The 144,179-nt window shown below is 41.1% G+C and overlaps 2 protein-coding genes, 1 long non-coding RNA gene and 5 other non-coding genes across 8 annotated transcripts; 5 read left to right on the forward strand and 3 right to left on the reverse strand.

The window, feature by feature from the left end:
• Positions 1–51,071: 51,071 nt before the first annotated feature.
• On the forward strand, positions 51,072–63,666 carry LOC141793256 (protein NLRC3-like). The gene is made up of 6 exons (XM_074673785.1): positions 51,072–51,412; positions 56,162–56,281; positions 56,494–56,613; positions 58,451–58,674; positions 59,474–61,274; positions 63,483–63,666. The coding sequence occupies exons 1-6, from the start codon at positions 51,285–51,287 to the stop codon at positions 63,664–63,666; spliced, it is 2,577 nt and encodes an 858-aa protein (XP_074529886.1). The 5' UTR covers positions 51,072–51,284.
• A 4,132-nt stretch (positions 63,667–67,798) lies between these two features.
• Positions 67,799–68,851, reverse strand: LOC141793991 (uncharacterized). The gene is made up of 3 exons (XR_012598453.1): positions 68,783–68,851; positions 68,651–68,707; positions 67,799–68,172 (listed from the first exon to the last, which is right to left on the reverse strand). It is a non-coding gene; the product is annotated as an uncharacterized LOC141793991 (long non-coding RNA).
• A 7,655-nt stretch (positions 68,852–76,506) lies between these two features.
• On the forward strand, positions 76,507–76,578 carry trnat-cgu (transfer RNA threonine (anticodon CGU)). Its single transcript has one exon. It is a non-coding gene; the product is annotated as a tRNA-Thr (tRNA).
• Positions 76,579–79,615: 3,037 nt separating this feature from the next.
• Positions 79,616–79,687, forward strand: trnat-cgu (transfer RNA threonine (anticodon CGU)). The gene has a single exon. It is a non-coding gene; the product is annotated as a tRNA-Thr (tRNA).
• Positions 79,688–81,175: 1,488 nt separating this feature from the next.
• On the forward strand, positions 81,176–81,247 carry trnat-cgu (transfer RNA threonine (anticodon CGU)). The gene has a single exon. It is a non-coding gene; the product is annotated as a tRNA-Thr (tRNA).
• Positions 81,248–83,624: 2,377 nt separating this feature from the next.
• Positions 83,625–83,696, reverse strand: trnat-cgu (transfer RNA threonine (anticodon CGU)). Its single transcript has one exon. It is a non-coding gene; the product is annotated as a tRNA-Thr (tRNA).
• A 4,656-nt stretch (positions 83,697–88,352) lies between these two features.
• Positions 88,353–88,424, forward strand: trnat-cgu (transfer RNA threonine (anticodon CGU)). The gene has a single exon. It is a non-coding gene; the product is annotated as a tRNA-Thr (tRNA).
• Positions 88,425–106,422: 17,998 nt separating this feature from the next.
• Positions 106,423–108,001, reverse strand: LOC141793610 (E3 ubiquitin-protein ligase TRIM35-like). Its single transcript, XM_074674407.1, has one exon. The coding sequence runs from the start codon at positions 107,846–107,848 to the stop codon at positions 106,445–106,447; it is 1,404 nt and encodes a 467-aa protein (XP_074530508.1). The 5' UTR covers positions 107,849–108,001; the 3' UTR covers positions 106,423–106,444.
• Positions 108,002–144,179: the final 36,178 nt, after the last annotated feature.

Raw genomic sequence — 144,179 nt, forward strand, 5'->3', positions numbered from 1 at the left:
AGGCAAACCAAACCAGTGTGCCAAATAGACCCAAAGATACGAGGAGGGGCTGTGGTGTCGCTCATTGCTTTTGAGCCCCCCACATTGCTGCAGGGCCAGAAGTTTACAGAACTCTCATAGACTCTCAACAAGTGATAGAAATGCTAACATCACTCCTTGTCCTTGCACTACGACTCTCCCCTGAGCCTCTCGTCAGGCCCAGGTCAAAGCTCTGGTGGCTTTAAGAGAAGAAGTAAAGTCAAGGAGGATCTGATGTCAACAGCTTTTATTTTATCTTTTTTTTTTTTAAAGTCAACTGATTATCTTAATGTAGTTTCAGCTCTAACACGACAACGTAACAACATAAATGTTACCAGGGCCAAGTGAAAGATTGAGAAAATCAGAGCAGCTTTATTTGCTCCAGGAGATCTGTTATCATCCAGATGATTTGGGGGAATAAGGAAGAAGAAGGAAGGAGAACTGTGACCAGTGGTAACCATGGATACCCCAAACATTTTAAGAGCTGAACTGACATTCTGATGGGCCTTGCTACTGTTGTCAGACGGAGGCAGAGGGTGTTAAAATATTGATGACGATGGAGATTCGTAAACTTTTGTATTTTTATTCACTGGTTGCTGTCGGCCGCAACCATGTCAACTCAAGAAATAGAAAATCATCATCTTCAGCTCTTCTACTCTTTCACTCACACACACACACACACACACACACACACACACACACACACACACACACACACACACACACACACACACACACACACACACACACACCCCTCCCTTTGCTGCTCTCACAGCCTTCCTGATGCCTTCACTGACGCTCAGAAACACTAATATCTGCTCTGTACAGAGAACTAACAGCAGAGCTGTTACAGTATGAACGTCAGAGTCTGTATGTGTGGACATGGACATGCACCAGGGACTTCTGGGAGAGGATTGCGGCCAAGGAGGTGAGGGAGGAGCGTTCTTTACTCAGATTGACGTGTTTTTAGGAAAGAAACGTTTTCATTGCTCTTTAGAGCAACTTAAATGTCAAAACTTCCAATAAAAAAAAATAAAACACCTTATGACAACATGAAATCTTTCTGTTGAAATCAGAGACGATTTTAGAAAAAAAAATTCCACAAGCTTTTTTTTTTTTTTTTGAGAAAAACAGGTTTTGTACAATTCTAGGTGAAAATGGAAACACAGCTGATGGCTGTAAAAACTGCTCCCCCTGGTGTCTGCAATATAGGTCAAAAAATACATTGCTCCAGTCATTCAAGTGGGCTGTGATCAAACTTTAAAAAAATTGATATGTACGTTAAACGAGCTGCCGCTCTTGTGCATGTTTTTTTTTTTTTTTTTTTGGGGGGGGGGGTTGTAAAATATGTCGGGAGGGAGAGCCAAGAAGAGATAAGACTCTGGAAAGAATAATATAATATAATAATATAATAATATATATATATATATATATTTTTGTCACCTGGCTCCAATCAGATTCTTTCAGAGTCCCTCATAGCCTCTACTGTGCAGACTCTGGCTACCAATGGCTGCGCCTGTGACGGGGGAATTTTGGCTTAAAACCCGTACAGTGATAAAAGGCAGAGCCACATTGTCTACTCTATATACAGTCTATGGTTAACCCTAAAAGACTTTTGGGATATGAATTCCTGCTCTGAAACCATGATCTGCATCTTTAAAATGCTCCAAGGGCTCCCCCAGTGGTGAAAAAAAGGTACTGCAATTCATTTTTTTCTTTCCTTGAAAGAACGAGGTATATTACACTCAACAAAAATATAAACGCAACACTTTTTCAGCGACACAAAGGTAAACAGAGGGGGAGAGGAGAGATGTCCTTTGTCTAGCTGGAAACATAGTCCCTGTTTTGAGTTTGTGTCAGCTAAAGATGATAATATTATGGTTCGTTGTTCACTCTGCACTGGCAGTTTGCTTAAGATATTTGACTCAAACATTTAGGAATCAATCAGAGAGAGATTTGCGCACTGCGGCCAAACGCTTGAGGAGTTGTTTGATTTTTACCTGGGGAAAGGTGAGTCCTGTCTTTCATTGTAACTCCTTCTATTCCAAGAGCTAAACCCTCTGTTTAGTACAAATCCATCCGCTGAGGAGCAGAGCAACATAATGTAGGCTACAACGGGGCACCATGTGGCAAGCAGGAGCATGCCCAGACTTTTTAATTGTAAAGTACATGTTTTACAACTACCAATGTCTGTATGTTACTGTAAAACAAAACATGTGGGCTCATATTATAATTTATTTTAATTACATTGTACAATTTTTGCCAAATTATGTAGCTGCAGGTGTTGCCGGCACCTGCTGAAAGTAACTAAAATAGTAACTTGTAATCTGACTAAGTTACTTTTAAAATCAAGTAGTCAGTAAAGTAACTAAGTTACTTTTTAAAGGAGTAATCAGTAACTAGTAATCAGATTACTTTTTCAAAGTAACTGTGGCAGCACTGCAGGTGTGCCACATCAAGATGCTGATCTGACATCATGATTAGTGCACAGGTGTACCTTATACTGCCCACAATAAAAAGCCACCCTGAAATGTGCAGTTTTGTCTCACAGCAAAATGCCACAGGTGTCGCAAGCATTGAGGGAGCGTGCAATTGGCATGCTGACAGCAGGAATGTCAACCAGATCTGTTGCTTATGCATTGAATGTTCATTTCTCCACCATAAGCCGTCTCCAAAGGCGTTTCAGAGAATATGGCAGTACATCCAACCGGCCTCACAACCGCAGACCACGTGTAACCACACCAGCCCAGGACCTCCACATCCAGCAGGTTCACCTCCAAGATCGCAAGATCTGAATTTTATATCTTTAAGTCCATCTCGTGAAAATGGGAGCAAAAACAAAAGTGTTGCGTTTATATTCTTGTTGAGTGTATTTAGTTGTGCTTCATTCATGTCAGGTTATATCTACATTTTTTTAAAAAGTGAACCAGAGGTTTAAAAATAGAATAAACATTCCTGACCTGTGATGAAAACCCTGCGTCTGCTCCTTCAGCGATAAAGCTGTTTGACGACTGTGGAGCCTTTATAGCCCATTAGCGCCTAATTTCTTGACCTGTTTATTTACTTATTTCCAACTTTGAAAGAAAGAAAATAAGAGAAGCAGAAGTTAGAAGGTAAAAAAAAAAAACAAAGTCACAGCCGAAGAAGCTAAAAGTAATACAGAGACTGATTCAGCCTTTATATCATCTTATATTTCAGTCACATTAGGAGGCAGGAAGTGGTGTGCCCTTCAGGTCTGCCTCTGTGTATTTTTAAATTCAAACCATTTCTAAAAGCACAGATTTAAAAAGAAATCTCCAATATCCACGTCTTTCTGTTTAAAAGGTTTCTTTTTCAGGCTGTGCTGGGAAACAGAGGGCATTTCTCAGTTTAGGCCGTCGTCCGAGGCCGAGTCGACTCGGCGTGCACTCGGCTGAGGTGAGCCAAAGACCTTCTGAAAGGGTATCAGCACCTTGGAGGGAGAACGTCCCGAAGATTAGGTTCAGTCTGCGGAGCTGCATGTGCTCGAGTCTGTAAAAAGCTCAGAGCTGTCTGTGTGCCAACTCTAATAAGATAAAAAGCTTGTCTGATGAAAAGGAAAGGACACTCCGATATCTCTGAGATTTCTCAGGAGTAACCCCGCGCTCGCTGTGAGCAGCAGAGACACCCCTGAACGACTGGCTGCTTTTAATCCTCCTGTCCAGAAGTGATCTGGGGCTTATGTTTTTTCCTACCTTTAAGCTGTTTGTTTGTCACGACACTACCTGCAGGACAGAGGAAGGCTGTGTGTCACTTCTCGCACCAACCTGAGAAAAAAAAGAAACAATGTCCCATGTGTGCTCAGAGATGCTGATGGATGAAAGATCTGAGCTCAGTCCCTGCTGGGAGCAGCTCATGAGGAACAGCAGACTTCAGCTGGCTCAGGCAGCTTTCGTCAACAGCTTCAGAGAGCTCCATACCGCTCATATCTTCCTAAAGTGTGAGCTGTCTCCAGAGTGATGTGCTGATGTATTCGTTTAAGATTTTCAAAATGAGCCGTTTAGTTTACAGATTATTATGAGCACAACATGAGCATATCTGTTTTTATAACATGCCTGTCTGATTCTGGGGGTTTCTTTGATCTGTGCCCTCTCTAGATGTGCGTTTAAAGCTGCCATTTTTTTTTTTCACATTGGGATCTGTTGCTTTTGTTGATGCTATGTTTATACCGTGCTCAGTTGGAAGCTATGAAGTCCACCAGCTCATTGATCCATTAGGTGTACAGACGTTTTTAGAGGAGAAATCCAGTGTGTACTCAGAGAGGAATTTAAACACACAACTGTCATTCAATGCCCATGACTGCATTATCCGTGGACACTTATCAGACTCTGACAGACCAGGACGTAAACGTATGTCAATAAATCAGAAACTCTTCCAGACCAAAAAGAGCATACAGACTGCTGAGTCTGAGACCAGGTTCAATAAAAGAACCAGAAAACTACATGTAGAGCAGGGGTGAGCAAACTTTTTGATTCGTGGGCCACAATGGGTTCTAACATTTGGCAAAGGGGCCGGACCAGGAGCAGATGGATGGAGTGCTTTGGTAACTATCAGGGTATCATTTGTTCATTCCATATCTGTTTTAGAATCCAAAATCGGAAAACGGATAATGACTTGTTATTCAATTTTTTGTTTTCAAATCAAAAATCAGAAAACAAATAACGGTCTATTTTTCACTGTTTTGATTTTGTTTTTAAATTAAAATTAGAATATGAGAGAATGAAATTATAATGGGATTTTTAATCCATGCACGCTTCGTTCTTTCGTCATTCTGTTTCAAACCAAATCAAAAAAATAAAAAAAAAAAACGAAAAAAAAAACGGACTTGTTTTTTTGTTTATCTGTTTTAAAACCAAAACGGAACAACGGAATTACTGAAAAACCCGTTTTTTCTGTCCTGGTTGTAAAATTGGAAAAAAAAAAAAAAAATAAAAGATTGAGTCAAAATTGTTTTTGTGACATTTTGATTTTAAATGTGGACATCTCTTTATAAAAAATAGACAAATAACTCACATTGAATGTTTATACAGACATGTTCCTGAGGTTTTTTTTCTTTTTTTTGTATAAGTAACAGATCGCTGACGATCCACTCCATCTTGCGCATATGCGCACTTCCATGTGTTTCACTGAGTTTTGTTTTGTTCACTTTCCTTTTCTTAGGTCTGTTCATCTTTACAGAAGGGCTGATGGGTCGGAGGGTAAAGTGCAAACGTGGAGTAATAGGCCTACACTTCACCTCAACAAAGCCAATGTATCTACAGTGCACCATCTAGTGGGAAAACATCAGAATTGCAGGGAAAATAAAACATTAACAAGGTTTATTCTTTTAATTTTTTCAAGTTCGGCAGGCTGTACCCTCCTCTATACTTTCAGTTATAGAGGAATTATTAGTCTACAACATAATAAAGATGTATGTGCATTTTGGCTGCAGAAGCAGCGTTTAGCTCCAATCATTTAGATTACTTAATCGTTCTTTAAATACTAAAGTCAACCTGTTAGCAGCATCAAATAAGGTCAGCTGTGGAAAATTGATACTACACAGCAGAGGCAACGTCTGTCAAGTTTTGACAGATACAGAGCAAGCGGTGTCTTGGAGTTAATAGCGACCATGCTAACTGGTGACTCTCAGCAGACAGTATCAGTAATGAACAGTTGAGAGTCACCAGCTAACAGGTCCTGGTCTATCACAGTCTGGTAAGTGTCTACGGATAATACAGTCATGAGCATCGACTGACAGTTGTGTGTTTAGATTGCTCTCTGGGTACACGCCGGATTTCTCTGCTAAAAATGTCTGTCCACTTGCTGATCTCTTCTGTTCACTCACTGCTACTTCATAAGCCTGGGAGCAAGTTTACCACCTGTCAAAGTGATGATATTAATTAAAAAAATATGTGTTTTTTGGTGGTTAACTCCCCCACATTGGTTGACAAACCATTATACTCTACAGTGCTTCTGCACCTAAGTTGCACATGCATCTACTGTCATTGCTTAAAACAAATATTCCCTCTATAGGAATCCAACCTGCCTAAGACGGCATTGAGTAGCCTATTTACAGCCTGGTTAAAAAAATGGCTAATCTTGCCATCAGCACACACTTTTTTTTTCTGACTCAGCCGTTTAGAAGATATTAACATCACCCGTTTGTCCAATCAGAGGTGCAGCTCAGCTCACGTGACTGACAGGCTCCCTATAGCCGTTAGACAGAAAGCTGAAAGACCATGTTGTGGCCTCAAATACACCAGATATGTCTGCAGTCCGACTCTGTTCCGTTACTTCTTGATTGCATTTGTTAACTCCAGTAACGTGCGGTGAGGTCCATGACGAGGGAGGCAGGCACCCAGCTAAAGTTAAAATTTCTATATGTGTGTGTTATACGGTGCACTGCTCACATTTGCTAATACAAATTGTTACTGGCCAGCCCTGCCCCTTTAACGCGGTGACTGTCTGTGCTGTGTGTGTGTGTGTGTGTGTGTGTGTGTGTGTGTGTGTGTGTGCATGCGTGCGCGTGACATGTCAGAAGGAGAGACGGTTTGAGTGCATGCATGGTGTGTGTGGGGCAGGAGTACATTATTTTGGTCTTCGTTTCTTCAATAAATGTGCGTTTGTGCACAAGGTGCCCCTTTTTTTCCTCCTCTTTAGTCTTTTCTCTCACTTTGGTCCGGACTCCTAGACACCGGTTGCCAGCAACGAGCCAAGTAAATAAATGTTAATCAGCTTTCCCATCTACGGTTCAGAGACAGACTGAAGTCCCGGAGTTAACGAGACAAAATGCCGATTAAAACCCGAAACATACATTCACCTGCATTTCTGTGGAGGCAGAGAAGTGCTTTGCCTCATCGATGCCCACGTTATCAGCGTGAGACCTTAGTACGCATGCGCGAACCTGCAAAACGTTGTGATTTCAGGTAAACAGTCTCTCTCTCTCTCGGAGTCTCTGCCTCCGACACACATTTCAAGCATGAAGCCAGCGCCAAACGCTGTCCGTCCCCTCTGTTAGCCTCACTCTTATTAACAAATCAGCAATTTCCTTTTTTTTATCTATTAATTATGACAAATTGTATACAAACAACTGAAAAAAAATACTTTTATATATATATATATATATATATATATATATATATATATATATATATATATATATATATATATATATATATTGTTTTATTTTATATTGTTTTATTTTATATTGTTTTATTTTATTTTCTTGTTAGCCTAGGCGAGGGCACTGCCTCCCCTGCCTGCACACCACTGGTCAACTCACACCTCCTGTGTGTTCAGTCCACCAAGCTGTATGACTGACAGACAGCTGGAGTCACAGACCGAGGAGTTCCTGCTCTTCCCACTCCATTGATAAGTCTCTCTTCATTCATGTTGGGCTGTAAAACCTCAAACCTGTTGACTCCTGGTCTGGCTCCACTCATTATGTCTGTTTATCATCATAGTCAAGCTAAATACGAACTGATTTTGACACAGTTTGTTTTATTTTGAAAGTCACTGGGTGTTTTTAGGTAGTTTTCTGGTCATGACTTCCTGTCCTGCTCGATCTTCCCTACGCTGAATTTATGCGTCACAGCTCAGCGTCTGGCAAAAATAATATGGCTTTTCATATACATCAATGCACAAGTGCTTACTTTCACTGCCATGCACAACCTCAAACTTAACTGCCTTTTTCTTTCAACAGATGTTAATCTATTTTTAATTTATTTTTTTAAAGATGACGTGAATTTTGGAGAGCTAATGTAAGAATGAACATATGATAAAATCACCTCCATGTAATAACAGTGAAATGCTCTCAGAGGTATCAGCTTTATTGTCCTGCCTGAGAAAACAACAACCATCACAAACAATAAAGTGTACGTCTCCCCTTGAGCTCTACTCCTGCTCTTCCTGTCGAGGAGAAGGTTTACACACTCTCTCTCTCACACACACAAACACACAGTGTATAACATAAAAACAAGTGTACTCACGTCTTAACTCCACATGCGTGCTGAGTGAGGTGCTGCTGTCTCCCCTCTGGTGTAAATCTACGCCTGGTGTTGTCTTTAATAATGACAAAGTGCTGATGTCTTTCAGAGCCGTGTTCTCAAATCACTTTGAGACACCACATCATTACCAGCAAACCTCCTCCACACTTGTCTCACGTGCCGTGGAAAAAGGATTGGTGAGGGGAGGAGATGCAGAGGAAAGCAGCTGTGAGCAGAGAGCTGAGGGTGTGAGCAGACGGCAGCGTGAGGATCACATTAAAGTGGGCGAGTTCATGGATTTAAGAGGGTAAAATTAATATGTGGAGGTTATTAATAACGTGTCTAAAAACAGGGCTGCGTGGTTTGTTTATCTCGACTGGAGAGCTTCACACATTTAAAAAAATGATGCAGTTAATTAATTACAAAGCCTGAGATTAACTGGATTACTGCTTTCAGTGGTTTGACAGCACGGGTATAAATAGATCTCCAAAAGTGTACACAGCTCTGTAAATAAAATAAATGATTACATGTTAATTAATGGCTGAGCAGTCTAAGTGCTTCTGCTCCAGGAGCTGAAAATAAACACTGATCATCATTAAGAGCTGGAGCCTCTGAATGCTCCGTCTCTTTACAGAGGACCGTGGCTGCAGCTCTGACCTGCATGTTCACAGACGAGTGGCACGGGTTTGTTGATCCTGAGCTCAGACTTTCAGGCTCATCCTGGATTCCTTTTCAATGCCTGGTGTGAAATAAAGAGATACTACATTTTAACCACAACATTGATTTATTTAAAGCGACGGTGAGGAGGTATGTGTAGTAATACAGAATATTACTTTATTAAAGTTTTTTTTTTTCCTCCAAATTTTAAAGTTTAAATTCCTGTTCAAAGGGGATTCATTCAACAGAGCTCCATTTTTATGGTACATGCCACTAGGGTTGTCAAGATACTAAAATTTTCAACTCGATACCGATACTCAGGAAAATATTCGATACTCGATACTATTTTCGATACCACAAGGATAACAAAAAAAGAACCCAATATTTAAAAGAAACATTATTATTAACAAAAAAATGCAAATATAACCTCTGTTGCAACATGTAACAATTAACGGTACCACACACACAACAAACAGTTGTGTAAAAAGAAAGTTTCAGGCCTGAGCACACACTGAAGACATTTTTACCAAATTTTTTGCCTGATTTATGCACTGTCCACTAAAAACAGCCCTGAGACCCACTTATGGGCCTCCAGCCACAGGTTGAGAACCACTGCTAGTCAGATTGTATTTGAAGCTTGATCCTTAAAAGATTGCTCACATCATGAACAATATGTGACCCAGGGAACCTCAGGATGAATTTATCATTTAGAAAACAGTGAGTGAGTGAAAACAGCAGCTCAGATGGACTGATGAACAATGCTGCATTTTGATTCATCAAAAGGTTGACTTCTCTTTTTTAAGTCTCTGTGTCCATTAAAAATGTGCTCATGAGCTATCAAGACACAGTTTGAAATATAAAATCACACATAGTGACTGACGATCTCTCACTGTCTGCTGGGATGCGTGTCTAACTGCGCCTTTACGCACGCCGGCACAAAGAGGAGCGCGCGTACACGGAAAGTGAAAGTTTAAGTGACACAACCATCCTATAATTATGTTTTATAGTGGTTATATGGTATTTCTTGGGGGTTTCTAGTGGGTATATGGTGCATACCTGCGTATCGTGTATATTACACAACACGACCTCTGCGTCCTCTGTGCTCCTGTGCCTCTGACTTGAGCGTGAGAAATCGGAGGTGTGGCATGAGTGCGGGTGAAACCATCCAAATGTGTGAGTCTCACGGCGAACGCGTGACAGTTGGCAGCCCTGTTTATAATCATTAACGTTACGTCAGCCTTTAATCGCTCGTTGTGGCTAATGGCTAACAATAACATGGCCAACACCGCCTTGTAGCAGTGTTTGCATACTGGCTTATCTGTGTCCTTCGGTTTTCCAAGCTCATTAGCCTCGAAGGCAAAATACCTCCAAACAACACTTTTGCCTTTTTCATTTTTGACCAAAACGGCTTGATTTGGCCCACCTGCAGCAGCACTAGCCATGCTGTTTTGTTATTGAGTGCGTAACAGGGAGGGGGAGGGAGCCTGCCTTTGTGTGTGTGTGAGGAGGCAGAGAGAGAGAGGGACGCAGCGGCTCGGCATCCCGGGGGGGGGGGGGGGGGGGGGGGGCTAGTATCGGTACGTTTGAAAGTGAGTATTGTATCCAGATACAACATTTTAGTATCAATACTTTTGACAACCCTACATGCCACAATAGTTATCTTAAACAAAGGCAGGTTGATTATTTTGATGTTTTGTTTATTTATTTATTTATATTACTTATTTATTTTCAAAGCAATGTATTGTTTAATTTTATGTTTAATTTGAGTTAAAAAATAAAAAGATTAAATAATAAAATGAAAAAAAAAACAAATGACAGAAAATGACAGAGAATTAAATGTTAAAATTAAGGCAATAAAATGATTTTCATTTCATAATAACTTGTGTTATGTTTTACTTTGGGAGAATCAACATGGATGAGAGAAGGGGCACTCATAGTAAGACAAAAAGGCTCAGAGTGTACTTATGACAGAAAAGATTTGGAATCAAAGGACAACCAAAAATAACACCGATCACTTTTATGTTTGAAGTTTTGATGCCTGAAACTGCAGAGAAAGGTTATCAGATCGGACAACCCTACCTCAGTACAGAAAAAAAAATAACAAAAGGAAATGCAGTGTATATATAAAAGGCTTCACACCTGTGGTGAAACATGAAGTTTTTGTGAAGTAAAAGAAATTAGACCAAAATAAAACATTTGACTTGTGACCATAGACTGTATATGGACGTAGTCTCCACTATGTCACCCATGTAGAGGAGACCAATCGTTGGGGGACCATTTTGGAAATGCTGACTTAAGAGGTGGGCTTTAAACCTCATTACTAATACTGAGCTGTGCCTCCATTTGAGTGAATTCGTGTTTCAAATATCTTCTAAAACAGTGAGTTAGAAAAGAGGCAGTAAGGAGGTTTTTAATGCTGTGAATCTTAGTTTTTTTTTTGGCTTGTTGTGTATGTGGTTTCTGGTCTTTCTGTAGCCTGCCTAAAATGGACTCTCGATGAACAGCAGCTTTTTGCACTGCCAGGTTCAACACGCAGCCAGTTTGAGTTGCTGAACACAGTCAATGCCCACAGTCAATGCCCAGAGATGTTTCTGGTGTATTTTGGGCATGATCCTTTGTGGAAGCAGCCAGCACTCAGTCCAGTGTTTCCCATTAATTAATGAGACAGTGGCGGCCCGCCACAGTCTCATATGGAGAAAAAAATACGATCCGTCACTCGGTCAGATCATTGCACAGCTGTAATTTCCTACCCCACGTAAACAAGCAAGAACAAGAGTGCGCGCGCACTGGTCACACTCATACACGTCGCTCTTTACTTGATACGTTTGACGCAAACCAGATTCCAGAGACACTGGAGCGGGGCGTCTGACTCTGAGGTACATGCAACGTCTTTTTTGGGCATTAGCGCTCATGCTAACTGCAGCCGTGGCCACAGTAGCTCACTGCACTGTCTGCCTCCCTTCACTGGAAGAGGAGCGGCTGCACCGCGCACGTCTCGGTTCCAGAGTTTCAGTGACGAGAGCGGCCACACTGTTTCATTATCACCGCACATTCAGACGCGGCTCATTATTTCATATTCTCCTCTCCTGGGGCCTCATTTTTTACAGCGTGTAAAAGTCCTCTTAAGTTTCACTTACGACAAAAAGGCAAAACGTTCAGACGACCAACACTCTTTTCAGATCTATCAAACTCTGCGTACACACGGCTGCACGCTATTCCCCGTGGTAAACCACACCGCGCCGAGAACAGCGTAAATGTGGTGACGTGAACACACCTCGTTTCCCGCATTCAGCACGCCCGAACATAACCATATATGGTCAATGCAAATCAGTACGTGCATATTAAGTAGCCATGTGCGCTGTGGGATTTTATAGTGACATCAGCGTAAAATGGTGAACACAACAGACGGAGAGAGCATGGGAGAAGCTGAATTTCTCTCAAAGTCAGATACACAGTAATATCAGGAAATATCAGTCAGAAAATGACCTTGCATTGATTTAGGCTACATTTTGTGATGAAGTGGGCCGCAGCAAATTTAGGAATCTTTATTTATTTAGACAATTTTCAGCAGTTATTGTAGGAAAAAAAAGAATGAAAACACAACACTCCCAAATCCAAATAAGGGAGCAGAGAGAAGCAGAATCGTAATCTGACCCTTGATCGCAAAAAAATATTTTTTTAAGATGTTAAAACAATAAAAAGGGTTTCCACTTTGCCTCCCTTTCACCTACTCACATCTTCTTGCTCTCTTTTCTCTTATCAGCTTCAAACACACCTCGTTAACTCAGGTGAGAGAATAACAGTAGGCTACAGTCTCAGTAGCCTGATAATGGATCACAGATCATGGAAATAGTGTAAATAACCTGTTGTTGAAATGTTGTTCAGTAAATTGTTCAAAATATTGTGAGAGCGTGGGTTTTTGGTTTTGTTTCTGAATCAAATTTAAAATATTTCTGATATGCCTTTGTAAGTTCTTATTTATCAACGTATGTTCATGTCCATGGTCCCAAACTGCATTTACTGTAAGGGCGATACATCGCGCTTAAAAACGTACACACACATTAAAACCGCCGAGGGTCAGAGACTCCCCCACCACAGTCTCCTAAAATCCTGTGGGAAACACTGCAGTCTTTTTGTGTAGCTATCTGTTCAGCATGGCTCATCTTGACAAGGCAATATTTGAACACCCTACTTTGTAAAATCTTTCAGGTTGAGAGGGCATCTGTCATGGTTTGGGTTTTTTGGTTTGTGTTTTTCTGGGTTTTCCTGTGTTTTGGTTTTCTTGTGTTTCTTGGTGGTTCTGTGTTCCTTGGTTTGTCTCCATGTGGTTTTAATTTGGTTCTTGTCCTGTGTCTCTGTTTTAATCTTAGTTAATCTCGTTGAATGTTCTGTGTCTCTTGTTGTTGTCTTAAGTTCGTGCTTCTTGTGGTTTTGATTTGGTTCTTGTCAGGTGTATGTCTTTTTGTGGTTGTCTCTGGTGTTTCAGTGTCTTTTCTGTATTTAGCCTCTGTCTTTAGTTTCTCTGTGTTTGGTTTGGTTCTCCTTGTGTTTTCCTCCTTGTTGATTGCCCCTCATGTGTTTCACCTGTGTCTTTTTTCACACCTGTGGTTGATTACCTTTCAGTCTATATCAGTGTTACCCAACCCTGGTCCTGGGGCCCCCCTGCCCTGCATGTTTTGGATGTTACCCCACTCCAGCACACCTGATTCAAATGAATGGCTCGTTATCAGGCTCCAGCAGAGCTTGATGACGAGCTGATCATTTGAATCAGGTGTGCTGGAGTCAGGTACATAAAAAAACATGCAGGGCAGGGGGTCCTCAGGACCAGGGTTGGGTAACACTGGTCTATATAGTCTCTGTGTTCCTTGTGCTTTCTGTTGGTTTATTGTTTGCTGTCTGTTGTTTGCTGTCTGCTGTTGCTTGTATCTCATGTGTTCCCCATGCCTTTTGGATTTTCTCTGTGGTTTGGTTTGTACTTTTGATTTTGTTGCTTTTGTTGACTTTTTGTGTGTGTTTTTTGAGTTTAATTAAATAAAAGTTTTTGTTACATCTGCATTTGGGTCCTCCTCCTTATTTTTCCCTGAGTTTTCCCAACAGAATGAACTGACAGAAAGCACAAGGAACATAGAGACTATATAGACTGAAAGGTAATCAACCACAGGTGTGAAACAAGACACAGGTGAAACACATGAGGAGCAATCAACAAGGAGGAAAACACAAGGAGAACCAAACCAAACACAGGGAAACTCAGACAGGTACCGGATACAGAAAAGACACTGAAACACCAGAGACAACCACAAAAAGACATACACCAAACCAAATCAAAACCACAAGAAGCACAAACTACAGACAAAAACAAGAGACACAAAACATTGAACAAGAATAACTAAGTTTAACACAGAGACACAGGAAAAGAACCAAATCAAAACCACAAGGAGACAAACCAAAGAACACAGAACCACAAAGAAACACAAGAAGACCAAAGCACAAGAAAACCCAGAAAAACACGAACAATGACAGCATCTCCCGTACACTGCGCTCTCTATTCAGATCAGCCAACAGGTTTTCAGTGGGATCCAGGTCTGGGCTATGGCTGGACCGTTCCCAAACAGTACTCTTATTCTGGTGTTAATTTGGATGCTTTTTGGCAGGAACCTGATGTTTTTTTTGCCAGCACTGACTGGTATTTGGAGTTGTTCATAATCCCCTTCAACTGGACTCAGGCCCCAGTTCCAGCTGAAGACAAACAGCCTCAGAGCCTGATGCCATATGACACCACCATGCTTGGCTGTGGGTGTGCTGCTTATTTGCTGATGTGCAGTGTTTTTTTTTTTTTTTTTTTTTTTTTTTTTAGAATCATGGTCAAAAAGTTTAATCTTGGTTTCAATAGACCAGAGCACATTTACTCATCATGCTTTTTGGGAGGCTTCATGATGCATTTTTGCTGAATGTAATTTTTTTTTTTTTTTTTTTTTTGAAGTAAAGGCTTCTTTCTGTCTCTCCACCCTGCCGCAACCCAGACATATGAGGAATAAGCAGCTTGTTGTCACCTGGACCACACAGCTAGTACTTATTCCTGCAGCTCCTTGAATGTTACTGTCTGCTCCTTGGCAGCCTCCCTGACCAGTTCTCATCAGTTTTGAGAGACATCCATAAATATGTCTGAAATAAATTGTTTTTTACAGTGCTTCAAGATCAAATTATCTCAAAAGTTAGTGTTTAAAGTGTCTTGTGGTAAAAATATTGAATTCAAAAAGAAGTCAGTAGACTTTGGTCCACGTGTCACCACATATCACTGAGTCTGATGTATAAATGCACTTTCAGATTTGTCAGTTCTTTCCTCCAACAGCGTGTGGCCATTTCTAAATGTCAGAGTGTTCCCCTGAATCCAGGCTGTGGAAACAGACTGAGGTAGATCTGACATTCACTGTGGATGTATCACTGACAATATGTCCAAAGTGGAGCACAAGAGTTTGAAAAATCACTCCTGTCTTTTTGCTTCTCTGTGGAAACTTCTGAAGGAAAGGTCTGAGATTGTAAATTGATTAGAGTTTAAATCTTTAATGAGCTTTTTTATGTGAGAATTATCCCGCTGAATGCCAGCAGAACAGATCATCATGAGGCCTGTTTGTGTTTGACGATTCATGCAGTAAAAATAATGAATAAAAGAATATCCAATCACATATTCACAGCTTTTGAAAATGTCACACTGAAGTCATTTCCCAGGATCTCAGAGCCTCTTTAGCAGGAAAGATTCCCAGAAGAAGAGGAAAAGCACAGACAGAATGGACACTCTGAGTTTTGAAGGCAGTGTTGATTAGTTTGTGGTCATATGAACATCTTTGATAGGTGTTTGTGTTTTCTAAGCTGTGGTTGAGTTTGTTTCCTCTGGAGGAGCGGCTGCAGCTGAATAACACCTTTAACATGTTTTTTCTAATTATGGATTTTTCCATTGGGATCAGGGAGTGACCACTCAGCTCTTTTCTCTCTGCAGAATAATGCTGCTGAAGCTGTTTGAAATGCTTTCTTCATTTGTTGTTGTTGTTAATAAGTGACTCGGGGCCTGGGACTGTTGCTTTAAAGGGATAGTTCAGTTTTTGTGAAGTGGGGTTGTATGAGCTCTATGTGACCACTAAGGACATTAGATACAGTAGAAAGTTGTCTCCTCTCCCTCAGTAAGACACAGACTGTAATTGATGGTGACGAGGAAATAGACGCTAACAGGGAGAGACGGTACCAAATTCAAAGGCTATTTTCTCTGCCTACAAGAACTAAAATCAAAAAGTAATACCACAGTTTAAGAGTACGCTACATAAAATATTTTTTAAGTGCATTAAATCTTCAGAAATATAAACATTTATCTGGACCTAACTAACTGGTCATGTGTCCTTCCGCGCAGCGCTAGTGCGCTCTGTCCCCCCTCCTCCTTTCAGCTGTAGAGAATGTAAACAAGCTATGCTTCAGGCACCGGTTGTAGCCTCGTGTAAGTTTGATCAAGTATCGTAATTCTTTTGTTTGTACTCTAAGGATTGTGAGGCAGCATAGGAAATTCAAAATGAGTGACTATGACAGCGACGATGAAGTTTCATTCACTTTGGAACCAAAAGGATACCTGCATGAACCGAAGTAGCTACACAGAAGAGGAGCTGCTACAGATGGCGACTGAAAGGAATACAGAGGAGACATCCGCGGACACTGGACATCAAGATGCTGAGTGTTACTGATGCCACGACTGTTGTTGTTGTTGTTGCTGTTACAGGACACTCCAGAATTCAGAAGAGCAGGGAAATCTGTGTGATGAGTTATACAGACGGCTTGAGAGCCAGCAGTGTCCTCAGACAAATCCTGAAGAGTGTCTGTAACCAAGTTCCACTCGTGACAGCAGTAACACTCAGCATCCGTGGGCATTGAGTCACAGCTCAGCCATTTGCACCACTGAGTATTTCCGACTCTATCTTGATGTCCAGTGTCGGTGGATGTCTCCTCTGTGTACCTTTCAGTCGCCATCTGTAGCAGCTCTTCTTCTGTGTAGCTACTTCGGTTCATACAGGTATCCTTTTGGTTCCAAAGTGAATGAAACTTCATCGTTGCTGTCATAGTCACTCATTTTGAATTTCCTACGCTGCCTCACAATCCTTAGAGTACAAACAAAAGAATTACGATACTTGATCAAACTTACACGAGGCTACAACTGGCGGAAAGGACACATGACCAGTAAGTTAGGTCCAGATAAATGTTTATATTTCCGAAGACTTAATGCACTTAAAAAATATTTTATGTAGCGCACTCTTAAACTATGGTATTACTTTTTGATTTGAGTTCTTGTAGGCAGAGAAAATAGCCTTTGAATTTGGTACGGTCTCTCCCTGTTAGCGTCTATTTCCTCGTCACCATCGATTACAGTCTGTGTCTTACTGAGGGAGAGGAGACAACTTTCTACTGTATCTAATGTCCTTAGTGGTCACATAGAGCTCATACAACCCCACTTCAAAAAAACTGAACTTTCCCTTTAAGAGAAAGAGGGAAAGACAGAAGAGTACGAAGCTTCCCTTGGTCAGCTGCTTTATTTCTACAGACTCTTAAATTTACTTTTGTGCACCTGGTTCAAACAGAATTAAGCCTGATGAAATGTGTGTGTTTCATATGGTAACATAAAGTGTTTTTTATTTATATATATATATAGTTTTTACAGGAGTGTTTCATTTTGCACAGTATCTGAGGTGTTCTGCATATTGTGTGTGTGGTTGTGCTAATTATGTGTAATGTTTTGAAATCCCGAGCCCTGTTTTCAAAAAAAAAAAAAGTGATGCGATGTCCCGCTGAATGTTTGTCCACTCACTGGTTTCACATGAGCTGTTAAGTGTTCTACAAAGTGAAAAATTCACACACCTCAAAAATCTGCCGAATGAACGGCCGCATGAAAATATGTGTTAGTGTGTGTGTAGTGAGGTGTTTATTTGTTTAAAGATGAGTGTGTGTATGTGTGTGTGGGAAGGCAGTGTGTGAGTGTGGCGTCGAGCAGTAACCTTGCCAAGAGGCAGGTTGAGGACGATCTCTGATTAGATCTGACTAGCCCGCCTCACTGACCTACACACACTAATGTAGAGTCACAAACACACTAACACACACTTGCAATGACACAAACACAAAACATGTACATGTGTCTATAGCTCAAACAACCGCAGTACAGACAGAAACAGTTCTGTTCAAATGAAAAAAGCAGAAGACGTGAACAAAGCAGACAAACTACTCGATCAGCAGCTTTATTTATAGAAGAGAACACGACGGTATTTATTGTAATCCTGTAACGACTTTGACAAATGTCTCTATTTTCAGAGCAAGGTCTGCAGTGTTTTAGTGTGTGTGTCCCTGTGTGTGTGTGTGTTTGTCTGAGGTAATTTGCAGATTGGTTCCAATCAGACAGATTGAAAAAAGCCGGTGTCTGTCTGTAGAGGAGCAGAGAACAGAAAACCACTCAGTGACACCAGAGACAGTTCAGTCAAAGAAACATCAAAATGTGTTGAAGCTTGGGTTTTAAAAACTGACGCCTGCACACAGTCAGGGCAGAGTCACATAGTTTTTTTCCTCTTTTTACCAGAAAAAATTGTCAGGATCCAGATATGTTCATTTCCTTCTAAAATACCCCATATGTTTTGCAACTTAACAAGAAATGTATGGCGTATTTAGCTCCTTTGAATAAAATGTATCTGTCCGTCTTCGCTTGTGCATTTACCATCAAGCTGGCTTCATCTACGCTCTCTTGACAGAGAAGCTACTCCGTGTTAAATTTCCTGCTCATGAAAATCTGACAAAATTTAAAAAATGAAATCAAACTCAGCCAGGACCCATAATTTAACCTCTGTTTATTGGTTCCATGTTAACAAATGGTATACTATAAAATGAACAAATTATATTTATTTTTTTTTCATAAAAAAAAAAAACAAAAAACAGAAAAACTATCTTTTAATGTGGATCACACGTCATATCCCCATGCTTGTGGTCATGCATGAAGTAAACCATGTTGAAGAACACCTCTCTGAGGCATGCCAAAGAAATGACCGGATTCTCTGATCATTTTTTGTGTCTTATTTCTTGTTTGGTACAATCTGCTCTACAGTGACTGAGACGTTTCTACAGCACATATAGAATAGTGTCTTAACCAGGCCTAGAGAGACTGATCCATGCGTTTGTCTCCAGCAGGTTAGATTACTGTAACGGCCTGCTCACTGGACTCTCAAAACCAGCTGTAAGACAGCTGCAGTACATTCAAAACGCTGCTGCTCGGGTCCTGACCAGAACCAGGAAATACGACCATTTAAGTCCAGTGCTCAGGTCTCTGCACTGGCTTCCTGTGGCTCAGAGAATAGGCTTTAAAACAGCTCTGCTTCTTTACAAGTCACTTCATGGTTTCGCACCAAAGTACATCTTGGACATGCTAGAACCATATGAACCAACTCGGTCTCTGAGAACCTCAGGGAGAGGTCTCCCGTGGTGCCCAGAGTCAGGACTAAACACGGTGAGGCTTCATTCCAGTTTTATGCCCCCAAATCTGGAAGAGTCTTCCAGAAGATGTGAGACAGGCCTCATCTCTGACAATGTTCAAAGCCCGGCTGAAAACAGTTCTGTTTAGCATTACATACAACAACTGAAAGTATTTTATCTGGTTTCTCCTCTTTTAATTTAATTAATCATTTTTAATGTTTTATGATGTGTTTTTATTTTGCTTTTTGTGATTTTATTTTATGTTAGCTGTAAAGCACTTTGAATTGCCTTGTGTATAAATTGTGCTCTACAAGTAAACTTGCCTTGTACTTGCTACACTCTGACAAAAATATTCTGCAGCGAAACAGCAACATTTAGCCGTAGGTGATCGCGCCGTTTGCTGTGTGAATGCAATGATTGACTAGAGTGGTTTCTCAGTACGACATAGTGCGCAACATGGCACTCACGCTTTATATGTGAATTAGAGGTAAGAGTTTAATGCACCTCCACGTGTTCTGCGGGCTGTTGTGTATATTTATTTCTCCTTCATGGACTTGATCAGGGGAGGTTGTCCTCTTTCTAGTGCAGTGTTTCCCAACCCTGGTCCTGAGGACCCCCTGCCCTGCATGTTTTAGATGTTACCCCACTCCAGCACACCTGATTCAAATGAAAGGCTCGTTATCAGGTTCCAGCAGAGCTTGATGATGAGCTGATCATTTGAATCAGGTGTGTTGGAGTCTGGAAGCAGCTCACTTTTCAAACGAATATATTACCTTGTTGCTCTGCATCATGGGAAAAGTGATCTTGAACAAAAAAAAAGTAGTGTCTCCAAAACAAACACACCCTGGATCAGAGTCACGTCTTTACAACTGTGGGTGATTGTGCTCATTGGAAAGAATCTTTCTCCTGATTCTGGCCACAGGTGTCACTGTAAACAACACAAAACAGATAGTCCTCACAGAGTTCTAAAGTAAGTGATCTAATTAATGTCCCAGGTGCTTGTTTTTCTTTTATATCATCCTGACATTTAGTGAAACTTCTGCTGGCATTTAAATCTCACTTTGTTCACTTGGAAAGATCAGAATCTAACATGCAGATCCATTTGAAGTTTACTGAGCACATTAGTGCTCCACCAATGACCCCGTGACCTTTACAGGATGGTCACTGTAAGGCTTTTTCTGCTGGTGAGGCTGGGAATAATAAAATCCTCTCTGTGTTGTTTTATTTCTCCCCCTTTCTGTCTGCATGCTGCGCTGACAGCTGCACTTGTCTGCTCATACAGCCTGACCGGTGGCTGAATGAGGAATCAGCTGCCAGTCCCTGCACTGACTACAAATACGGTGTGTGTGTCTGTCTGTGTGTGTGTGAGGGAGAGAGAGTTTTTCGTACATATCTTTGAAGACATTACGTGGAGTTTGAGCGTGCTGTCAGGCAGTGATATGGACTGTATATTCTGTATGTATGCATAATTTAAGACGTATATATCTCTTTCTGTGCTTTTTTTATTTAAGTTACAGAAACACTCCAGATACAGCCCTGGTGTATCTGTATATCTTATACAGGCCACATTCATGCCTTTAAAGTTTTGTATCCTCTGTCTCTTAAATCTCATCAACATCAGTCTGGATTAAGTGTTCTGATTAAATAGATTAGGGGCTGTTTGCCCATTATTATTATTTTTTTGCACCAGACCCAAACATTTTAGTGTTTTTGGTAGCGAGTACAAATTATTTTGTCAGCTGCTTTTGTCCCAACACATACAGCTGAAACACACCAGCTACTTCTGCAGTCTGGCTCCACTCTGTCATAGCAACGGATCAGATAGGTTTCCATTCAAATCAATGGGTCAACTCACATTGTATCTGCTCCGTTGCGGTCCCTCTGTGGCTTGTCCAGCAGGTAGCAGCCATCCTATTGTAACGCTCAGCCTCTGTACGTCACGGCATAACATCAAATAGGAGGACTGATAGTCTTTGTGAACCCTCAGATTAGACTTTCAGTAATTCGAAAATAACTGTTTAACCTCTCCCATTCTTTTAACAACTAATAACCCAACCATAAATTGTTATAAACAAAACAAAACCAAAACTTTTTTTCAATGATGTGCTCTTTAATGTCCGAGACAGCAGATGACTTAATAATAAAATAAAAAAACACAAAATGCTGTTCAAAACTGAGACTTTATGAATATGAAATTATCCCTAAACAACCCTCTGATGAAAACCACAATTCCCCAGAAAACTGTCCATGTTAAAGAGTCTTTTTTTATTTTTAACAAAAGAAAAGCCCGTCCTCGCCTCAGCACACTTCCTGCCCCAAAACTTTAGACTCAAAACTCCACAAAGCAAAGGAAAAATAGTCCAAAAAAAGAATGATTAATCATATGATTATACTCTGGTATACCAGGAAAATGTTTTAGGTGAAAAAAATAACACTCTCACCCCGGTTCCGAGAAGGAATATCTCCCAGCCACACGGCTCCTTTGTAACCTCCGCCACGTGTAAATCCACCGATGGGACAGGGAAGAGGAACAGCTTAAACAGGTTATCTACAGCTTAACTTCTATTCCCTTTGTTTAAGTGCAATTAACTCCTTTTCGTGGCTGTTTGTTTATTTATTTATTTTTTTTAGCACGACGTTAGTCCAAGGATTCTGCGCTATTCCTTAGCACCCTTTTTCCTCCCGGTCCTCCACACACACCCCTTCCCCCACGCAACATCCTTCCTTCTATCACCTTTGTTTTCCAATAATAATATTTTTATTGCACCCATTACATAAACCTTAAATACAGAGACTTACATCAAGACCATAATGAACCAAGCCTAACATTATTTTTGTTACTCAGTTCACTTTTTATTGTTTACTTTTCATTTCCCCTCATTTATTAGCAAGGTGCCTGTCACACCTTTTTTGCTGGATGCTGGAGCTCTGTCATGTCAATCAACTGTAGGGAAGATCGAGCGGGTCACGAAGACATGCCCAAAAACACCCAGTGTCTTTCAAAGTAAAACAAACCATGTCAATAGCAGATCGTATTTAGTTTGACGACAACAACAAACAGACATAATGAGAGGAGCCAGGCCAGGAGTCAAAAGGTTTGAGGTTTTACAGCCCAACATGAATGAAGATCATGGTGTGGGAAGTGCAAGAACTCCTTGGTTTCCAGACTCTGGCAGTCTAGTAGCCCTGCAAGAAGCCGGATTGAACACACAGCTGGCTCAACCCATGCCAGGTCTTGAAGCACCAACCCTCTGGTTACAAACCCAAGTCCCTGTGGCCTGAGCTTCTGCCGCCGCACCCAATCAACACTCAACGGAGCATAGCCGGGCCAGAGCTGCATCTGGTGTATTCAGGTGTTATAAACACTGCAGTGCAGTTTCTACCAGCTCTAAGCACACTGTTTCACTCTGACAGTGTGAGGCTGTGAGCTCCAGTGTTGGTGAATCAGCTTTTCAGGGAAGAGTCTGAGAAAGAAAGTAAGGGACTGGGGGAAACTGGCATGCTGTTGGTCTCCTGAAGCCATGCAGAAGTCCAAACAGGCTGGAATACTCTGGTGGCTTCTTCACTGCCAATAGAAGTTTGAGATGCTGATGCAGTCGCTGATGACTACCCATAGAAAACAACTGTGTGAGGGCGAAGGGTCTCCAAACCACACCCACCAGCCTGAACACAGGGAAGGGAAAAAACTTTCTCCAAACACAAAAGAACCAGGTTAAACAACTCCTAACAGCAGCCATGCATTAAAAAAGAAGAAAGGAAAAGGAAAAAAAGGAATGATGATTTTCTTGCAAAAAGCTCTCCAGGAAAAAAAAAACAAAACAATACAAAATAAAACCTTCTTTACCCCTTTCTTTAGAGTTCGGTGTAAGGGTTAGGATGATAGGGCTCAGTGTTAGGGTCAGGATGCAGAATACAAAAAAACACACAGCCTACGAGGACTCAGAGGATTTTTCTGAACACGACATGAGCGCTGCTCTATAATGAAATTAATGAGAGCTCTTAGTGCTCCAGCCTCTGTGGATCCTCTGTGGATTGGCCTCATAATGACAGAGTCAGTTAGGGTCTGGGCAGCACATAAAGATGGTGGCTTTCTGTTGCAGGACGTCTGTGTTCACTTCCTGCCATGATACAAGCAGTCCACCACACAGTTTGATTCACTTTGAATTAGTTATAGCCCGTCTTAAAGCGGCTGCCATGGATGGGATCAAGAAAAGAAGAAGGACAGATCTTTAACAGGGCGCACTTTTGGTGAACTTGAGTAAAAAAAAAAGTTATTCAAAATCCACCAACACAGTCTCTTAACTTTTAGTAGTTTGTATCGTTTGAGGTTTGTAAGAGAAAAAACTTGAATTAACAGACAAACTGTTAATTTTTACAACATGACAGTACAAGTCACAAAAGAAGTTAGAAGAGATTAGTAATCCCATCAAACACTGAAAAGTTGTGAAAGTTAGTAGATGATATTTTTTAACTTCATCTATGATAAATTTTGCTCTGTAGGGCTGTTGTGATATCCTTCAGAGTACTTTTATGTCTTTATTTACCAGCAAAAAAACATCAACTTAGACTTAGCTTTATGAATTTGTCATGATGTCAGCATTATAGCTTTATATTTATCCTAGCTAATGTTACAAAAGGAAACAATCATGTACTTTCACAACTTTTCTGCGTCCATTGGAATAACTGTCCGCTTTTGCAAATCGGTTGACACCTTCCAGCCACCGTACTTTCCAAGAACTGTTTGATTTCATCCTCTGTGGCTTGGCTAATGCTGTTCTTTTGTTTATTACGAGTGTCTGTAAGTCCTGTGGTCCTGTTTCCATTACTTCTCATTCTTCTGGGTGAAAAGCCAAATTTCCTTTGGGCCATTTTCAGTAGTTGTTACTTCTTAAGGACTTTTTCCTGCCATTAGTTTAATAAGCTTGAGATATTTGTGCTGTCTTTTTTCATGGCATCTTGAATAAAAAATGAAATAATAATGATAATAACAATAATAATAATAATAATAATAATAATAATAATAATAATGAAAATGAAAATGATAATAATAAAAGGTTAATCTATATATAATATAACATACAGTATAATGATATTATCAAGGTCTGATTAATGTTAATTTAATGTGTAATAAAGAACATATCTACTCTTACAATTCATATCTCATTATCACTTGGACCTTGGAATGAACCAAAGCTGTGGAGCTGAAGAAATGATGCTAAGGTAAGAAACAGACATCAGGGATACCTGGAGACAGAAAGAGTTCTGACATTATTATCAGTTTTCACATTAAAGCTCAACTGTTGAGCCTGATGTTAATGTGGAGGAGGGGCCACATGGTCACCAGGGGTAACCCTGATTTAATTCATGAGTTCTGAGCTGTTTGACCTTGACCTAATGTCTGTTTTAAAGGTCCCATATTATGCAAAAATCACTTTATTAAGTTTTTTAGTAAAATTTGTGGGTCTTTGGCTTTCCTCCCAGCCCACAAAATGTGATATTTAATGACAAAACATGTACTTAGTAATGTTTTTGAATGTAAAACTCTGACCTAAAACGAGCTGTTTGGATTTTGGGGATTTGCCAACATCAGCGATTCCCTCTTTTGACCAATCAGGAGCAAGTCTGATCTGATTGGTCCACTGGAGCAGATACCCCAAACCCCCCTCCTTGCCCACTCCCTGCCCACTCCTCTCCAAAGTTGAATGACAAAGTTGAAAAGCCATCACTGCTTTGTTTTTGGCTGTAAACAGCCACATAGTTCCATGCTCAAGCTTCCCATCTCAGAAGAAGACAGACTAAGTGTCTAGAGTTCATTTATCAAAGAAATGTTCCAGCTACACTCAGTAAAACTGTGCATGTGTGTGCTAGTCACTTCACAGCCGACTGCTTTTCCAACTTTGGACAGTCCAACAGAGGGCTAGAGAATAGACTGGTCCTGAATCCAGGCACATTACCAACCATCCGCCAACAAACCTGGGACCCTGGAAATGTGAGTATTTTAAATGCTGTGTGCTGTGGAGCAGATGGAAGAGCTATTCCTCAGTGTCCCCCCTGTCTCTGTGTTAGCTTCAGGATGCTAACTTTTGCTGCTGTTAGCCTGTGCTTGTGGCGCCGCTCTCAGTGACGCTGAAGAGCGGGGCAGTATCAGCTGTGGCTCATTTACATATGAAGGCCACGCCCACTAAATCAGAGCTTTCTGAATAGAGAGGATATGAGAGCCTGGAAACAATGCTGCTGTGCTTGATTTATTGGCTTTTTGGACCAAAACATGTTACTACCATTTCATGAAGACATCAATGATCCATATTAAACTGCAGAAAAGGAGCAGAATGTGGGACCTTTAATGTCAGATTAGGGCTCTGGATGAGAGTATTTGAATTTTGTTGATCCCGTGCGCAGGATGTTGACACCTGATGCTTATTTTTTCATTTTATTCCCTCGTTTTATTCTCGTTGCACTTTTGCGGATGATTCCTTTAAATCCATCATCACGCTGCCTTTTATAAAACAATCTGAAATCAGCTTTAGCCGTGCCTGCTGCGCCTCTCTCTGCACAGATAATGAAAAATGAAATTACAGCCCAGCACAAAGATTTGTATCCCGCCTGGTGTTCATATAGAAACGGAAAGTGCTGTTTATATCACACACAGCACACAGATAGCAGCCTGCGTGCGTGCTGTAAAGTGCTGAAAGTGTGTGTAGAGCAGTAGAACATGGCAGGCGAGTGTGTGATGCACACATGATAATGAGCCGTGGATCTGTGGTGCATGAGGAGGCTGCTGACCCTCACTGACCTGGTGTCTGTTTTCATATCTATGCCATAATAAATGGTCTACTCCCTGGTGACATCCCCTCCCCCTCTGTCCCTTCACGCCTGACCCTGTAGCGTCCTCTCACTGTGCCTGTTCATGTGTGTGTATGTGTGAGTGTGTGTGTGTTTCAGAGAGTGTTTGTGTTCCAACTAGGATGAAGATAAGAGAGTTACAGAAGAACACCTTGGAGATCTGAATTTTTCATTTTGCACCATCAGAAGGCATGAGAGTGTGTGTGTATCTGTGTGTTCATGTGTGTGTGAAGCCACAGAAGTTTCTGGGGATTGCAGGGTAATGCATCAAAGACTTTTCAAACATCAGAGGTGGCCACACAAACACTCATCCACTTTTTTTTTTTTTTTTTTTTGGCACTAACCTGGCTCGACTTGGCGTTGAAAACACTGTGTCATGGGAGCTGAGCCGAGACGAGCGCTCAGGAGTTGCATCAGCTCATCCATATGTGTGTGAGAGAGAAAGAAAGAGAGTGAAAGAGTATGTGAGTGAGTCAGGGATTGAAGTCTCAAACCTATGACACAACAATTGACAGAAAAAAAAGTTGAGTGAAGACACATGAGGAAGATTTTCCTGCAGTCTACCACCAAAGTCAGTCTGTGCTCCTCATGTTTGGCTGGAAACTCTGTCTTAGAAGCAGTGAGCTATTTATTGTTTAGCCTCCTACAGCTGTTCATGGAGAAGAAAAAATCTTCATTAATGCTTTTGACCCATGGTGTGTGTTAGTGGCTTCATCACAACCAGCTGCTGGCCTAATGTGTTAAAAGTTTTTTGCTGCTTCTCCATGTCTTCAGTTCCATTTTCGCTTCAAAAACACTGTTGCGTTCATCAATTCACACCGGCTGGAGTCTGAAAACCAAGGAGTTCCTTTGCTTCCAACTCCTCTCTTCATTCATGTTGGTCTGTAAAACCTCAAACCTGTTGACTCCTGGTCTGGTTCCACTCAATGTTTCCGTTTCTTGTTGTAGTCAAGCTCAATACTGTCTGGTTTTGACACAGTTTTTCACGGCTGCAGCTCTGGTTGCATATAAGCTGTGACCTGTCAGACCAGCCACACAGCCAGATGAAACAGAGTGGATCCAGAGTAACAGCTGAAATACACCAGATGTGTCTGCAGTTCATCTCCACTCTGTCACGGCACCAGATCACAGCTTACAGTGGATCCGTTCTGTTGCAGTCCGTCTGCGTGGCTGGTCAGTCGTGTCGCAGATAATACACAGCCATCCTCTTTTGTCTCAGAGCTGTTTTGCATAAATTCAGCATAGGGAAGATTGAGTGGGACAGGAAGTAGTGACCAGAAACTACCTAAATACACTCAGTGACTTTCAAATTAAAACAAACTGTGTCAAAATCAGTTTGTATTTATCTTGAATTAGACGACAAACTGATATAATGAGCTGAGCCAGACCAGGATTCAACAGGTTTGAGGTTTTACAGCCCAACAGTGTATGCCTTTTCCCGGTGTACACTGTTCTCGAACATCAGTGCTAATTGATGGGAGGGTTCATTCTGATTGGCTGGCACAGGTTTCACATTTGAAAAACACTGGGCAACACTTGGCATGTCTTGAGCTGCACTTGTTGATGGATTTGCCCAGTGCATGCAGACAGAAGTATTTTTAAAAAGAAATTGGGGGGGTATATATATATATATATATATATATATATATATGTATATATATATATATATATATATATATATATATATATATATATATGATAAAATATCTGGCTTTGTGTGTACAGGGCCAAACAAGCAGTGAAAAAAAAATACTACGATCAAAAATAAAAGTGTATTTTATAAAAGAGTTAATGGCAAAAAGGCTAAAATGGGATTAAAACTACACTGTTAAAAGGGAATCTTCAATCAGTTGAAGTGATGTAATATTTTTAATCAATCCAACTCAATACTTTTAAGTTAAGGTTTCCAATGTATTTTTTTCGGATCATATTAACTTGAAATTCTGCTTTGATACAACTAAAAAAAAGAAGTAGTTGGACCAACTTAAATTAATTGCTTCAATTGGTCATATCAAAATAAATGAAGTTCTTTGAAATGAAATTAACAAGTTCATTTAACACAACTTAATAGGTAAAAAAAAAAAAACTAAATATTTTAATCATTTTCAAATCAACATTTTGCATCAATCCAACTTAAAGATTTCAGTTGTTTCAACTCAATAATCTGCAAAACTCAAAAGGTAAAAACCACGAGTGAGGAGGGAACACTGTGGATATGAGACCCTGATGCACATGAGGATGTCACACGGGGCCAGTGTGTCTGTGCTCCATGCCATGGACCAGCTGGCTGTCTGTGGTCCACTGCACTGGCTGGACGTCTGGCTGGCTGGCTGCCTGTGCTCTACGGCATCTTGATGTACAGCGGGGTCTAATATCCACTGCGTTCCCTCCTCACTCATGGTTTGAAATGGGTCAATTCAATAGGCTGTAAATAGACTATTAGTTATGTTTACTAACCTCTTAAGTACTATTCTTTTCCTAGATACTTTTAAGTAAGCTAAACTTGTCACATTTTTACAGTGCAATAAAGTATTAAAGCACCTCATCAGATTTTACTTTGAGGTTTTGCAAATTATTAAGTTGAAACAACTGAAAATCTTGAGTTGGACTGATTCAAAATGTTGATTTGAGAACAATCAAATATTTAAGTTCATTTGACTTAATCAATTGTGTTGATTGAACTTATTAACTTCATTTCAGAGAATTTAATCTATTAAGGTGTGACCAATTGAAGCAGTAATTTAAGTTGGTCCAACTGTTTTCTTTTTTCAGTATAAGACTAGATCTAAAATAGGGGACAAAATGAACCCAGCGGGTCTGCAGACCAACTGCAGACATCTTTGGGGGCTCAGTCCACTTCATGTTTTGAGTTTATGTCTCTGCAGACTGACATAAAAAGGTAGAGAGGAGTTATGAAGATGCCTCCAACATCAAATGTCCTTTCACATCAGAGTGAAGTCTCTGGATTTGGGGACTCTGATGTTTTTTCACACTTCCTTCTTCTCTTTTCAGGACAGAAATATGATCAGTGACACCTTCTGAAAGCCCCTGACGTTAGGTGACAAGTTTGAGACGTAATCCCCCAAATCCATGTTTGTGATTCAGCATCAAAAATGAGTGTGTGTGTGAGTGTGTGTGTGGCTGAACATCACAGGCGACGCTGCCTTACTCATTGCTATAAAATCTCAGATTACTGAACTTTGGTTTGTGTGTGTGTGTGTGTGTGTGTGTGTGTGTGTGTGTGTGTGTGTGTGTGTGTGTGTGTGTGTGTGTGTGTGTGTGTGTGTCTTTGTAGGACTCTGAGCCAGCTTTCCTCTCATGCTCCAGTACATTTGGTTACATCATCAGACATCAGAATGAACATCTGAGAGGAGGCGGAGAGAAGAAGTGCGAGCAGGGCGGGGGTTTGTGTTTGATCAAAGATGGCCTCCACTGTTTGTCCTGGAGTTCCAAGTCAAAGGACTAAAAACTTTTCTACACTTTACTGCTTTAAAGCTCAGCCTGTGAGCCACAAAAGATCAAACGGAAAGTTTGTAATATATTTCAATTAAAATGTCACATTAGCTGTGTAAAAAGTGCTCCAACATAAAACTTGAGAGTTGAAACTTGTGTTAGGAGGACTGGAGGAAAATGAGACTTTATGCGAGCTGAGCCAATCAAGAAAGCTTAGATTAAAACTCAGCATGGATTATATCATTATACAATCAGCCCATGAACAGAACCTCACACTAACATGTTTATTAATTGCTGACTATTAGTTAAAGAGGGGGTATGTGCTTTCCCTTAGTTTTCATTCTGTCCACCCATAGTATCTTTACATGATTTACAGTTTGAAAAATTCTTGTTTTTCTTTTACTGATGTTGTGGTGGAAAACCCTTGATTCAGCCTCTGTATTAATTTCTTTAGTTTAGCTGCTGTCTCTTTAAGGCCCCCTTGCCCCAGCCTTCTGGAGGCCACCAAAGTGTCAGACTTTGTGTTTGAGGCCTGCAACAATACTTTTGCGTTTCATCCCCAAACCATTGTCATGTAAATGACCCCTACACATTGAGTGAACATAAGCGGTCAAAGTTTTTTGGCACTTGGTTTCAGTCATCACTGATGATCATCTTTGTCTGTGTTTGTTTTATTTTGACAATGAACAGGGGTGCACCGATCACAATTTCCTGGCAGATCACAATCTTTGAAAAGCCTGACCTGCCGATACCAATTTTTCTTTCTTTCTTTTTTTTTTTTTTTAACCGACAGCATATACCTTCACTGTTCCAATCTTATTTTATTGAAAATCATTGAACAATACCTGTGAAACAATAACATCTTTGTTTTAACTTAAAAAAAAAAAAAAAAAGTGTACTGAGTTTTAGGTCTCAGAGCAAAAAGCTACAATGGCTGTTTCTCAGACCTTCCTGGAGGAATATACAGTGGGGAAAATAAGCATTAAACACGTCAACTTTTTTCTCATTACATTTATTTCCAAAGCTGCAATTCAAACAAAATGTCTACCAGACATTGGTATTAACTCAAATAATCCACACATGAAAAGAAATCAAAACGTTCAGGTCCAGAGATAATGATTATGTGGAATGAAGTACGATAACACAGGAAAAAAGTATTGAACACACCATGGAAAGGCTGTATACTTTGCCAAGGAAATGCACCATACCACCTGAAATCTGTCGTTTTTTCACCAAGCAGTTAAATACGACACACCTCATGATGGGTAAAGGCAAAGAGCTCTCTGAAGACATTCACAACCTGATTGTTGCTCAGCATCAGGATGAAACTGGTTACAGACTTATATCAAAGCACCTGAATATTCCAGTCAGCACCGTTGGGGCCATTATTCACAAGTGGAAGAAGCACCACCTTACCATCAACAGGCCACGCACAGGAGCTCCTTGCAAGATTTCTGACCAGGGAGTCAGAAAGATAGTCAGAAGAGTACTCAATGAGCCAAGGTCCACCCTGAAAGTGCTCCAGAAAGACTTGGAGGCAGCAGGTACAATTGTTACAGAGAAAACAATAGGCAATGCACTCCACCACCATGGCCTCTATGGACGCTCAGCCCACAAGACTCCATTCCTCAAGAAAAGTCATGTTGAAGCTGGTTTAAAGTTTGCTAAACAGCATCTTGACAAGCCTGTAGAATACTGGGAGAATGTTGTCTGGTCAGATGAGACCAAAATTGAACTTTTCAGCTGTCATACTACATACCATGTTTGGAGGGGAAATGGCACTGCACATCACCCAAAAAACACTACACCAACAGTGAAGTTTGGAGGTGGAAGCATCATGGCCATGGGGTTGTTTCTCATCTCATGGTATTGGCAAACTTCATATAATTGATGGAGCAATGAATGGAGCCATATATGGGGAAATTCTTGATGTGAATCTGCTGCCATCCACCAGGATGATGAAGATGAGACGTGGCTGGACCTTCCAGCAGGACAACGATCCAAAGCACACGGCAAAGTTGACTCTCAAATGGTTTCAAAAAAAGAAAATCAATCTGTTAGAATGGCCTAGTCAATCACCTGACTTAATTCCAGTTGAACATTTGTGGAAAGAACTAAAGAAAAGGGTTAACCAGAGGGCACCAAAGAATATTCCAGATTTAAAGACAATCTGTGCAGAGGAATGGGCCAAAATCACACCTGAGCAGTGTGGACTATTAGTTTGCATACAAAGGTTTCTCCACTCAGTATTAGATGAGTCTCAGTTAGCGTGTTCAATACTTTTTTCCTGTGTTATCGCACTTAATTCCACATAATCAGTATTTATGGACCTGAACATTGTGATTCCTTTTCATGTGTGGATTACTTGAGTTAATACCAATGTCTGGTAGAAATCCCGTTTGACTTGCATCTTTGGAAATAAATGTGATGATAAGAAAAGTTGACGCGTTCAATACTTATTTTCCCCACTGTAAGATCAGTTTAATATTTAAGGATGGGCCGATCACAGATCCTCCAAAATTGAGGAAATCGGCACTAATCAATCAGTGCTTGTCTAGTCCTGGTAGGACGCCGTCTGTGTCTAGAGGCACATGGTGTCTGATGAGAATTATGCAGTAAAATCTAAGTGTTTCAGAAATGTGTTGTAGATTTCTGGGTTTGTTTTTATATGAAAGGTCTTGCATATTATAATGTTGCTTTTAAGTGTTAGTGAGTGTGAGTGTGTGTGTGTGTGTGGGAGTGTGGAGCTGAACACTGATACAGCAGCTGCTTCTCTCTAATGTGAAACTCCTGTTGACCCGTGTAAGGGCTGTTTTCCACACAGCGTTTGGCCCGACACTTGAATCCAGCACTTCTGACTGCTGAAGTGGGTTCAAAGGCTCTGAGAGACACAGAAGATCTGACTTTAACTCTTTGTAACTGGTGGTGCTGTGTGGAAAACAAGCCTTCTTCTCTCCCCCCAGATCGTACTCTGCTTTTTGTTTCCAGCACTCATTTATTCCAACATTGTTTCATCGTCGAAATAGAAACTGAGAAGCCCTGAAGCTCGTCTTCCAGCCATCGATTTATTCTTTACGATGCTGGAAATCTTGATATTAAAGCTCAGACCACATACATTGCTTAGCTGAGAATATAGGCCAACAGGAAGTACTCTGAGGGATCTGAGAGTTCATCAAAATTACGAGGTCCTGGAACAGCGTGCTCACGCTGCAGTTTGCCCTTTACTGATGTCGTCTTGCAGAGGAGTGGCAGTGATGCTGCAGGCTTTAGGGCTTACAAAGAGCAGAGAAATGTCAGTGTGTTTTCTCCTCTGCACTCCACAGAGGCCTGTCACGTCTCTCCAGCCTTGTCAACAGTAATGACGATTAAAGCTTCAATATGCAGAAACACATTCCAGCTGAAGACAATAGCAAGATGTCCATGTATTTATCAGACTGTGCAGCTGACTGTGTTCAGCTGTGTGCTTGTGCATGTGTATGTGTGTGTGGTTTTGATGAGTAGCACTAACAGCTGAGCGGTTAAAGTGTGTAAGCTGGAGACTGACCTAGATAGAGCAGAGCTGGACAGGGTGAGTTCATGTGTGTCTGCATACATTAGCTGTGTGTGTGTGAGTGTGTATGTGTAGTAATTGGTGAAGTAGCTGGAGTGTGTCGAGCGGGGGTCGAGGTAATGTCTGACCACTGGGGATCTTGGGATCAAAGCCCACCACGCAGACACTGCAGGATTTAAGCAGCACAGATGCACACGGATAGAGAAGGAGCACACGTGAAGCCTTTGGGTCATAAAATGTATAAAATGATTTGTGCAGTCGACATGCCCTTACCACAGGGATGAACGGTGTTAGATTTGTGCAAACACCCAGGATGGTGTCATTTTTCCATGTGTGACACCTGGAAACACGCTTTAAAATACTTAGTTCTGCTACAAGCCTCCTCACGTTTTGTTGACAAGACCCAAATCAAGGATCAAGGTGAACAACTTAAAATTTTAAACAAAATGAGCCTTTTCATAAAATGTAAAAAAATCACAGGGAAGTTCTGGTCAAAGGAAAAAAGGAACAACACAGAATCAGAGCAACACTGGAGAAAACTATGCAAGGGGTCAATAACAGAAAGTCACCAGGCAGTGTTGCTATAATATTTTCTAACATTGTTTACAGGCAAAAAGACAAACAATGCATTCAAAACTAACCTTTGCACATTTTTTCTACCTTCTTAGGTTATAAATACTATACAAATATTGCTTACCACCTATACAGTGAGCAATAATACTGCTCACAGTGTTATTGAAACGAGTGGTGTATCCAGATTAAATGCAGTCTTTCTGCCATGCACTGTAAAAAGGGAATCTTCAATCAGTTGAACTGATATAATTATTTTAATCAATCCAACTCAATATTTTTAAGTTTTAAGTTGTTTCAACTTAATAATCTGCAAAACCCAGGAAAGTGGGTGCGGAGGGAAGGCTGTGGATATGAGACCTTGTCGAGCATTGAGATACCACATGAGGCCAGTGTGTTTGTGCTCCATGGCATGGACCCGCTGGCTGCCTATGGTCCACTGCGCTGGCTGGCTGCCTGTGCTCCATGAAGGCTAGTTAAAATACTCTCTCAGTAATGGTAATTTAAATATAACTGAATAACTCAACACATCTTATTTACTAACGTATAAAATACTAAAAACACTTCAAGGTACATGGGCTATGCCACAGGGCACAGACAACAGGACCATGCCATGTGGAGCACAGAAAGCTTGTGCTCTTGGCAGGTTAACATCTTAATGTACAGCTGGGTCTAATATCCACTGCATTTCCTCCTCACTCGTGGTTTGAAAAAAGTCAGTTCAATAGGCTGTAAAGTAAACTTTACAAGTAGACGTAAATTAAACTTAACTTAAGACTACTAGTTATATTTACTAACCTTTTAAGTGCATTTGGTTTCCTAGATTTTTTAAGTAAGCTCAACTTGTCACATTTTTACTTTGCAATAATATAAAAATGCCTCATCAGACTTTTACTTTGTGGTTTTGCAAATTTTTAGAATAGAATAGAATAGAATAGAATAGAATAGAATAGAATAGAATAGAATAGAAAATACTTTATTTATCCCCGAGGGGAAAGTCACCGCAGGAGTCACCGCAGTTTTGAAGAAAACAAAAGTAAGAAAGAGTATAGAAAGTGCAAAAAAAGTCCATAAGAAATTAGATGACGACATCCCGTCCACCACTTGTCCACCACTCTCCAGCCCAGCCAGTCTCCACCTCCACAGGGTCCAGGACTGAGCCTCCCCAGCAGTCTGTTCAGTCTCTGTCTCCTGGATCCTGTCTGCTCACAGCACGGCCAACAATGCAGCCATGGTTACATGTAGGATCTCCAGACAAACACAGGAGAAAAGTAGTAAAAAATATCGCCGAAGCCACAAAACGTTTGGTGTCCGTGACCGACAATGAACCATACAAAGTGATGATCCAATCCAAATACAAAGATTACGAAAAAAGAGACAAAAAAAATTACAAGAAACGGACAAAGACAAGAGAGCTGCTGCAACAGGCAGCTACTTGTTTAAGTTGAAACAACTGAAAACCTTAAGTTGGACTGATGCAAAATGTTAATTTGAGAACAATCAAATATGTAAGTTCATTTGATTTGATCAATTATGTTAATTGAACTTGTTAACTTCATTTCAAATAACTAATTATTTAAGTGTGACCAATTGAAGCAATAATTTAAGTTGGTCCAACTGTTTTCTTTTTTTTAGTGTGGGAAAAGGTAAACTCAGGTATTCACACAACTTAGAAGGGTTGCGATAAGATACTGACACTAAATTGTGACTTTTACACCTCTGTACATATATATATATATATGTATATATATATATATATATATATATATATATATATATATATATATATATATATATATATATATATATATATATATATATATATATATATATGCACCTGCCTGCGCCTGCACTGAAAAAACAATACAGTTGGACCAACTTCAATTATTGCTTCAATTGGTCACACCTAAATAAATTAAGTTATTTAAAATGAAGTTAAGAAGTTCAATCAACACAATTGATGAAGTCAAATGAACTTAAATATTTGATTGTTCTCAAATCAACATTTTGCATCAGTCCAACTTAAGGTCTTCAGTTGTTTTAACTCAATAATCTGCAAAACCTCAAAGTAAAATCTGACAAGGTGTTTTAATACTTACACTGTAAAAATGTGACAAGTTGAGCTTACTTAAAAAATCTAGGAAAACAATTGCACAAAAAAAGTTAGAAGGCTAGTTAAAATACTCTCTCAGTAATGGTAATTTAAATATAACTGAATAACTCAACACATCTTATTTACTAACGTATAAAATACTAAAAACACTTCAAGGTACATGGGCTATGCCACAGGGCACAGACAACAGGACCATGCCATGTGGAGCACAGAAAGCTTGTGCTCTTGGCAGGTTAACATCTTAATGTACAGCTGGGTCTAATATCCACTGCATTTCCTCCTCACTCGAGGTTTGAAAAAAGTCAGTTCAATAGGCAAGTTCAATCAACACAATTGATGAAGTCAAATGAACTTAAATATTTGATTGTTCTCAAATCAACATTTTGCATCAGTCCAACTTAAGGTCTTCAGTTGTTTTAACTCAATAATCTGCAAAACCTCAAAGTAAAATCTGACAAGGTGTTTTAATACTTACACTGTAAAAATGTGACAAGTTGAGCTTACTTAAAAAATCTAGGAAAACAATTGCACAAAAAAAGTTACTAAATCTGATCAATAGTCTTAAGTTGAGTTTGCTTTATGCCTACTTGTAAAGTTTACTTTACGGCCTATTAAATTGACTCAAACTGACTTCAAACCGTGAGTAAGGAGGAAATGCAGTGGATATTAGACCCAGCTGTACATTAAGATGTTAGCCTGCCAAGATCACAGGCTTTCTGTGCTCCACATGGCATGGACCGGCTGTCTGTGCCTTGTAGCATGGATTGTGTACCTTTAGAAGTAATAATAAATTAGATGTGATGATGGGCTAAAATTATGATCAGAAATGACAAACTGGGTTTTGTCTTCAGTTATATTCAAATTACCATTACTGAGAGAGCATTTGGAGCCCTCACTGCAGTCGAGCACAGGCAGCCAGGACAAGCAGCCTATGCTGTGGAGTACAGAAAGGCAGCCAGCCAGTGCAGTGGCCCATAGAACAGCTAGCTGGTCCATGCCATGGAGCACAGACACACTGTCCCTGTGTGGTATCTTAATGTGCATCAGGGTCTCATATCCACAGTGTTCCCTCCTTATCCACGGTTTTCCTTTTTGGGTTGCAGATTATTGAGTTGAAACAACTGAAAACTTGAAGTTGGACTGATGCAAAATGTTGATTTGAGGAGAATTGAAATATTTAGTTTATTTGACCTATTAAGTTGTGTTAAATGAACTTGTTAATTTCATTTCAAAGAACTTGATTAATTTAGGTGTGACCAATTGAAGCAATTCATTGAAGTTGGTCCAACTACTTCGTTTTTTTTAGTTGCACCAACGCAGAATTTCAAGTTGACATGATCCACAAAAACACATTGGAAACCTTAACTTGAAATTTTGAGTTGGATTGATTTAAAATATTACATCACTTCAACTGACTAGAGATTCCCTTTTTACAGTGTGGTCTACAAAATTAGAGCCCTAAGCCCTAAGAGGTTTAGACACTGTAAAGGCAGAAGTTTATTTTCTCTATGTGTTCTATGTATGTCTGGTGTTTATTTTACTTCCTTTGTATTTTCTTTTAAAAGAACAACTTGGGAGTATTTTATTTTGAAGGAATGTGTTTACGGTAAAAATAACGGGATTCACGTTAACAGACATGATCACAAAACAATACACTTGAAGGAAACATAAAAAGAGTACGTTACAGATTACAAGGCAGAAGGAGAAAAATGTGAATTATTTAGCACCGGCCGATAGTAGGTACAAGGTATGTTCAATAGAGAATTTGATACAAGGAAGTTTTGTGTTGTGCATTGTTTTTCATGGTGTTTGATACGAAGAAGTATATGTTTTGTATTGTATAGTAAGTGTAACGTGCCTAGCTCTCAAACGTAAATGTCTTTTGTTTCAGCCTAGCTCTTATGTTGGTTTACATCCCAAAACGGAAAATAAAGGACAGTAAACCATCAGTAAAGCTGACTTATTTTGACCGGATGCTACAGACACCAGAACAACTTCAAAACAAAAATGCCAAACTGTATTTTAGTGAACTCCAACAAAAAAACTTTATCATGGGCAGAGTGAAGTCTGAAACCAACAAGTTTGAGGTTTCAGAGGACATCAAAGACACCACGAGACTCATCCCGGAGGTAGAAAACTGTTGTTAGTGTAATTACCACAGAAATACTGCTCTAACTATTCTAACACAACCAGAGAGACACTGATGTTTACATTTTGTGTTTGTGCGTATTTGTTTTTGAAGGAGTCTGGGAAAAGAGATGTTGCATTGGTTTGTTGAAGACGTCAGTCCACTGTCTCCACATGATGTTGTTGATCCCAATCCTTATTTTATTGGGCTTAAACCAACAGTGTATTTATATTTATGGGACTCATATTTATGGGACTTAAAGGACATTAAGAAAACCAGACATAGACACGAGGTCGGCCTTGTGTGGGATAATAAAGTTTGTAGCTTAATACCATTTACCAATTACAGGATTGACGGAGTGTAGTTTACAGGAGTGTGATAATAGAGCTGAGTTAGTGATAAAAGCCGGCTGGAGATGTAACAGATGCTTCAGTCTTTTATGATTCTGCTTATAGCAGGCTCAGCAGTGTGATGCTATCACTTGGTGGTATCATTACATTCTATAAATACTTTACTGGAGCTCATACACCGTGTCTGTCTCATGCTCTTTAATGGGAGGTTTGAGGACATTTTGTAGCTTTTATACGCACATATGTTTGTTTTTTACAAAGCATATACAGCCTGTCTTTTATCTGCGTCCTGATTTGCCTCCCTCTCCGTCTTGCAGCATTTTTTCATCATTATATTTGTGTCCACCTCCTCCCACGCCCTCCTTTATGTTCCCGTGTAGCCGCAGTGGTCCCTCTCCGTGTCTCTTCCTCCTTCTTGCTCTCCGTCCCCTGACAGTTTGTTGTTTAAAGCGTACTTCAAACCAGACCCAGCCTTTTGACCACAGCAGTCTGCACTTGTGTGAGTGTGTGTGTGTGTGAGTGTGTGTGAGCAGAGGGAGCAGCTCCTTTCATCTCTAAAAATCGGAGGCCAATTTTCGGGTCCCTTCTGTCTTGGTTTTTTCAGTCGTTCTGTGTCCAACTTTTTCTTTAACTATCTCTCACATCTCTAACTTTAGCCATCTTTCTCCTCCTTCTTTTATTTTGTCTCTTTTGATCTTTTCTTTTCAACTACATCTTTCCTTTACTCTTTAATCCCTCGCTGCCAAATATCTAATCTTAGCCCTTTTTTTAATGACTTTCTATAAGCTTAATGAAACCAACATCCGCCCATCAACTACAGTTTTTTCTTTTCTATTCAGTGTCCTATACTTCTCTCTCATTTGAAGCAGACAGCGTGTTCAACAAACTCTCGCATCTGTTTTATTTTTATCACTGGACTCAGTCCAAGACCTTCGTCTGATCTGTTTCACTTTGGACTGTAGGAATGACTTTATTGTATCATGGATGCTTGGTTGGACTCTTTTCATACCAGAATTGCCAAACAGTAAAACAATATTTAGAGCTGGGCTGTAAACCTGTGTTTATGATATACTGTCGGCCAACTTCATGACCGTACGGATTTTAGGAACATTGGTATGCCGTCATGTCTAATGATATTCCCAATGCGCTCCTTACAGGGGGGTGGGGGGGTGGGGGTATGGGTTGCATTCATAGACTGTATAAAACATAGAAGTATCCTCCACAACATCACCCGTCTGTTCCTTAAACCGTGAAATAAAGCCAATCTATAGATGCAGCCACATTTGCTATGACGCCACGTGGGACCCCCTTCCCGTGGGCTCACCACCTGCAGGAGGGGCCATAGGGGTCAGGTGCAGTGTGAGTTGGGCGGCAGCCGCAGGCAGGGACCTTGGTGGACTGATTCTCGGCTGCAGAAGCTAGCACTAGGGACGTGGAATGTCACCTCTCTGGCGAGGAGGGAGCCTGAGCTGGTGCGCGAGGTTGAGAAGTTCAGGCTAGACATAGTCTGCCTCACCTCGACACATAGCAAGGGCTCCGGAACCAGACTTCTCGAGAGGGCTTGGACTCTCTTCCACTCTGGAGTTGCCGATGGTGGGTGGGGGGAAAGGTTCTAACTGTTGTTTGTGGCTATGGTCCAAATAGCAGTTCAGAATATCCACCCTTTTTGGAGAGAGTGCTGGAGAATGCTCCATCTGGGATTCCCTCATCCTACTGGGAGACTTCAACCCTCATGTTGGCAATGACAGTGAGACCTGGAGGGGCGTGATTGGGTGGAAGGCCCCCCCCCCAATCTGAACCCTAATGGTGTTTTGTTGCTAGACTTCTGTGCTTGTCACAGATTGTCCATAACAAACACCATGTTCAAGCAAGAGGGTGTCCATATGTGCACTTGGTACCAGGACACCCTGGGCCGCAGTTCAATAATCGGCTTTGTAGTCGTGTCATCGAACTTGCGGCAGCATGTCTTGGACACTCGGGTAGAGATAGGGGCGGAGCTGTCAACCGATCACCACCTGGTGGTGAGTTGGCTTCGATGGTGGGGGAAGATGCCGGTCAGATCTGGTAGACCCAACTGATTGTGAGGGTCTGATGGGAACGTCTGGCAGAGTCTCCCGTCAGAAAGAGCTTTAACTCCCACCTCCGGGAGAGCTTCAACTGTGTTCCAGGTAAGGTAGGGGGCATTTGGTCCAAATGTGCTTTGTTCCGTGCCTCCATTGTTGAGGCGGCTGATCAGAGCTGTGGCTGCAAGGTGGTTGGTGCCTGTTGGTGCCTGTTGGTACCTGTTGGTGCCTGTTGGGGAGGAAAGACCAGAACCCGCTGGTGGACACCAGCAGTGAGGGATGCCGTCCAACTGAAGAAGGAGTCCTATCGGGCCTTTTTGGCGTGTGGGACTCCTGAGGCAGCAGAAATGTATCGACAGACCAAGCGGAATGCAGCTTCGGCGGTCGCCGAGGCAAAAACCCGGACATGGGAGGAGTTCAGTGAGGCCATAGAGAATGACTTCCTGATGGCTTCGAAGAGGTTCTGGACCACCATTCAGCATCTCAGGAGGGGGAAGCAAGGCACTGTAAAGACTGTGTTCAGTGGGGATGGTGCGCTACTGACCTCAACTTGGGATGTTGTGAATCGGTGGAAGGAATACTTCCAAGACCTCCTCAATCCCACTGGCACGCCTTTCTTGGAGGAAGCAGGGCCTGGGAATGCAGGGGTGGGCTCTTTCATCTCTGGGGTTGAGGTCACCGAGGTGGTTAAAAAGCTTCTCGGTGGCAGGGCCCCGGGCGTGGATGAGAGCCGCCCAGAGTTCCTTAAGGCCCTGGATGTTGTGGGTCTGTCGTGGCTGACACAACTTTGCAACATCGCGTGGACATCGGGGGCAGTGCCTGTGGATTGGCAGACCGGTGTGGTGGTCCCTCTTTTTAAGAAGGGGGACCGGAGGGTGTGTTCCAACTACAGGGGGATCACACTCCTCAGCCTCCCTGGTAAGATCCATTCGGGGGTCCTGGAGAGGAGGGTCCGTAGGATAGTCAAACCTCGGATTCAGGAGGAGCAATGTGGTTTTCGCCCTGGCCGTGGAACTATGGACCAGCACTATACCCTCAGCAGGATCCTCGAGGGTGCATGGGAGTTTGCCCTACCTGTCCACATGTGTTTTGTGGACTTGGAGAAGGCATTAGACCGTGTCCCTCGGGGAGTCCTGTGGGGGGTTCTCCAGGAGTATGGGGTGTCGGGCTGCTTGTTACGAGCTGTCAGTTCCCTGTACGACCGGTGCCAGAGCTAGGCCCGCATTACTGCCAGTAAGTGGGACTCATTTCCAGTGAGGGCTGGACTCCGCCAGGGCTGCCCTTTATCACCGATTCTGTTCATAACTTTTATGGCCGAGGCCAACAAGTACCTGGGTGTTAACATAAAGAGTAAACCGGACTGGCCTGACAATTCCAACGCTCTTCACAAGAAGGGACAAAATGGACTGTTTCTACTCAGGAAACTCAGGTCTGGCTCTGGACTCCTTAAAGGTGGAAAACTGACAGGTGGATGAAGGCCAAGCTGCCGTCCCTGATGGATTACACATCTTAAGAGTGTCTGCCTCATGGACCCTGGTTCCAATGAAGAGGACCCTGATCACTAAAGGCTCCACCTCCCATACTACTTTTATAGACTGCATGCTGAGAACGCAGTGATGTAGACTGATATGTCGCTCTTTGAGCTCTTTAAGACCCAAAGTTAGCCAGAGAAGATCATAAGAGTGACTGTGTAAAGGAGAGTGAAACTGGAGAATTGTTTCCCGAGGTTCATTTTGAGAACATTTAGATTTCACAAATTATTTATGGTTGAAGAAAAACTGTGAATATGATCTATAAACTCCTCTTTCATAGCATCCTGTCTTCACTTCTGAAGCTTAAATAATGGCTGTGATATCATATTGCAGCACATCTTGTATTGTGTTCATCACAGAGGAGGGGGTAGATCCCAGCCGTCAGTGTTTACTGCAGCAGTGCCAGATGCACCAGCTGAGCCAGGCCTGTCTCCAGTTTGACAGGCAGTCCCCAAGCAGGCCGGCACAGATAGACACAGCAGCAGATGCAGACAGACAGGAGCGAGCCCACACACAGTGGGTAACCGTGACTGTACGGCAGGCAGCAGTGAGATAATCGTCCTTTCAGGGCCAGTCTCCTCTTACTGAAAGAAGACTGTCCAGGGGCGATGGAGACGAGGCCTCATCACTCATCCTAAACTGGCTCAGGTGTTCAGCTCTTCAGGCTTCAGAGGTGGAATATGACAGGATTAAGGAAGAGAGAGGGAGCTGGAGCTGCTGCTGGCATGCATTGTGAAATGACGGAGCACTTTCATAGTCACAGGAGACAAGCAGGGGAGGTTTGTGTGCTGAGGAAAGAGAGGGGGTGTTCTGTTTGCCTTCTGGAGAAGAGTTCAGTCAAAGTTAAAGGCTGGAAACAAACAGTTTTCATATCATGTGGGTCATTACATCAGCTGAACACTGATGAAGTCACTCTGTAGACATTAAAGTGTGATTGCGCAGTCCTACAGAAAAGTACAAAATATTTAAGCAGATTTGTTAATTCGTTCAATCAGTAGCTTAATTTGCCTTAAAAATATATATATATTTTACAGTTTTTCTCAGTTGTTTTGGTTCATTTCTCAGATCAGAATCGAAATTCTCAAAATTACTTGTTCAATCTTCACATCATTATGTTACTTGTGCACATCAGAAAAGCAGTTTTTCATGTTTTTGAACAAGCCGCAGATGTTTTGGGAAATCCATGCAAATGATTATGTAAAGTTCTCTGATGTTTCCTACATTATCAGTTGCTTTTGTCATGTTGATCAAAATGGGTCTCTGTTGAATAGTCCCACCCTCCACAACATTTAGTCATGAGTTCATCACATAAGTGTTAACATGCAAAAAGGTTGGACAAGTTTCCATAATATGTCAAACATCTTTCCACACAATTCCTTTAGACTTTTTTTCTACATCTGTCTGGATTGGTAAATTGCTCCCTGGTCAATCTTGACTTTCTCTAACAAGTGGAAATGTGTGAAGCATCAGATCATCCAATGATCAACCAGTTTTCTGAAAAAGGTCAAGTTAAGTCAAGCCAAACTTTATTTATATAGCAAATTTTAAAACAACCCCAGTTGGCCAAAGTGCTGTACAGGCTTAATTTCCAAGATCAATTAAAACAAATGTTAATGAAAATAATTTAAAACAACAGATAAGTTAAATGAAACAATAAATAGTAGAATAATAATAATAATAAAGATAAAAAGCTCAAAGGTTAATTCATCTCAAAGTAAGGTAAGTATGTCTGTGTACTTTTCTCTGTACAGACAGTGGAAACACATTTCCTGTAAAGGAAAATAAAGATCTGTTAAACATGTGGACCATGTTCTCCATCATGGGGTTACAGTGGCCCAGGTTGGTTGAAGGATGCAGCTAAAAGCTGGAAGAACAACTGTGTCCTCAGTCATTCAGACTTTTTGTGGACAGAGAAGATCTTTGTTGTGATGTGGATGAGAATTTGTGGCCCAGCGTACAAGAACATAAGGAGGAGTAGGAAGACTGCACTGCTCTGTAATTCCCACAGCTAGGGATGGGTACCAAATTAGGTACTTATTTAGGTACCAACCAAATTCCTTCAAAAGTACCAGGTTCGGATTCATGTAAAATCAAAAGGTGCCATGTTTAGGTACCTAAATGCATCCTTGTGACTGTGAGGGAGTGGAAGAGTAGGAGATTTGTCCATGCTGGACATGAACACAGCATTGCAAGGTTATATATTGAAGAATAATTATGATAAATTGAAAAAAATACGTATTATTATTAGCCCTGTGATTGACTGGCGACCAGTCCAGGGTGTACCCCGCCTCTCGCCCAATGACAGCTGGGATAGGCTGCAGCCACCGGTGACCCTGAACAGGATAAGCGGTTCAGAAAATGGATGGATGTATTGTTATTAAACAAATTGATGTGTTTTTTTACCACATAAACACAAAAAAGTACTGAAAATTGGTACAGTTGAGTCCGGATACTGATTGCCACCGGGCATTGGTACTGTATTGTTTCAAATATGACAGGAACCCAAAGAGATTCTTCTTTTTTTTTTTTTTGTTCTTTTAAAAAAGAGAGATATAAAATCAGAGATGTTGTCTGCATATTGGAGATACTTTGTGGTGTAGATGAATTTTGGAAAAGTTAAGAGATAAAACTGAATGAATCTGTGAAGACGATGAAGACGAAGAGGATGAAAGGACAACACGTACCCCAAGCATATGACCCTTTTTGAGGTGTCTGCAGCCTGTCTCTACACCAGCCTGTAAAGCAGTTTTGTGGTTTTGTGGGATCATTTTCTCAGAACAAACACAAAAGGCTTTCCAGGAAAATATCTTCTTGTTTTTTTTAATATGCTGTAGCCTGTAGACTTTCTCTGAAATGCACTGAGGGCAGAACATTTAACAAGACAACATGACAAGGCCAACATAAACACCACTTTATTCAGTTAGAGGCTAAATATGTAAGCAGAGAGGCAGTCAAATAAAATCAGCAGCAGTCTTTTCAAGCTAAGGTTGGGAGGTGCAAACAGCTGAAAGAGTATGTTACCGAAAAAGATGAATTAAAATGCTACTCAGAAAAAAAAATACTTGAACGTGTACACATGTAAAATTAAAATTTACTTTTTATTTTATAGATAAATTAACAACAATTGTCTGATTTCTGACCTACATGATGTGCTACATGTAGCAGCTCTTTGGACTTTTCCGGGAAGCTCTTATTGCCTTCACAGGTTTGTCCTGAAAGGTTTACATACTGGCTCTGAACTGAAACTGATATTGATGTCACCAAATGCACAATTTATGTTTGGGCTTTCTGTCATTTTCGTTAGTAGTCGACAATTCAAAAGGACAATTCTAATGAGTAGCAGTCTGAGTATGTACAGGTCAAGACCTGGTAAAACTAAAAGAAATTCATATTATTAATAGAAACTCAACATCAAGACTAGGCCTGGGTCCATAACAAATGCTGCTAGAAGATATGTTGTCCCTCATTTATTGACAATAAATAAAATTATTTTGAGACTAAATTAACCACTTATATAATGATATTATACTGTAACATAATAATGTAATACACCCTTTCAAGTTGAATGAAATTTTACTTCTCATGAGTATTCTTTATACTAAAATAATTGGGATACCAAAAAATTTCAAATACCCTGTGTGCTTGTGTTTTAGGTGGGCATGCGAATTCTACACTGGGGCTGTGGCGTTTGGCTTTACGATCATCTTTTTTCCCTCCAACTTCTACTATGTTCACCTGCTCAGGCGCTCACTTGCTGCACTCTGTGGGTGCGTCTCACACCTCTAAAGTTCCATCCTTCCTTCCTCCTCTTGAGTCGTTCACTTGCGTCTTAGTCCCTCCCACCAGAGATGATGGAGAGACGTGAGGAAATGAGGAGAGGAGAGAGGATAGAGGAGATTTGTTTTTAAAGCAATGAGACGTCCTCTCCTCCGGAGCGTCACATGAAGCGACGTGTTTCATTGATGACAGCATCAGCTGATCACCTCTGGATCATCTGTCAGTCAGCTCTAACAGCTGTTCGTGAGTCTGCGCTGTAATGACTCTGATCAAACATGTTACCATGATGAATACCTGAGCTTCTGCTTAGTCCGTTGTGTGACCTGTCTGTTGGAAGCCTTTATTATAGGCTTGATATCCTAAATTTTGAAGTAGATTTTTTTTTTTTTTTTTTTTGTGGTGGGGACAATCAAATTTGCTGGGTTTGTCTCCTTCCTTTATTTTTCTGTGAGTTGTGCTTGCATACCACCTTGCATCTGTACTACACACCTCAAACACTGACGATCAGACAGTTATTGTATTTTGTGCCAAATCACCACAGAGGCTCACTCAGGACGTGTTCATACTGAGCAGGTCAGAGCTGTACCTGCAGATCTATCACTTATAGAGAGCCAACATGAATCCATTAGGAGCTTACTGTAACTGTCACACAGTGTATGAGCATCACACTATCTGCTCGATTGGCAGTGAACGCCTGTATTTGATTAAAACCACATCTATAAATATATGAGGGCTCCATCCACTCTCTCCACCCTACAATCTCCCACCTCAGAAATGTGCTTCAGTAAATAAATATCCTCTAACAGCTGGTAAATCAGAGGACCTGAGCTGCCCTTTTCCACCCTCTTCCAGCAATCCCTGGCAGCGCCACACATCAATACTCCTTCATTTGAGCATCATTTCCAAGCCAAATATCTCCTCTCTCCCACAGGTTCTTCCTCAGGCAGACTTGGCACTGCAAGACGCCCGTTTCCTCATGCAGCGCCTCGCTTGGCATGAACACAGAGAGGGAAGGGAGGGCTTTGAACTGATTATGTAAGTGCATGGGTCTGGACTTCTGCACACACACACCAACTCAAACATTCACAAATGAAAACTATAGCATCAAGTGAGTAGGAGCTTTAAATACTATTTACAACTTTCACAAATATTTGCAAAGATCTCATTTTCATTTATTCGTTGATGGATGTTGAGCTCAAGAATTAGAAAAATTTAAAGACAATATTCAATAATCATACCACTGATATTCAATTTATTAAAGAGGGGGTTCTGTGCTTATTCTTTAATCTTTATTCTGTCCCTCTGGTGCTCCTGTAGAAGCTTTACATGACTAACAGCTCACTATAATCCCAATATTTCTCTCGCTGATGTTAGAGAAAACTCTAATTTCAGCTTCTGTCTGAAGCACTACTTTAGCAGCTGTCTCTTTAAAGTTCCCACTCCACAAACCCCCTTCTCTCTGATTGGCTAGCCCTCTGGAGGCCTGTCAGGTGAAAAGCAATGGGCAAACCTTGGTGTTTGAGGCCCTCCCCTCTCAACCAGTCTATGAACCAGTTCAGGGATCCTTAGGTATAGTTGCCTCATTTCTAGTTGCTAGGCGCCGCCCTGTTGTGGCTGCCTTTGCAGCAGCTCTCTCTTCTTTGTCTGTTTCTTGTTAATTTTTTTTGGCTCTTTTTCATCATTTTAGCATTTGGAGGTCATTTCTTTGACGGCTCATTTGTTGGCCATGGACACCAAATGAGGTTTTGTCTTCCGTGTTATTTTTACTATTTATTTTAAGTTGTTTTTTGGGGACTTTTATGCTTTTCATTGTATAGGAGAAAGGACAGTGGATAGTGGAGAAAACAGGGCGAAAGTGGGGAGTGACATGCAGGAAAGAGGCCACACGCTGGATTGGAACCCGTGCCAACTGCACGAGGGCCAACCTCATGACCTCGACCTAAACCACTAGGCCATCTGAGCTCTATTTTTTACTACTTTTCTCCTGTGTTTGTCTGGAGATTCTACATGTAACCATGGCTGCATTGTTTTCATGTGAAATTAGCTGTTAGCAGCCTGTAACATGTTAATGCTAACCGGTGCAAGACCTGTTGTTTCCCAACAAGGTGAAGACGATGTGCTGGTACTGAGATGAGAGCTCAGAGGGGATGACATGGACCTGTCCACACATCCATCGTTATTGGGAACATAAAGTCTATCTCCAGTAAGATGGACAAGCTAGCCATGCTAACCCAGCAACAGAGGGAATACCAGAGGCCAGAGTAGCATCATGCTATTCACAGACATGGCTAATGGAGCTAACATCAGACACCAATCCCACATTGGAAGAGCTTCACCTGCTGTGAGCAGACAGGATCCAGGAGACAGAGACTGAACAGACTGCTGAAGAAGCTCAGTCCTGGACCCTGTGGAGGTGGAGACTGGCTGAACTGGACAATGATGGACAAGCTGTCATCATCTATTTTCTTATGGACTTTTTTGCACTTTCTATACACTTTCTTACTTTTATTTTTCACATTGACTGTCCTGTGACTCCTCCTGAATTTTCTGTAGGGGATAAATTAAGTATCTTTTATTCTTTTTTAGCAAGTTTCGTTAAGATCTTGTGCTATTTTTTGAACAGGGCGTTGAACAGCACGATACACTAGACTAGCTAACAAATAAGAAAAGTTTAAAAAAAAAAAAAAAAAAAAAAAGAAAAGTAGAAAGTGGAATAGACTGGAGATATGCAGCAGTTTGAAAACCTGTACACCTTTAGTCTGAACATCAACGTTTAAAATGTGACAAAGCAAAATTAAATCTCAAATGAGATTTGTGATGATTTAGTTATGACCAAAGCACTGGACAGAACCTATTACAAGTTTTCTCAAAGCTCTGCGTTCTTTTTTTGAAATAACCAGGAGAAGTTGATACGTGCGGTGTGTCATCATTCAGAATTAAACGATACAACGTGTGTACTCTACGGAGACTGGAAAAAAAGCAGCAGGCTTGGGTGAAAGTTGCTGAGGAGACAGGTGTTGAAGGTAAGTTCTGTAAATGTTTGTTTCCAGCTGGATTTACCAGCACGGGTCATCACTGAGTCTGACTGTGTTTTCCTCTGTGGAGTTTTGTCGTAAAAGATGGAAGAGCCTCAGGGACACCGACCTGAAAGAGAGGAGGAAGGAGCAGGAAAAAAGAAGCAAGGCAGTGGCAGAGCCAGGGGAAAGATGGAAGTTCTCTGCGGTCCTCTCTTTCGATGACCCTTTCATTATCCCCAAGGGTGACCTCCAGAAACATGAGTTGGGGAGTCGAGGCTTCGCCCCTCAACTTGTCAAAATAGTCCATCGTCTGGCCTCGGGGGTTAAACGCGGCGCACGTTTGAATTCGCCAATTTGTGTCTGGTCTGGCCACTGGATTAAACAGACCTAAAAAATAGCTGGAGGAGTGTCCAAAACATCAAAAGCTGAGAGTGTGAAACTAGCTCATAGGCTAATAGAGCAGTCTCTTTTTCCTCTCCTGTTTTTCCAAAGTCCCTCTCTTCGCTCCTCCTTCCTACTTGCCACCCCCTCACCCTAAGAGGGGTTTATCACTATAGTGATGAGCTGACCAAAACAGGTAAACAGTGACGTTGCTGAAAGGATTCAAGAGCAAGAAAAAGTTTGTCTGTCTGTCTGACTGTCTGTCTAGGTCTGTCCAGAGTCGTGGTGTGCGCTGTATTTTCTGATTAAATCCCACGCAATGGCTGCAGTTGATTTGTCTCCTAGTCATCCATGTATCTGCGTTGACATCAGGGAAATCCCCAACTGAGTTCCATGATCAGGACACTTGATTGGTCTGAGGGCAGACAGTGGGCGGAGCTTCTTGTAAACTGATCAGATCCCAGAGCTGTTTCACAATTCACGAACTGAGCTGGGTCATCCAGCTGGCCCTCTGTACGAGGGGGGAGGAGGGGGAACAACACTGATCTTGTTATTCATAAAAAAAGGCAGGCAGGGAGGGGGGGGCTCTGGAAGTGAAAGTATTTTCCTTCAGATTCAAGCAAGCGTCTGTGCGGTGAGTGTTAATCTAATGTTTCTATAATTAAACTGAAACATCTGATTAAGTTTTCTCTCTGTAAACTGAAATGACTTCAGCAGTTGGATTAATACAGGGACGCATGGGTCCTGCCTGCTTTGTTTTTACTGTCTCTGTGTGTGTGTGAGTGTGCATGTTTCTCTCTCGGCTCTCTGAGTTCAGGGTGTGACTCACAAACAAACATGTCTCTCCTGGTTCTTGTGTGCTGAACTCTCACAGGGTCTTTCTGTTTAACCTCTCAGACTGGATTCATACCTCAACATGAACGTTTGTCTACATGAAGAGGACAGAGAAGAGTCTTCTGGCCCCAGCTGTCTGTCTGTGAAAAGTGTCCCGTTCAGAATTATCCCTGAATAATGCACACTAGGGGTTAAAATCATCAGTGAAAATGAGAAAGATAAAAACGAGGTAAGAACTTGCACCCACTACATATATTTTAAGTAAGGCTTGGTTTATGCTTGGCGTGTCTTCGTGCCAACATGTCATGTCATTTTAGCAGCCTTGTCCCATCCCATGGTCCTTTTCAAGTTGAAAATTTCAAGGTCGCTTTCATTCGAAAAAGTCTAACTTCTGCACAGAGACACGCAGGAGCCCAGAGTGCTGAAAATACAAACACTGGCATTGTGTGATTTAGCATCACTGTGATAATGGTGTGTAACTCATGCCTCAACCAACTACAACTGTCGGTAAAAGATGCCTTCAGGGTTCACAAAGAAATGCCTCATAGACTGAGGCAGGCCAGTTTCATCTACACATTTTGAGAATAGTCAAATTATCGTACACATTACCTATTTCAGGGATTATTGATCATACAGAGGGCCAAATGTATCATTCAAAGATGATAACTATTGTATATTCCGCAACCCTTGTAGCCATGGGTGAGATGGGAACCCAGTAGATATGAGGCCCCGTTGTACATTGAGAAGTTGTTCTGATGTAGACACAGGTTGTCTGTGCTCCACATGTCATGGACGGTTACTAAAGTAATGAAACTAGAGCTGACATGACAGAGACTTTAGATAACTTACCAAGAGACCCTGAATTTGTTTTCTTGCTGATTTTTTTCTACCCTATTCACAGAAACTTCTCCGTCCTGCTTTACTGAGCATGGGCTCTGTGAAGCCAGTGTTTACTCAGGAACATCCACCCAGTTTATTCAGATGAGATCAGTTTTCAAATTCCTAAAGGAAGAATGTGTACATACTTCAGCAAAGGGTGAAGTTAGACAGAGAGGATGGAACAGGCATGTAGAGAGATGTTTTACTGCATTCTGTGCCCAAATTCTGTAACCCCCTATTCAGCTTCACTAACTCTTTATGTAGCTTTCAGGACCTGTGTGGCTTTAAGACTTCCATGATCAGGCCACTTGAGGGGTTGGTGGTCAGAGCTTCCTACTGATCTCTGAGCTGAGCCGTCAGGCTGCACCTCTGTAAGAGGGGGAGCAACACTGATCATCTGGTTTACAAGAAGTGGGAAGGGAGGGGGCTCTGGAAGTGAAGGTATTTCCTTCAGATTCAAGCCAGCATCTGTGTGGTGAGTCTTAATCTAACAGTTCTCTCTATTGTCTGCGTGTGTGAGGATCTGTGTGTGTGTGTCTTGGCTCTCTGAGTTCAGGGTGTGACTCACAAACAAACTTGTCTCCCTTGGTTCTTGTGCGCTGAGCTCTCACAGGGTCTTTCTGTTTAACCTCTCAGACTGGATTCAGACAACAACATGAGCGTTTATCTGCAGGAAGAGGACAGAGAAGAGTCTTCTGGCCCAAGCTGTCTGTCTGTGAAAAGTGACCAGTCCAGATTTGAACCTCTGTTCTTCCCTACTGAACCTAGACCCTCAAATACAAAGTAAGACGACTCAGTGACCCTACACCTCCACCACCATCCAGTAGGGATGGGTACCTCCTACTTATAGGTACCTTAAAATGGTACCTTTTAACTTTGTGTGGATCACTACCTGGTAGTTTTGACAGAATTCTGTTGGTACCTATAAAAGTACCTAACTAGGTACCCATCCCTACCATCCAGGCATAAACGAGTTGACACAAATATCTTTGTATGGATGATTTATTGATAGAAACATGTAGTGTTAGACTTAATTCAATAGATTATAATCTGCCCATTTTGACACACAAAAAACTTTTAAAAATCTAAAAATTGAGTTAAATTATTAACATTAGTCCTGGAGCCGAAGTGGAATTAACACATTCAGGATCCCCCTCTGTTATTTGGGTTGATTTAGCCAGACATTAGCAGTCCTGATAAGGCATACTACCAAGATGGAAATGAACTCAGTAAGTGAACCCAGGGTTTCAACAGTCCTGATCAGTGTGGGCTCAAAACAAAGGGGTGGATTTTGCAGTGTCTGACCAATTACAAACAGGGAGAAACAGAAGAAACCCTGCAGAGCAGCCTACTTTACCCCAGGGTCCTGCACGGGTCCAATTTTCAAGATCCGCCCCGACCCGGGGACGTACAAACCCGCACCCGAACCGCAAACCTGCGCATCAGCCTGATTAGTATCGCAACCTGATCCGACCCGTTGAAACACGACCCGCAGCCCGACCCTTAACCTTATTTAAAGTAATCATTTTTGGTCATATTGTCTGAAAATTGAACAGTATATCGCCATAGTTCAGATGCCAGTGAGTCAACAACGCACCTGAATGAAGCAACTCTTCCAATAAAAGCCTGACTTCAGCTCCATCATCAACCCTCTGTGATCTTCTCACATACAACTGTTAAATCACTCGTTTTTTCCTTTTTATTGCTTTTAAACTTTTAATCTCTTAAAAGGACCTTTACATGTGTAATAGTAGACTTACTTTCTGTCCAGACTTAAGCGACGCTCAGCAGGTACGAGCCGTGATCATGTCACAACCATGGACCATAAGAACTGGATAGCGTGGCTCAGTCTTCCTCCATGTCACGGATATGAAGCCAGAATATCCCCCGTCAGGGCGCTGCCATTGAGCCCAGCCACATGAGGTCCATGTTTTTTTACAGTCTATGTGGTCACAGCCTTACAACCAGCTTACAACTTAGGTTTTTATTTTATTGTATTTATTACTATTTAATGTTAGTTTTGATGTGTCAAACTAAAATCCACGACCCGACCCATGTTATTTTTTCCACCCAGATCCGAACCTGGGAAATTTTTTTTTTTTAAAACCACCCTCAAATCAGCTGTTTTTGCGGGTACCCATCGGGTAATCGCGGATACCCGACCCAGTGTAGGACTCTGCTTTACCCTGAAGGAGCAGACAGTTATCTTAGAAATACTGAGAACTCAAACACATCATCCAGGACAACTTTAACAGGATCTTCCAGAAATGGGCAGACCGTTCTGCAGGTTAGCTGTTCAGCATAAGTTACTGTGGTAATAAGTGAACCAGTGTCGGAGGAAAATCCAGGGTGAAGCCTGAAGTTACCTCGCGAAGAGAAAATCCAGCTTGGTAGTACAGGCCTCTGGTCATGATTATAGACTGTGTAATATAAGAATGCAGTATTTGGGATGTCACACATTTGTTTCTGATAGAGTTTTAAAGCCCATCTTTTTCAGGGGCAGTATTGGCAATGCTGACCACCTGTCACTTAATTCAGTTATGCCCTCACACAGAGCACAAAGGAGATGGACTTATTTTGTAAAACAGAAAAGTCGAAAGGTTTTTTTTGTCATTTACTATTTTCATTGCATGTCAAGATAATAGTAATTTACAGTTTACAGCTGAGGATCACTGTCAGGAGTCTGCTGCTGTGTCCTGTCCCCTCAGTAATTGTTATATTTTAACAGTAACCCTTTGTTTGAGCTGGGCCGCATTCTTTTCTAACCACACAACTTCCAAACATAACTCACTGCTTCTCTTGTGGAAATACTTTCTTCTTGTGGGTCATTCATCAGTTTGTGTCCAAATTTTCCAAGTACTTTAGCCTCTCCCAGCTGTTTAACGTAGCTACAGCTTGCAAGTTATTCCCAGAATGCTGTGAAGTTACAGGCAGCACCAGAAAATGACTCATTTTACTCTAAAAACTTTTACAGGAAAGTTTCTGTTATTTACAGATATGTCCTTTTAAAGGTTGAGGAATGTCTGTAAACTTTACAGAAAATGTAACGGTGGTTTTGTGTCAGGATTATTCCAATATTTCTTCTGGCTTTTTGGAACAACATTTCTTTTTTTTTCAGCCCGAACCAGGGTGTAAAAATGTTTTTAACTGCTCAAAAATATACCCTTCTACACTGAAAAAAATGTTTTGTTGAATTAACCCAATTTTATTTATTTTAGCAGTTGCACGCAATATCTTTATCTAGATCTAGATAATTCATTTAATCTTAATGTACATGTTATCTTTTTAAGTTATTTCAAATTAATAACATTTGTTGTTGTAACTCAAATACACATAGTACAGGGATGTTCAACTCGTGCCATGGAGGGCCAAGAGGCTGCAGGTTTTCTTTCCAACCAAGAACTCCACCAGCTGATTCCACTGATTACCTCACCTTCAAGCAGAGAGCAGGGGCTAATCAGTGGAATCAGCTGGTGGAGTTCTTGGTTGGAAAGAAAACCTGCAGCCTCTTGGCCCTCCATGGCACGAGTTTGACATCCCTGACATAGTAGATTTTACTCAAATTTCTTTAGAGATCACAACTAAACCCATGTTCATCAAACTAAATTGTATTGATTTATTGAATTGACTCATTTCAAACCATGACTGAGGAGGGAGTGCAGTGGATATTAGACCCAGCTGTACATTGAGATGTTCACCGGCCAAGGGCACAGGCTTTCTGTGCTCCACATGGCATGGATCTGCTATCTGTGTCATGGACCGTGTACCTTGAAGTATGTTTGATATTTTATATGTAAATAAATGAGATGTGATGATAAGCTAAAATTATGATCAGAAATGACAAACTGGGTTTTGTCTTCAGTTATATTCAAATTACCATTACTGAGACTATTTTAATTGGAGCCCTCACTGTCGTGGAGCACAGACGGCCAGGCAGCCAGGACAAGCAGCCTATGCCATGGAGCGCAGACGGCCAGGCAGCCAGGACAAGCAGCCTATGCCGTGGAGCACAGCCAGGCAGCCAATGCCATGGGGCACAGCCAAGTAGCCTATGCTGTGGAGCACAGACATCCAGCCAGTGCAGTGGACCACAGACAGGCAGCTGGTCCATGCCATGGAGCACAGACACACTATACCCACGTGGTATCTTAATGTGCTTCAGGGTCTCATATCCACAGTGTTCCCTCCTCACCCACGGTTTTTCCTTTTGGGTTTCGCAGATTATTGAGTTGAAACTTAAAAATGTATGTTGGATTAATGCAAAACATTGATGTGAGAAGAATTAAAATATTTAATTTATTTGACTTATTAAGTTGTGTTAAATGAACTTGTTAATTTCATTTCAAAGAACTTAATTAATTTAGGTGTGACCGATTTAATTAATTTAAGTTGGTCCAACTACTTATTTTTATTAGTTCACAAAAAAAAAGTTTTGTTGAATTTACCCAATTTTATTAATTTTAGCAGTTGCACGCAATATCTTTATCTAGCTCTAGATAATTTATTTAATCTTGATGTACATGGTATCTTTAAGTTATTTCAATTTAATAACATTTGTTGTTGTAACTCAAGTACACATAGTAGATTTTACTCAAATTTCCTAAGAGATCACAACTAAAACCCATGTTAAATTATTTAAGTTGGTCCAACTACTTATTTTATTAGTTGAAGCAATACAGAGTTTCAAGTTTATATGATCCACAAAAATACATTGGAAACCTTAACTTAAATATTGAGATTGAAGATGGATTGGTTAAAAAAATTACATCACTTCAACTGATCAAAGATTCCCTTTTTACAGTGCAGGTTATCCTCTGGCTCTGCTCTCTGATGAATAGGGCCTATTGCACATTACTGCCACCTCCTGCTCTGGAGAGGTGTTGCAGATGGGATTCCTACTTAAACCAATTAGGTTGAGTTAACATAAAGTGATCTAGTTGTTTTAACAATTTTGCACATCATGCTGAAACAACATGATTTAATCATGTTTAACCACTGAACATGAAATAATCTAGTAGAAGCTACATGTTTTATTTATGCTGATTGAACAAACACCAATGTTCCTTTTTTGAGTGTATTTTTGTCTTGGTGTACATTTGGTTTCTGGTGGACACTCACAGTGTTATAGTGTGAACAACTTACTACACTCTAGTTTAGCACTGTGGTAGATGTAGGTTTGCGTTACACTGCCCCCTGCAGTTTTGGGACATGTAGTAAACATGTTTTACTTGGAGGTGTTATAAAGTATAAAAGCCACATGTGTTTTCTTGTGCTGACTCTGTGGGCCTCATTTCTGCACCTCATGTTTGTGCAGAAAGCATTACCCTGCATTTAGTGAATGGGCTAACTCAGCTAACTCAGTGAGTCTGCTACAAGAATGAAGTGATTGTACTTCAACAAGTTTAGACAAACAGGATATGTCATGGAATTTAAACGTCTGATGTTAACCACAAATATTTTTTCTCAGCAGTGACATCAGGTAACGTTTAAAAGATTTCAAGAAGCTGAATAAAACCATGTTGGTGTTTTCAGGTTTCTGTTTAATGGACACAGAGAAGAGTCTCCTGGACCCAGCTGTCCCTCTGTGAAGAGTGACTGGTCTAAAGGTGTACCTCCTGAATTCAGCAATGGACCTGGTCCCTCAGTTAACAAGTGAGACAACTCAGTAAGCCAGCGGTCAATGTTATAAAGAACAATGCGCTCCGTGGATTTAGATTTTAAAAAATGTGTAGAAGTTGTGATTGGGCCTAAGCAGAGCCAAACAGACTTCACCCTGCTGCTGTTTAAGGTGAAGCAATTGAAACATGTATTACACAGTTATCAGATGGTATAGCGTCTTATTAGAAAAGGGATTGTCTTTGTAGATTTCAGTTCAGTGGACTCAGAGCAGACCCAGCTGGACCCAGCTGTCCATCTGTGAAGAGTGACTGGTCTAAAGGTGTACCTCCTGAATTCAGCAATGGACCTGGACCCTCAGTTACCAAGTAAGATTCTGAAGCTGATTTTATACATGCTGTCTTAAACATTTTTGGAAAATTCAGCAGAAATCTGCCTGTAGTAGAAGTACATCTGAATAAATTAAAGTAAAGTGTCCAAGTTAATTTGTTGTAGTAGTTTGATACGAAAAGTGAACAACATGGGGCTCTTGGGTCTCATGTCTAAGCACAGTAATATAAAGGTCAATTAACCAGGTTTTGGTACTCTTGGCGCTGTTGGCAGGAACCAAGTTCGGCTGAAAAGGAATTCACTTTTTGAATTGAATTACTTAAAGGTAGGGTCTGCAGGAATTTTTGTTGCTTGCCAGTAAACACAACATTCAAACTGAGCTCCTCCTCTGGCTCAGTGCCAGCAGCAGCGCACACCCACTGCCTCCCTGCGTGACTATGTGAACACACTCACTAGCCCAGCAACCACCTGTAACATCACATCCCTTTATAGGAGAGACTCGAGGGCCGTGCACCTGACTTGTAGGGCTGAACGATGTTGGAAAATAATTTCATTGCCATTTTTTTTTTAGCAATATTGTATGGAAGCCCATTTCCACCGGTAAAAAAGAGATCACTAAAAGAGATACTGAGTCATAATTATAAGATACTAAGTCATAATAAAGAGATAGTAAGACATAATAATGAGACTGTAGAAAAGGCCCCAGAGTTACATGGATTTTTGATAGTTTTGTGTGGACATTCTGTTCTGTATGCTTTTGGGGCTTTGTCTGGTGCATGTGCGTGTTGTCTTGGCTGTGTGCAGCAAATCTTCAGATATAGGGAGAGATAGTTCCAAATTGGCTTAGTATCTCATAATTATGACTCAACTTTTTTTTCCACTTTTCCAATTTACATTCAGTAGCAGAAACAGGCTTCCATGATATTGGAATCGTGATTTAGGGCTCTAATTTCATGGCGCAGCGCAGGGGGTGCAAGCCTGGCACACCCCGCACAGTGTTAATTTTGTGTGGTGCACCGCCGTGGGCTACAAATTTGACAATTTGGTAGACCGTCCGCCCAGAGATGGGTGTGACAGCGCGCCAGGGGTAGTTGACCGCGCATCAGGGGGAGGTGTCGGCAGATTCATGTTGGCGCAGTGACAATTTCGTGCCAAAAACAGTGCAGAAAGTGCGCTGAAAGCTTGCCAGCTCCAACCTGGTCTATTCTCGGCGCAAAGCGGAGCGCACCCTCCACGGCTGTTATTTGGTGACGCACATGTGCGCTCACGTCAACAAAGCCTCAGATGCAGGTTTCCAGAGTGTCAGGCACATTTTAATGCAATAAACAATCACAGCAATCACTATTTAATGTAACCGTCTGAACCAGCATATACATTTGTATCTATAATAACTGTCCCGTCACATCTGATGATCTCATCTCAGATTAAAGCCGTTTGTCATAATGGAAAGTTAACCTGACGGCAGCTGGAAGTTTGATGCACATCTTACAATTAAACAATAAACAGCTTTAACATCTGATACTGAGTTTATGAAAAATAAATGTAAATCCTGGACCCTCTGTGATTGGCTGGTGTAACCACGTTTACTCTCCAACAACAAGCATCACGGTACAACCAAAACATCAACATGTAGCCTGAGGAGGGGGTTGAGGCAGACACTGATGCTGACACACATGTATAAAGGCCTGTAGAAGACGACTGAGCAGGATTATTCCTATGAAAGTCGACATTGTATTTTTAGGAAAACCCTCCAGACTCTACCTTTAAACTTTAACCTCCCTCTGACTGTAATTTTTTCTGGATACTGTGCACTAAATGTTGGTATTTTTCAACGCGAGTCAACAAATCATGAAAATACAAAGTGTTGTCACACAGGAAGAGGAGGATGGGTCCTTTTTCTGAGGAGGAGCAGCAGTCCTGCTGTGTCGTCTGCAAGGACGTCCTAAAGGATCCAGTTTCTACCAGCTGTGGATACTTGTTCTGTGGACAGTGTCTCACCTCATACCGGGACCAGTCCGGCTTACCGGGAGACTCCTCATGTCCCCAGTGTGGAAAAAGACCCAGAAATGGATCTGGGCCTCAGACCAGTCCTGAACGAAGTAAGACTGTACACCTATCTGCTTATGCCAGTGTTACCCAACCCTGGTCCTGGAGGACCCCCTGCCCTGCATGTTTTAGATGTTACCGACTCCAGCACACCTGATTCAAATGAATGGCTCGTTATCAGGCTCGAGCAGAGCTTGATGACTCCTGTTTTCAGCTTTTCAGTCTTCTCAGTATAAGTGATGTCTTCAGGTTTGAATCGATCCTGCAAGTGCTGCTGCAGTGTCTGTGTTAAGCATCAGCCAATCACTCAACTGGCTCCGCCTTATGTGCTTTGATTGACACGCCAAGTCATTATACTGAAAAATTACATTATGAAATAAAAAGGCCAATGTGGAGAAGAACATTATGAAATAAAAATTGACTTCTTAGATTGATCATAATGAATTATTAATTTATAATTATTCGATATTAAAAAATAATAAAACATATTTCATAATAACATTGCCTTATTTCACAATTTAATGGCAATATTACATGTTCGTCAGTTATTTCTCAAAATGGTATTTATTTCAAAACATTTTTATTTGATTAATGATGAATCTTTTGGGGCTCCATAGGAAAAAGAACATAGAAAAATGACAGAAGAAAGGACCTTTTTCTGTTTAAGGAAGTCCCCCAGAGGACATTCAATTAAAAAAAAAAATGTTAAGCTACTTTCAACTAAGACAATTATGTAACACAGAAAAATCAGAAATCGTGACACTTATTCTTCTTCCAGGTCCCAAGACATGAAAACTATGTATTGTCAAACCTTCTGTCTTCTTCTCACCCTTATTATTATTATTTTTTCAGTGTGTGATCATCTGATGGAGGTTTCCAGTGAACACAAGCTCCATCTGAAGAGAAGATGTGAACATGTGACTGAAGGAACTGAGGAAGCAGGAAGTAGAACCCTCTTCAAAGAGATCTACACTAGTCTCTACATCACAGAGGGACCAAGTGAAGAGGTGAACACCCAACATGAGGTGGGACAGCTGGAGACAGCCTCCAAGAAGAAGATCCTCCAGGACACTCCCATCAAGGTCCAGGACATCTTCAAAGCCTTACCTGAGCAGCAGGGACCAATCAGAGTGGTTCTGACAAACGGCGTGGCTGGGATTGGAAAAACTTTCTCAGTGCAGAAGTTCACTCTGGACTGGGCAGAGGGTTTGGAAAACCAAGACCTCAGTCTGGTGGTTCTGCTTTCATTCAGGGAGCTGAACCTGATCAGACATAAGTGTTACAGTCTCCTCAAGCTGCTCCATGTTTTCCATCCAACATTAGAGAAGCTGAGAGCAGAGACGCTGGCTGACTGTAAACTGTTGTTCATCTTTGACGGCCTGGACGAAAGCAGACTGTCTTTGGATTTTAAAAGCACTCAGTGTGTGTCTGACGTCACACAGGAGTGCTCTGTAAATGTGCTGTTAACCAACCTCATCAATGGGAATCTGCTTCCCTCAGCTCTGGTCTGGATCACTACTCGGCCTGCAGCAGCCAATCAGATCCCTCTTTCATGCGTGGACAGGCTGACAGAAGTACGAGGCTTCACTGATGCCCAGAAGGAGGAGTACTTCAGGAGGAGGTTCAGGGATGAAGATCAGTCCAACAGAATCATCTCACACATCACAGAAACCAGAAGCCTCCACATCATGTGTCTGATCCCTGTCTTCTGCTGGATCACTGCTACAGTTCTGGATCACATGATGAAGACAGAGCAGAGAGGAGAGCTGCCCAAGACCCTGACTGACATGTACTCACACTTCCTGCTGGTTCAGACTCACAGGAGGAAGAAGAAGTACGCTAAGGGTCATGAGACCAGTCTTCAGACCAGTCCTCAGGAGCTGATGGAGGCTGATAGAGAACTTCTCCTTAAGCTGGGCAGACTGGCGTTTGAACATCTGGAGGAAGGTAACATCATGTTCTACCAGGAAGACCTGGAGCGCTGTGGTCTGGATGTCACAGAGGCCTCTGTGTACTCAGGACTTTGTACAGAGATCTTCAAAAGAGAGAGTGTGATCTTCCAGAAAACAGTCTACTGCTTTGTTCATCTGAGCGTTCAGGAGTTTCTGGCTGCAGTCTACGTCTTCCACCGTTTCACACACAAAAACACAGCAGGACTGGAGAACTTTCTGGGGAACTACAAAGTTTCCACTCTGGCAGACCTCCTGGACGGAGCTATGATGAAAGCTCTGAGCAGTAAAAATTGTCACCTGGACCTGTTCGTTCGCTTCCTTCATGGATTGTCTCTGGAGTCAAACCAGAGACTCTTAGGAGGTCTTCTGGGCCACACAGACAACAGGCCAGAGATGATCCAGAGAGTCATCAACAACCTGAAGGAGATGAACAGTGATGAGGTCTCTCCTGACAAGAGCATCAACATCTTCCACTGTCTGATGGAGATGAACGACCGCTCAGTTCATCAGGCGATCCAAGAGTTCCTGAAGTCAGAGAACAGATCAGAGGGGTACCTCTCCGTGATCCACTGCTCTGCTCTGGCCTACATGCTGCAGATGTCAGAGAAGGTTGTGGACGAGTTAGATCTGAGGAAGTACAACACATCAAGGGAGGGACAAAAGAGACTGATCCCAGCTGTGAGGAACTGCAGGAAGGCTCAGTAAGTCCGACTGTCTGCTTCTGCCCCTGCTTTGCTTCTGCTTTAACACTGGCTACGTCACCATGCAGTCAATATTCAGGTTAAGGTCAATATTTGGGTTTTGGGAACATTTGGAATAACCCATTTACATGCCGGAGACAACAGGGTTAGTCCTCTTTACATGGTACGCCAATCAAAGCAGCAACACATGGACAACATCTCTATGCACAGAAAACGGCATCAGCAATTCTGGAAATGTTTAAAATGCAGAAAACAAAATCCTGTTCTGTGGACCAATCACAGGTGTGGTGCTTTGGGATGTTTCATTTGGGAGGAGGGGCATGCAGGCAACAAAGGCAGGCCTTTGTATGGGTACCTGGGCTACCAGACCTACAAGGTATGGTTCAATGTGGGTGGTGACATTGATTTTTTTCAGCGTTACATTTATTCATGGATCAGACTATGTATAGCCCTCAGTTCAGGGAAATGACAGCCCATTTGAAAATACTAATTTTATACCTATTTTACAATCCTATGGCTGATATGGAACTATATGAGCCGGTTCAAGAATAAAGGTTTCTTGTTGGTACCAGCTTGAGAACGTAAATTTTGGGGTGGAACCCAGAACCGAAAATGTTACAATACTGCTTCTGGTTTGAAAAAACTGATTGTAAAAACAATCTGGTGTAAAGCCCTGCCAGGAATCTTATTTTGGGAAGGCTCAAAAATTGGGAGCCTCTGCTCAATACATAATGTACAATATAAAAAATCTATGATATAAACTTGAATGTGTTTTTTCACACAGATGTTTCGGCCTCTGTGACCTTTAAGATAGGAATTTGTATCCAAGACTATATCTGGTCTGTTTTTATTATGGTTTAAAGACTCCTCTCTCTCATTGTAAATAAAGTTAGTGTAAGGTAATGCAGGACACGGAAGTCATACACCCAGCTGTGATCAAGGCTATAATAGTTTTGGATTTGTCATTATGGTTTAGTTTTATTTAGTTTTGACATTTTATTTTCCATTACAGTTTAGTTTTAATTAGTTTTACAGCGGGCACTCTAGTTTTAATTAAGTTTTGATTTTTGCAACACAGCTTAGTTTCAGTTTAGTTTCTGTTTAGTTTAGTTTAGTTTTAGTTGAGTTTTAGTTTTTTCATACCTTATAAACCAGGTGCAGGATTCAAAAAGGTCAGAGTAAATATTTTGTCATACTGTTTATTTTCCAGTTCAACATAGTGCTCACTGCTCAGCTAATGCTGATACTGAACTGTTGGCTGCTGCCTTAAACACAGGAAAATAACATAAACTAAATGTAAAAAATATAAACATACATTATATAAAAATAATATAAACATAAACTATATAGAACAACATAATATGAGCTTTAATAATTAGAAACTTGGACTCTGTAACAATAAAGTCAGACTCAGATTAAATTAAACCATTACAGATGCTCCGATTCATTGCTCCACTACATTTGTTCTCTGCACAGCGCACAGCCAGTCAGTGCAGTAAACAAGCATGTCCCAGTAAGTCGCTATAATGGTGCCGTACGGCCCTGACAACTGCGAAAACTGTTGTAAAATTGGTTGGGAAAATGTGTCAGATTAATTTAAATCCTTAAGATTATTAATAATGTCAGAAATTATAGCTAAGGACATATTGTCTGTTATTTTGGTTAGTTTCAGTTAGTTTTGTGAACACAAGATACAGTTTTAGTTAACTCATCGTTTTTGTTTTCTTTTCTAGTTTTTTATTAGAGTTACCTGCAATGTATTTTGAATTTTAGTTTTCGTTTTTAGTTTCGTTTTAGTGAACTATTATAACCTTGGCTGTGATCAGCTGACAAACTGATGTTTGAATCCCAACCCCTCTCAACCAATCACAGCACACGACTAACCATAAGGCAGTGATTTTAGACCTTGTCTTCACTCTCTCTTATCCCTGCTACCTCTTTGCTGCTGCTGCTGTCTTAATACTTCCTCCTCCACCCCAGCCTTCTCCTATGAAGACTCTGTATGTATCCTATTAATCTGTATGTGTCCTATTTAATCTGTATGTACCTATCTAGGAGGTTTGCTATGCACTCCCTGGAAAGCTTGAGCAGGCTACTTGGCTAACCCTGAAAAGGAGAGCTATAACGGCCACTTTAACACTATCCATTTGGCAATAAATGGTCAAATCTATGAGGAGAGAGTTCCTGACCGAACACACCTTCTTACAGACTCTCAGGCTGTCATCTTTCTGAGACTCACTGTAAAGCTGTGGCTTCTGCTCTGAAGTCCAACCCCTCCCACCTAAGAGAGCTGGACATGGGTTTCAATCACCTGCAGGATTCAGGGGTGATACTTTCTGCAGGATTGGAGAGTCCACATTGCAGACTGAAGACTCTAAGGTCAGTTCACTGACTGAAGCTCATTCATTTTCTTGTTTGGGTTTCATTCAGGTCTGTTTTCCATTTTAATTCGCACATTTTAGGAGACGTCTTCTGCAAAAGGCCTGAAAAATATTCTTCAGGTTAGAGTAGAGGATAGTACTGGAATAAAGGAAAGGGCTTGACTGGGCAGGGTGCTCCAGTCTCACACTGAGTTCAGTCTCTTGGGGTTGATGATCTGAATTACTCAATCTGCTGAAGTTTGTTTGGATAAACTTATGAAGTCATTTTATATTTGTTTGTGTTACAAAGAGATTACTTCACACAGAAGGAAAGCTGGCTGTCCCTGGTGCTTCTCTGAAGCCAGTTTAACTTCTTAAGTACCTGGGACTATTTGGTTTGAGGAGGTTCCTTTTAGGGACTTGAAGGTTCCTCTTAACCACTGTGTGTCTGCTTTTGGTCTTCAGAGCCACAACAGTTAAAAACTCCACTTCTTACACAGGTCCACACTTTGAACCCATGCTGTTTGTTAATGAAAGATGAAGATTTCTCAAATACTCTCAGAAGTTACAAGTGTCTGAGAAAGGTAAATGATGTGTTAAAGTTCAGGTGTGCTTTTTGGGGCTCTCATTTATCCTTCTAATGCTGACATGATGTTGGTAGAAGATTGCTGTTATCTTGATCATTTTATAAATTTGTATTCTCTAATTTGAACTTGATCCAGATTGTGGAGCTGCAGTTTATCAGAGATGAGCTGTATTTATCTGGCCTCCGCTCTGAAGGCCAACCCCTCCCATCTGAGAGAGCTGAACCTGGACTTTAACAACCTGCAGGACTCAGGACTGAAGCTGCTGTGTGGTTTTCTGGAGAGTCCACAGTGCAGGCTGGAGACTTTGAGGTGAGGCACCAGTTTTACTCCAGTCCGGGATCAATTGATGTTAAATATGCAATTATAATTTATCAGCCATCCCAAGGAAAACTAATCCTTCTTGTATTTAAAATAATGTAATTACTTCTGCTACTTTAAACAGGTTATTAAACACTGGATAATTTCTTCAGTTCAGTCATTCTTTTTTATTGTTTAATTTTTTTGCAATTCAGCTTGATGGACTGCAGCTTGACAGAGATCGGCTGTGCTTCTCTGGCCTCTGCTCTGAAGTCCAACCCCTCTCATCTGAGAGAGCTGGACCTGAGTGGAAACAAGCTGCAGGATTCAGGAGTGGCACTGCTGAGTGGTTTTCTGGAGAGTCCAAACTGCAGGCTGGAGACTTTGAGGTCAGATCACAGACTCTCTGTTATTACCAAGCGGCAACTACCTAAAAATACAGACCTGATCAAAATCTTAAAATTGCTAGAATTTACCTTTTGCACATTTGAACCTTTATGAGGTTTAAGTAGAGCTACAATATGCAAAAGCAAGAAGGGGAAAGTGCGACAAAAAACATTTGGAACTTGTAATTAAAAAAAAAAAATCACCTGATCAAAAGTTAAAGACCAAAGGCTGTTAAAGCTAAAATCTGCTCAAAATGTTCAATTTTTGTCAGGCATTCACTGGGTCATGCCCTCCTGATGGCTAAAGCTAAGAAGCTGTCTCTTCTTGAACGTGGTCGGATCGTCGAGCTGCATAAGCAAGGCCTTTCACAGCGCGCCATTGCTGCTGAGGTTGGACACAGTAAAACAATCATCCTACATTTTTTGAAAGATCCTGAACATTGGTACAGTCTCCTAAACAAAATCTAAACTGGCTCGGGACTGCAACATAAAAGGGACACCACTAACAAAGGGATGCACGTAACAAGCATTATGAAACAAAAAAGTCAAGTGGTAGACCCAAAAAATGACACCTGCGCTGAGCCAGAGGATCCAATTGGCTGTCCGTCAAGACACAGGGTGGTCCTCCACCCAAATTAAGGCCTTTACTGGAGCCAACTGCAGCGCAATAACCATCAGATGGCATCTGCGGCAAAAGGGTTTCAAAAACAAAAAAAACAAAATCAAAGACTTTGTCTCCTTCGACGCCACAAAACTGCCCGTTTAGACTTTGCCAGGGAGCATCAAACATGGGACACTGAAAGGTGGAAAAAAGTTTGATTCTCTGAGGAGAAAAAAATTCATCTTGATGGTCCAGATGGCTTCAACGTTACTGGCATGACAAGAAGATCCCACTTGAGATGTTTTCTGCCCGGCACAGTGGAGGGGGTCCATCATGATCTGGGGCTTTTTCATTCAGTGAACACTGGAGCTTCAGGTGGTGCAGGGTGGTCAAACAGCGGCTGGTGACGTGCAGATGTTGGAGCAGGCATCCTTCATGACTGAGGGCCCTGGTCTGTGTGGTAACAGCTGGTTTTTCGACAGGACAACGCTGCAGGTCACAATGCTGGCTTGATGAAGGACTTCTTCAGGGAGAATAACATCACTCTTTGGACCATCCCACATGGTCCCCTGATTTAAATCCAATAGAGAACATTTGGGGATGGATGGTGTGGGAAGTTTATAAAAATGGCCGTCAGTTCCAGACAGTTGATGCCCTTCGTGAAGCCATCTTCACCACTTGGAGCAATGTTCCCAAAAGTTTCCTGGAAACACTCACATCAGTATGCCCAAACCAATTTTTGAAGTGATGAACAAGAACGGTGCACTGAAAAAAATGTTTTGTTGAATTTACCCAATTCTATTAATTTTAGCAGTTGCACGCAATATCTTTATCTAGATCTAGATAATTTACTTAATCTTAATGTACATGTTATCTTTAAGTTATTTCAAATTAATAACATTTGTTGTTGTAACTCAAATACACATAGTAGATTTTACTCAAATTTCTTAAGAGATCACAACTAAAGCCATGTTCATCGAACTCAATTGTATTGAATTATTGAATTGAATCATTTCAAACCGTGAGTGAGGAGGGAGTGCAGTGGATATTAGACCCAGCTGTACAGTAAGATGTTAACTGGCCAAGTGCACTGGTTTTCTGTGCTCCCCATGGCATGGACCTGCTGTCTGTGCCCTGTGGCATGGACCGTGTACCTTGAAGCACGTTTAATGTTTTATATGTTAATAAATCAGATGTGTTGATGGGCTAAAACTATGATCAGAAATGACAAACTGGGTTTTGTCTTCAGTTATATTCAAATTACCATAATTGGAGCCCTCACTGTCGTGGAGCACAGACGGCCAGGCAGCCAGGACAAGCAGCCTATGTCATGGAGCACAGATGGCCAGGCAGCCAGGACAAGTAGCCTATGCCGTGGAGCACAGCCAGGCAGCCAATGCCATGGGGCACAGTCAAGCAGCCTATGCTGTGGAGGACAGACAGCTTGCCAGTGCAGTGGACCACAGAGAGGCAGCTGGTCCATGCCATGGAGCACAGACACACTGTCCCTGCTTGGTATCTTAATGTGCATCAGAGTCTCATATCCACAGTGTTCCCTCCTCACCCACGGTTTTTCCTTTTGGGTTTTACAGATTATTGAGTTGAATCAACTTAAAATTTTATGTTGGATTAATGCAAAATATTGATGTGAGAAGAATTAAAATATTTAATTCATTTGACTTGTTAAGTTGTGTTAATTGAACTTGTTAATTTAATTTCAAATAACTTAATTAATTAAGGTGTTACCGATTGAAGCAATTAATTTAAGTTGGTCCAACTACTTCTTTTTATTAGTTCACTGAAAAAAATGTTTTGTTGAATTTACCCAATTTTATTAATTTAAGCAGTTGCACGCAATATCTTTATCTAGATCTAGATAATTTATTTAATCTTAATGTACATGTTATCTTTAAGTTCTTTCAAATTAATAACATTCGTTGTTGTAACTCAAAGACACATAGTAGATTTTACTCAAATTTTCTAAGAGATCACAACTAAACCCATGTTCATCGAACTACATTATATTGTGTTGCCTTGACTGTGTAACATGTGTATCACATGAACAGTTAAGAGATTGGTAAGGCTAATATATCAGAAGACTCTTAGTTTGACTCAAGGAGCGGAGAGAGAGAGACTGAGACAAGTATGTTTTGATGATCATCATATATTATAAAGACACACATGACAAAAAAAAACAACAATTGCACAATAAACAATAGAAGCTTGACACCAGTTCATAAATACAGAGCGTTCGATCACTGAATTCTTCCCACGTAAAGTTCAGTCCTTTTGTTCCCTCGGGGACGTGTTAGTGTGAGGCGTGAGTGCGTGAATTGAGGGTTCTAGGACAAAGGAGAATGAAAGAAAGAAGAAAGAATGAAATAAAGAAAGGCGGCTGCAAGAAGCCTCCTACCAGCCCGGCCAGAGCAGGAGGATGGATTGGGCAGAGCAGGATGCCTGGGGTTTGTGACCTAACCGATCATGGATTCATCACAGGCTCACAGAAGGCAATGGATTCATCACAGGCTCACAGTAGTCAATGGATTCATCATAGGCTCATAGAAGTCACTGGATTCATCATAGGCTCATAGAAGTCACTGGATTCATCATAGGCTCATAGAAGTCACTGGATTCATCATAGGCTCATAGCTCGCCATCAAACCTGGCCTGAATAAAAAGTAACAGGACCAGAGTAAACTCTTTGTGTGCACACATAAGTTCATTTCATTCACAAGACGTCTAATCAATTCACAGCATAAATAATGCAGGTTGCATCATACTTAAGTAAAAAATAATCTCATATTGTACAATATTATACCATCACTGTAATACAAACATCATACTGCATTCGTATAAAGTTGTCAAAGTGCATCGATGCATCATAGCAGCTCAAGTGTGGCTTTAAAGTGCCTTGAAGCACGGGTAACAATGACCCAAACAATGATACGTTTGGAGCATCAAAGTGCAACAAATAGCTACTAAATGACAATCACATACAAAGAATACTTCAACAATGAATCGACATAAAGTGCGTTTCATTTGGTTAAACACATGTTGAGAAATCAGGCATAAAAGACCATGCTAACCGCTCCAGGTAAATCAATGGAGCTGGCTAGGCTAAGCGGAGCTAAGTTTCAGAACTCACCGGTTCCAGAGTTAAATCAACGCGATCGGCCCGTCGTCGGCGCTGGTAGTTGGCTTCCTGTGATTTTATGTTATGTTAGTTTAGTTGAAGTGAGGATAAATGGCAAAAATAGACTTTTATGGATGTATTTACCTGCAGCAATCGTCTCCAGAGAGGGCTCTATCCACGATCGATTGAACTGTGTATTTCCCTCCCGGCCTGCGCCGTTTTAATTTGCTACGCCCGGTCACCTGACCGCATGACATACAGCGTGACGTCATGACGCACCTGAGATTATGCTGAGAGGCAGCTGAAGGTTTAATTTTACCTGGGTTACAACTGCAATAAACCTTTTGCAATAAACCGTGAGTGAGGAGGGAATGCAGTGGATATAAGACCCCGCTGTACATTAAGATGTTAACCTGCCAAGGGCACAAGCTTTCTGTGCTTCACATTGCATGGACTTGCTGTCTGTGCCCTGTGGCATGGACCGTGTACTTTTTAGCATGTTTAATATTTTATATGTTAATAAATGAGATGTGTTGATGGGCTAAAATTATGATCAGAGATGACAAACTGGGTTTTGTCTTCAGTTATATTCAAATTACCATTACTGAGAGTATTTTAATTGGAGCCCTCACTGTCATGGAGCACAGACGGCCAGGCAGCCAGGACAAGCAGCCTATGCCATGGAGCAGAGCCAAGTAGCCAATGCCATGGGGCACAGCCAAGCAGCTTATGCTGTGTAGCACAGACAGCCAGCCAGTTAGCACACTGTCCCACAGACAGGCAGCTGGTCCATGCCATGGAGCACAGACACACAGTCCCTGCGTGGTATCTTAATGTGCATCAGAGTCTCATATCCACAGTGTTCCCTCCTCACCCACGGTTTTTCCTTTTAGGTTTTGCAGATTATTGAGTTGAAACAACTTAAAACTTTGAGTTGGATCGATGCAAAATGTTGATTTGAGAAGAACTAAAATATTCAATTTATTTGACCTATTAAGTTGGGTTGATAAAACTTGTTAATTTCATTTCAAAGAACTTAATTTATTTAGGTGTGACCAATTGAAGTAATTCATTTAAGTTGGTCCAACTACTTCTTTTATTAGTTGTAGCAACGCAGAATTTCAAATTGATAAGATCCACAAAAATACATTGGAAACCTTGACTTAAATATTGAGATGGATTGATTAAAAAAATTACATCACTTCAACTGATTGACAGATTTTTACAGAGCAGGTAATCCTCTGGCTCTGCTCTCTGATGAATAGGGACTATTGCACATTACTGCCACCTCCTGCTCTGGAGAGGTGTTGCAGATGGGATTCCTACATAAACCAATTAGGTTGAGTTAACATACAGTGATCTTGTTGTTTTAACAATTTTGCACATCATGCTGAAACAACATGTTTTAATCATGTTTAACCACTGAACATGAAATAATCTAGTAGAAGCTACATGTTTTATTTATGCTGATTGAACAAACACCAAAGTTCCTTTTTTGAGTGTGTTTTCCCTTCAGCTTTGAGAGGATGATAACGGCTTCAGAAAGCTCATTTTGACCATGTCTTTGAGTCACTATCAAAGACTGAAATTTCCTTCTTTATCCACCTTCTTTGAACATTAGTGTTTACCATAACCTCTGCTTCGTGCTTTCTTCTCTCTTCAGATGTTGGTGATCTCTGTCAGAGGCCTGAAGGGGCAGCAGCAGGCTGCATGTGGAGAGGCTCTGACTGGACCATGTTACTTGGAGGAAGAGGAAGAGGAAGAGGAAGAGGAGGGCTTCATCTAACAGGTGGAGGTGACTGTCAGTGCTGCTGTCTAATCTCCTCAGGGATCTGACACAGTGTCAGGTCCATCATCACCTGTCTGTGAGCTAGCATCATCAGAGTGCGGAATGCTCTGTCTTTCTACACACTCTGCAGACTCTTCCACCTCTGTTTTATTCCTACTTTTGACAGGAACCATGTACAGTCATTAAGGTGTACCAGAGCTAATTCAGCCTGGAACAGCTCAGTCTGTCCTGCTCCTGTCGAGTCCTGCACTTAAGGACACCTTCAACTTGTTTATTGAGCTAGCAGGCTAAAATAAACACAGCTAACTTTGACTTCTTCTTAAGCTATCAAATGAAAGCTACATCCAGCTAACTGTCAAGCTAAGAATGCTAAGCTATAGAATTCATAGGCGAGAAAGTTAGATAGTGTATTACTGGGGCCATGGATGGAAGTTATTGTATGTTTTGTGTCAGTGGTGTTTATATTTTATTCTACATGTGTGACTAGCAGGCTTTATGCTTTTTAAAATCTTATTTATTTATGATCTGTATCATGCTGTAAATGTAAACCTCGTGTCATAATGCAGGCGTCAACACAGTTTAATCTTCTGGATTGTAACATGATAAATCATGTTGCCTCTGATTTGACAAACTAATGAAGTATAAGGAAGTAGAAGAACAGAGTCAAAGAATGTTCAGAAGTCGCCTTTGTGGAACTTCATGTTATAACAAAGATTTTTAAGATGACATTATTAACACATTCTTTTATTATGTTTCCCTTCCACAGAAAAACAAAAAAACAAAAAAACAAAACAAAAAAAAAACCAGAAACAAACTGATTATGTTAGCAGGTAAACTACTGTATTGACCCAAACATAGGCACAGATTGTTATTGTTAACAACAATGTGATAAAGTGGGGTCATAGTGTAATTACTGACACATGCTGATAGTTGTCTTAAGCCCTGTTTCCACCAAGCAGTTCAGTTCGGTTTGTCTTGGTTCCGGACACACACTGAAAAAAGAAAACAGTTGGACCAATGTAAATTATTGCTTCAATTGGTCACACCTAAATAAATTAAGTTCTTTGAAATGAAGTTAATAAGTTACATCAACACAATTGATGAAGTCAAATTAACTTGAAAATTTGTTTGTTCTCAAATCAACATTTTGCATCAGTCCAACTTAAGGTTTTCAGTTGTTTCAACTCAATAATCTGCAAAAACCTCAAAGTAAAATCTGGTGAGCTGTTTTAATACTTTATTGCACTGTAAAAATGTGACAAGTTGAGCTTACTTAAAAGAATCTAGGAAACCAATTACACTAGAAAGGTTAGTAAAAATAACTAATAGTCTTAAGTCGAGTTTACTTTATGTCTACTTGTAAAGTTTACTTTACATCCTGTTGCATTGAGTTATTTCAAACCATGAGTGAGGAGGGAATGCAGTGGATATTAGACCCCGCTGTACATTAAGATGTTAACCTGCCAAGAGCACAGGCTTTCTGTGCGCCACATGGCATGGACCTGCTGTCTGTGCCCTGTGGCATGGACCGTGTACCTTTAATCATGTTTTATACGTTAATAAATGAGATGTGTTGATGAGCTAAAGTTATGATTAGAAATGACAAACTGGGTTTTGTCTTCAGTTATATTCAAATTACCATTACTGAGAGTATTTTAATTGGAGCTCAGGCAGACAAGATAAGCAGCCTATACCCTGGGGTACAGCCAGGCAGCCTATGCCGTGGGGCTCAGCTAGGTAGCCTATGTCGAAGAGCAGGTGGAGCACAGACAGCCAGCTGGTCCGTGCCATGGAGCACAGACACACTGTCCCTGCGTGGTACCTTAATGTGCAGCAGGTTCTCATATCCACAGCATTCCCTCCTCATCTATGGTTTTTCCTTTTGGGTTTTGCAGATTATTGAGTTGAAACAACATAAAACTTTGAGTTGGATCGATGCAAAATGTTGATTTGAGAAGAGTTAAAATATTCAATTTATTTGACCTATTAAGTTGGGTTAAATGAACTTGTTAATTTCATTTCAAAGAACTTAATTTATTTGGGTGTGACCAATCGAAGCAATTCATTTAAGTTGATCCAACTACTTCTTTTTTTAGTTGTAGCAATGCAGAGTTTCAAGTTGATATAAGCCACAAAATATTGGAAACCTTAACTTAAAGATATTGAGTTGGATGGATGAAAAAAATTTCAGCACTTCAACTTATTGAAGATTCCCTTTTTACAGTGCATTTTGTTGTGTTTCCTTTGACTAAAACCCGAACAGGCCCCTAGATTACCAACCTGTATTGTCCCACTTTTTGGTACCCTACTGTCAGGGTGCCAGATATACTTTTCTAATCCCAAGGCGGTGCTAGAAATACTGCAGTTGTTTTTTTTTTGGTGACTTTGCTCCAAAGAGACATCACTTCCCGTGTGACGGGGGTGATAAAGAACACACAACCCTGCCATGTTAAAATCTTCAGCCGACACTGAAGATCATTTTCTTTTGGTTTGGCATCACGAAAAAGTGTGAACTGCTGTTGAAATGACATGGGTTTTTTTTTTTTTCTTTGCATTTATAGCGGGGTACACCGTTTTGTGCTGCCATGCCGCCATGCTATTACATAGCTGGAGCAGCTATCAGCGTTAGACTTACACACCGCTCACCAAGAAGGGCATGGTTGGCTGTGGAAATGCAAACAGGACCAGTGATCCAAGCTCTACCACAGTGTACTGATCCATACCGCGCCTTTTGGTGGATACAGGGCTTAAGGTGCACAACAGCAGAAACCATTGATCGCACTGTGGCTGCTGCATTCTGTCAATCACATGAGAAACGCAGATTATTAGGCTTATTTTAAGATAAGCTCTTACTACCTGAGTTAATTTACGATTATAACTAAAACATGTTCTTGTGTGTTTGTGCATACTTACAGATGCTTAATTGAGTGGAGATTGTAAATTTGAATATAGCACAAACAATACTTGTAAATAAGTTAAATGATATATAAATAGATACAAGTTTACCCTTTGACCAATATGTTGGGACATATATTGTACCTGTTGTTTGTGGATTTAGCTTTTCTTTGTGCCAGGAGTTTTGCTTTGTCTGATTGGTTGTGATCTTTATGTTTTCACCCGTGTTTCCTGTTGTGATTTTTTTTCTTTTTGCTCTCTGTGTGTCTGGTTAAGTTTCACATCCTGTCCTTGTGTTTCCCTCCTGTTTGACTGCACTCATTAGCTTCAGAAACTTAATTATTTAACTCCCTCCTGTCCATGTCCAACAAGTGACAGGTCTGAAAACCACATGTCCCATCACACCATACCATGTTGCATTGCTCACCAGCGTTCAGGTCATTCTGTAAGGAAATAATGTTATTTAATTGATTTTGTCACAGATGTGTTGTGTGCTGTTAAGACTCGGTGTACTGACATAATGTGTTGTGCTATCATAAACATGTCAAGTCGCTGTGTGATTCTCAGTGTGGGACCAAATCAAGTCCACCACAGGGTTTATCATTCTGTTAATGTACACTAAATGTAGCAGTATCTCATCTGTTAATTAAACTGTTAAAAGTAGTTTAAGTTCTGTTCTCGTTTTATTCAGGCCAGAGTCTTCCCTTGACTGTGACTGAGAAAGTGATGGTCTGCCAAAGAGCTGGGACCAGTTCTACATATTAGTCACCAACCCTCATCCAGAACAAGCAGATCAGTATCAACAACAGACTAGAGATCTTTAAGTAATATAAATAAAAGAATGACTTTTTTGAATAAACAAACTTCTCAAACAGTCATACTTGAAGTTTGGAAGAGAACTGGGTTTGACCAGCATTCCTTGACCACGTTCCCATTCTTTCCTGTCAGATCTCTGTTACCTTTGCCTTTGCTTTTTGACATTTGTGAACAGACTCTCGCCTGTAAAAAACAAACAAAACAAACAAAAAAGATATTTTTGGAACTATCATCTCAATCCAGAGTTTGAATACTTACATTTTACCTGGTACATTTTTTTTTTGATGAAAATGCTTTATTCTTTTATAATTTTAAACAAAGAGAATTTTGGTAAATCACTTGGAGACCTTTTATTTTAAAATGTGGTGTTTTTATTTGTGTGAAAAGTTGGAATTTTTATTTGTGCTGTTTAAATATTATTTGTGTGGAGGCAAATAGAGTTTCTGCCTGCCTGCACTTCATGCTATCTATCTGAAATATGTCTTTCACTGTGTAAAAAAAAATACAATAAAAAAAAAATACAAGTTCACGCCGTTGCTTGTTTATTGCTATCACATCCACAGGCGTTTTGAAAACCCCATGAATGCCTTGGGCTAAAATGGGTCAGTTTTCTTTTGCTGTATTTATTTACTTTAAATAAAAACTGTAAAACGTTGAGACAAGTGCTGATCGGTTTGTTGTTTATCAGTGTTTTGGAGCCAGCACCCTTGTTTCTAAGTTTTGTTGAGCAAAGCTTACCCTATCCTACTAAGTTAAAGCATGAAAGAGGATTTCTGGTTTTGTATCTAACAGTATGACGTATGTCTGCATGTCTGAGGAGCTGAGACTGATATACGACACAGGACAGTCAAACAGCTCTCAACAGCTGCGGTCTGTCCAACCCAAGGTCATTACAGTTCATGAAAACTAAGGAAACAACTAAAACGAAAGTGTGAAGAAACATTTTCATGAACTGAAATAAGAAAAAAATAAAAGACTTTGCAAAAACAAGAGACAATCACTACCTTAAACTGTATTGTGAGTTTAAAGAGTAAGAGAAAAATGTCTTTCGTTTTTTTCTTTCGTTTTTTTGTCTTTGCCAGTCAATGTCATATATAAACTAACTATTTTGTGCAGATTTGAAATGTTTTTTGTTTTTTGCCTGTTTCACGCTAATTGGCAATTGCACACAAAGAAGCAGCGGTTTACACTTTGTCTGTTAGCAGAGCGTTAATGTATTGGAGGTGAAGTTAGAAAAGTTGGAAGAAAGCGGCAGAGTCCCATTTTTGTTTACTTTATAGAAACAGGTGCCTTTCGGTGGAAGGTGATAAAGTGTGCAGAACATTTCTCAAAGCCCATTTGAAAAGCTCACACAGGATGGGTCACCTAGCTTACCTTGTCTGGGCAAGGTAAGTGTCCAGCCCACTTACTCTGAAACAGAAGCTAATCTCCAGCCAGAACGCCAGCATAAAATAATGAATCAATTGATAACTAAAGAAAAATGCAAATCTATACCTTGGTGAATTTACATCAGCTGCAGACTGAAAAATCTCCATATACAATTGTCAAGAAGTCAGTCAGTCTTTATTCATATAGCTATAAAAAAGTGTATCTCAAGACCTTTTATAAATACAGCAGGTCTAAACTGTACTTTTTATTATATTATCTAGCTGGGACAAGTTTCAATCCTATCCAAGAGGCAGAACTGGATCTGATTTCATCTGGATCCACCATGAGAAGGACACTTCAAAAGACGTTTTTCCTTTAACAGACAGAGATCTTGAGCAGAACCAGGCATGTTCTCATGTTGAGGTGCTTGCTGACAGCAAGAACTTTTCCCAGGAACAAGGGACCTTAGAGGTTGTCTGTGTGTTTGGACAGTTGTTGAGACCATCCATCCATCTATTTTTTATACCGCTTATCCTGTTCAGGGTCACGGGTGGGTGGAGCCTATCCCAGCAGTCATTGGGCAAGAGGCGGGGTACACCCTGGACTGATCGCCAGTCTTGTTGAGAAAATGATTACATAACAAAAACACTCAGCGTAAACAAAAACTGACAAATAATTGAGAGCCTGATTTAACATCACGTAACCAAATAAAAGCACAAAAATTGAAATCACAGGCTGATCCAGCTTCTGTACATTTTTTTGTAAAAGAAAAAAAAAGGCATATTAAAACAAACGGCTAAAATATTTTGAAAAGTTTAAAACATATTTTTGATTTGGACATACTAACCCTTGTCATTGTCCCTCTTGCACACTTTTTTGAGCATAAGTGCGCTCACACTGACTGTATAGAAAAACACAGTGCACTGTAGTTTCCCACCTGGTGTGCCTGAAATGATCAAAAAAGTTGATTGTGTCATTTCTTGTTGGTATATATACATAGGGTGTGGTGGCTAAGTGGTAAGGCGATGGTCTCGTAAACCAAAGATCATGGGTTCGATCCCCATCCATGCCTTTAAATGATACAATACAAGACTTAATCTTCATCTTTGAGATGATCTACAAGTTCCCCTGCAGAGCAGATCGTACCAAGCAGCAAGTGACATGCAAAAACAATCAGAGTATCCAGTCATTGCATAATAAATCTTCATGTTCTGGCTCCTAGGGGGTATTCCATGAAGCTGGCTAAAAAAAACCCTGGGCTATCGTAACCGTGTCTTGAATGACCGTCCACTTTAATCTTAGCTGCAACTCGTTCCACTAACGAGGCTCAGCTGATTTTCAGAGACGCTTTTTCAAGCCACACTGATCCAAGCTGGGGCTAAGCGCGGTTCGACACAACACATCCTTTCTATAAGACCACCAACAGAAAGGAGAAGGTATGGACTGAAGGTGTTAAAGTTTAGGGAGGGCCAGGTGAGTTTAACATGCTGATTAATTATCATGAAAGTAGGTTGTCATAGCTGTGATTCCTGCAGGAACATGTGGTTTCCCATGTCATCAGCTGCTATGGAGTGCGCTGCGCAGTTACTTCTTAACGACTACATTTAGTTCAAAAGGATAATTTTTTTAGTTTATGAGTTAGAGAGATCCTGGGGTTTAGATCAACAAGTCTGACTCTGTTGAAAGGTTGTCTTCATAAGAAGCAGCAGCTGTGACCTGTTTCACCTTGATTACCTCTCAGTATAAGTCTGTACAGTTGAAAAACACTCTTTGCCCTGCAGCCTCTCTTCTCTTCACACAAACAGGACAAATTGAAAAGTCCAGGTTTCGGACTCCAAAAGAAACACGCTCCAACCTGAAAGGCCTCAGGGCTGCTCACATGTCAGAGTGTCCTCAGGCAAAACACTGAAACACAAACTGCTCCAGATGTTCACGTCAGCTCCTTGGAGTTCACTGCCACCTGTGTGTCAGTCTGTGTGTGTTGTTTATTCTTTAAAGAGCAGGTACTGAGCTTTCTTAACTGCTTTATCCTGGTGTAGTAGCTTTACATGATTTACAGCTCAAATCAAATCCCTTCATTCCAGCAACGTTCAAACTTCTGTCTTTAAAGTCTGTATTATGCTTTCCCAAACCAATGCAGTGCATTAAATGAGACACCCAGAATCCACATGAGGCGATGTATGTTGCTTTTGTACTTTTTAAAGGTACCATATTGTGCAAAAATCACTTTAAGTCTTAAAGTGAAATTTATGGGTCTCTGGCTTTCCTCCCAGCCCACAAAATGTGATATTTAATGACAACACCTGTACTTAGTAGTGCTTGTGAATGTAAAATCCTGACCTAAAAGAAGCTGTTTGGATTTTGGAGGTTTGCTGATGTCAGCGATCTCCTTTGCTGACCAATCAGGAGCAAGTCTGACCTGATTGGTCCACCGGAGCAGATACCCCCAAACCTCCTTCCCGCCCCCTCCCTGCTGCTGGAGAGAAATCTCTCCAGCAGCAGGGAGGAGAATGCAAGGGTTGAAGAGGTGAATAAGTTGTTAACTCATACATTTTTATTGTTTTAACTTCTCTGGGTGAAACTACTAACCGTATTACTAACCGTATTGCAAACAATGCACACTCTTACAACTCACATTTTTCAGTTTAACTAACTATATTAATAAAAACTGCCTTTTCAAGTTACAGTAACTCATGGTTTTCAGAACAGTTCATCCATGCCACAGAAAGTCATGCCATGTGGAGAGCAGACAGTTGGTCTGTGCTATATGGAGCACAGATCTAATATATCAGAGTGAACATGCCAGGTGTCAGAGGTGAAATGTTGTGATCATTTCCCACTGTTGGCAGAAATATTAGCAGTGGAAGTGTGTAAACTCCATCTGTTTGAGGAGAAGTGTTTGTTACAGTCAGCTCTGAGCCTTAATGCGACATAAAGAGGAGTGATGAAACACTTTTCATCTGAGTGAAGCTTTGACTGAAATCTGTCAGACAGAAATAAAACATTTCTTGCTTAGCATCCCTCTCACGCTGTCCTCACTTCCTTTGTTCTCCCTCTTTTTTATGTCTGCTGTTAATTCAGACAGGAGCCTCAGCCACACTGTGATGTTAAGCACAATAAACAAAAACAAGGCCCATAAACCATAGGTACTAAATGACTCTCATTTTCCACTCTGTTTTCCTTCTTCCCTTCTCTCTCAGGCTCTTCTCCGCCTCCAACATCTCTTGTCAACAACAGAGAAGAAAAGAAAACACTTCAGTGTGAGCAGACGAGGCGTGTCTCCTCCACTTCAGCCGGCTCCTTCATTTAATCTCAGTCTTTAAATTCACTGACTTTACTGCCACAGCAGTAAACAAAATGCTAATTCTACGCATTGGGAGCAGAGGATGGAGGGATGGAGAAGGAGGTGTGGGGAGGAAATGAAGTTGCCTCACAGGAAAGAATGACTTAAGAGGGAAAAAGGAGAGAAATCAGAGGCTGCATCTGGAGCTGCTCAGACCAAACGCCATCACACATACCGACGGGTACAAAAAACGTTTTCTCAGGGCTCCTACCTTCACTGATGGCTGTTTAGTACTTCTTATTTATTTTATCTTAGCCATCTTTATCTGAAGCAGAAGCGCCTGAAGCAAAGTGGAAAACTGTCATGTGGTCTGATAAATCAAAATTTGTCTCTTTTTGGGATCAGAGAGCAGGAACAGCTTCACCAAAGTGCACAGAAATGAAAAAAGTCTGAAAGGCTCTAACACTTGAATTGAAAAACTTTATTTCCGGGGTTTTGCCTGTGACCTTTGTCAGGGTTCTCATTCTTTAGATGCATTTTCCTTACAACTGAGGCTCCATCTAAAAGAGAAATAAACAGGCTTTCCTTCACTTTATGCTTTGTTCCAAAAAGCATTGTTACAACAAAGGAATAATACCAAAAACAGATTCACTTAGCCTTATCCACATACATCTTGGTTGCTACAGAGATGGAATGGTCATGTGCTCCCGTGCCTACAGGCCTGAATTGTTCTCAGGTTGAGTGACCAGTGAGGGAGCCAGCTGAGTGATAAATCTTGAAGAAAAGTCCAGCAGTTGTATGACAAAGGGTAAACATGCCAACAGGGGGCGTGGTGGCCAAGTGGTAAGGCGTTGGTCTCGTAAACCAAAGATCATGGGTTCAACCCCCATCCATGCCTTTAGATGTTACAATACAAGACTTAAAGTGATACTCCAGGATGGAACAAGTTGGGTCCTATCACAAGGTTTAGGGCAGAAATTACCCCTACAGCAGTGTTTTTGTGCAGCAGAAGCCCAGAGCGCTCGCACCAAACACCCCCTCCCTGCTCCTCTGCAGGTTTCCTCTGCACTCAGGCGGGGCCATTTTTTACTTGACCAAAAACACAAATAAACGGACTCCCACCGAAAAACTCTGATATGGCTCTGCATTCACGCTTTATTTAGAGAATTTTCAGCGCGTTACTTTCACACAAAAACACCGCTAAATAAGGCTCTAGTTCTCATCGTGTCTCTTCGTCCTGGCAGACTACCTGCATTTGTTTGTATCTGGCACGCCGTGCGCGCGGACGGATACACTAGGAGACGAGTGCCTCGTAGCCAACTGTGGCTCTGCAGCGGAGGTAGCGCCGTTTTACGACACGATGAGAACTAGAGCCTTATTTAGCGGTGTTTTTGTGTGAAAGTAACGCACTGAAAATTCTCTAAATAAAGCGTGAATGCAGACCAATATCAGATTTTTTTGGTGGGAGAACGTTTATTTGTGTTTTTGGTCAAGTAAAATATGGCCCCATCTGAGTGCAGAGGAAACCGGCAGAGGAGCAGGGAGAACAATGAAGTGGATTTCTGTCCTGATCTCCCCCTTACGATCAAAGCCAGCCAAGGCCTCATCATCTGATGTTTGCAAATGACATCGTGTGAGATTTTCCAATGATGTGGGGTTTGTTAAGACTGATTTTGTGCAATGTGAGAAGTTAGGAAGTCCTCCGATTGAGAGATCATAGTTAATGAATATGTTTAATATTTGTGGCTAAAAATCTTGTAGTGTGTGGGGCGCCCTGAGAGGAGCCGAGCACGTACATGTAATGTCACGTGTACCAGAGCAAAGCCAATCAAGACGCGAGCTGAATCAGCTGACTGACAAAAGAGGAAGTAAGAAATCTATCTGTAATACTTAAAATGACTTTACTCACCTACAACTCGCATTGTTATTCATACATCCATATCCCTGCCGTCTTCACAACCTTTTCCATAACCCTTTCCTTTTGAGTGTTTTTTCCAAAAACAAAACATCTTTGCTTTTTCCCGTACGTCCGTCATGTTTGTTTACAATGAAGTCACGTTTTACTACCTGAGATTTGTAATATTCAGCGTAAAGAAGCTGAAGCTCTGATGAAGAATCTGTTAGTGTGTGGTTTGCTCAGGAGTGAACACCACACACTCTAAGATCTGTCTTTTGTTATTAAGCGTGTGCTCTCTGAATGTGTGAAGCTTTAAAGAATCCTATAATGTGTACCAGCCTTTGCTCTTTGGCTCTCAGGTTTGTATCAACATACGTGTTAGTTACTACAGAAACAGAACGGTCATTTGGTCGTGTTTTGTTCTCAGGTTTAGTGACCAATGCAGTACACACCTGAGTGATGAATCTTCCAGAGAAGACAGTAGAACAGGGCGTGGTGGCCAAGTGGTAAGGCGTTGGTCTCGTAAACCAAAGATCATGGGTTCAACCCCCATCCATGCCTTTAAATGATACAATACAAGAATTCATCATCAGACTGAACAAAAGCTGAACCCAAAGAAGCAACTGGAAGACTTCCCAGGGACATTTCCCTCCTGCATATAACAGTGATGAAAGGACTTTTGGGACTATCTGCTCAAAGTGGATTGCAGCAACACCTCTGGGGTGTCGCGCACATTGTCGTGAAGATGTGACATGACTCTACCTCTTTGTTCTTTCCACCAGGTACTACTGGATAGGGTGAGGTATTTATCAACAGTTATGTAGCAATGTTGTTTGAAAGGTGACAACAAGCAAACTTTGTCAGTTTGAACCATTTCGTGGCCAGTTATATTTAGCGCAGCTGACAGCCCTGTGCTTTGAGACAAGTCAGTTTAACATTATGTCCTGCTGGTCATCTACCAAGCAGAGTTAACGTAGCCTCACTCTTCATTCTATTGCTTGACTCTCAAGTTTGAACAGACCACTGCAGAATAACTGCTGACTGTGGGTTGGAATCAACATTATCACAAACAGATTAGCTCCTGTGTTAGCCTTTAGCTTGTGCTCTATCTCTCTTCTATTTATCTTTCATCTGTTCTTCTGTCCTTTTTCTGTCTGACTGTTATGCTTCAGTGTCCACCATCACTACAACATTAATCACAGAAATTGTTTCCAGCAGAGAAAAACACAGATCTCTCTTCTCACTGCTTAACTTCATAAGCCGGTGCGGTGTTGTCATTGAGACTTAGACATGCTGTAAATGAATCTGGTCCTGTCCAAGCCAGTTAGGAAACTGAGAAGTATCATTTAGGAACAGCCTATATTGGTGCTGATAATCTCATTGTAAATTGTGGATTATGATCAGGCATATATCTCAAACATCACTACATCACTAAGAAAGTCTTCACAGTCTCTTTAAGAGGCTCCTTCCTATACCCCGCAAGAATGGGAAACTAATGTTGTCTTCACCCCTAATGTGAATAAAGTTGTTAGCTCAAGTTGCTTCCATGTTAAGTAAAGATGAGAGTTCCAGCCCAGAAGTGTGAATGACACAAATTGTTAAAACATTCAGTCACTCTACTCACTTCGTTCTCTTTTTCCTAAGTGTTAAAGCCACTAAAAAAACATGAGAAAAACATATTGTAGCTGTGTTCAGCTTCCTTTAGCTCCGTCACTCTACCTGTTTTTTTTTGTTTGTTTTTTTTGTGAGAACAGGAATAAAAAGGAGATGGCTGTGGCCAAAGTGAGGAAGGAGGAGAAACTCACAATTTATCTTCCAAATTGTGAAGATCTTTGTTAATGGCTGAATCTCAATGGGTGCGTCTCAAAGCTCCAAAGTTCCATCCTTCCTTCCTCCACATGCGTCGTTCACTTGCGTCTTAGTCCCTCCCACCAGAGATGATGGAGAGACGCGAGGACAAGAAGCGAGGAGAGAGGATGGAGGAGATTGGTTTTTAGAGCAATGGGACATCCTCTCCTCCAGAGCGTCACATGAAGCGACGTGTTTCATTGATGACGGCATCAGCTGATCACCTCTGGATCATCTGTCAGTCAGCTCTAACAGCTGTTTATGTGTCTGCACATGTGCACTGTAATAACTCTGATCAAACAGAAACAGTAACAGTGATTTGACTGTTCCTTTAACCAGTTTATCAAACAAGTTACCATGAAGAAAACCTGCTCTCTGTTTATTCTGTGTGCTGTTTAGAAGCTCACTGATCACTTTTCCGATAACATGTGTAATTGTGAGATTATTCATGAATAATTTAGCATTTAACTAGAGCCCATCTAATCGTGAACTCTGAAGCTTATTGAAATAACCCACCTTATTGTGTCTCAGGAAGATATTCTTCATCAGTCAGTTTTCTGTAGGCCTATTAATCCTTTGTTATAATGCTTTGATGACGGTTGTGTTCAGTGTTTTGTGCTTTAAACTCACAGCGAACACTTAATTACCAGATTTATGATCAGTTTCTGAACGATCCTCTGTGCCTGTCCTCAGCTCGTCTTTTCTCTCATTAAACTCTGTTGTGTTTGTGAAGTTTCATGTAAAGTCTGAGCCGCTGCAGCATCCAATCAGAGAGTGGTATTCCATATGGGGGCATGTCGTTTGGTGAAAATACTTCGGCAAAGCCAGCTCTCGTGTCTCCTCGATCATCGCTCCTCCGATCAGTCTCCTCTCTCCTCTCTCCTCTCTCCTCTGAGCGCAATTATTGCTTTGAGACAGTCTTCAAAATGGCGACTGGGAAACTACTTCTACGTCGTGGAGGAGAGAGGACGGAGGAAGAACGAAGTTAACGCATTGAGACGACCCAATGTCTCCGATATAACTCCCAGTTGCTTTTTTGGGTTACACATTGGTTCAGTCTGAAGATGAAGTCATGTCTTGGATCATTTAAAGGCATGGATGGGGGTCGAACCCATGATCTTTGGTTTACGAGACCAACGCCTTACCACTTGGCCACCACGCCCTAGATAATAGAGGAAAGATGATCAAATTTGATTACTATCTAACTACCTAAACATATAAGAATGGGGGGGGGGGGGGGGGGGGGGGGGGGGTGCAGTGTTGATAAAGAAACACACATGAAGAAAAAGTTAAGGACATGAGAAAGTGTTTCTCCATTCAGTTTGAATAAGCAGAACTCAAAGTGATTTCTGTGCCTTCAGTGAGGTCTAGGTTGTGTGCAGGTGATGACAGAAATGATGTTCCTCATAAAGTGTTTGTTTTCCGCTCACAGACAGATGAAACAGAGGTGTGTTAATATATTTAGAGTATCCTCAGGACACCAGGATGTTCTCTTTATGACCAGAACAGCAAACCTGAACCCGTTATCACTTCTGTTCACACGTTCTTATTAAACACTCCCTGAGGTTTGAAATCTGTCCTTTGTTATGATCTGTAAAACAAAACCCTCTGATTGTTATCAACAACACGTCCTCATACACCAACACCAGCACAGACTGAGTATCAGAGAACAACTGGCCCACAAAGGCTCATTTTTCTACACTGACACACAAACTGAGATCTAAGCAAGTGTCTTATTTTTTACTAAACACAAAAAAGTCCTAGACAGCCTAGCAAGTCCAGGGAAATATTTTATTTCACAATATTAAAAGATTAAAAAAAGGACAAAAGCAAGTGCTTCAAAGGAGGTTAAGGAATGTTTTCTTGTTTAGTTTTTTGTATTAAGACATGTCTCTTATTTCAAGAAAAATTAAAAGTAAACTTTGCTCACCCTAAAATTTATACCCAAACCTCTACATATCCATATGTTGTAGAAAACTGTCTGTAAATTGATCTAAATACTCCATTCTCAAGGCTCATTTATCCGCCCATTACAAACAAGAATGTACCGTCCTTTTTAAAATGATGTTACCTTCACTGCTCATATACTTTCTTTGCGTCCTTTATGTTAGCACTGCTGTTAACCAATACATCCACCAGGGGGAGCAGCCCAGAGCCAAAAGTTTATGTCACCAACAAACTCAAAAAAAATATGGAGACTGTGGGGGAGGTATTGCTAATGTGCCTCTTGCATAAAAGCGTTGTAAAAGCAGCATTGTAGGAGGCGGTGGTTGGTGAGGCAGTTAGATACATCACAGCCTCTTCTGCGCAGACTCTGGCTCCATTGGCAGCGCCTGTGATGGAGGTATTATAGCTTTAACACCGTACAGTGTTTAAGAGGCAAAGCTACATTATCCACTCTATATAAGATCTGCGTCATGACACAATGGATAAGTGGGCCTAAAAAGAAAAGGTCTGCTCATAGCTCTGCCCCTAACAGGCCTTCAGGGGGCTAGCCAATCAGAGGGAGGGGGGATTTGAGGAGTGGGGAGATTTAGAGAGACAGCAGCTAAAATAAAGAGGCAGAGGCTAAAATAAGGGTTTTCCAAAACACCAGTAGAGGAACCAGAGGGACAGGTTGAAGACAGAGAAAAGCTCAATATGTCTTTCTTTTTTGTTTAGTTTAGGGCTCATTAAAACAAGTCAGGAGGCTACGATACCTGGTAATGTCATTTTTTAAAATTTAATTCAGTTTAGGTCAAAATCTTCTATTTTCGCAAACTGTGTTGTACTAAATGGTAAACACACCTTTCTGGGGGCTGTTTTTTTTATTTAACAGACTACTCAGCTAAAGACAGCTGAAGCAGAGGTGGGCAGCACTGGATCAGCACTGCCAGAGGTTTGAAACGGGTCAGGGGTTTTTTGGTGGCTGAAAGCTTGTCAAATGTAACCTGTAAAGATGAATGTCAAACAGAGCCAGCAGCAGGTTTGCCCTTTCCACACTGGCTGTTAGCTTAAGTGTATCTAGGACCAAAAAGGAAATTAAAATAAACTTAGAACAATTTAGAATCACAAATGAGCTTCGTAAGTCCTGTTGTGATTCTTTTGTTCTCCAGGTGTACTGTGCAGCACTCAGAAACAGCTGAGCAGAGCTACAGAGTCTGTTATGTGATTGTTGGAGCATCCTTCAGAAACACTGAGTGTCGTAGCAGCTTTAAATAATGCGGAGCTGGATGTTTATGAAGGTTTGGTTCATTCTGGACAACACAAGCTTATCAACCTGTCCAACGCCTCCTCACTTTAAATCGTTCACCCACGAGCAACTATAGCACCAGCTCCAACTGCTCTGACAGTAATCACAGGCTGTCGTAGCTTTAAGTGCTTTGGTGTGGAAATGATTACAAAAAGGAACAAACTGTTCAGTTGTTGTTTTTTTTCTCTTACAGCCACTTGGTCTGAAGTGACAAAATAATTATGAGGAAACATTCACTCCTGGGAATCATGTTAAACACAGAACGAAGTGTGAGAATTCCTCCACTGATAATAGGGTTTGAATACTCACTTCGTGTAGCGATAGAGTCGATGAGTTGGCAGCTGGGTTTACATGGAGCCAAATGTTATGATTAGAATTGGGTTAGATGCCCAAACTGAATAAAAATGCTCCATACACTGTAAAAAGGGAATCTTCAATCAGTTGAAGTGATGTAATGTTTTTAATCAGTCCAACTCAATATTTAAGTAAAGGTTACCAATGTATTTTTGTTGATCATATCAGCTTGAAATTCTGTGTTGCTACAACTAATAAAAAGAAGTAGTTGGACCAATTAAATTGCTTCAATTGGTCACACCTAAATAAATTAAGCTCTTTGAAAAGAAATTAACAATTTCAATTAACACAACTTAATAGGTCAAATAAACTAAATATTTGAAATCTTCTCAAATCAACATTTCGCATCAGTCCAACTTAAAGTTTTAAGTTGTTTCAACTCAATAATCTGCAAAATCCAAAAGGAAAATCCATGGATGAGGAGTGAATGCTGTGGATATGAGACCCTGATGCACATTACCATGTCACACGGGGCCAGTGTGTCTATGCTCCATGGCATGGATCAGCTGGCTGTCTGTGCTCCATGGCATTGGCTGCCTGGCTGTGCCCAACAGAATAGGCTGCTTGTTCTGGCTGCCCACAGCAGTGAGGGCTCCAATTAAAATACTCTCAGTAATGGTAATTTGAATTTAACTGAAGACAAAACCCAGTTTGTCATTTCTGATCATAATTTGAACCCATTAACACATCTCACTTATTAAAGAAAACATTAAACACGCTTAGAGGTAAACAGTCCATGCCACAGGGCACAGACAGCAGGTCCATGCCATGTGGAGCACAGAAAGCCTGTGCTTTTGGCAGGACAACATCCCTATGTACAGTGGGGTCTAGTAACCACTGCATTCCCTCCCCATTCACGGTTTGAAATAAGTCATTTGATAAGGCTGTAAAGTAAACTTTACAAGTAGACATAAAGTAAACTCAACTTAAGACTATTAGTTATATTTATTAACCCTTTTAGTGCAATTGTTTTCCTAGATTCTTTTAAGTAAGATCAACTTGTCACATTTTTACAGTGCAATAAAGTATATAAGATTTTACTTTGAGGTTTGGCAGACTATTGAGTTGAAACAACAACCTTAAGTTGGACTGATGCAAAATGTTGATTTGAGAAAAATCAATGTGTCTAGGTGCCTATTTCCATCTGCTATACAGTCTATGCTCTGTTCAGAAAGTCTTCTTAAGTACATGAAAATGGGGTCAACAGATCGGATTAATGACAAAAAAAAAATGTGAAGAAAATGGAAGATGTTAGTTTCAACCCACTGTTAACAAACAGGATCAAAGGAACCTTCAGCCATCTAATCAGTCAAAAACCCTGGCATGGTGGCCAAGTGGTACGGCGTTGGTCTTTCAAATCTCCATTCGTGTCTTCACTTCAAGGCTTCAGGGTTTAGCAGAATCTAACAGGTTTAAATTAAACTTATGTAAACATCGGTGAGAGACTAAGCACTATCTAGCTCTGCAGTAATGACATTTACAGATGGAGGTGACAGGTGTTCATGTTTTTTCAGATCAAACTAGTTAGCTTGTTTTTTTGTAATCAGTCCCTTCAGAACACCGCACAATGAAACCCAAAGTAACTCATTTCAGCTCACATCTCATCCTTGTCTGCTGACTCTCTGTCTTCTCTCTCTAATGCTCTCCAACAGAGTGACAAATAGCTCAGAAACCACCTACCTGGTCTTTCTCATTAAGGATTGGCCCCCTTATCACCAATGATCTTCAAGTAAATGAAGATTAATCTCCTCAGGGACTCTTCTGTGATTGCACAAAAAACTTTTTGTTGCTTCAGATAAAAAAAAAAAAAATCAACAGAGTGCCTTTCTCATCCTTAATCACTGGTCTTGTTTCACAAACTTTGTGTGATCATGGAGCATTCTTACATAAAGATATCTCATGAGAGGAAGACCTCCAGTTTAATCTGATGTCAAAGCAAAGAGTCAGGTTTCTTTAAGGAGACATCTAATATCAGGGAGTTTGGCCTAATAGAGCGCTGCATCTTTCTCTGGTTACTTTTATTACAAACTGTTTGGTATTTTGTAAACAAGTCAGTGGCTTCTGAGGAAAACTGCTTAATGGGGAGTTAGAGAGCAAATAGAAACCATCAAACAGCAAGACTGACAGAATGACAGACTGTAACATTGTGTTGTGTATTTGTTTAAGTTTCATCATCTAGGGAAAAAAATTCTATACATCAAATCAAGAAGAGACAAATAATGTTTGCAACAAGTTGTGGTGGCCAAGTGGTAAGGTGTTGGTCTCGTAAACCAAAGATCATGGGTTCAAATCCCATCCATACCTTGATATACCTGTAGAACAGGGGTGGGCAATTAATTTTTACCAGGGGCCACATGAGGAACCTGAATTGTGTCAGAGGGCCACCAACTTTCTTCCATCGTAAAATGCTCTAAATTAAATATTTTGAATAGTCGGAACTGATTATCAGAAGAATAAAGCACTCTGTAAATGTTTATTTTAGGTGATGTAAAACTGTGGTGTATAGGTCAAGTAGAAAAAAAAAACAATTATTGAATCCTAAAATGAAAGAGAAAATGTCTTAAGTTTTCGTCTTTGTCAATATCTGTCATACATGAACTCACTTTTACCGATCGAGAGTGCTGGCAGGCTGCCAACACTCCTGAATATGGAGGGAGTCTCCCATTTTTTTCAACCCTTTCTCCAGCTGTTCTCCTGGCTTGTGATTTCTCCTGATAGTCCACCAAATTTAAGTATGCTTCTGTGAGCTCTAATATTTTACTAAGTCAAATCAAGTCCAGTACTTGGGCGTTATATCGAAAACTCAGAAACCATCCACCCCCCTCTCTTAGTTGGTTTGATCCAGAGACGCTGCAGTAGATCTCAGAGACAGAGACAGATAACGGTGCAGCACTTGTTGATGAAGACTTTATCAGAGCCTTAGCTGTTTCCTTTCTTTTTTGGAGAACTTTGACATGACATGTCGTGAGTTAGACTAACGTAGCTCTGCTCTAACGCAGCATCCTCTCCAATCAGGAAAAAGCAGCGTGAATTTTATAGTGAGAAGGCTGACTCTAAAATAGTGAAACGCGTATCGTTGTACTGAAGAGAGTGCCGTCGCGTACATGCGCTGCGCGTGTACGTGACAGCACTCTCTTCAGAACAGCAGAGTTCAGGTGGAGGAGACTGACTGAGCCAGTGAAAGAGAGGGAGAATTCAATCCAAAATGTCTTGTTCAGTGCCTGTGGTAGATGGAGTATTAAGACATATGCACCCGCACGAGTTTCATGTTTATGTTTATGATTGGCCTCACGCGGGCCGGACAGGGACGTACAAAGGGCCGGATGTGGCCCGCGGGCCGTAGTTTGCCCAGGTCTGCTGTAGAAGGAGCTGGTAAAGAAGAACATATAAGAGCAAGGGTCTCAAACTCGTGCCATGGAGGGTCAATAGGTTACAGGTTTTCTTTCCAACCAGAATCTCCACCAGCTGGTTTCACTGATTAGACCCTGCTTTCTGCTTGAAGGTGAGGTAATCAGTGGAATCAGCTGGTGGAGTTTCTGGTTGGAAAGAAAACCCTGCAGCCTCTTGGCCCTCCATGGCACGAGTTTGAGACCCCTGATATAGAGACGAATTCTGAAAACTGCCAAGTTTGTGAGTTGTGCCTGTAACAAGGACACATTTCAATAAGAGTGGTCAAGAGAAACTGCAGTACAACTGTAAAAAAAAAACCCACCAGGCTGATCTGGGAGAACATGCAGTTAACAGTTTTTCTCAGTTGCTTTGGTTCATTTCTCAGATCAGAATTGAAATTTTCAAAACTACTTGTTCAATCTTCACATCATTGTGTCACTTGTGCACATCAAAAAATCAGTTTCTCATTCTTTTGAACAAGTTGCAAATACTTTGGGAAATCCATGCAAATGATTGTGTACAATTATCTGCTATTTTCTACACTATCAATTACTTATGTCATGTTGATCAAAATGGATTATCAGGAATCTCTGTTACGGTTTTTCTCAGTCGTTTTGGTACATTTCTCGAATCATCCTCGCCATTTGCAAAACAGTCATTCCTTTTTCTTAATAAAGTTTGTTAAGTTAATTTCTGTGTCAGTGAACGTGTCAGTGTGTATGGATAGGACAGTCAAAGTGCTGAGTCATGTTGTCAGTATAACGGTTTACTCTGTAAGGACATTCTGATGCAAACTATGCCTAAATGATGAATGAAGAATTTGATGACACTTATTGTAAACTGTAAGTTATATCTTAGTTTAGTGGGATATTAATTACAAGAGAGTGGACAAAATGTCACATTTCACCTTTTTGTGCTGTAATTTATTGACTGACCCCATCATTGGGATACAGAGAGGAGAAGGCGGCGCTGCATAGTGCAAAGAAAAAAAAACTAGAAATGTGAATATAGATCAGCCTCTTTAGGGGAAACTGTTCATGCAGCGCAGTGTGAATTACAGAGCAGTTCAGTCTTCCTCCACCTCCTTATGTTTCTGTACGCTGGGCCACAAATTCTCACCCACATCACAACAAAGATCTCTGTCCACAAAAAGTCTGAATGATGAGGACACAGTCATTGATGGTTCATGAGATGAACCTTTGAGCTATTTCAGAAAACTGGTTGATCATTGGTTGAGCTGATGCTTCACACATTTCCTTTTGTTAAAGTCAAGATTTACCAGGGAGCAATTTACCAATCCAGACAAATTTAGAAAAAAAGTCTAAAGGAATTGTGTGGAATGATGGTTGACATATTATGATAACTAGTCAACCTTGTTGCATGTAAAGACTTGTGTGATGAACTAATGACTAAATGTTATGGAGGGTGAGACTATTTAACAGAGCCCCATGATAATCCATTTTGATCAACATGACAAAAGCAGCTGATAAAGTAGAAAACAGCAGAGAATTGTACATAATCATTTGCATGGATTTCCCAAAACATCTGCAGCTTGTTCAAAGAAATGAGAAACTGCTCTTTTGATGAGCACAAGTGACACAATGATGTGAAAATTGAACAGGGAGTTTTGAGAATTTCAATTCTGATCTGAGAAATGTACCAAAACATCTGAGAAAACCTGTAAATAGTCTCACTCCTGCAACATTTAGTCATTAGTTCATCTCACAAGTCTGAACATGCAAAAAGTTTGAACAAGTTATTATAATATGTCAAACATCTTTCCACACAATTCCATCAGACATTTTTTCTAAATTTGTCTGGATTGGTAAATTGCTCCCTGGTCAATCTTGACTTTAACAAAAGGAAATGTGTGAAGCATCAAATCAACCAATGATCAACCAGTTTTCTGAAACAGCCCAAAGGTTCATCTCATTAACCAGACAGTGGAAACCAGTGGCGAACCGTGAGTACTACAGCTGGGCCTTCACCTCAGCCCTCACAGCCCAGAAAAGAAATCATCGCGGAAAAAAGTGGTTAACAAAAAAACATTTTCATTGAATAAATAAATAAAAATAAAAAAGAGGCTTTACATAAAACAATGACTAACATTATTAAGTGAGTTTACAAAACTTACTAAAATAACCTAAAATGATGAAGAAAATGTCTTTAGTTTTCATCTTCGTCAATCTGTGTCAAACATAAACTCGTTACTTTTACCCATCGAGAGTACTGGCAGGCTGCCAACACTCCTGAATATGGAGGGAGTCTCCCATTTTTTAAACCCCTTCTCTGGCTGTTCTCCTGGCTTGTGATTTCTCCTGATTGTCCCCCAACTTTAAGAATGCTCCTGTGATCACTAATATTTTTTGAAAGTGAATCAAGTCCTGTACTTGGGCATTATATCGAAACCTCAAAAACCATCCACCCCCTCTCTCTTAGTTGGTTTGATCCAAAGACGCTGCAGGAGACCTCAGAGACGGAGACAGATAACTGTGCTGCACTTGTTGATGAAGAGTCTACCAGAGCCTTTGCTGTTTTCTATCTTTCTTTTTTGGTGATGACATGTCGTGAGTTAAACTAACGTAGCTCTGCTTTAACGCAGCATCTTCTTCAATCAGGAGAGTCTAGAGCAGCGGGAATTATATAGTTAGAAGGCTGAGTTTAAAATAGTGAAACTTGTGTCGTTGTGAAGTTCTGTCTGTCTTCGGTGTGTGATGCACATACGCGCTGCGTGTGTACGCGACAGCGCTCTCTCTTTAGAACAGGGGAGAGTTCAGATGGAGGAGACTGACTGAGCCAGTGAAAGAGAGGAATAATTCAAACCACAATGTCTTACGCAGTGCCCGTGATAGATGAAGTATTAAGACATAAGCACTCGCACGACCAGATGAAATTTTTACTCGCACACGCTGAATAAATGCTATCAAGCTAGCCACAACTTCGCTCTCGTCTTCTGCCATTCCTTTCACCGTTCTCACCACTCTGCCCACTGTTCGGACTTCACTAAGGCCTATGATCTTCTGTTTTTGTCCCGCCCCCAAAAAAATCAAATCGTGATTGGTCAATTTTCCTGTCTCTCACCAAACCAAAACACAGCCTGGCCTTCATGAAGTCCTAACCACTTAACGAGCCAGCAAACCGGGCTCTGATAGAGATAACATGTTTCAAGACAGTAACCCTTTCATTGCTGAAGTGAACTTTGCAGTACACTTCATTTCAAAACTTACATGGTGTATTAAATGTATTTTATTCAACTAAATGAGAAATTATATATATTTATATAGATATATGATACATATATTTTTGGTCCAGATTTTTTAAGGCCTTCTCTGAAGGCCTAGAAGTCCCTGAAGGTTCCCCACTGGTGGAAACACATTTCCTGTAAAGGAAAATAAAGATCTGTTAAACCTGTGGACCATGTTCTCCATCATGGGGTTACAATGGCCCAGGTTGGTTGAAGGATGCAGCTAAAAGCTGGGAGAACTACTGTGTCCTCCATTATTCAGACTTTTTGTGGACAGAGATCTTTGTTGTGATGGTGATGAGAATTTGTGGCCCAGCAAACAGGAACATAAGGAGGTGTAGGGAGACTGCACTGCTCTGTAATTCACACAGCACTGCATGAACAGCTATCCCTAAAGAGACTGATCTGTGTTCACATTTCTACTTTTGTTGTTTTTTTCTTTGTCCCATGCAGCTCCTTCTTCTCCTCGCTGTATCCCAATGATGGGGTCAGTCAACAAATTACAGCACAAACAGTGAAAGGGAAAATGTGAATTTTGTCCAGTCACTTATAATCAATCTCCCACATACACTAAGATATAAATTACAGTTTACAATAACTGTCATCAAAACTTTAACCATAGTTCACATCAGAACAACCTTCCAGAGAAAACTGTTACGCTGACAACATGACTCAGCACTATGACTGTGCTATCCTTACACTGACACCAGGACTCGATATTCTGATGCACTGACACGTTCACTGACACAGAAATTTACTTTTGAGGGATGAAGCAAGGATTTTGAGAAAGAGACTGGCTTTTGCAGGTAATCCATGGTGTGTTGCTATTTTTTACAAACTGTTCTGAGGAATGCACCTCTTGACTCAAGATGGCAGTGACCATAAATCAGCCATAACATTGGTCTGTAAAGAAAAAAATAAATAGAAAAAGCTTTTTTTGTGAATCTTGAGTGTGCTGAATCCACACCGTCAAATTGATAAAGAAGTATAAAGAAGTAAATCAGGCTCGTACGGCAATAACCTATATATGATAATTCCACACTTTTTTTTCTCTTATTTTTTAACAATTATAAGCTCCATAACTTCTCTTTAAAAAGGATGCAGAGCAGAGACACTTTTAAAGGAGGTGTCGTTCCGTCCTTTCAACGTCATTTTTGGGTGTCTTACTTTGGTCACTTAAAGGTGCAGTTGCATCAGACAAAGTCTTTTCCAATGTCGACAGAACGATTTATGACATCCACAGTACTCTTTTCACATGACTGTCTGGCCAAGTTTGCTCATTTTCCACCGTTCACTTTGAAACTGAGTCATGTGCCATGATTTAAACACACAGACACACACACATACATTCACACGCTGCTGTGTGTTTCGGTGCCAGGGGAAATCTCTTTTTTCTCTGGTGTTAGAGGAATTCAGCGTGTCTCAGCAGAAACAAGGTGATGCTCGGACATGTTCAGTTATTAGGTAATTAACCCCAGCAGAGACCCCGACGATGAGGGGGGCAGGGGGTCACTGCTGCCTGATAACAGTTACACAATCCACAGAGGTTAGCACAGGAGCATGTGTGTGTGTGTGTTTCTGTTAGTGTGTGAGAGATGCAGCTTGGCTCTGAGAGTCACTAAGAGCTGAGTTTCAGGAGTCAAGGTGAGTGTGTTCGTCTGGGTTCTGCTTGTGTGTGTGTGTGTGTGTTAACAAGGATCATTCGGTGTAACAGGAAGTCAGGGAGTGTGTGTTTTTTCTATCTTTCTTTAACAACCTCCGCTGAGACCTTTGGAGTCCATAGATAGATAGATAGATAGATAGATAGATAGATAGATAGATAGATAGATAGATAGATAGATAGATAGATAGATAGATAGATAGATAGATAGATAGATAGATAGATAGATAGATAGATAGATAGATATTACCTCATTAAAACAGGAATCTATTTATTTTCTATTTTCCTGTTTTAGAATTCTCTTCTCTTCTATTCTCTTCTCTTCTCTTCTCTTCTCTTCTCTTCTCTTCTCTTCTCTTCTCTTCTCTTCTCTTCTCTTCTATTCTCTTCTATTCTAGAATAGAATAGAATAGAATAGAATAGAATAGAATAGAATAGAATAGAATAGAATAGAATATGAAATACTTTATTTATCCTAGAAGAGAAATTCAGGAGGAGTCACAGCAGGAAAGTGTATAGAAAGTGCAGAAAGGTCCATAAAAAAATAGATGCTGACAGCTTGTCCATCATTGTCCAGTTCAGCCAGCCTCCACCTCCACAGGGTCCGGGACTGAGCTTCTTCAGCAGTCTGTTCAGTCTCTGTCTCCTGGATCCTGTCTGCTCACAGCAGGTGAAGCTCTTCCAATGTGGCGTTGGTGTCTGATGTTAGCTCTGTTAGCCATGTCTGTGAATAGCATGATGCTACTCTGCCCTCTGGTATTCCCTCTGTTGCTGGGTTAGCCTAGCTAGCTCGTCCATCTTATTGGAGATAGATCTTACGTTCCAAATAACGATGGATGGAAGGACAGGTCCATGTCATCACTTCTTAGCTCACACCTGAGAACCAGCACGTCGTCCTCACCTCCTTCTCCTCACCTTGTAGGGAAACATCAGGACTTGCACCAGTTAGCATTGACATGCTACAGACTGCTAACTGCTGGGTTCACTCGTAAACAATGCAGCCATGGTTACATGTAGTAAAAATATCACTGAAGACACAACCAGCAAATGAGCCATACAAAGTAATGATCCACTCCAAATGCTGAGATGACAAAAAATAGATCAATAAATTACAAGAAAACGGACAAAGAAGAGAGAGCTGCTGTAACAGGCAGCCACAACCAACAGGGCGGTGCCTTGCCAAAAGATACTTAATGAGATACTTTCTCATAAAAACAGGAATTTGAAATGTTAAGAAATTTCTGAAAAGTTTTAATGGTTGATCAAGTGATGGGAGGCTTTTAACCATCAAAAAAGCACTTTTTACCTAAATGACAACAAATTGATGGACGGCAAAGAACTCCCTTAACCTCAGCCTGAAACCAACTTTTGCATTAAATACACAAAGTAAAAGCAAGATATAAAATATCAGTCATTAATATTGCTTATTTGTGAGCCTGGCTAACTGAGGCTGGATCTAAAAGACACATTTAATAATGCAGCTGTTGATGTTGCTGGTGTTTTAGTGTAAAGTGTGACCCTGTTAACTGGTGACTCTGAGCAGGCAATCACTGACACATTCAGTTGAGAGTCACCAGTTGGCATGGTCACTCTTTGCTCCAAAACACCAGTTGCTCTGTAACGGCCAGAACTCAAAAGAAGTTGACATCAAGATATAGTATCATATCTGAAAATGGAACACAAAGCAACCAGACATTTTTATGCTGCTTACAGTTTTAATTTGGTGTATGAAGAACGCTAACTTGTTTGAATGAATGCAGCTTTATCAGCCAGCGTTGAGCTGTTAGTTTCTTCATCGTCTCATTATTTGGAAGGTGACAGGTAGAGTCTGATATGTGTTTATTATGCTCATACTGTGACTCACCATACAGGGAGGAGGGGATGAGCTTCGCACCAAAGGAAAGAGGTGAAAATATCCACAGCGTGCGCTCACTCTGAAATGTGTCAGCTGCTGTAAAAGTGTAATCTTTTTCTCTCAAAGGTAAGGTCAACCAGCTGGAGTCCACACTGATTTTTTCGTTTCTCTCCACTGTAGCATTATTTCACTCACCTTTTTCCTGCCACAGCACAGCTCAAGCCTCTGTGGTCCTTTAATAGCAGGCCCACCTCTGATCCCAGTTCATCTATACGCTGCTGTGTGACATCAGAGGTGTGTGTGTGTATGGTATGAAAAGCACACAGGAGGGCCGCCCTCGTGACCTGCAGTCAGGAAAGTAAACGGCTTTCTGAGCCGTTTTAACCTGCTTACTGAAGAAAAACCTGTCATGTATGTGATCTCCAACATGCCCAGAGGATTCACTGCGGCTGACACATGAACCTGCACACTTTAAGAGGCTGATCCACTGACCCCAATTCACGTTTCCACATGAGCACAACCCGGCACACAGGAGCAATAAAACGCAGCTCTGTGAAATCCAAGTTCAGACTTTATGTCGTTTTTGTTCCAAGAAATCTAAAATATCACACTGTGCTTTAGTCATTTAAAGGTGTAGCTCAATGAAAATAGGAGAATATGTTATCAAAGTTTATTCATTTCATCAGTGTGGTGTGTGATGGGAGAGGAGATCAGCCTGTTGCTCTCCTGGTCTGTTTCTGGGTCTGGAGTCTCTCATGTTCTTAACCTGTTCCTTTGTCATTAATAGGAGAACAAAATGAAGAGACAGTTACACAGCTGGCTTATCCATTCAGAATACTTTTGATCCACCTGCACTCCTGGTTTGTCATCGCCAAATAGCAGAACCTTTGGTGATACACTGTATACTCTCCCAGTGTCTCCACCTCATCCTCCTTACAATAATGTACTCCATCTTTTTAGATCACGTTAAAAATAAAGACTAAAACAGAGAAATATGGGAAATCATGGGTAAATCCTGAGTGACACACATTTATTTTGTCTCTTTTTTTCTTCGTCTTTTCTCTCCCTCTTTTCTTTGAATTAAATGAAATAAGAGAACCAGATATATACTCAGTATCAGATGTTAAGGCTGTTTATTGTTTAATTGTAAGATGTGCATCAAACTTCCAGCTGCGTCAGGTTAACTTTCCATTATGACAAACGGCTTTAATCTGACATCAGATGTGACGGGACAGTTAATATAGATATAAATGTATATGCTGGTTCAGACTGGTACATAAAATAGTGATTGCTGTGATTGTTTATTGCATTTGAGGCTTTGTTGACATGAGCACACATGTGCGCCTGTCACCAAATTACAGCTGCGGAGGGTGCGCTCTGCTTTGCACCGAGAATAGACCAGGTTGGAGCTGGCGAGCTTTCAGTGCACTTTCTGCACTGTTTTGGCACTAAATTGTCACTGCGCCAACATGAATCTGCCGACACCTCCCCCTGGTGCGCCGTCATCTCCCCCTGGTGCGCAGTCACACCCATCTCTGCGCAGACGGTCTACCAAATTGTCAAATCGTCAGCGCACGGCGGTGCCCCGCATGAAATTAGCACTTCGCAGGGTGCGCCAGGCTTGCACCCCCTGCGCTGCGCCACGAAATTAGAGCCATTAGAGTCTAGGTAAAGGTTCGGGAAACATTTTCAAGTGTTTACAGTTCATCAGATGATTGGAGTGTGACACTCTTCTTTTACAATATTCAGCTTTTTCTGAACCACTTATCCTGTTCAGGGTTGCAGGTGTCTGGAGCCTATCCCATCTGTCATTGGGTGAGAGGCGGGGTACACCCTGGACTGGTCGCCAGCCAATCACAGGGCTGACACAGAGAGACAGACAACCACCTACTCACACCTACAGGCAAGTTAGAGTGATCAATTAACCTGATGATGTGATCATGTTTTTGGACTGTGGGAGGAAGCCAGAGTACCCGGAGAGAACCCACGCATGCACGGGGAGAACATGCAAACTCCACACAGAAAGGCGCACTGGCCAAGCTGGGAATCGAACAGGTGACCGTCTTGCTGTGAGGCTGCAGCACTAACTGTTGCACCACCGTGCAGCCCTAATCATCTTTTCCTTTTCTTTAAAAAAAACCCCGATATTTTAAGTTCAAAATGAAGAGTGTATTGAAAACACTTATTCTGGATGTAGGTGTGAGAACCTGTCGCCTGGTGTTGTGGGTGGGAGTACAGTTATTGTGTTTTTGTCCAGGACTTAAAACACACTCACACACACAGAAACAAGCTGGTTATGTAAAGCCACCGAGCCCAGAATCCAAAACACCTTCACATATATTCATCCTCCCTTTTGGTTCAGAGAAACAGACACAAAACAGCAAGTGGTCAGAAGTACATCCCATCTGTTGTCTGCGCTGTGTGAGCGGCTGTGTGTGTTCAATAAGTCATCACAATTGACCAGAACAGGGTTTTGTAATTGAATGGCACATTTTCAACAACTGTGTGAAATGAAGACACTGGGAGTCCCAGTAATGATAGAAAATGTACATTAAATCCTGGAGGTGTAGCAGGGTGTCACAGGATCGGCTTTAATTGTGGTTTATGTGTCCCGAGCTGCTCAGCTGAGCTGCAGCGTGTGTGGGCTGCAGGAGCGGTGGAGTTACAGTGAGGGATACGAGCAGGGACTGGTTTAAAAGGCCCATCATGTGAGGCCGCTTTTAATAAGACTGCTGTTTGGGAACATTTCTGTCCTCTGACTGATGTCTGTCTCTCATTTTCTGTATGTTTCTTTCCTTCGTTACACAGAAACGTTTCTCTGATCACAGACTAATACACAGGCTTTCCTCTGACATGTATCTAACTGCTGATTGCTCTTTAAAGTGATGGATGTCAGACAAACCATCAGGCTGTCGGGAAGCTAAATCATCATGGCACAAACCTTCAGATAGTGAGGGTTGTTTCTTTTATCGAAGTGAAATGTCTCAGCTTGTGTTTCAGCTGTTTACAGCCGTTACTCAAGCAGCAAAGAGCAGCAGGGATGTGCAGATTTTAACGTTTACAACCAAATGTACAGTATTATCATCTGAAAGGCTACTTTCTCTTTTTGGACCAAAAACTAAACTTTCAGTTGGCCTTGCAAAGAGGTATAACCGTCAGTAACATAACGATTTCGGTTAAGATTCTGATCAGATCTCCCAAACTCATTCATCAAAATAAAGCCATAAAGTTTGTAACAACAGCATGCAGGAACCAAGAGTGAATCAGAGAACATGCAAAGCAATGTGCTTTGACCACACATATTCACCCATCCATTACATCCCTCATGTCCCCGGTTGGGACAGCAGTCCAAGCAAATTGAACCAGGCATCCCTCTCCCAACTCCTCCCACCACCGATTTCCAGTGAGATATAACAAGCTCTTAAAAGTTCTGGGACTGTCCCAGGGCCTACGCCCAGTTGGACCTGCCCAGAACACCTCCAGAGAAAAGCATCCAGGATGAATCCTTATTATTCAGTTCTTAGTGCCTATGGCACTAATAGTGTGGCCACACCAAACGGGAATTTGCGGCGCGATTACATACAAAGTCAATGCAAAGACGCGTTTAGCCGCCGATTCCCCTCGGGCGGCGAATTTGGGGCATTTGACGCGGCGCGTTTGGAGCGTTCACGCGTTTGGGCGGTAGACGCGAATTCGCTCAAGTTCAAAATATTAAACTTTTGACGCAAATTCGTGTGAAGGCTTGCCGTGGCCGCCAATCAGCGATGACATTCCCCCACAACGTTATTGATTTGATGACGTTGGGGGGGAATCGCCACCTGCTCCGGCTCTAACTCTGCCAGAGGATGGAGGAGAAAATAATCTGTGCGGTGTGTCATCATGCAGAGTTATACGATACGACGTGTGTACTCTACAGAGACCAGAAAAAAAGGAGCAGGCTTGGGTGAAACTTGCTGAGGAGACAGGTTTTGAAGGTAAGTTCTGTAAACATTCGTTTCCAGCTGGATTTGTCTGCACGGGTCATCACTGAGTCTGACTGTGATTTCCTCAGTGGAGTTTTGAGCCTGATAGAGAGGAGGGAGGAGCGGGGCAGGAGCAGAGCCAGGGAAAAGATGGAAGTTCACTGTGCTCCTCTCTTTCCTCCACCCCTTCATTATCCCCAGGGGGACCTCCAGGAACATGGGTCGGGGGTTCGGGGGTCGAAGGTTCGGGGGATCGAGGTTGAGATCGTAGGGAACAGCCAGGCAGGGCTGGTGGAGGTGGATTACCAGGAAGAGGCAGCAGGCATTGATTGTGATCTCCAAAGCTTTCACACACTCTCCTGTCATGCTTTTGAAACCACAGCTCACTGTTGTTCAGCTGCTCTTTTGGACTTTCGGTCTTTAAATGAATGGGCTCTCTACTCCGCATGCGCAGTACCGCGCTAACCCGCGTTCGCCCCTCATCTTGTCAAAATAGTCCAGCGGCGAGACTCGGGCGCGTGACAGGCCATTCGCGCGAATAAATTTGCGTGTTCGCGTTTGGTATGGCCGCGGCATAAGAACTATGGCTAAGGACCTATGGCTCAACCTGTGGCTGCTTCTATCCCAGACCCCATTCTTCAGCTCAACACCCAGAGCTCCTGAACAAAGGTGAGAGTTGGGATGTAGACCAACTGATGATCACTTGTGAGCCAGACCTTTAGATACATGAGCCCTGTTTCCACCAATCAGTCCAGTTTGGATCAGTACTGTTAGGTTAGGTTTGGTTTGGTAAAGCTCCTCTTGGTAGGCGGTGTGGGTGTGTAAGCTGGGAGCCGATAGCTGCGTCAAATATGTAATGGCGTGATGCCACAGCAGTGCAACACAGTGTACCCTGCTAAGAAATCCAGCGAAGAAGAAAAATGCCACACAGTAAGTGATTAGCATGTGGCTCTTTGTTACAAAGAACAATCAAGCCTTGTTTCAGAGAAAGCTGAGTGCCACCAGGAGAAATACAGCAATCAACCGACTGTAGTGTTTCAAGCTCCACCTTCTGGGTTTGGATCAGTTTAGTCTGGCACTCCAACAGAAGGGTAACGTGGTGGAAACAGGGGTTTACACTCATTCACATGGAGCAAATACTCATTCCCCAACCAGAGGGCTCAAGCCACTGTTTTCCGGCAGAGAACTATCGCCTCAGAGTTATAGTTGCCAGCTCGTAACTGAGCTGCTGACCAGCCCATGGCCTGCTGGAGGTGCTAGCCTGATGAAGCTAACAGAACCACATCTTCTGTAAAAAGCAGAGATGAAACTCAAGGCAGAATCTGGAACAAGGAACAACCCCGGTGGAGGCCAACACACACAACACTTGCAACGGCTTCCACAAACCCATTATTCCAGAAGAACCCCTTCTAAGGGACATGATTGTAGGCTTTCTCCAAATCCTCTAAACACAGGTAGACTGGATGGCCCCTGCCGTGCCCCATCCAGAAGCCTTACAAGGATAAGAGCTGGTCTATTGTCCTGGATTCAGGGTGAAATCCACACTACTCCTCCTGTACCTGAGTTCCACAACCAGTAGAACTCTCCTAAATAAGGAATCATACCAGAGGATGTCAATAAAAGACTGAAGATGAGTTTCCAGAGTCACAGCAGAGGACAGTTTAACAGTAAGATAGAAACTATGAATAAATCAAACGCTTTCACCAAACTTTCATTTTTATCTCCTCTGTCCATACGGCACTTCTTTACAGTTCAGACAGAACATATTTTATGTTTCGGCCGTTTCATTCAAAAACTTTCCTTCCATTTTCACCAAGATGAGAGTGAAAATACACTCTCTTCTGTCCATATGATGCCTGGTTCATTTCCTTCCCTCCCACATGACTTCACAGAAAGATAAAGACAGAAACAGCTCAACGCTAAAAGAATAACAGCACAGACAGTTTCACCTTACAATATGCACCATGCAGTGTGTTGGTGAGCGTGTCTTTCACAGGTTCAGTAAATGAAATGACACAGATGGCAAAACAAGGAAATACAACTTCGCCATCACACCTCTGCACAGCATGTAGTTTAGAGGCTGAGCACACAAAGATCTCTTCATGGTTATCACAGCAGCTTTTTTCTGACAGATACGCAAGTAAATAAGACAAGATGACCTCAGAGGGACATTGACACAAGCACTTGGAGGAGTCAAGGTGTACTTTCTTTTAATGACAATTTAACAAATGAAGAATTATTTCAACCAAACATCATAATATTTGTTTTTATGTCAATTATTCACAAAGTGTGCAGTTTCTTGAGACAGTGTGTATTCTCTGGCTCCTGGAAGACCTTTTCCCAAGCCTCAAAATTTGGTAAGTCAGAAAAGTTAAGCACAGCACAGAAAGTAAAGGGGTTTGAATTTGGGTCCTTATTTCTATAACAGAGAAGCTTTGGCAAACTTTTAGGGTGCTTCACACAGACTCAGCTCACTAATACATGTTCCTTAAGGTGGATCCATTTAAAAGGGAAATAAACAGGTTATATGACAGTATGGGATTTACTACCAAGAAGCATTGTTACAACAAAGAAACGATCATACAAACGTAAATCCTCAGACTTTGTGTGCTAAGTTTAAGGTGCAGTCCCGGGCACAGGTTTGGCCTAGTGGCCAGGACGCCCATGTAGCAGGCTGGCTGGATTCACTTCTGGCTAAGTCCCCTTCCTTGCGTCATACCCTGAATTCAATTTTTAATCCAGTTTTATTCATGATTGTCCCTTGAGGTGCAGCATCTTGTTTTAAGGCTCATAAGGCTCAGAGGAAACAGGGCTATAGATTACAGTGGTAAAATATGCGCACACCATACATACAACTTCTCCTCAAATACACCCCATCCCATCACAAGCTCTCAAACACAGTTATAGTAAAAGATACCACAAAATGAATAAATAATAAAAATGATGAAAATACAAGAACATTACAAAAATGATAATACTACTACAATGCTAATAACATTATACGGTATTTTTTTCTTTTTATTATATTTTTTTTACAGATGTTTATTCACCCTACCTGAAGCAGCAGGACCAACACAACACCCATTGGTAGATTTCTAGGAATTACGTAACTCAGACAAAACTTTTATCTTTTAACATTTGAAACCAGACAATTTTTTCTGGACTTTTCAGGTGAATATGGACGATAATAAGTCTGATAAGACACACACTTGCTCAGAATTGTTTATTTTTATTATTATTTATTTTAATTGTGTCACTAATCATTTTAGAAAAACTCTGACGAGAAAGACTTGTGAAGTGTTATCTGTTTTACACCTGATATGTATGTGTTGTTTGATGACTTCTTGTTCTCTGTGAAAGTTAAGTATAACAGAGCACATTTACTCTGATGGTGAGAGCCTGACTGTTAATGATGATTTTCAAGTAATTCATCTTTAGTGAACCTGACGAAGATAAGGTGTGCAGTTAGAGAGCAGTGTGTCATTTACCGGGTTGTTAACTTGATGTTCATGTATCTGTAATTTGCAATCTGCTGTTAAGAGTGAAAAATACCTTCCCCCACATCGGTCTGACTTTTGTTTTCTCCAGGGAGTGGTGTGGACATGGTCTGTAAAGACTTTTTTTTTTTTTTTTTTTGATGGTTTAAAGGTTTGAACACATTTTTGTCGTTGTTGTTTTGGTTATACTTGGATAAAATATGATGGCTTGTTCAATCCTTTGTTTAAAAAAAAGGAGAAGAGTGATATTTTAGTATTAAAGTAGTTTGGTTTGATTTCATATCCTCACCTTCCTCACATGCTGACTCAGGCTGTAAGCATCAAGGACTGGAGGAGTCTGACTCAGTAAAACCAGCAGATTCCAAGAAGCGAGGGTGGTTGTGGGTAGAAAGGCTGGATCCAATTCAAGGTGTGGTGCAGAGAGTCAGGATACACTGACAAAACGCAAATAGGTGATGTGACGTCTGTTACGTTCAAATGAACGAATCACTTGGGTGAGCAAACTGAACTGAATCACTTTCTGAAAAGATTCGTTCATTTTTCCCTACCGATCTTATTTACATGACAGCATGTCATTTCTATGTAGATTGAAACATACACAAATGACTCACTGACAATGAGTCATTTGTGTGCTTATTGAAGTAAACAGAACTGTCATGAAAATATCTGTGGTCGTTTTTGCACTCAGTTTAACTTTTGTCCTCTAAATTCTCCGCTTATTTGACATCCTCAGTCTGAAAGGGTAGAGCAGAATTAAACGTTCTTTGATTCAGGTTGTAAAATTCTGATTCACAGGCAGAGCTGCAGATAAGTACTGAACGATTCGGAGAACAAATCTTTTGAAAGAATCACTTTACTGAACTGATTCTAATGATTCAGTTTAGTGAAAAGAACTGATTTTCCTGTCACTAACTCACATCTCAAACCTAAAAGCTGTGATACATATTCATGTAGCTTTTCAAGCAGAGTCTGCTTGCTGCTCTGTTAACTATCTTTACTTATTACAATCAGTTAGAGGGGGTACTTATGGCATGAATATCCTATCTTAAATCAAGAGCATTTTTAATTGATGTGAGAGCAGTATTTTATTGATTTCATGCTCAGATTTTGTGATATTGTCTCTCAAAACTCTGCTCTTGCGCTCAAATTTGCTCTGCACGTGCTCAAACTGTGTCCTCGTGCTCAGTTATAATGCTGCGCGTGCTCAAACTGTCTCCTTGTGCTCAGTTATAATGCTGCGCGTGCTCAAACTGTGTCCTTGCGCTCGGATATAATGCTGCTCACACAGATTTCCTGCGCTCACACTCCGGTTCTTCCTCTCGCGCTGAGGGAATGTTTGCTCACAGATCTCTGTCTGGGCTCGAAATTTTTGTGGATCAACCAACAGAAGGCCGACTAGTATTGACCAATCAGATTATCCCTGTTTGTTTATGGGTGTGTTTGCTGTTGTTCACGGAGCGTCACATACGGGCGGGCACTCTTTCAACCTGGTTTATCAGCCCCTGACCTGTAGGGCTGTAATAAATGTGATTTCTTTAATCTTTTTGTCCACTGTTAAAATCAAATATAATTCAATGATAAGAAATCAATTGTTTTAAAATCATTTAAATGAAAACCGTATCATGTCATACAGGTGTAGTATTGTTCAGGCATAATGTTAGGTATATGATCAAATATTCAGTACACAGCCCAATATAGTTTTCATTAAAATGAATTTAAAACAACTTGCCTGATTTCCTTGACTCTATCGGTCCATTTTTTATGAGAGCTGTTGTCTCGCTAGCTTCATGATGGTGACACTGTTTTCTCCACCAGCACACCGCGAAGAGCACTGTGTCATGCAGCTATGGGTATACAACATAGCTATTTCAGTGAAAAACACGGGTGCTCGTGTATTTATTGATTTATATTTGATTTTAACAGAGGACAAAAAATTAAAGAAATCACATTTATTACTGCCCTGGAGGTCAGGGGGTGATAAACCAGGTTGAAAGAGTGCCCGCCCGTATGTGACGCTCCGTGAACAACAGCAAACACACCCATAAACAAACAGGGATAATCTGATTGGTCAATACTAGTCGGCCTTCTATTGGTTGATCCACAAAAAATTCGAGCGCAAACAGAGATCTGTGAGCAAAAATTCACTCAGTGGGAGAGGAAGAACCGGAGTGTGAGCGCAGGAAATCTGCGCGAGCAGCATTATATCTGAGTGCAAGGACACAGTTTGAGCACCCGCAGCATTATAACCGAGCACGTGCAGAGCAAATTTGAGCGCAAGAGCAGAGTTTTGAGAGACAATATCACAAATCTGAGCATGAAATCAATAAAATACTGCTCTCAAATCAATTAAAAATGCTCTTGATTTAAGATAGGATATTCATTCCATAAGTACTCCTCTTTTTCTTATATCAAAGATGGATTTTAAGTAACAATGCTGGATGTTCTGATTGTGTGTGTGTGTGTGTGTGTGTGTGTGTGTGTGTGTGTGTGTGTGTGTGTGTGTGTGTGTGTGTAATTAAGCTATTGTTTTAGTTAAAGCAGTTTTAATGTAAAAAAAAAAAAAGATGTCATGAAGTAAAATTAACAATACATCTAAGGAATGGCAGCACCATTATTTAAGATAAACCCCATGCTCCGTTTCAAAGTTCAGATGTGAGAAAAGTCAAAGTTAAAATGTCATTTATCATCATCATCATCATCATCATCATCATCATATTTACTGTTCCACTGATACAGAGACCTTCATAGGTAATATCTTCAGAGGAGGTAAATTTTCACACGAAATGTATGGAAACATGGTTTCAGTGAAAGTGTGTGTGAAGGTGTGTATGTGTGTGTTAGTGTCAGGATCAGAGAATGTCAGCTTTCCTCTGTCCCAGTCCAGATGAACTCTGATCCTTTGAAGACGTCCGCTCACTGACAGATCAATAGTATCTACTGTCGGGGTCCATGCTGTGTATTCACCAGCATCCTCATCAAACAATACTCTCCACAATCCAGAGTAGATGTCTTCTTTCCTGTCTGCTGACTCCTCACACACACCTACTTCCCACAATGCATTCTGTCCAACTTCAATGTCCCATCTGTGAATCCCTGAGCTGAAGCCCTCAGAGCCCAGGACACAGGAGCCATAACAGTCAATCCTCTCTGGATTCTGAGGAAGAGGCCTCTCCTCTTCTCTTATCAAAGAGGTCAGATCTTCAGAGACAGTGACTTCTAGACCAGCAGTGTTTGGATCCAGAACCACAGGACTGTAGGAGACCATGTCCTTCATCTTGATCCAGATGTTGAAGCTCAGGTTGCCCAGGTGTTTGGCCACATCTATCAGAGCTCCTGAGGGCAGCTGTGGGTCCTCCGGCAGGGGGCGCTGCTGGACTCTTTCCACTGCAGCCTTGTAGTTTTTCAGGAATGAGAGGTCTCCAGCTCTCAGCTGCTCCTCTGTGGCTCTGACTGCGTCTGAAAGAGCTGCTATCTCTCTGCTCACAGCCTTCATCTGCTCCTTCATCCACTGACTCTTCTGCTCGTCTTCCTCCCTCAGTGCAGAGATTCTGGCCTCCTCTTCCTCTTCTAGAAACAGGTGAAGCTTCTTGAACTGCTCCTTTATCTGCCTCTCTGTGTCTGCAGCCTGGGCCTTCACATGTTTTCCTGTTTCTGTCCAGTCTTCTTTGACTTTTTGAAAGCTTTGCAGTTTGTTCTTTAAGGGTTTCAGAGATTCCTGGAGCTGCTCCCTGAGATCCTGAGCAGCTTCATCGATGGGTCTGAATGTGTGGTTGGAGTGTTTTTTAGAGTCTCTGCAGACCAGACACGCTGTCTGCTGATGGTCCAGACAGAACAGTCTGAGTTTCTCAGAGTGCAGACTGCAGAGAGCCTCAGAGTCTACTGCAGCTTTCTGATCTCTCTCCAGTAAGAAGGCCTCACACAGGTTCTTTAACACCAAGTTACAGGGAGGGTCAGACTTTGAAGGTCTCTTACAGATTGGACAGTCCTGGGTCTGTTTCTCTGACCACCAGCTCTGCACACAGGCTTTACAGAAGCTGTGGCTACACGACAGGAGGACAGGATGTTTGAAGACGTCATGGCAGACAGAGCAGCACAGATCCTCCTCTGAACAAGAAGCCATTTTCCTCTGAGTGAAGTCAAACTCAGCCAGACTGCTGAGGCTCCTCTTCCTCCTCTTCCTCCTCCACAAAGGTTACTGGAACTTTGACTGCTGTGTTTTCTGAAGTTGCGGTGTGTTAGTGTGTCTGCAGGAGGAGAGAAAATCTCTGACTACTTCCTGATGTGTGTGTGCTGAGTCATAAATAGGGTGGAGCTTTGAGTAGAAAGGAGAAAGTTTAACCCTTAAAGACACAGAATTAGTGATGAGTGCTAAAATGAGTCTTTTCTCCCTTTGTTCACATGGAGGAACATTGGGCAGATAAATACAGAGACACAAAGTTTGGTTTTGAACAGTTTAAGTCATCAGTGCTCAGTCAGTTTGTTTTCTCAGGAGATCTTTCTGGTGTGTGTAATGCATCATCCAATAACCAATAAAATATTCAAACACACTCAATGACAAAAGTAACTCAGGTTATGTAGCTTAATCTAATATCGTCTAAAATGAAACTTTAAGACAAAGCTTTAAAATTTAAATGTTTATGTATATATTTATTGTTGAGTTAATATTTATTTACTTTCTGTTCTCCAAATCTTCAAATTGTGGCCTGGCTCTGTTATTCAGTCATAGAAAAGTAAAATAAAGAAGCGTCTGCTTGACAAGACTCACTTCCTCTTTCACAATGTAGGCCTAATAAATATTCCCAGCTGTACCTGAACGCACCAGGCCGTCTGAGACTGACACATTAACTTAACCTTTAAAGAGTTAAGAAGGTGGACTGAAAGTAAGACAAAGCTCAGCTCTGAGTTTTTTTAAACTATTCTTTGAATTTATCGATACTTTGGCTGGTTTAACATCCGGTTAAGTTTTCTTGTCTGCTGTGGAAATCGCGGTAAGACGCCTGCACCAAACCCCGTTTAAAAAACTGTCAATTTACGGCCCATTGTTCACGCCATAGAAACGATGGTTTCACTGGTTCTTTCGACGACTACTGATATTTTTAGACAAATATATACTGTCTGTTAGACCCGTTCGAAGAAAAATGTCAGATATTGTGTTTATTCACGGTAAATTTAACTCTAAGATGAATTAGAAATGTAGAAACTTAAATTCACAGTTTTTCTGAAGAGATTTGGTTATGAAAAACAAAACTGAAACTAACCGTTATTTCATGAAAATGAAATTCACTGTAGGTTGAACAGTGTAATGACTAGTTTCTCTATTGCTCTAATTAGGGTCCTTGCCAAGAGGGAGAGGGAACCTTCTAGCAGGAGCTAGTTGCTGTGAATGCAGCAATGCATTCACAGTATATGTTCTTCTGTGACAAAAAAATTTATTCTTCTTCTTCATTCTTCCGCCCGCTTTTTTGGACCGCTAAAACTCCAGCAAACTTCAACCGATTTTCACCGTTCAAACTTCAAAACGTGTGTTTCAGTGGGGACAAGGGGGCTATGACTTTTCAGAAACTTTTCACGAATAATTTCCGAGATATTCGACAATTTACGAAATTTTGGTCACATAGAGATGAATGGGGAATTTTCAAAATTTTCTCCCTTCAGGACATTTTCTCAGCCTGCTTCAAACCCTCCTCATTCAGTCATACATTCAGCTACAAACTCCATTCAAACTTCAAAATATTCAGCTATCTTTTGGCTTCATTCAGTGGGTTTCAAATGTTTCCTAGCATTCATAGTTTCTTCACAATGACCCTTCAAAGGTCATGATGCATTTCAGCTCTTCGAGCCGTTTAACATTGGTGTGTATTGGACGGAATGTTTTGGCTCAGAGTGGGAGATTCAAACGACAGAGCACGGAGAGGGGGAAACAAGACCTGAGAAACTTCTGGGTCAACTGCTCTCTTGGCCACATTTTTTGAGCTATCAACACAAATAAGCCCTCAGCATGTAAGTAGTCTTGTCCTGCTTCTGACAAAGTGGTTTTTAAAGCAAAAGGATGGAGCACTTTTTCACAAAATGGCCAACTGTCATGAGAAGTTAAAAAAAATCCCCATATACCTCCATGTTAATTCCTGAGGGGTTTTCTCAGAGATCAGTAAATTTTCCCTCATCTATCTATCGCTCTCGTGGGTTCGTTTCTTGACCTTCATGCATGAAATTTAGACGGACAGCTTCCTCTGGGTCTCAGGATTCCTACGGTGTGTTCATTTTTATTCTAGCCCTCACGGTTTTGGCAAGGTGACAGGAGATTCGGACTCTTGCTTTGCCACAAAATCTTCATAAGATTACAGTAACAAGGGCAAAGTTGTGCACCTGCACCTGCTGCCCTTGACGAGCTGGTCACCGTGGAAACCTTTGATCTCATGCAGCTGTTTATAGTAACTCATCAAAACATCCAGGAACAAAGACAAGCATGTGTCTGGTAATTTATCAGTAATAACCAATGTAAAATCTGGCTTCAGATAAGCCTCAGCAGACAGGTTTACATGATTGAACACACACACACACACACACACACACACACACACACACACACACACACACACACACACACACACACACACACACTCACACACACAGGGCAGAAAGTATCACACTTTAACAGCATTTGACTTCCATTTCCCTGAGTCAGCTCCTTATTTTCCTAGATTTTTTTCTTTAAATTTAAATTCCTTCCTTTAATTTCTGAATTGATTCAGCCATTCAAACTTTTAAATCCAATTTTAGATTACACTGATTCATGCTTCATCATCATTCTTTTTGTCAGAATTGCAAGCACCTTTACAGCCTGATTTCAAAAAGGGGTGTTGGGAATCAACAGACTCCACCAGCTCTCTGATGGCAGTTGGTAAACAATAATCACCATGGCAACATCTGGCTTCAGATGGGCCTCAGCCTACAGGCTTACATGGTTAAAAAACTCACACACAGTACACACTGGATTACATTTTAACAGGGTTTAAGATAGCAGACTTACATTTACCCTCAGTCAGGTCATTATTTCCATCAATGTTCTTTAAAATTTAATTCATTCCTTTAATTTTTGAATAGACGCAACCATTTCAACTTTAAATTCCTTCATCCATTCAATTTATTGTCCATTTATTTCCTTTCATCCAAGAGTTCATGGCAGGTTAATTTAGCATTCTGCATTAGCATTTGAGCGCAAGCTTTTACAGGACTTCTTTAAACAATTTTCAGACATATCCTCAGTCATTTATGATCAGCATTCTGCATCAGCAGTTGAGCACAAGCTTTTCAAGACTTCATTCAACCATTTTAAGACACATCTTCAGTCATTCATGTTCAGCGTTCTGCATTAGCATTTCAGTGCAAGCCTTGCCTGACTTTATTCAACCATTTTCAGACACATCTTCAGTCATTCATGTTCAGCTTCTGCTTTAGCATTTCAGCGTGAGTTATTTAAGACTTCATTCAGCCATTTTCAGACATATCTTCAGTCATCCATGTTCAGCATTCTGCATTAGCAGTTCAGCGCAAGCTGCTTCAGCATTCTGCATTCACAGCGCAATTTCTTCAGAAATTGCTTTTCTAGTTTATTATTATTATTATTATTATTATTATGATGATGATGATGATGATGATGATGATGATTGCAATACATTATTAAAACTAATCTTTGTGTCAGCCTCCTTTATATTTACACAGATTGGTTACTCAAGATTAAACTAATTTAAGAAGGGGTGCTGATGGTGACATGGGCCCTGTTCTACGAAGCAGGATTACTGCCTAGCGAGGTAGCTTTGAGGATAGGTTTCGGATTCCCTGTTCTACGACACGGGATCACTCCTCAGCGAGCGGCGAGTGTCCATGGCAACGTACGCTGAACGGCTAACCTGCTCCGGGGCAGGTTAGGTTCCAGATTGAACTCGCGGACTATTAAAACCCCGCCCACTGACTAATGAGCCCTCACGAAAAAATGGCTTGTCCGTTCTTAGAGGATCCCGTGGACATCGGAGCCCAACCCACTCTCTTTTTCTGATGACCACCTTTATGAAAGTTACCGGTTTTCCAGGGAGGGGTTGGTAGTACATGACACTTTCTACAGGTGGTTAAGGAAATGAAGAACTCTCATTGCCGTAATAAGATCTTTAATGCCAACACTTCTGTTCCATGACAATATTTTATTGCCCGTATTAAAATTGTGACAGGAATTCATGTAGGGCTCATGTGGGCTACAAATCACACAGAAAATGTAAACACGATAGGAATGAACAAATGAATAAATTCATGTAAGAAATAAATAAGGTATGGTGCATGTTACAGTAAAAGTGCATGGTGAACAGTGCTATTTCAGGATGATAATGGCACAAAATATTTTATTTGCATTACACCACTACACTTACGCATTTAGACTGTCAGCAATTTTCTGCCAGCACTCCTTCCGTGCTTTAACAGCGGCGACGGTGTTGCTTTTAACGTTAATTACATGTTTCAGCTCGTCATACTTCTTCATGATCACCTCCTGCTCCTCCTGTGTGAAGTATGCGGTCCTTCTCTCTCCGGCCTGCTCCGACGCTCCAGACTGCTTCATGTTCGCGATTGGTCAGATGCAGCGAGCTCCGCCTTATATGCGTGCACGCGCTCATTAACTATCTGGATCCTCTTATGAGGTTGATAACCAGCGTCGTAAAACCATGTAGCGAGACCACCGGCTACCGCGCTCAGTTCATCAAGGTAGCTCCAAGGCTATCTCGCTAGGCTGAACTTGCTTCGTAGAACAGGGCCATGGTAACAGAGAGAGGGAAAACAGAGAAATGAAAATGGAAAAAAGACAAGAAAATGAATAAATAATAAAAATGTTAGATAATGGGTTCTAATTATGGACAAAGCTCCATGGTGTTGTTTCATAGATATATCACATTTTTTTTAATAATTAAATAAAACTAAATATTAAGTAAAGACAAACAGATAATTCAACTGATGAAGTAGTTGATGAACTGCAGTTTTGAGCAGGCTTGAGTTTCTCCATTCAATTTTTGATGGCTCAGACATGAATGTCAGTGTAAGTCTGAAAAACCTGTTGAATAGAGCATCCATATTTTCATGTTCAGTCATCACGGTCGAGATGATTGGTGCTTTGGTCCAGCAGTTGGGCGTGGCTTCCCCTCACTGAGCTGACCCCAGAGTCCCACAGCAAAGTCTGCTGCTAGGATTTTTTTAAATGGCTCAGCTTTGCCTGGGTGTTTGACTCGCTCTTTTTTCGTGATGTGACGACTTCAGAGGACACATTTCTTTCCTTTCCTCTTTACCCAGATTTTAAGACACATGACCCCACAACCTCTAAAACCACATCTTGCCTATTTGAGACGGACCTACTGCACAGAAATAATGAGACACGTTGGTGGACACAAAGGCTGGAGCAGAGGAGAGGGCGCTGAGAGCTGAAACAAAACAGAAAATAATGACAGTGTGTGTGAGCTGGATGAAGGAACTTTAAATCTGTGTCAGACCCCTTGTGTATGTGTGTGTGTGCAGAGTATGAATCATCTGCAGCACACACATGTAGACGCACTCATATGATATTGTCTACTCAAATCAAATAATGATATAAATATGCGATGTGTTTGGATTTGAGTCAGTCACTGAGTACAGACTGAGGCAGCTTCAAAGTAAAGTTTGACCATTGTTAAGCCTGATGAGCAGACATGATTTGCAGAGGAGATTTTCTGCCATCAGCTGATTTAAAATCTGTGGATGGAGACGAATTAGACTCATTCAGTCGCTCCCCATCGCTGCAGTCCTTCGCCACAGTCTTCAAGACGCTCCAGACAGCTTAACCATAAATTAGATCATCTTAGCACGTCAGTCCTCAAGATGCCAGCTCAAGGATAAGCAGACACTCAAAGCTGACAATCAAAAAGGTCTCAGCAGAAATATGTGAGCTGAGATAAACATGAAGAGAGAGACTGAAGATAAATGCATAAACATACAGAAGACACTCATGTCAACTGACCCCAGAGACCGTTTGGAAAAGTTTAGGATGAATCATTTAAAGTGGGACATTTCTGACAACGTCCCCATTGCAGCACCAGTATCACAGTGCTTTATATACCATTAGCCTACTGGTTAAACTGGTGTAAGGAATCTATCAAGCAACCAACCAACCCACCAAGATAAATGTTTCTCAACAGTTTCCAGTGCTAAATCTCAGGATTTTCTTCTAATCCTGAAGATGATTTTCTTTTGATTCAAGGAGATTGTCATCCATTTTGCTTTCTCCAACTTAGACACCTTAGGGTGCTTTTAACTGTGGAATCTTTCCCAGTTCAGATGACGTTTCATCCAAAAGCGCTAAAACACATTGATAAAAATCTGCTTTCACACAGAAATGCTGAGGGACTGAAAACGCTGCAGTAACGTGCCAGACCTGTAGTTGGCGCTGTAACTGTCTTGCCGAGAAGACGCTTTCGGGAGATCTCCACTGAAGTAGAGTTGAGCCGATCATCTGGTGTATTGGTGAATGCTAAGAGCAGAAGTGGAGCAACAGATGCTCATTTTGTTAAAGACAGTCAGCAGATACAGCAGATTGAGCAGCACAAGCACGACACGGTATACCACAATGATTGTAACAACGGTACGTCTAGACTGCTGTATGCGCATGACTGAAGCGCGCAATGTCAGTGTTTTCACTGAAAACGCCGGCTTACTGTTTACACAGCAACAGTGGCTGCAGCGTTTCAGAAAAAATCCACTCTGAAGGCCACTTTCCAAATTTTGCAATTTAGGTTGGCCAAAACCATGTGTGTGTAAATGAGAGGCTGAAACACAATAATACTTTTCCGTTTCATCCTAAAACCATTGTTGTGTAAAAGGCCCCCTAGAGACTTTTTACACATCCATTCTCTTTTCAACTGCAGGGTCTGAATTTAGTCCATGGATAATTAATATACTCATGTCCTTGTTATCATCAGACAGCAGAGACATTGTTGAGTCTGGAGTGGATGAAGTCCATGAGCTTACACACTACCTTGGACTCAACACCTTCTTTGGCTCTGTTACAGTTCAGCTGTAGAGTGCGGTGCGTGAGCACCCGAGGAGGCTGCATGTACGCCCCCCATGGCTGAGCACTGACATTTGTGTAAGTCTTTGAGTTTATGTTTGTTGTTATCATGAGTTTATATGCTGAGGTGTTTTTTTCCTTGATCTCAAACTACGCCCCCTGTTGGGAATAGTCTGAAATTGACTTTTCCCCCCCCCTCTCTTCTCCCATTGTTGTTATTTTATATCTATTGCAAAGGGGCGCTGGGTTGCTAACAGCTCCTGGTTTAATCCCACTTCTGTTTTTCCCCATGTCTGTTTAAACATATGTGTTGGAAGGGATGTAACTGAAATGAAATTTCCCTTCGGGGATCAATAAAGTATCTGAGACTGTTTCTCACTGATACAGCTCTGTCTTGGGGGTTATAGTCTCTAGAGGTCCAGGAACTTTGTAGGTCAGGGCCTGTAAGCTGAACATTTGTTGTTGGTGAGTCTCCTTCTTTTGGTCTCATCTTTGCTGAACAGCTTTTAGAATCGTTTTGTTCCTGGAAGAGTAGTTTCTGCAACTAAGAGTTCTGAAAGCTTCTGGTCAAAAAGAGCTTTTGATTGGTTTTGTCAATGTCAGTTGGTTGTGACTGTTTAATACTATCAAAAAAAAGAAGCTCAGTGACCTGAAGTTGAAACTATGAAGAAGTAGAAATATCTCTGTCATCACTTTCAAGTCTCTCTAGCATTGTGTCTGGTTGGGATTTTTAAAAAGAGCTGTGAAAGAGGGGGTTTTCTGATTTTTTTTTTTTTTTTTTTTTTTTAAGAATTAATTACAAATGTGTGATGTTGATTAAATTTAGTTTTCCAAACCACCTACAACATACTACATGTGAATGTAGTATGTGGTGGGCACTGCATACTGCCTACAGCTTTTGCATGTAATATGTAGTCTGACTGTTCTGTTGGGTCTGTTTTGTTGTATACTACTCTAGTTTTAGTAGGACTACTCTACTACTAACTATTAACTACTACTAACTAACTACTACTAACTATTAACTCTAGTGAACTACTCTGGTTTTCAGTTTTGGAAAATTGAGCTACGGCTGATGGATATTTTCTTTTATTTTTTGCCTTTATTATGAATATACAACATAAACTTTGGGTAGATCTTGGCATTTTAGTTATTTTGTTAATAATATTTGATTTTTAATCTTACACCAAAAGTTATATCACTTACTGAAAATAAATCTGTGAGGGATTTTTATTTTTACGGCTGATGGAAAAATCACTTCTTTGCAATCTATGTATATTTTAAAAAGTGAATTAGTTGTTTCATATTACTACACGTCTATCTCACAGATCGTCTAACGTTAGTGTTGTTGTATTGTAGTTGTAATACCGACTCTTTCCAGTAGACGGCGGTAATTCACCAAAACCTACCACCAGCATAGACAAATAGCGTTAGCGCAGTGCATTGTGAGAAACAGCATGCCAGTATGCAACTGTTCTGTTGCATACTGGGAAATTTTCCTGGATCAGTAGGACATCTGGGGATTTTTAGTATACTGCAGATTTTGGAAGTTTTCTCATACTGACTAGTATAGACTGAATTTCAGCCAAAGTAGTAGGCACTGCTAGAGTAGTAAGGGGTTTGGAAAACAGCCTAAGTATCTGATTAAGTGAGATGTGCCAGTATGTTCAGCAGACACATTGAGGACAAAGGGATGTTGGCTGTTTACCTTTCAAGAGGAGTTTCTCAAAATGAAAGTGGATCAATCATCCAAGCAAAAACGTTGATGTTTGGCCACAAAAAAAAAAAAAAAAACTCTCAAGAACTGATTTGAAATGCAAAAGCTTTCCAGATTCTGTAAACAGGGCAAACTTTCCTGATAGAGGTGAAGTGAAGGAATTGAAGGTTGAAGCAGGAAACGACCATCATCCTTCCCTGTAAGTCATCAGTGTGCAGAAACAACAGCGTCAGGAGGGGAAGGAAAGTTCAGAGCTCTGCAGACAGGGATTTGAGCTGCATTTGTGTCTGGTGATAAACAAACATGCTGAGATTGTACTCGACTCATCACAACCTAAATCCTAACAGAGCTGTCTGTCACGGGCTCAGCCTGAACCAAGGGCGAGCTGTGAGAGCTCTCTGCAGTCAGGCTGAGCCCACGGACCTCCACTCTGTCTGCTATATGAGGCAGAAACACAGCAGGAAAATGAATCATAGTGGTGTAAAACAGCCATGCCAAATCATTATTTTAGTTTAAAGGGGAAATAAAATCTAATCCATTAAAGTGCTGTTCATGAATCAGCTGCTGTGGAGAGTGATTATTATTCAGTGTTGATAAGCTTTCATTGTTCCTTCATGCGTTTAAAGTTTGTAATAATGGTCATAAATACCATGATGGATATAAACACTGATGCACAATAACAGGCAGTAAAAAACAGGCTTTAATTTGAGCTCATTTACACCTGGTCTTAAACTGAGGGAGGACTTAGAAGGAAAAAATCTGATTCTGTGATTAACACTTTCATCAGTTTCTACGTACTGGAGATAACTTCATCTGAATTCAGGAGTGATGTGACTGAAGAGGGTCTTAAATTAGACAATGGCAGTCGTTGAAATTCAGATAGGCTTCATATTAAAGGTAGATATTTAAAAATTAAGATTCAGAACCTGGTGCTGGTCTGGGGTGATGAGACTCTCTGTGCAGCTCATCCTCACCACTATGATGACCCTGTGTTTCTGAACGGGCTCAGCTGTCTGCATGGAGAGGTTTGGAGTCAGACACCTGAATGGACACTGCTGTTAATAAAGCTGAACTGACAGATTCATGTCTGTTTCTCTTATGTTGCAATGTTAGAATCTGTTCAGATGACAAACCTGCAGCAACTGTGTGATGCCATCATGTCTACAGTCTCTTTCAGCAGACACTTTTGTCCAAAGCTACAAAATGGTGCAAAGTAAGAATATAAATGACTGCTTCAAACTCTGTAAGGAGGGACCCTAAAAAAATGTTTTGAAAGTAATGAATGCTCAATAATCAGGACAAAGTGAAACTGATTATTTCTCGAGCTCTATTGGTACCACCAAAACCTCTTATTGTTGTATCCCTAGTACAGGTAAGATCGGGCCTTAAAAATAAAAAAAATCGAACCCGACCCAGGCCCATGGTATTGAAGCCCGACCCAGCTTGAGCCCAATCAATTAACTTGATTTGCAGGCCCGAGCCCGAAACAAACCCAAAATTTATATCACAAGTTTTCTTAATGCTAAAATTATCAACATATTTTTATGCTCATTATAAATGCATTTACACTGTGAAATAACGCTGGAAAGGTTTGTTAAAGATATTTCTGTGTGTGATATTGTGCTCACATGGACCAGCCTTTCTGACAAGGAGAGGACCAGCAGCAGGAGCAGGTCTCTGGGCTTTATTAGATCACAAGGAAAGGCATCTGAGATACACGGGGTAAAGCCTCCAGAGCGCAGCAGGTTCACTATAGTCTTCGTTACGAAAGGGGGAAACAAACAGACCTCAAAAATCCTCTGCTGGAGACTACGCACGGATGAATCCATTCATACATGTTTCTGGACCAGCTGCTGTTTGCAGAAGTCAGACCTGCTGAGGTAGGTGGTCCAGGGCGGTCATCTTGGTGTAAAGTGCGTATTGTGCAGGTTTTCAGTCTCGAGCCTCGTCCTTTTGAACATCTGGCATTGAGCGCTGCGTAAAGCGCGCGTGTCCCGACTCAATACATAATATATAAATATATAATTATTTAAAAAAAATTAGTGAGAGAGAAGGCCAGCCCGACCCGACCCGACCCCAAGTTAATTATTGACATTTTGGGCCCGACCAGACCCGAATTTCGGGGGGCTCAGGTTCAGGCTTAAGATCTTACCTCTAATCCCTAGTTATCAACTAGCTTAAATTGGATAATAAAACAGTGCTGTCATGCAATAAAAAAAATCTAATTAATTACAGGATTTTTTATTAATTAATCTAATTAATTACAGGATTTTTTATTAATTAATCTAATTAATCACATTTTAATCTCATATCCGCTTAAGGTCCCCAAATAAAGAATCTGAGTCTAGGACATTACAGACTTGTAGTGCATGACTAATCAAATGAAAACACGAAAAACAGAGGATTGTAAGTAAATATTTTTTTCAACTGGCCAATATTAAAATGTTTATGTTTGCTGCCATTGACGTCTATAAAAGTAAATTGTGTTTTTCAGCAGGAGGAGGTGGGGTCTGGCAGAGCTTGTCAATCAATATCATGCTCGTAAAGTACTGTGGGTGAGAGCAGTGCACTCTTTAGATGAGAGATCAGCATGGATATGAGGAGAAGATGTCAGATGACAGAGGCATAGCAAGACGCTGCAAGTCAGAAGAGTACAGGCAGCTCACGCTCCAACTGAGGATTTGTCGCAGTAGTTCAAAGAGAATGAGGGGTAGTTTTGGTTACAAAGTCAGAGAAAACAATATTATGTGAGTCATAAAATATTGTTAATGATGCTTTGGAAATGGCTGGCAGCCAATGAGTTAATCTTGTGTTTATTTTTAGAACGTACTAATTTGTGGTGTACTTGATCAATCCAATTAAAGCGTTAAAGTGACAGCCATAAAAAAAAAAAAAAAAAAAGAAAAGAAAAAAAGAAACATCAACCAAACAACTGAAAAGAACCACTGACTACCTTTCTAGTTACCATTAAGTTTTAACCTGTAGAGCTGGGGTCTCAAACTCGGGGCCCCGAACCATTTCATACGGCCCACCACTTGGTATCTATTTATAGTGAAACCCAGCCTGCCACATTTATGGCCCAGTCCAGTGTTAGGACTGGAGAAGACATAGCCAATTTCTGTGTTTATCCAGCAAAACAAACAAACAAAAAAGTCACATTGCCACATCCCCTAAACCACTGTTTCCCAATCCTGAGGCCTATAGCACGAAGCGCAGTCAGCTTATCTGTGGTAACTCACATCTATCCAGGATTGAGTAACCGTAACAATGGCAATCAGGATAATCGATAGCACGACGCAAGTTATCAACACAGTAACTCAACCCAGGATTGTCTCATCAAGAGCCGTGAACGCGCACGTAAAAGAGGAGGGCTCAGAGGCAGCTGACCAATCACAATCATGAGCGACTAAGAAAGCTCCGTACTTCACCACTGAAGAGCAGCGGCTGATAATGCAGCAATACAAGGAGGAGAGAAGCAATAACTCGGTAAGTGGGAACACAGTAGCAGCGGCCAACTGCAGGCAAAATGCATGGCAACGCATAGCGGACTGTGTAAATCCCTAAGTTACTCATCAGTGGCTCAGTATGATAATGATCACACTTCTAAATCTCATAAAATAATAAATGATACTCTGCAAATGACTTGCGTGTATTCCAATTATCATGTCATTCTCCCAGATGTAATCCCTCTGGAGTCAGAAGAACATGGAGCAGATAAAAAACAAGAACATCATCACGTCTGATAAGTCTGTTTCAAGCAGTGGAGATTGCTCTAAGACTACAAGGGAAGCTCAGCTCACCCTAAAATGTTCCCAAAAAAGTGGTGACATGTACTGCTGTGTGTACATTTCACTGACAAAATATGAGCTAGAATTCCTTCATCTTTTGTTCAGAATCAGATTACAGGTAACTGGTGCAACTTCCTTCTCATTCATCCTGGGAACGCTATGAATTTGCCCCTAAGTTACGTGAGGGCAGCAGCGGACATGGGATGCCGTAAACTTGCTCAGCCGCTCCACATCCCCGACAGAGTACATGTAGCTGCCCGTGGCAAAGAACTGCAGGGCGATGCAGAATGTCTGTGGGACAGTCAGTGCACCGCTCCTGCGGGTTGCACGGGCAGAGTAGTCCGGGCCATCAGAACCTGTACCTCTCATACAGTGAATCGTCGCTTTGATCGAGTGGATCTGATCGATCTTTAAACACCCTTTCTCTTCGTAAAGCTCTTCTTACAACTTGTGCGCCTCTGTCCACCAGGTTCGGGAGAAAAGGGCAGGCCATTGTTTCTGAGAAGCCGATTGGCCAGTGGGAGGGGCTTTTTATAGGATTAGATTCAACCTCCAACCATGGTGATCTACTCTGATAAAAAAGGAACCGGCTTCGTGCTATCGGTAATCCAGAGTTAACCCTGAAGTTATCTCGCTAAGACACTAATCCTGCTTCGTGATATAGGCCTCTGGTCCTGGAGGACCCCTGCCCTGCATGTTTTAGATGTTACCCCACTCCAGCACACCTGATTCAAATGAATGGCTCGTTATCAGGCTGGAGCAGAGCTTGATGACGATCTGAAAAACCTGTTTGAGGATTTAGGTTTTCATTGCAGAGACAGTGCTGTGGCAGTTGAATTATTTGGTAACGAGGCTTCTTAATCAAAGATTTTCTCAAACCTTTTTGTGATTTATTAAGGGTATGTTTTGCTACACAGCATGGGGGCAGATCTGACAAAAACACATTTGTGCAAACTATAACAGATGCTGGGATGCAGTCTGATTGATTAAGAATTAATTTCACACACAGACATTATTTGATTGTGTATTTCACATTTTACTTGTCTTGCTTTTCAGCCTGAATTAATTATTTTCACAACTAATTTTTTTACAAAATAAGTCATTGGGGCAGTTTTTCCTATATGACCCCAGTATTTTCCTCCTCAGCTGGAGCTTCACAGCCTGGCAGTCACCCTCCCTGTTCTGTACTGAGGTTTCATTCTGTCCACAAACTCCTCAGTGCTTTAACCTTTCGCTCTCTCTTCTGTGACCTGCAGCTAAAGGTCACTGGACTATCTGGACTTCACCTTCTTGCACTTTCAGCTCCTCTGGATAATCCACGATGACTCAGCACTTTTTGATCGTATCGGCAGCATCTTCTAGTAAACCTGAGCTTCTCTTATTGAGTTTGTCTGGAGACAAGAAGAGCTGGAGCAGACCTATCAGGAAGTGATGTCTGAGTGTTGTAAACTCAGGTCTCCATGGTGTCAGTGTTTGGTAATGTTACCTCCTGTAGGAGTGCGCCATGCAGGAGCTGAATCAGTCAGAGTGACAGCTAGCAGCTGACCCTGACGGTCTGCTGTGTTTATGCATTCAGACACAGTTTGTTGCAGAAATAGTCGTGCATATTGAGTCGCTGTCTGCCTCCATAGTTCTGAACAGCCCGACCTCTGCTGCTCTGTAATTGGATGTTTTTTGACCCCTCAGGTCTGACTGAGTTTGCATGATGGCTCCTCTATATTATTAGAGGCACACAGTGACTTTAAGGTCAAAACGGCTCACCAGATAATGGTTCAAAAGACATTTAACATGGTTTAGTGTTGCTGCCTTAAAGACTAAAAAATATTCTTCAAATGATCCGACAGACGTTTCCTCTAACTCTAAAATGACTTGTGATGAAGAGAATATGTTCTCTCCATCAAACTGAGTATTTCTCTCAGACCTTACTGCCTGGAGATGTTTATCATCTCCTGCCTCAAACTTCATGTCCTCATTCAGTTTTGTTCCTGCTCAACTTCTCTACCTGTACTGTAACCTGGCTCAGGAGTGATTCACAGTCCCTTCCAATCACTGTTTTTCTTGTCTTACCCCTTTTTTGGCGATGATTTGGGTTGGGCTCATTCTTCCTCTTTCCATCAGTTAGAACCAACAAACTGTCATCTGGCAGGTAGAGAGTGTCTTTCACCACTCCTTACAGCAGACCGTAAACATCAGGGCATCAGGACCCAGTCAGCCTGGAGGGTCTAAGACCAGTCTTCCTCTACATGTGGGTTTGGAGATGGTTGGTTGAGGGGCTTTAAGGAAAACTGCCAAGAGGGGTCACAACACTGCTCACTGAAAAAAGTATTTGTCATTTTATCTTTGTCTGACGTACAGATACATAAAGAATAAGTAAACATCAACTGAATTACTCATAAGAACTACATCATTTGAGACATTGATTGACTGATAGTGTGAATGTATCTCTGTCAGCTCCCGGTGTTCCAGTTTAAAGGGTGACCCTGTAAACTGGAGACCTTCAGCTGAAAGTGTCAGTGGATAGCCAGTTTACAACATCTGTTCAGACACAGAACAATCAAATATCCTCATCAGGGAATTATTCAATGATAGTCTAAAGGTGTTTTAGAAGAATCAATCCCTCTGAAAGTCTACTTGCAAGTGTCAATAAGTAAGGTAAGGTAGTAGTGGTGATTTCCTGTGACTTTCTCTCACCCAATTAATGATGAGCAGTTATTCCACAATTAAAATCAATCAACCAACGCGAACGCATGTTGAATTCAGGCAAAGTGGTGCTGCGTTCAAGGCAAACTGGAAATATGGGACAAATTGCGCCGCTACTGATTTAAAACGGGACGCAACATTTAAGTGCGAAATATGGGACGATTCGGTATTCTACGGGACGGGTGGCAACTCTAGGGATCTTATATTACATTTGTGGAGGTCCCCTGCATAATGCTGTTTTACATCTGTCACACCTCCGTGAGACACGGAAAAAGTTCTCCTGCATGCCTTGCAGTTTGCTTTATATTCATCCTCAGTGACTCTATCGAGCCACGGGTTGCCCTCTTCCCACTCCCGTCTATATTTTTGCAAACGTTTCCTCTTTTGAGGACCAGGTGGGGTGTCCTGAGCGTCTGCTGTAGAAGTCGAAGACACTGAGCAGAGCGAGCGAGGTAACTAGGCAACAAATGGTGACCAGGAAGTGGAGTGAGAAAGGGGCTAGGCTGTGCAGTGCAGGGCAGGCAGCAGGTAGGTAACATATTTTACTGTCTTTAATATTTCCTGTCCTTTATTTTGTTAGTTCAGTGTTCACGTATGTGCGCAGGCGTGTGTGTGTCAGACGTGCATGGGACAAATGTGAAATACGGAATAGATTGCGTTCTGTATTGGTTCAATACGGAACGCAACTTTTAATTCCCATTTACGAAACAATTCCATATTTCAAGGGACGGTTAGCAAGCATACCTATGTGTGTTCTGCAAATAAAGATGCCAGCCTGTCTTTTCTCTCTACGGTGTCAACTTCAAAAAATGGCTTTTGCTGCTGTCTTACTGCCCTCTACTGGTGTGGTGGTGTAGTGCCATGAACTTTTATTTTTTCCTCCCTCTGTACTAAACTGCCTTCGTTTGTGTAACCTTCAGGAGACTTCAGGCCTCAGTGAAAATGCAGACAACAATGATCCACAGAAACTGTTTAGTCCCTGGATGAGTGGTTTCAGGAAAGTACAAAATACTCTTTATCCTTTGTGCTTTTTTCCTCTAAACAGCCAGTAAAGTATGAGGCCTCTCATGTAAAGAGTTACAGGGGTTACTTCATGATGGAGAAGTTTCACACTATTCCAGTTTCTCTATGGAGGTTATGTCATTATAGAGCTTTAAAGAGTTAGAAAAGAAAAGTTTCCTTTAGGATCAAACGGCTGTGACTAACAGAGAAAAGATCCTCCCTGATTATCCCATAAAGAAAGAGTTTCCTCTGTGATTACGTGTCCTTTGTCACGTTTGGTACTTTAGAGAGAAAGCAGCATAAAATGTGGTACCAGAGGGAACAGCTGTCTCTGCAGTGCTAATGGGAATCCAAATAAAGACAAGTGCAAGCAGTTTCCTTCTGTTTTCTGCCACCGAGTTGCTCCACTGGAGAAGTGGGAGATTAAGGGCCTTGATGTTAATTGTAGAGCAAGATAAGAGCGTGATGCTTGAATTAACTCAGCTCACATCTTTGGCTCTGTGTCTCAAAGTGGCTGACATTCAAGTTACAGCACACTTGTCAAATACTGGGTCTTTCATGGTTAGTGCCGTGTTCCTGTTTCAGTAAAGGTTTGTCAGGTACTCAGACCAACAACTGTGCCACATTCAAAGTCTCTTAAATCACCTTTCTTCTCCATTCCGATGCTCACTTTGAACTCCAGCACCTCGTCTCCACCATGTCTATGTCATGTTCTTGACCTAATGTTGCAGAGTTGCTGCCATGTGTTTGGCTGATTCGATATTTGTGTTAACCAGCAAGTGAACAGGTGAACCTGATGAACTGGCTGCTAAGAGTTAGTTCAGGAAATGTGGTGGGGGAAGTTTAACCACAGCTTTGTTTGAACCACTTGCTGTTTTCTAACCCCCTGACTTCACTGGCACTCCAAATGATTCAGCTGAAATTCAGTCTGTAGTAGTCAGTATGACAAAAATCTCTGGATGCCCTACTGATCCAGGAAAATTTCCCAGTATGCAAAGAACCAGTCTACCTGGCATACCGTTTCCCACAAAGCACAGCACTGATGCTGTATGTGTATGCGTGTGGCAGATTTTGGTAAATTACCACCATCTACTGAAATGGGTCGGCATTACAACTACAATACAACAACACTAACCTTAGATGCTGAATGTGATAGAAGCAAAATAATGTAGAACAAACTTAAGTGAAACTTGTCACTTTTAGTCTTTAAAAAGGTTTTTACTACTTCAAATTTACAACAGCCCATACGAAGCACCAATTCACTTCTTTAATCCTAAACGTGGATTATATAGAGGTGTTTTTTTTTCCATTAGCTGTAAGATAAAAAGTCTGTCACTTTCAGATTCATTTTCGGTAAATGATAAAACTTTTGGTGTAATATTAAAGCTCAAATGTGATGATTCTGCTGTGATATGATTTTGATGCCTTTCCAAATGTTTTATTCATTAAAACAGAAACCTCAAACCTCTCCATTAACTGTTTTTATTCACTTAATTAATGTTAAATGTACTTTAAACCATTAAAAATAAGGGCCAAAACACAAAAATATATAATTACTTAAAAGAACTCCACTCTGAAATTTATTAACCATTTCCTCCTCTTGCTTATTTTTATTTTTTTATTAAACTTGTCTGTTATTGTATTGTTCCTGTATCTACAACACTGATCGTATTGTAAGACAACCCCCCTTTATTTGAGAAAACAACTCTGATAAACAAAATTGACAATGTTTTTTGGGGAAATTTTGAGAAAATGACTTTAACAATATTCAGGGACTGTTTTAATTTTTAGCTTTAAATCCAATCGCTAAAATCTGTTGTTAAAATGTAATTCTGATGACAGCTCTGGTAATGGGTGTGCCTTCGTTACGTACAGTGGGGAAAGTATTGAACCTGTCAACTTTTTTCTCATCTCATTTATTTCCAAAGCTGCAATTCAAACAAAATTTCTAACAGACATTGGTAATTACTCAAATAATGCACACATGAAAAGAAACCACATCGTTCATGTTCATAACTGGATAACTGTGGATTATTTGAGCTAATACCAATGTCTGGTAGAAATTTTGTTTGAATTGCAGCTTTGGAAATAAATTTGATGAGAAAAAGTTGACGGGTTTAATACTTATTTTCCCCACTGTATGTTACGTTTCTTAACAAACTCACACACCCTCCTGTCAGTCTCTTGGTAGTGCCTGCTTTGAGGACCATGATAAGCTTTTTTCTTTTACAGTTCACATTTTTCAGATGGTCTTTTTGAACATGCAATCTTCAGACATTACACTCAGTAACTCCATATTCTTGACTGCCAGACAGTTGTTTATCCTCCCTGCTGCATTGGCCATCATTATCTTAAAGTTAGCATCAAAACTCTGCTTCAGTTGTCTGTTAACTCACCCAACTTTTAGCTTACTTTGCTCCAGACAGCCACTACGCCTCTTATCCATAGCTCCTTTCACTGCATCCCTGCTTTGATTTACAGGTCATTGTGTCAATGTGAGGTCACTGGTTTCTCTCTGTTACGAAATATCAGCATGTGTCAGTTCTTAGACCCTGATTAAAAGACTACTTTTTCACATTATTATTATTAGGGCCCGAGCCCCCGAGAATCGGGGGGCGAAAGCCCTATTGAAACCCTTGCGATTATTATTAGGGCCTGAGCCCTGGGAACCAGGGGCGTAAGCCCTATTGAAACCCTTGCGATTATTATTTATGTTTCTTTCTGCCGCATTAACCACAAATTGCGCGCAGACGCTTGGCGAAAACGCGAACAGACGTGTACCCAAAAATTACATGCCCCAAAAAATTTATGAATTTGCAACTTGCACAAAAATGAACGCTCCATAGCGCCCCCTAGTGGCTTAAAACTGCAGCCCCTAGGCCGACATTGAGCTACAGCCCTGAAATTTTGCACACAGCACAAGCATGCCCACATGTACAAAAAAGTCTCTTATGAGTTGCATGATTTCTGAACACGAACTTTGCTATTTGCACCTAAACTTCGAAATTTAGCGATTTTGGCCTACGTATTTGAACGAACTTGTCCTAGGGTTTTTGACTAATCAACTCCAAACTTGGCATGTGTATACAATCCACAGTGAAGATTAAAAGTTATTAAAAGATTGTTTCTATCTTGATGGGCGTGGCTACGACGTGGGCTCAAAGTTCGGCATTTCCTCAACTTTTTCCGATATACACCAAAACGGACACACATGTTCAGTGTTGCGTCCCGGACACAGCCATGTAATTATTTCCTCAAAAAAGTACAGCGCCCCCTACTGGCAAAGGCCTGAAATTGGAAAAATTACATGTATAGGGTACGTATTTGAACGAACTTGTCCTAGGTTTTTTCTCAGATCAACTCCAAACTTGGCCTGTGTGAACAACACATGTTGAAGAGTAAAAGTTATTAAAAGATTGTTTTCATATTTTTGGGCGTGGTCACAAATGACCGTCAAAGTTGACCATTTTGCCACTTTTGGAAAATCTTAATAACTCTCCTGTACAATGTTTGATCAGGACAAAAAATCACACACGTGTTCATTGTCTGATCCTGATTCCATTTCTATCATTAGATGCCTTAACATTAATGCTCCATAGCGCCACCAAGGGGCTGAAAATTTTGGCTTCCCGACTACTTTGAGCTACAGGCCTGAAATTTGGTACGCATAACAAGCATGCCAAGACCTTCAAAAAATTGTATTATGACCAAAGTCAATTCCGAACAGGAAGTTCGAAATTTGGACATAAACCTCGGATTTTGACGATTTTTAGCCTCAGACTAAATGGAACAATTCCTTGGTTTTTCATCAGATCAATGCCAAACTTGGCCTGTGTGAACAACACATATTAAAGATAAAAATGTATTAAAACATTGTTATAATATTTGTGGGCGTGGCCACAAATGACAGTCAAAGTTGGCCATTTTGCAACTTTTTGAAAATCTATATAGCTCTCCTGTACAATGTTGGAACAGGACAAAAATTCACATTCATGTTCACTGTCACAGCCTGAATGTATTTCTATCATTATTTAAATTAAAGTTAATGCTCCATAGCGCCACCAAGGGGCTCAAAATTGTTGTCCCCCTGGCCACATTGAGCTACAGGCCTGAAATTTGGTGGGTATAACAATCATGCCAATGCCTACAAAAAACTCTATTATGACCATAGTGAATTCCAAACAGGAAGTCCGCTATTTGGCCATAAACATCGGATTTTGACGATTATCAGCCTCAGATGAAATGGAACAATTCCTTGGTTTTTCATCAGATCAACTCCAAACTTGGCATGTGTATACTACACTCACTGACAATGATATGTTCCAAAGGGATTTTTGCTACGTGAATGGGCGTGGCCACAAATGAGGGTCAAAGTTGACCATTTTAACTGTTTCATTAAAACCTTAATGGTTCTCTAGTACAGTGTTGGATCAGGGCCAACATGCACACAGAGGTTCAGTGTCAAAGCCTCAGTGCATTTCTATCACTGGTTGCACTAACATTAATGCTCCATAGCGCCACCCAGGGGCTCATATCTGCAGCCTGTCCAGCTACTTTAAGCTATGGGCATCATAAGTTTTGGGCTCAACTCTCATGCCTAGACCTATGGCTTTTGGCTGAGCCACATTTTGTTGCTCATGCGGCAGTTGGGACATGCAGGCAATGTTATGCAAACACTGTGGAAACATTCTGCTGTCTGCAACATTGATTGCAGAACCTGTTTGACAGTGAATCATAAATGCTGTGGGTTAACATTTTTTGTCAGAGGGCTGCATACCCCTCCATGTGCTCACCAGAGGGACACTGACTGACATTCAGTACCAAGATTTGATCCTCATACACCTTGTGAGCCCATGAACACAGAGGCTCTGTGTCACAGCTTCAGTGCATTTCCATCATTGGTTGCACTTACATTAGTGCTAGATAGCGCTTCATAAAATTGTTTCTTTATTTAAACATCAATTCTACCCTCCATTCCTTTACAAGAAAATGATCTGTGACCCTGTTGTACCAACCTGGTGTTTTTTCCAGGAGTTTTACCACTGTTCTCTCAATTACCAGCACTGCTAGACTGCATAAACACCCTTACCCCATTGAGTTGCAGGTGTAAGACTTTAAACAGGGCAAACTCCTCTCAACACATGCAGGCTGTCAGTGTTAATGACATGGGAGAAGCTTCGCAGCTATAGCTGTATCTGCTTCTTAGTGAAATCGAAAGAATCTTTTTACACAACGCTTGTTCTTTATAAAACAGGTAAACTCACTGGACATCAATGAAACCTCTGGATCACTCCACAGCATCTAAATGTATGCCTAACAAGATGCTCCGTTGGAACGTGCCTAAACCTATGGCTCTCGGCTGAGCCACATTTTGCAGCTAATGTGGCGGTGGCTGAGCCACAATTCGCTGCTCATGCGGCAGCTTGGACATGCGGCAGCTGGGACATGCTCCTATTGGCAGGGATTGGGCAAGCACATGTGGCGGCTGCGACACGCTCCGACTGGCGCACACAGGGCGAAGGCCCGTTCAACGCTGCTCGCAGCTTTAATTATTATTATTATTATTAGGGCCCGAGCCCCGGGAACCGGGGGCGAAAGCCCTATTGAAACCCTTGCGATTATTATTAGGGCCTGAGCCCTGGGAACCAGGGGCGTAAGCCCTATTGAAACCCTTGCGATTATTATTTATGTTTCTTTCTGCCGCATTAACCACAAATTGCGCGCAGACGCTTGGCGAAAACGCGAACAGACGTGTACCCAAAAATTACATGCCCCAAAAAATTTATGAATCTGCAACTTGCACAAAAATGAACGCTCCATAGCGCCCCCTAGTGGCTTAAAACTGCAGCCCCTAGGCCGACATTGAGCTACAGCCCTGAAATTTTGCACACAGCACAAGCATGCCCACACGTACAAAAAAGTCTCTTATGAGTTGCCTGATTTCTGAACACGAACTTCGCTAATTGCACCTAAACTTCAAAATTTTGCGATTTTGGCCTACGTATTTGAACGAACTTGTCCTAGGGTTTTTGACTTATCAACTCCAAACTTGGCATATGTATACAATCCACAGTGAGGATTAAAAGTTATTGAAAGATTGTTTCTATCTTAATGGGCGTGGCTACGACGTGGGCTCAAAGTTCGGCATTTTCTCAACTTTCTCCGATATACACCAAAACGGACACACATGTTCAGTGTTGCGTCCCGGACACAGCCATGTAATTATTTCCTCAAAAAAGTACAGCGCCCCCTACTGGCAAAGGCCTGAAATTGGAAAAATTACATGTATAGGGTACGTATTTGAACGAACTTGTCCTAGGTTTTTTCTCAGATCAACTCCAAACTTGGCCTGTGTGAACAACACATGTTAAAGAGTAAAAGTTATTAAAAGATTGTTTTCATATTTTTGGGCGTGGTCACAAATGACCGTCAAAGTTGGCCATTTTTCCACTTTTGGAAAATCTTAATAACTCCCCTGTACAATGTTTGATCAGGACCAAAATTCACACACGTGTTCACTGTCTGATCCTGATTCCATTTCTATCATTAATTGCCTTAACATTAATGCTACATAGCGCCACCAAGGGGCAGAAAATTTTGGCTTCCCGACTACTTTGAGCTACAGGCCTGAAATTTGGTACGCATAACAAGCATGCCAAGACCTTCAAAAAATTGTATTATGACCATAGTCAATTTCGAACAGGAAGTTCGAAATTTGGACATAAACCTCGGATTTTGACGATTTTTAGCCTCAGACTAAATGAAATAATTCCTTGGTTTTTCATCAGATCAATGCCAAACTTGGCCTGTGTGAACAACACATATTAAAGATAAAAATGTATTAAAACATTGTTATAATATTTGTGGGCGTGGCCACAAATGACCGTCAAAGTTGGCCATTTTGCAACTTTTTGAAAATCTTAATAGCTCTCCTGTGCAATGTTGGAACAGGACAAAAATTCACACACATGTTCACTGTCACAGCCTGATTGTATTTCTATCATTATTTAAATTAAAGTTAATGCTCCATAGCGCCACCAAGGGGCTCAAATTTTTTGCCCCCCTGGCCACATTGAGCTACTGGCCTGAAATTTGGATGGTATAACAATCATGCCAATGCCTACAAAAAACTCTATTATGACCATAGTGAATTCCAAACAGGAAGTCCGCTATTTGGCCATAAACATCGGATTTTGACGATTTTTAGCCTCAGACGAAATGGAACAATTCCTTGGTTTTTCATCAGATCAACTCCAAACTTGGCATGTGTATACTACACTCACTGACATTGATATGTTCCAAAGGGATTTTTGCTACGTGAATGGGCGTGGCCACAAATGAGGGTCAAAGTTGACCATTTTAACAGTCTCATCAAAACCTTAATGGTTCTCTAGTACAGTGTTGGATCAGGGCCAAAATGCACACAGAGGTTCAGTGTCAAAGCCTCAGTTCATTTCTATCACTGGTTGCACTAACATTTATGCTCCATAGCGCCACCCAAGGGCTCATATCTGCAGCCTGTCCAGCTACTTTAAGCTATGGGCATCATAAGTTTTGGGCTCAACTCTCATGCCTACACCTATGGCTTTTGGCTGAGCCACATTTCGTTGCTCATGCGGCAGCTGGGACATGCAGGCAATGTTATGCAAACACTGTGGAGACATTCTGCTGTCTGCAACATTGATTGCAGAACCTGTTTGACAGTGAATCATAAATGCTGTGGGTTAACATTTTTTGTCAGAGGGCTGCATACCCCTCCATGTGCTCACCAGAGGGACACTGACTGCCATTCAGTACCAAGATTTGATCCTCATACACCTTGTGAGCCCATGAACACAGAGGCTCTGTGTCACAGCTTCAGTGCATTTCCATCATTGGTTGCACTTACATTAGTGCTACATAGCGCTTCATAAAATTGTTTCTTTATTTAAACAAAAATTCTACCCTCCATTCCTTTACAAGGAAATGATCTGTGACCCTGTTGTACCAACCTGGTGTTTTTTCCAGGAGTTTTACCACTGTTCTCTCAATTACCAGCACTGCTAGACTGCATAAACACCCTTACCCCATTGAGTTGCAGGTGTAAGACTTTAAACAGGGCAAACTCCTCTCAACACATGCAGGCTGTCAGTGTTAATGACATGGGAGAAGCTTCGCAGCTATAGCTGTATCTGCTTCTTAGTGAAATCGAAAGAATCTTTTTACACAACGCTTGTTCTTTATAAAACAGGTAAACTCACTGGACATCAATGAAGCCTCTGGATCACTCCACAGCATCTAAATGTACGACTAACAAGATGCTCCGTTGGAACGTGCCTAAACCTATGGCTCTCGGCTGAGCCACATTTTGCAGCTAATGTGGCGGTGGCTGAGCCACAATTCGCTGCTCATGCATCAGCTTGGACATGCGGCAGCTGGGACATGCTCCTATTGGCAGGGATTGGGCAAGCACATGTGGCGGCTGCGACACGCTCCGACTGGCGCACACAGGGCGAAGGCCCGTTCAACGCTGCTCGCAGCTTTAATTAGGGCCCGAGCCCCGGGAACCGGGGGCGAAAGCCCTATTGAAACCCTAGCGATTATTATTATTATTAGGGCCCGAGCCCCGGGAACCGGGGGCGAAAGCCCTCTTGAAACCCTTGCGATTATTAGGGCCTGAGCCCTGGGAACCAGGGGCGAAGCCCTATTGAAACCCTTGCGATTATTATTTATGTTTCTTTCTGCCGCATTAACCACAAATTGCGCGCAGACGCTTGGCGAAAACGCGAACAGACGTGTACCCAAAAATTACATGCCCCAAAAAATTTATGAATTTGCAACTTGCACAAAAATGAACGCTCCATAGCGCCCCCTAGTGGCTTAAAACTGCAGCCCCTAGGCCGACATTGAGCTACAGCCCTGAAATTTTGCACACAGCACAAGCATGCCCACACGTACAAAAAAGTCTCTTATGACTTGCGTGATTTCTGAACACGAACTTCGCTATTTGCACCTAAACGTCGAAATTTAGCGATTTTGGCCTACGTATTTGAACGAACTTGTCCTAGGGTTTTTGACGTATCAACTCCAAACTTGGCATATGTATACAATCCACAGTGAGGATTAAAAGTTATTAAAAGATTGTTTTTATCTTGATGGGCGTGGCTACGACACAGGCTCAAAGTTCGGCATTTTCTCAACTTTCCCCGATATACACCAAAACGGACACACATGTTCAGTATTGCGTCCCGGACACAGCCATGGAATTATTTCCTCAAAAAAGTACAGCGCCCCCTACTGGCAAAGGCCTGAAATTGGAAAAATTACATGTATAGGGTACGTATTTGAACGAACTAGTCCTAGGTTTTTTCTCAGATCAACTCCAAACTTGGCCCGTGTGAACAACACATGTTAAAGACAAAAAGTTATTAAAAGATTGTTTTCAAATTTTTGGGCGTGGTCACAAATGACCGTCAAAGTTGGCCATTTTGCCACTTTAGGAAAATCTTAATAACTTTCCTGTACAATGTTTGATCAGGACAACAATTCACACACGTGTTCACTGTCTGATCCTGATTCCATCTCTATCATTAGTTGCCTTAACATTAATGCTCCATAGCGCCACCAAGGGGCTAAAAATTTTAGCTTCCTGACTACTTTGAGCTACAGGCCTGAAATTTGGTAGGCATAACAATCCTGCCAAGGCCTCCAGAAAACTCTATTATGACCAAAGTCAATTCCGAACAGGAAGTTCGCTATTTGCCCGTAAACATCGGATTTTGACGATTTTTAGCCTCAGATTAAATGGAATGATTTCTAAGTTTTCCATCAGATCAACTCCAAACTTGGCCTGTGTGAACAACACATATTCAAGATAAAAATGTATTAAAACATTGTTGTAATATTTGTGGGCGTGGCCACAAATGACCGTCAAAGTTGACCATTTTGCAACTTTTTGAAAATCTTAATAGCTCTCCTGTACAATGTTGGATCAGGACAAAAATTCACATACATGTTCACTGTCACAGCCTGATTGTACTTCTATCATTATTTGCATTAAAATTAATGCTCCATAGCGCCACCAAGGGGCTCAAAATTTTTGTCCCCCGGGCCACATTGAGCTACAGGCCTGAAATTTGGTGGGTATAACATTCATGCCAACGCCTACAAAAAACTCTATTATGACCATAGTGAATTCCAAACAGGAAGTCCGCTATTTGGCCATAAACATCGGATTTTGACGATTATCAGCCTCAGATGAAATGGAGCAATTCCTTGGTTTTTCATCAGATCAACTCCAAACTTGGCATGTGTATACTACACTCACTGACATTGATATGTTCCAAAGGGATTTTTGCTACGTGAATGGGCGTGGCCACAAATGAGGGTCAAAGTTGACCATTTTAACTGTTTCATTAAAACCTTAATGGTTCTCTAGTACAGTGTTGGATCAGGGCCAAAATGCACACAGAGGTTCAGTGTCAAAGCCTCAGTGCATTTCTATCACTGGTTGCACTAACATTAATGCTCCATAGCGCCACTCAGGGGCTCATATCTACAGCCTGTCCAGCTACTTTAAGCTATGGGCATCATAAGTTTTGGGCTCAACTCTCATGCCTAGACCTATGGCTTTTGGCTGAGCCACATTTTGTTGCTCATGCGGCAGTTGGGACATGCAGGCAATGTTATGGAAACACTGTGGAGACATTCTGCTGTCTGCAACATTGTTTGCAGAACCTGTTTGACAGTGAATCATAAATGCTGTGGGTTAACATTTTTTTTGTTAGAGGGCTGCATACCCCTCCATGTGCTCACCAGAGGGACACTGACTGCCATTCAGTACCAAGATTTGATCCTCATACACCTTGTGAGCCCATGCACACAGAGGCTCTGTGTCACAGCTTCAGTGCATTTCCATCACTGGTTGCACTTACATTAGTGCTAGATAGTGCTTTATAAAATTGTTTCTTTATTTAAACATAAATTCTACCCTCCATTCCTTTACAAGAAAATGATCTGTGACCCTGTTGTACCAACCTGGTGTTATTTCCAGGAGTTTTACCTCTGTTCTCTCAATTACCAGAACAGCTATACTGCATAAACACCCTTACCCCATTGTGTTGCAGGTGTAAGACTTTAAACAGGGCAAACTCCTCTCAACACATGCAGGCTGTCAGTGTTACTGACATGGGAGAAGCTCCGCAGCTATAGCTGTATCTGCTTCTTGGTGAAAACAGAAAGAATCTTTAAACACAACGCTTGTTCTTTATTAAACAGGTAAACTCACTGGACATCAATGAAGCCTCTGGATCACTCCACAGCATCTGAATGTACAACTCACAAGATGCTCCGTTGGAACGTGCCTAATCCTATGGCTCTAGGCTGAGCCACATTTTGCAGCTAATGTGGCGGTGGCTGAGCCACAATTCGCTGCTCATGTGGCGGCTGCGACACGCTCCGACTGGCGCACACAGGGCGAAGGCCCGTTCAACGCTGCTTGCAGCTTTAATTAGGGCCCGAGCCCGCCAACCGCAGGTTGGGCGAGAGCCCTATTGAAACCCTTGCGATTATTATTATTATTTGTTTGGGCCGAAACAACCCCAAATTGCGTGCCTTTCACTTGAAATAAACGCGAACGCGCCTAGCCCCAAAATTCTGAATGTGCGAAAATCGCGTGATTCCAGTGCTTGCACAAAAATGAATGCTCCACAGCGCCCCCTAGAGGCTTAAAACTGCAGCCCCTCAGGTGACTTAAAGCTACAGCCCTGAAATTTGGTGTGCATAACAAGCATGCATGGCTCTTCAAAAAAGTCTCTTACGGCTAACATGATTTACGAACACTAACTTTGCAATTTGCATCTAAACCTTGAAATTTAGCAATTTTGGGCTAGCTTTTTTAACGAACTAGTCCTAGGTTTTTCGACTTTTCTACTTCAAACTTGGCCTGAGTATACTACACACACTGAAGATCAATAATCATAATTAAATTTTTTTTATTTTTTTCGCTGTCGCTACGACATTGGCTCAAAGTTCGGAATTTTTGAACTTTGTCCAATTTGCGCGAAAATAGACATAGATGTTCATTGTTGCAACCCGGACACAGCCATGTCGTTATTTTTACCAGAAAGTGCAGTGCCCCCTAGTGGCAATGGCCTGAATTTGGAAAAATTGCATTCATAGGGTACTTTTTTGAACGAACTAGTCCTATGATTTTTCTCAGATCAACTCCAAACTTTGCATGTGTATACGAGAGACATTGAAGATTAATAATCATAATAGAATTGTTATAATTTTTTTGGGCGGGGCCACAAATGACCACCAAAGTTGGCCATTTTGCCACTTTTCGGAAATCTTAATAACTATCTTGTTCAATGTTTTATAAGGACAAAAAATCACACACGTGTTCACTGTCTGATCCTTATTCCATTTCTATCATTAGTTGCGTTAACATTAATGCTCCATAGCGCCACCAAGAGGCTGAAAATTTTAGCCCCCCAGCTACTTTGAGCTACAGGCCTGAAATTTAGTAAGCATAACAAGCATGCGTAGTCCTACAAAAAAGTGTATTATGACCATAGTCAATTCCGAACAGGAAGTTTGCTATTTGGCCGTAGACATTGCATTTTGACGATTTTTAGCCTCACACTAAATGGAACAATTCCTTGGTTTTTCATCACATCAATTCAAAAGTTGCGCTGTGTACACTACACACACTAACAATGAAAAGTATCAAATGGAGAACCTTGTTTATTTATTTCGGGTCGGGGGGAGGGCAGTTCTTGATAGCAGTTACACTTGAGCATTACACAAATGTTACTTCAGTAGCGCTATTATATTGCATAAAATTAACACAGTGCTGTAACCAACATACTGTAAAAGATCATTCATAAAAATATTACTTTAACACATTTTGATTATAGATTTCAAATACATCAAAACTTTTTCAACAAATACAAATTTATGTCATGATTAATATGAATGATTATTTTTAGGTCTTCATGATAGCGTGAGGAATTACAAAAAATTATTGTACTGCAGTAACCAACCAGCCACTTCTAAAAATGTTTTGTAAAAATATACATGATTCTCTAGTATTTTCATTATAGCATTTAAATACATTAAAGTCACAACTTTTGAAGTGAAGCCAAAATAATGTGTTAATGTTAAACAATATTTTCACTTTTGGTTTGTTTCATGATACCATTAGTAATGATGAAAATGAAAAGTAAGACATACAATGAAAGGTTTGTCTTTTAACCTGACAACTTTAAAGACACAACAATCCAAAAAGAATTAATAGTCATATAATCATGATGTTTTCACCACTAACTATAGACAGTGGTCAGGTATGACACTGCAGCCCTTACTGTCCTCACCTATGTTTATCTCTTTTTTATGTTTTTATATTGTTGATTGGTTTTGTTCTGACTTTGTTTGTGATGTGACTATGTCAAAAACATTTGGATGATATGTGAACTGTCTACAATTTTTAAGAACACTTAAGACAAAACAAGCATTTTAACACAGGTGGCCCATCTTAGTTGAAAGCCCACTCACCACGACAAGGTGCAGGCCATGAGTGGGGACACAAGACATGACATACTTGACAAACAAGACAAACTCTGACAGGACAAACACACAAATACAGAAAACAAAAAGCCAGACAGATACTCGTAACATTCCAAGAACAACAACTAGATTACAGATACACTTACAACTTTGCCAAAAAAAATCTCCAACAGATACAAATGAAAGGAATTCATAAACTGTGGAAGGTGCATCAGCCAGGTTATAGTGTAAAGGTAATAATAACAGAGTGAGCTCCCCTCCCTTTTAAAAAGAAGAGACTTTATTATATTACAAACAATAAAAAACCAAGAACTTTAGACGATAACCTAAATCCATGAAGTTACACATCGTTTCAATTTTAGCATTTTTAGGGAAAAGCCCTCATAAGTCAAAATATTCTTCCTCATCATTTTGAAGAGATGTGTTTCTGAAACAACACAAAATCCCTTCATGAGCACTAAAGTAAGTCGGCCACACTACTGATTGTACCTCATACTGTGTTGTTTTCACATACACATGGTCAATTAATGTGCCTTTCTCTGTGGTTGGTTGTGTAACGAACTGAACGAACCCCCTTTCTGCAAAAAAAGTGCAGAGTGATGATGACTTAAAAATGTCGTCATTAAAATCTCCCATGACAGCGATTGTGTTACTTAGTGGGTTAAGTTCATCAAGCAACTTGCTGAGATACTCTTTAAACAAAGACATGGGATAAGCTGGTGGGCGATATATGATAGCAAGCACAATTTCCAAATCAACAAAGTTGCATACCAAGCACTCCAAATTCATATGTGGAAGTTTGATTAAGTCACAGCCCACATTATCTGCGCTAAAAATGCCAACACCACCATGTTGTTGGGCTTGCAAAGTTGTCAAAGCAGGGTGGTTACCAGTGTAAGACACACTTCTTGGGCAGTTATGGAAACTGTAACCATCATACTTGATATTTTCTAAAACACAATCAGTGGATAACCAGGTTTCCGTCACAGCAATACAGTTAAGCTGCAAATGCTGTGTACATGACACCAAATCAGACAGATGAAGAGACAAGTTTTGCACATTCATCAAAAACACAGAGAATGTGTGTGTATTTGTGTGAAATGTTTTGTCTTTTACCAAAAATCTGGGCATACTTAGTATGGCGTCTTTGATGTCATCTCTACAATAAATCTTTTTTTCATTAAAACCCTGCACAACCAAGCCTGACAAATTCCGGACGCGGCTTAAAGCCACATATGCCTGCCCTGCTGAAAATATCCTTTTAAAAGATACAACAGCATTATCAACAGTTAGACCTTGCACTTTATGGACTGTACAAGCCCAAGCAAGTTTGAGTGGAAATTGCCTTCGCATTCCACCCTTACTGCTGACTCTTTCTTCCTCTGGTTCAATACTTGTTGATCCTATCAAATCTACACTAACTCTGACAGAATGCTTCCTCCTCTGGATTCCAATTTGTGGATCGTCAAATTTAACAAACACTTTTTGAGGAAACTTCTTACCATCAATAAGTGCTATATGAGTGACAGTCCCACACACACCATTAACAAGACCATCAGTTACATCTACATTTTTACATAACATTACACGGGCACCTTCTCCCAAAAGCAATGTTTCCTCCAAGAACGTGTTGTTGACTTTGGTATGATGCCCTTTCATTAACTGAAGCTTCCCTGTTTTTTTACTATTCACATAGTCTTCTGCCTCAATCACAACATATTCGGGACAAGTCCTGAATAGCTCTTGAGTATTGTGCTCATTTACTTGTGTATTTGTAGGAAATATGTGCAAAGCTGAGCTGACTTGGCCAGTTTCGCAATTCTTGAGTGTCTGAATATCACCGAGAAGCATTGGGGTGTCTCTAGATCGAGTTCTTATTCTATTTAGCAACTGTGCAAATGTGCTATCCTTCTGCCTAACAACTGTTGTTAATTCTACAACACTAAACAGACTGGACCACAAGCTGACACCTTCATTGTCAGCATACAGTGGCTTCCCTTTAACTGGAGGCAATTGGTAAAAATCACCGACTGCTATAATACTTACATTCCCAAAAGGGGAATAGTCACCAGACTGTTTGATCTGTCTTAATCTACCATGAATATAAGCTAACAATCTATGATCTACCATAGAGATTTCATCAATGATTAAGAACTGCAAATCAACTAATTTGGCACGCAAAGTATTAACTTTTTCCTCACCCAAAGGAGTGTACGGTAAGCGTAAATCCTTTCCAATGCTTAGTGTGCTGTGAATAGTTGCTGCATGCAAATTGTATGCAGCAATTCCTGTAGGTGCTGCCAGCAAAACACAAGTGTTGTCAGGATGACGAGACGCTGGTGACAACAACCTCATGGCCTCATACTGGATAGCTCGAATCAAATGGCTTTTTCCAGTACCAGCCCCACCTGTTATAAACACATGCAGAGGATTTGGCTTTCTCCCATTAACCTTGTCTAAACACCACTGTCTAACCTGATAAAAAATGGACAGTTGTTTCTCATTTAGAGACCTAACTAAAGCTAAACCGTCAGTCCTACTCAAAACATTATTCCTCTTTTCTAAATGAGAGACTTCCCTAGCACTAACTGCCAAATCTGGAATGCTGTCTACATGTTCATCTACACTCTGCTCTTGGTTTTGAAGTTCCTGCACACACTCTAAGCGCTCCACTTCCTGTTCTGGGCACAGATTACACCAGGCATCTTCTAATATAGCATCATTATCAATGGAATTTTTGATGTCATCTAAATTTGTTGCTGCAACCTCAAACCTGCTTCTATTGGAATCTACGACTGACTTCACTAAATGCCTAGTGCCATCCCTAAGTCTCACCTGACCATTGTTATAAAACTCCTGAAATGTAACAAAGTTATGTGGTTTCAGCTGAATATCCTCACGATACGGAAGAAACAACTGCAGGCTGCTCTGATAGAATGATTCAGGATTTTTTGTCTCAGAAAAACGTGCATATCGTACAACTGCTGGTTGTGTGCGGGTTCGTTTGATGACAAAGCCACTGTCATTCTTTAGTTTGATTCGACTTTTGGATTTTTCATTTTTACTTAATACACGATATTCTGAGGCAAAAGATGCCAAACACATGTCGCTAAACTCCCTGTCTTCTGGCCTGTTCCTATAACGATCAACTACACTAGTCATCCACATGTCTTCTGATGTAAGTTCCTGTGCTGATGCCTTCTGTTTTAACACATTCAAAGGCAAACTCATCCTAACAACATTGTCCCCTGTGGGTACAAATACAACCTTTCTAGAGCATTCCCTCAGATGCATGTTCGGAACTAATCTATAAACAGCTTCCTGTGCACAAACATCTCTGTTATGGAGATAAACACTGCCAAGGTTCTTCAAAGCTTCTTGTGCGCTAAGATTTTTATCCTTTGAAGCCTCTTTCTGTGCATTACCTAACAACAACCCTATCTCCCTTTCTGCTTTTGATATATACGAAATAATGTACACTATGCAGGCGTATGCGTCAACAACATACTGAATGTCCATGTTGGCATTCCAGCATTTCAGTAGTGGCTTACTATACTGATTTGTCCAAACTTCATTGATGTCTCTCTTCAGGACAATGTGTGTTTTACGCGCAAATAGTTTGTACGCCTGCTCAAAACCATCCTGATCTGTTCCTACACTGGAAAGCAATTGATCTATACTACTGAATTTACTGCTTTTCTCTTCATCTGCAAGGATTACTTTTACTGATCTCAAAAGGGCTGATGCCTGCTCCCTAAGTTTTTTCTCGGCCTCTTTCTTTGCCTGACAATCACATGGAACTGGAGTGGAGTTGTCTGTCTCCCCTGTCTGACATTGACAAGTGTCTTTTGGATCTTCTTCACTTTTGCGGCAGATAAAAGTCCTACCTGATGCTGGCCTAGGAAAATTGAAACGACAATTTGTATTCTTCTTTTTACATGTTTTTGAATGTCTCTTAGAATGCTGCTGCACGGATGAAACCACTTCAAACAAATCCTCAATTTGGGGTGGTAATTCGCATGTTACATATTTATCTATAAACTCAACCACCTCCTCATCTGTGTTTGTATCAATAACTGGAGCATTCTCAATCCAAAACAAACTATGAATGTGTGGAGAGCCACGTTGCTGAAACTCTACCCGATGAAAATAATCTCTAATTTTACCAATTGGCTCAGCTGGAGACATCAACACTTCTCTAAGAAAACAATGCCAGCGAAAATCAAACATTCTAGCTGCTGTCACAGGATTACGTCTCAACAGCTCACACCTATCTGCCCATTCTAACTCTTCAGCTGTCTCTATTCTACCTTCTTGTTTCAAAATACTACTGAGTAGATTCTTCCATCGCATATCAGCTGAAGAAAATGAACAAAACCATGTGGGAATACCAAGTTGATGGACACAGGCAAGTAAATCCTTCTGGACTCCCTGCCAAAACGCTGGAGTACCTCTAATAGGTTTCAGAAAACGATAGCCGTCGTCAAATTCTAGCAATTTCTTCAAAGAGTCTTCATTCTCCAACAAATCATTTACTTTTAAGGCAGTATGACCTCCTTTTCCTTTCCTCATGGCTATAGAAACACTGGACACTACCTGCTCTAGCTCAGACATGTACTGAGCATAAAAAATGTATTCTACATTTTTACCAAATCTACCATCAGCATTTAAGATTCTGTTGTTGAGATATCTAGACAAAGTTAACCTATGCTGTCTACTCTTGTGATAAGTATTATTACCCTGGGGAAATAATATTGGAAAAGATTTAGCTTCATTTGTGGGATCACATAATAGTCTCACAGGGTTATTCCCTTCAGCTGGGGCTACATTTAAGGTATGATCGAAATACTGGTCTAATGCTTCCTGACCAATATCTACTGGCATTAAACAAGTATCTTGAAACATGCAGTGTTGCTGTCTGTCATGCAATAAGTCATCCTCAACAATATCTGTGGACACCTCACATTCCTCTTTATTAGCATCACTATTCTCATCAAGTACATGTTCCTCTCTACAAAACTCATTTAACCAGTCTTCATTAAACTGTATATCTGCATAATGCAGATTCATCTGTTTTAAGTATCGCAAAGCTTGACGTATACGCATTGGATTTACAAACTGATACTCATAATGACCTTTGTAAGTCAACTTACGCTTTAATTTCACTTTTAACAATGACCCTTCCATATTGGAACGGGGCAGCAAATTGTCTGTCTGCACTAAATTTGCAGGAACACAAGTCACAGGTCCATGAACTCCGTTTTGACCACCTTTAGGCAATGCTAACATTTTCATAAACGGAATATTTAAAGCAATCAAATGCTGTTCAAGGCTGTTAAGACATGCTAATTCTTCTGGTATGGGATTAAGTGCCAAGTTATTCAATACACTTTCAGCTGGAAATTCTCCCTTGTTAATCTTATAATGGCAGGTGTAGCAAATCCACATCTGCCCTCTTGGCGAATCCAGCAAACTACAAGGTATGGCACATCCTTCAGTACACTTGTGTACAAAATCATCAGTCAAGCATGTCTGTGCTACTAAAGCTGATGCTTTATTTTTCTTATAATCATCTTTTTTACAATTTAAAACCTGATGTTTAAATAACAACCTATGACACACACAACAAACAAAATCTGGACCATCTTTCACTTTTTCTAAAAAGTTTTCCATAACAAAATCAAAATGCATTGACATCTGTTTTACATTTTGCCTTCTCAACCTGTTTTTTTGAACAACATTTTTCCTATGCTCTGCATTAATACGAAACTTCATAATACTAAGGGCTTTCATACGTTCATTGTGCAATTTATTAAATTTATAGTTACTCTTACTCCTTTTCTTCATTTTTTCTCTATGCAAATCATTTGTTTGATATTCATGAACACTTCTTGTCTTCATTTGTTCTCTAAACAAATCATTTAACTGGTAATTCAATTTAATTGTGTCCCTACTAATTTTCTTTACCTTAGCTTGAAACACCAAATCTGTGTGGTATTGAATTTTTTTCTTTTCCTTGCTTTGATGCTGAATTTTCTCCCTATATATTGGATTTGATTGGTATTTCAATTTCTTCAGAAAATTCTTTTTCCTTTTGAAATATTTAGATGGTGTACTAATTTCTGCAGGCTGGGCTTCACAACTTGCACTTGTACTTAGATCTGCTGAACAAACCTCATCATTTCCTTTACTCTGTTGTCTAATGTTGTATCCTACAGAAGAAACATGTCTAACTTTACAGTAATCATAACATTTCTGTGATTTAGGGGATTGAACACAAACAACTGTCTCATAATGGTTTCCATTACAGTTTTCCAAATAAATACCCTTATTTAACAGCTGTGTATTTCTGCAACTATATTTAAGCCAGCGATGTTGGCAGTACGTAAAAATGTTAACTCCTAAAAAATCTGCTGCTGCTTGAATCTCTAATTCTGTAGCCCAGCTCCCAACATATTTTATTCTTGAGTTACTAAGGTATTCAGTCACAGATGAGTACTGACTCCTCAGAAGACTATTATACTGTGCCTCATTACTTTCTAGCTGTTTTACAACAGCAAGTCTAATTTTCCTGTGATAATCTTGTGTACCACTGACAGCTTGACTAATTGCTCGAAAGAAA

Source organism: Halichoeres trimaculatus, unplaced genomic scaffold (genome assembly GCF_033239565.1).
Source record: "Halichoeres trimaculatus isolate MK-OKI-2021-1 unplaced genomic scaffold, fHalTri1.1 fHalTri1_scaffold_7, whole genome shotgun sequence".
Classification (NCBI taxonomy): domain Eukaryota; kingdom Metazoa; phylum Chordata; class Actinopteri; order Labriformes; family Labridae; genus Halichoeres; species Halichoeres trimaculatus.

Excerpts from the sequence above, each read along its gene's own strand:
- LOC141793256 (XM_074673785.1), top strand. The coding sequence starts at position 51,285 with ATGAGCGTTTATCTGCAGGAAGAGGACAGAGAAGAGTCTTCTGGCCCA. Across the intron at positions 51,413-56,161 it reads CCTAGACCCTCAAATACAAA|GTTTCTGTTTAATGGACACA; the intron begins GTAAGACGACTC and ends TGGTGTTTTCAG. Across the intron at positions 56,282-56,493 it reads CCTGGTCCCTCAGTTAACAA|ATTTCAGTTCAGTGGACTCA; the intron begins GTGAGACAACTC and ends TTGTCTTTGTAG.
- LOC141793610 (XM_074674407.1), bottom strand. The coding sequence starts at position 107,848 with ATGGCTTCTTGTTCAGAGGAGGATCTGTGCTGCTCTGTCTGCCATGAC.